Below are 144,179 nucleotides of genomic sequence, written 5' to 3' on the forward strand. Positions count from 1 at the left end.
ACCTACTTTTAAGGTTAATGAGCGCAAATATCGATTTTTAAAAACGAAGAACTTCGCTTAACGCAACATATTTTACATGTCCGTGGCACCAACAATATTTAACCAATGGATATAAAAAAAAAAAATAAAAAAAAAAACAGCGGTGTGGAAACAAAAAAAAAAAAAAAAAAAAACGATATCTGTCCTACATTTTTCAGCCACATCCAAGTAATTAGCAAGAGTAGCAACGGATGAACTTCGACTGTATCTCTGTTCAAGTTATGAGTCCATCCTGGACCGTAATTTGATATCCATCCACAGAAGCTCGCTTAACATGACAACCCTAAGCAACGCCTGGACCAATTAAGCCAGCCAATGCTGTTTGTATAAATTACATTTCTAAATTAATGAACTTCAGTTTTGAAAGGCAGCGCAGATACTCCGCTACACTCTAATTGCTAGCTTTTTTTTTTTCCCTCCTCGCGCACACCTACACACTGCCTGAAACATGACCCCACCTGTAGGCGTGACTGCAGACACCACAATGATGAGGCAGGCGCCATGACTTCTCGTATTTCGGCTATACCTTTCTACATAGGGATGTATGTACATAGTGTACAGGGAATGTTACGTGGATTATTTATCATGCAATTAAATTAGCGCCTTCTGCGCAATTCTTATCTAGTGTTCATTTAAGTGTTAATTGAAGAAGACTATTGAAATTTTCTTAAAAATCTGAAATTCCAGACATCAATTTCGTTCTATCATCTGAAGTTACCACTTCCTTTTCCGTTTCACGTAATGTAAGTGTTCATAATTTCCCCTTCAAAGAGGATAAACAAAACTGCCTAAAACTGGAGGAATGAACGATTGACATGAATAAATGTCAGGAACATGTGATGAAGCTGGAAGAGAGGGAAGGGGGGGGGGGTGAATAAAGAAAGCAAAATTTAACCCAAAACCAGGAAAATCTAAAGCTCGAAGGAATTGTTAGAGAAATTTCTTCAAGATGATAACCACTCATCCGAGATAGAAGTATATTTCATTGAGAAGTGCTTGAGGAATTCTGTTAGTGAGAAGTTGAGCTCGACTGTTTGGGTATCGAACTGGACCAATCAGGAAACCAGAGAACTTCATTAAAACTAAATTGCTATTAACAACGACTGTACAGGAATCTATCTTCGTAGCACCTGGATTTCTTGGCGACTATATGCTACTGGAACAGTGTCAACAGCAGTTATCGTCAATCTTAGTTTCATGAAATTAGAATTCCTGATTAGATCGGGGTGAGAGATATTAAAAAATAAAAAAAAACTGGGTCTTTGAATATCCATTTATTTGATAACATTTTATCATGATTATCGTGTACAGAAAACCGACAGAATACTATTAAAAGGGCGCTCTGGCAATTGCAGTTGATGTCAAAGGTGAATGGAAATTTCCTGAGGACAAAAGGTTTCATGGTTTTGTTTTCAAGATGAAACATTCAGTTGTTGCTGTTAGAGGAGACGTGGAGTGGCGACCTGATTGGCCGGGGGGGGGGGGGGAGTAGTGCATTCGGTCTCCAACAGGTTGCAGGTTCTAATCCATGGGCATGAATGTTTGTGACTGTCATTAGGTGGCAGATGGATTTCATCGACCGGTTTGAGACGAGAGTGACGATATTATTTATATATATATATATATATATATATATAAGTGACACTCACAGAACCTTAATTTTGCTATTCGTGTATAGAGGCTTAAGTGCTGTGAAGACATAATGTTGGAGGTTTAATGGATTCCTTTCTGAGTGTTGTAAAAAATCCATTAAACCTCCAACATTATTAATTTTGCTAGATATAATCTAGCCACTAAATCTAATGAGATTACCTAACTCATTACTCATGTGAATAAATAAATAAATAATAAAGTCAAGATAGGATTCAAATTTAAAGCGACTAGCACGAGGTGTATTTTCGGAGGAGTTTGTCCGTTTCACAGGACAAAATAATACAAGGATTGTATGAGGGAATAACAATCGCTTCTGTCTGAGAATGGACAGCTCAGCCTAAATAGAAGAGCTTAGTGAAGTGTCTTACGTTCTTGATGAGATTCGAACTCAGGTATTATGGCAACCACACATCATAATTAACAAAACCAAGAAAGTAAATTTATAATATGAAAGTATTTCATTGGCATTTTAGTTCACAAAAGTCAATAAGAATATTAATATTTACGTCATATTTAGATGTTTTTCGCAATCAGAGCTACTCGGAATGTTTGTTTATTTTATTATTTAAAAAAAAAAAAAAAACAAGAACACACGTGATTAGAGCAAGTACGAAGTCTTTGGTACCTCTGAACTTTGAGAGTTTCCCACGTCGTAAACAGGAAGTGAACACGACGCCCAATGCATTTCGCCTTTGTGTACACCACTATTTGTGCTATTATGAATTCCCAGCACCGAAAAAGAACTCCACATTCAGCGAGTGGCCCAGTTCTTTCTCTCTCTCCCTCCACTTCAGTTACTGCCCATATGCGCCGGTTTCTTGGTGTCCAATTACTTATTAATAAAATATTATGCAGATACGGCGCGACAAGTACTGCCCGCAAACACACCACAGACGCTCTTCACAAGTGAAAATGAGTAAGAAGAAAAAGAAGGGTGGGGGGGAGGTCAGATCTCCCGAAGTCAGATTACGGAGCCTGAAGACAACACCGAAGAAATGCATCAACTTTTCGAGTGAAAAATTTTCATTGTTGTTATGAATTTTAAGCACGTTCTGCTTTAGCATTCAAAATAAGTTGAATGCTGGCGAAGGCGTACTCTGATATTATATTACAATGATAGCGTCACCTTTAAACGCACTAAACATATACGATATCCAAAAGGTCTTCGCAAGTTTTCCATATCATTTTAATTACAGACTGCGTGTAATATTTTTAATTAAATTGTAAAAGTTCTATTAAAAACAACAAACTAACGCAGTATCGTTGTGTCTTACAACTTGTGGAATCCCACAATAATGTAGTCTTTGAGCTTGCTCCACTTTAGACATGAGTTGCCTCAGCTTGCACTACCTTTAGGGTCAGTTGCTGCAGTATCCACGTATTTGCTTACGCTTGGAATCGCCGAACTTTATATAATTTCTACTATATTTGGCATGAAACTCTGAGTTTCTTATTCGGCTAAGAAACGATATGGGATGTAATATCCCTTAACTTAAACAAGTCATATGTCGCCGAATTGAAGCCTTTGGCTCTTCATATATCTAATAATTTATTAGGACACCTCTCGGCAATACTCATAGAAGGGTTGTAAGTTCTGTTCGCTACAAACTTGATATTATTAATTATTAACTAGATCTACCTACTCACTGATGAGACCCCAATGAGGGTGGAAACCGGTGCGGGGCGGACCTGGCTTTGAGAGGCTCCACTTAGAGGTAGATTTTTGCCTATCTCTGAGTGGGGCCACCGCTGAGATTACGGCTCTGCTTGGTGGTGGGGTGAGTCTGCCACTGGGTAGAGCCAATGCTGAGAAGTTCTTCTCGGTGACGGGGTGAGCCTGTCATCGAGTGGAACAACGCTGATTTGGGCGATCTTTCGCGATCGTCTTATTTTTAGAGCCCGCTTCACCTATCACCTATACATAAGGTTGAAATCGGTCTGGGTAGTGACCTTCTCTCATAATGTAGAACAGAAATACAGCTCATAGGAGTTAAGTTCACATTATGGGTAAATATCAAGAATAGCGATCGGAGCTTGCTCCACCTTAGACATGAGTTGCCTCAGCTTGCACTACTACCTTTAGGGTCAGTTGCTGCAGTATCCACGTATTTGCTTACGCTTGGAATCGCCGAACTTTATATAATTTCTACTATATTCGGCATGAAACTCTTTGAGTTTCTTATTCGGCTAAGAAACGATATGGGATGTAATATCCCTTAACTTAAACATATAAATAATCCGATTTTTAACTTTCTCATCTAATAGGCAACTGTACAATCTACAACAAACGATTTTTAGATAACTGCGTGGTAAGATACGACAATAATATTTTTAAAGATCTTAACTATTTCAAAAACGTTTAAATGTAAAAATACAGAAACTACTGTATTAGAAGCATAAATCAGAATTGGATTTATCTTGAGATCGGAATTTTCTTTAAGAAATAGAGATCTACGCACTTTGTGAATACCTTCCAGCAGATTTGTGAATTTCTCGAAAATTTTCAACTATAATGATTTATAAAGATGGTAACATTCATAGCATGCAGACAATCAGCAGCAGCAGCAAGTATATCATACAACAGAGCATCATAATTACTTTGTACGTTAAGAAAATCACAGAACTGGACTTTATATGGTTCAGACTTTTCTGGGGCATCCATTACTTTGTATAATCCCCATCAATTAAGCTGCTGTAGCTGAGCCGGTAACGACGGTGTCCTTTGGCGGAAAAGATCAGGGATTGATTATCCCGTGTAGCAAACGAAGACCTTTTATAAGGACTTTTCAAATGAAGGTGAGTTAGCCAGTCTCTACAGAGGTGGAGGGATTTTCCACCAGCAAAACATGCAAAAACGACCAGAACACGCGGCAATTTACAGACATAATACAAAGGCCTCACAGCCTTACTAGCATCGGCGGCGATTTAAAACAATCCAAACCAACAGGTAATAATAATGTGTTTTAAATGCAGACCTAGTAAACTAAGAATGGTAAACGCATTAGTCAAGCACAGGTGTTTGAATTCTTGTTATAAACGCTGGTATTTACATGTCGTCGCCCCCCACACATACCCAGATTAACTGTACTTGCACACTGCTATAAAATCGTTCCGATCTAAAAGCACCAAGTATCATTTGCTTGTTTAAAAAAAAAGGAAAGAAAGAAAGAAAATGAAAGAATTATTTTCAGATGGGGGGTCCAAATACATTTCCAAGGATTTATACAAATCCGCATATTTTCAAATCTTTCAGATCTGATTTCCTTTATTCATTATTTATAAGTTAATAAACAAACTTTACACAATACATTTCGAACTAGAAAAGGAACTCAAAACTACCAATTACACAATAGCATGCTAAGGCAATTTTAGAGGCTTATTACAACCTTCAAAATTTCCTGGAATACCCAAGAATTGACGTTTGTAAACTGAGCTGCAAATGTATGCATACGTAACTTCTAACATTTTCAGAATAGTGGCGGCGCACACTAGAACATAAAAATGAATCGCTGATTTAATATCCGAAGCCAGCACTACAACGCAGTTATTAGATGACAGATCCCATTCTCATTTGCATATTTTTATACTTTAATTCAAAAAGGACCTGCGCAGCGCAGCCGGAATAATTTCGCAATATGATAGTTTTCGTTACACAAAACCTGAGTTCGAATCTCTCAAGAAGTGCGAAAGTTGTAAACCGAAAGTGAGTTACGAGTCTCAAACGGTGGTGGTGGCACTCACCACCGTTTGAGTGGAACAATGGTCCATGAATACACGCTATTAACATATTAGATTATGGGAACACGAGCTAGCTATCTCATTCCGGTGGATTAAGCTACGAGGAAGTGATACAATCAACTTTACTCATGTTAATATCCAACACTATCATTATCAAGTATCTGTTCGGGATATGAGTACAATTTTTGTAAGTTAAGACAAATGTTTTTCTTTCATTATTTATTATTGTTATTTGCAATTCTAATAATAAAGACATCAAGTCAAACGATTCGAAGCAATACAAAAATATGTGATATAAATAAAATGAAATGAAATTACGTGGGTGGTCGGAAAGGTTCACGGCCTCGACCACAGATGGCAACACTATCGGCACGATTTTTTTTCTATGTTGGTACATCTGTCATAAGCATCCTTGTGAAATTGCAAGTCATTCTATCAAGTAGTGTTTTATACAGATGTCTGAAGCAAAAGTGTTGTCTGTATCCCTTGAAATGGAGCAACGTCCGTTATAAAATTCTTTGTAAAAGAAGGTTTTAACGCCAAAAGAAATTCATTCGAAGTTCATAAAAGTTTATGGAGACTCTTCTCCTTTGTTTTCAACAATTAAGAAATTGGCTGCCAAGTTTAAACGTAGCCGTACCAACCTTGAAGTTGATCGACGTGAAGGACGTGGATCAAGACGAAAAAAATTCGTGAGAAACGACCCGGTTGGCAGAAGAAAAAAATCATCTTTCATTAGGACAATGCACCTGCCCACAAAGGTGTTTTGGCAATGGGAAAATTAAGGGATCCGCAGTATGAATTTTTGGAACATCCACCCTATTCCTCAGATTTGGCTCCCTCTGACTTCTATCTCTTCCCGAAAACTAAAAATCTTCTTCCTCGCTGGGCAGCAGTTTTCTTCGAATGAAGTGGTAATTGCAGTTGTAGAGGGTATTTTGCAGATCTTACTGAGAACCACTACAGGGACGGGATAATGGCGCTGGAGCATCGCTGGAATAAATGCATTAGTCTTAAGGGAGGAAGATTATGTTGAAAAATAATTTTGAAATTATAAATTCGTTTTTTCATTGTTAGGACGAGAACCTTTCAGACCACCCTCGTAAACAATCATATGCTGAAGAATGTACGTTCTTTAGTTGTTTCGGATAATTTGCATAATTGTTTCTTCACAGTTAATTTTTTTAATATCATTCGCACATTTTTTTGTTACATGAAGGTTTGCAAATTTCTTAAAAGCTACTGCTTGTTATTTCAAAAAACTCATTAGGACGTGGGTAAACTCTCCGTGGGTAAACGAAACGTAAAATCTCCAGCCGAAATTTAATCTCGAGTCGGACAATTACAAATAGTTTAATTTCTCTTTTGCATTTAAAACTGCTACAAGATAATTAAAAGATTATATTAATAATTATAAAATACTAAAAAAAATATTAGTATCTTATAATACAATTAGTAATAAAATCGTGGTATAATAAAATTGTTTTCTAAGTATTTTAAGATATAGTAAACGAATTTAAAATGCTTAAAGATTGAAAGCTTTATAATTAAAGATTTTCTCTCTGATACGATAAATGTTTAGGCCAGTGTTTCCCAAACTTCAGATATCCGCGTACCCCCTTATCAAATAATAAATAAATAAATAAAATACATTTCATTGTAAATGTCTATTTTATTTGAATTTATATGTTCATGTAAACAAAAAATGTGATTTATTTTTAAGAGAACAAAATTTAGAATCGGTTCCTCTTCATTTCCCGTTCAAGAAAATCCACATTTCAAGTAATTCATATCATACTTACGAAGATGTTTCATCTTCTTCCTAGTTTGTTCTCTAGAGATGTCAGACGACACGCCCTTATCAATTTCATTTGATCCAGATGCAATATCAACTTTTTCTTGTTGCTTACACTACTTGTATTTGCTATATTGCTCTCTTTTGTGGGTTTTATAAATCCAATCTTTAACCAATGATCCATACTTAAGAATTTGAAAGTGAAAAAAATTACCGTATTTGCTCGAATATAACTCGCACTTTTTTCTCAAAATTAAAGCTAAAAAATCGTGGTGCGAGATATATGCGGGGATTTTCGGAAACTAAAGTTTTCAGAAAAAAACTGCAAATGGTGTGACTTACCAAGAAGCTTCTACTCGCTATCACTACTTTTGGCATCGAGAACAGTTTCCTTGTGTACATCATCAAAGTCATCTACCCAATTAGCTTCATCTTCTTTCCCATTATTTCAGAAGTAAAAATTACCAGTAATTTACAAGACTTGAGATACATAGAGCATCTATGAAGAAGTGATTGGTGCGGTATTAACAGAAGATCGCGCGAACCAAAGATAAATTAGCATTTCAACAGTTGAGTTGAAATGCTAATTATCTTCAACCGAATTCCATAATATCTGAAACACGTTCACTATATATTTCTTAGTTTTAACATGTTCATGACGGGGGTGGTGTCAAGCAAAACCATATGTTGCACCTGGAACATATAGTTTTGCTTGAGTCTATACAGCAATTCTGTTGGAGGGGAGATGTGATTCATTAGTTAGTGCCGTTTTTATCCCAGTTGTCTCTAATTGCTATTTGTTGAGAAATATAATGATTCCACGCATTAATGATGCATAGCCGAAAAGTGCCACGTACCTCCTGAAGACCTTCCGCATACCCCCGGGGGTACGCGTACCACACTTCGAGAAACACTGGTTTAGACTAACGAACTGTTGAGGACTCTGAATATTATTCTGAGTCCTGAAGAGTTTGATTTGTGATTCTGAGTACTAAGAATCATAAAACAAACAGCATAAAATGATATTTAAAGAAGAATACTCAAAAAAGAAAAAGAATATGACGTTCTCATTTATATTTTCTCATGTTTAAACAATGCAAGTCGTTAAAGTTCACATTAACAATTTGCACTGTTTGAATAAAAACAGGCAAATTCAGATACTCTGGGAAATCCAAGTTTAAAAAAAAAAAAAGTTCGAAAATAAGACGCTGTTTGGAAGGTTCATTAAATGACATTTTACTTCTCTAAATTATTTTGGTAGCAATCCATTGTTGTAGTTCCTGTGCGATACTCCTGAAAGAAATTCACCAGAATGACAACGGAAGGCCGATATCATGAGATATAATGTAGGAGGAGCAAGCGTTCTTTATCCGCGAGTTAACAACCTTGGGGACGTCTGTTGCTTCCATTCAAGTTCCAGATGGAAGTATGCAAAACGTTGTGGGAACTTGACACTTGCAAACAGCAGATGACAAAAAAAAACAGCACACAATCAACACTGAATAATAATTTAAATATACGCTTTTTAAAATTATTTTAACCATTAATAGTTACTTGACTATAATACATTTCTATCATAAACATTTTTTTTTTTTATTGGAGCTGAAATCACGATGAGAATAAGTTAATGTTAGTAAAGGGGGGGATCTCTTTTTCCCCTGTCCTATTTCGTTTATTTGCATATTTGTTGTGCATTGATTTGCATTTGTGTTTTAAAACTACATCTTTAAGTTTCATTTTTGCACACTCAAGATACTTTTAGGGCAGTAAACTCAGAAATGCTTAGGATAATAGGTTCGTTAAACATTCTGCAAAATTATTCTGTGTAGAATGACTAGGAACTAATCGAATGATTAACTAGCTGCTCTTTTTAGGCTAAGTAATTCATCATGAACATATTACCAAGGAGAAATAATATATATATATATATATATATATATATATATATAACTATACAGTTCGAACGAGTATTACTGCCATCCTGAAGATAACAAATGTAAGGAAGGGGGGGGGGGATTCTGATGTGGTATTTCTTAAAGTGTTATTATACAAATTTCACATTTGTACTTGCAACATAAAAAGTCAGACGTAATAAAAAAAAATCTGATACTGAAAGTGTATAAACATGCTTAAAATCATCACGCTGATACAATTATTCATAGAGCAAGAATGTCTGCTTATGCTGCTTTCCAAATCAAATAATAAACCACTGCTCTGCTGCTCTTTGAATAGCATACTAATTTGGTACTTTATTAGAACCTGTGCAAAGGTATAAATCACTGTGAATACATTACATATGTAAATTCACATGATAGTGATGAAATATTCTATGGCATTATTAAAAAGAATTCTAAAAAAAGAGGAGTAATAAGAATGCAATGACTGCGATAATAATTCGGAACGTTACAAAGTGACCACAGCTTCCAATTAACAAATAATCGCATCCCTACTACTTATCTGCACCCGAACTGTGTCAAAAAGTACAACATTCAAATAATATGGTTGCAAGAGCAGGAATGAAGAGATAGACTAATGGTGATTGTTGGAGAGATTTGGTTACATGCCGCATGCATTTTTTACAAATATAAAAGTTGGAGAAAATTGAGACCAGCTGCAAATCTACTAGATTTAACCATCAAAGACTGCTGCCGGACGACAGAAAAAGGAGGAAAACAACTGTCAGGTAAATTTTGGCAAAATGTTTGTTTTAGACGTAAAGTGGGAGTTTATTTGAACACTGCTAATGATCAAGTCGACACCGCTACAACCTGATGCAGACGATTACCTCTTCCAGTGAACAATGATACCACACAACTTATCGAAATTGAATTCCATTGTCGATGACTGAAACACAACTAAGATCTCAATCGAGTGTTTTATATGTAAGATGAGAAAGAGATCTTTGGCACAGACAGGTAAGGTTCTTTCTACCGGAAACCAGGTTTTTTAATCCCATGTCTCAAAAAACAGAACTCACACTATTACAAAGAATAATATAGTGTTAGAGATAAAAACCAGGAGATGGCGGCAGTTGCTGCACACTCTCCTCCCCAGATACCTATGAAATCATTGATAGCATGGAGAGAGTGTATCTCAGGCCGACTAAGGGTTAAGATTGGACTGGCTGTCAACTTATCTTCAAATTCAAAAAAATAAGGGCTAAATAGTCTCGCTCTAATCCCTTTGGGAATAAAAGGCATTAGATAATTAATTTTTATTATCCATTGACAGTTTCCGCCTACGAGGGTTGTCAACCTAGACAGCATTAGTACCATGAGTGAGGCAAGGCATAAACAGAAACCCTGATCGACAGACCAAATCAGAACTTTTACAAATGTTTTAAAGCCACCCATAAGCTTAATGATCTCGCATTGGGGAAAAAATCATCTAAAATAAATAATAATTATAAAATTTCAGATTTTATACAAAAACTTGGTCACTAGCATAACAACGTAAAATCCCAGCAGAAAACAAAAAACACGTTAAACGATCTTAAACGCATTATCAAAATTAAATTTATTTCAAAGATCGCGTGCATCTGGTAAGCTGTTTAAAATATCATTCACTTTCAAGGCAACGATGTTTGGAGAATATGAAAATTCGTTATTTTTGATTACCTAAAATGCAACGAACGTCATTCTAGATCGTAAAATCTGAATAGTTATTTTTTTCTAGGTGAAAGCAGTACAGTGTGAGAAATATTTCTAAACTGAATTCTGTTGATTTCTGTCTTGCACATGCATCTATTTTAATACCGATGTTATTCACTCAATAAGTTCCACTGTAAAACTGATAGCCTTGTTTTGCATTAACATCAAATGGAAAAGTATTTGAACTGTTTCCTTTTTTTTTTCCCAACAAGACATTTTAAATGAATTTATCCACATCTACTACTGCCCTTTGCTAGTGTAAGAAAATCATGTGCGTTTCTTTTACTGTGAATAATTTGCTGAGTTCACAAAAAAAAAAAAAAAAAAATCAGTTAAATCAATGAAATGTCGGTAATAATGTGTCATTTGCGCGTTTACTCGAGGCCGAGCTGACTATTTATGCAGAAGAAAAAAATCTACCTCACATTGAACCAGAAATAACTTATCCTGTTTTGAAAAGACCTAGAAAGTTTTCTTTTCTTTCGAGGAAATCTAAACCAAGTTCTTTCAATGTCTTTCTTCTATTGAAATAAAGGTTAGCTAGTTAGAATGATCGCATAAGTCATTATAATGCTTCAGTACTGTTCTCTATGAACTTCATGTCCTAAGGTGAGTTCGCTGGTGAAACGTTATAGTAATCGACTTGCTGTGTGTGAGAGAAAGAGACTGACAGAGCGGAGGATTTCCACGTCAGTCTAAGAAAAACTAGAAAATTCTCGTTACAGACGAAACCGGAACTAAAGTTTTAGTTCTGCAAGTGACAAAATCATTGGGACCAAATAAAGATAATTAAATATGCTATTAGAACTATATGCTATGCTATACTAAATGTGCTATGCTATTTAGCGAAAGCAATGTAAAAGTTTGTAAATAATAAACATATATGGGAAAATGCTTTTTCATTATAACTTACAAGAAAGCATTTGTATTCGTAAAATCGCTTTATAATCCAATGAATATCACATCTATCCCTAGATGAAACTTTTAAGCGAGCACCAGATGCATTTTTAAGCATTATATATCCCTATGTCATATCCGATATGAATGGCAGTGTCATCCAAGATTATCCAAATGCTATTATTATGGAAACGCGCTTAGATTCTGATAGCCACATTCATTTATCAGGATTAGTTAAAGGGAAATGGGTTGGGCTCGGAGGAGAGAGCGACCACATACTTAGCTAACAATGTTACATCTTAACAGTTTTATTAAATTGCGACTGAGACTGTTCTCCTGCGATAAAGTTCGTCATCACCAGTGAGGGGGGGGGGGGTGCTCTAATCTGGTTGACTAGCAATACCTAATCATCTAAGTAGATAAGAAAGCAAGTCAACCAAAGGGCAGAAGTACAGTCCAAGCTATTAATATTACTGGCGCGAATTAACTCAGATGTCAAAGTGATGTCAGTTTCAAGAGCACCGGGCATCATTTATTATAATATAGAACACAAATGCTTAAAAGCATTTTTTTTTCTATGGAACTTGAAGATGAAAAGCCAACAGGATCCCACTGATATGGCAGCATGTCGCCACATTTTTTTTTTTTTTTTAATGTATCTCAGGAACTATCAAAAGTTGTAAACCTCTAGTACATCAGTTCCGTTGGCATCCTAAGGATTTTTTGTTTCTTTTCATTTCAATTCTTTTGTGTTTTAGGGTGGAAAACCTTGCCTTGGAAACCACGCATGTGACTTTTTTAAGTCATATTAGTCCTCCAATAAACGAAATTCATTTCCCACCTAAAGACAATCACAAACATCCATGTTCACGGTCCAATTCGAACCGGCATCCTATTGGCTGCAGAGCGGATAAGTTAAGCTCCTTGGCCAACCAGGCCGGCAAACGTAAAATTGGATTTCTTTTCACAAAACTAGTGAGAAATACTGAAAGATTAACACTCTGACATAGACATGAGGCGAAAGTCATTTTTTATGGTGAGAAACTGAAATTTTGTCGTATCGCGACAAAAAAAAAATATATATATAGTATCACGTTTGGATTAGTACTAGTAGCTCGATACGTGGGATATAACAAAGCCACCATTTATCTAAATGTGAGAAAGAAAATAAAAAGAGGCTAGTTAAAAACACTTGCGAAATGTATTATCGCTGTCTATCTAAAGTTGAAGTGAAATCAGTCAACTTTCCTAAAATTCTAATTGGGATCAAAAAGAAATCAACGGCAACAGTGTTATACTAGTTAAATATGTAATGAATCAAGCATATTTTCAATTAAAAAAACGCAGCAAATATTCGTAAGAATTCAAAAGAGAATGCACAATATTTCAGGGAGGTTGGCTTCCTCATATCTTCAAACGCATGTTGGAATAAGCAATTAAAAGGCGAAGATAATCAAATAAAGTCATTCTCAATTACAACTAATAACAAAGCAGTTAGTTATAACTGATCTAAAAGGGTTCGTTTGCATTTCCTTAGGGAAAACAGGAATAAGTAAATATCTCTATAAACAGGATTCTAAAGGTTAATTCTGACGAGGTCAAAGGATCAACAGGGGAACCGTATAACATTTTTCTCCTCAACTATTCGCGAAATTTTGTATGGGATTTCAGTTCTCAGAGGTAGTATTTCACAAGTATATAAATCGCAAAGTACAAACAAGTTTTGATTGCTTATAAACATGTAACTGTACACCAATATTTCAAATTCTTATACGCCATATCGTTCTCATTAGAAGTGTCATATGAACAATGAATTGAATTCAAAACAGTTACGGGGTTACCTAAAATGTAACATGTATGGACAAGTGGGTCTACACACCAGTCGCATTTTCAATTAGCAAACAGTGAAAGACAAGCTATGAAGTCTGACGTCGAAAGTAGACCGATAAGTTCATACAAAAGTAATGATTTATCAATCAATTCATGAATGCATTTTCTGAAAGGGTTTTGTAATGGTAATGATTTCCGCGATGAAGAATTCCACATCGACGCTCCTTCCTTACTGTTCAAGCATACTGTCTAGAAAGAGAGAGTAGCTTGTATCTGGGTATCGTTTATCACTGAACGTAGATGATCTTCATTCACATGTCGTCATCGCAAAGTTGTTAATATCCCAAGAATTTCCTCCTATCCCAAAGTCTACGCAAAAATGCATGGGAAGAGTTATAAAACAGTATTTGTATATATACCATATTCAGCATCTTCGACTTTGAAATACGGATAAGAAGCTGGAACTCCTCTATTAGTCTGATGCACTTCGTTTGCAACGTAGCATTTTGTTCAGCAGTGAAACAGGTAATTTGTATTGGGATAAGCAATACTAGAACGTGTTAACAATATGACGATCATCACGGAACAACAGAAAGGGACTGCCAAAATTCTTCTCTAGATATGGGAATGTAGTATTTTTTGTGCATTTCTTGGATCATATATCTTTTTACATCAAGGGACTTTCTATCCTCCTGTTTTTTTTCTTTTTTTTCCAAACGTTCCGTATCCTTTATCACGGAACATGTTTGAAAGTCACAAATTTCAAGAACGAGGCATTCGCATTTTTTAAAATAATAATAATAAAACAAAATAATAAGGAAATTTAATTTTGTACGATAGGATTTGTAATAAAGCAGTCAGTCTTATTTTTGGTTTGAGCCATTGTTGTAACCCTGAATTTAGCTGTTACATTTCAGCAATAGACAGATGATCCTAATGCAAGTACGACTCACATTCATTTTACTGGAGGCGAGACTTTCATTATTATTATTACTGAATAATAATAATAGGACCACGAAATGGTGGCAACTGTCTGCCATAAGGTATCCTGTCCGGATGCCTATTAAAATCAGCAATAGCCTTGGGCCACCTACCTGTGATTGGCTAAGGATGGAAACTGGCTGCCCACTAGTCTTATAAAAGTTAGGGGTGAAACGTCCTCAATTATTTCCTTGGAAAATAAAAGGCGTTAGCAGATTTACGTAAATAAACACATACATGCGACATTTTAATTTTTTTAATACTAGAAAAGGCGTCATTTGTGTAAACCTATATTTCGACGACCATTATATATTTATGTAATATATAACCTTTATATGCGATAAAGATAGTTTAAATACCGTGCAGATTCACTAACTTATGTTTACAATCAATCTCAAGCGGGATATTCATGATGCTTGCCAGAGAGATCGTTGCGCTTTCACACAAGGAATGTATTCATTTATTTTTCCAAAGATTCTGCGAATATGTATGCAAACAACTTTAAACAAATGAGTGAAAATGACTAGAACGTTCCAGGAAAGCCATGAGGAGATAGCTAGTGGGATTTTTTGATTACACTCAGACAATAATGAGAAGCATATAAATACATAATGTGGGTTGTGTTTTTGTAAACTGCATGTTTGTTGACCGGTTTGAATGATATAAAAGACAAAACATTTGTTATTCTGAGAAGTGAAAATAGTAGGCTCGACTGATTGGAATTAACTAGAAATTAAAGCTATAAGGCAAACTGCATTATTCCTATTAATTCGTGTATTCGCCGGGTTTGTTTGCCTGTACTAAGTGGTTTCATGCCAACTTCTCATACGAAGGTAGCATGAAAAATCCTGCCACCTTTATGAGACAGATAATTTCGGTGAAAATCGGCACAGCTCAAGTGTTTCAACTACGAGTTGGAACAATAGTCTCAACACGACTCTCTTAAGACGAAGGGTAAATATACTTAATTTCGAATTTCTCTACTTTTCGTTTGTCGTTGCCATTTTAAAAGTTGCCCATTGGTATTCTGCTTAAGATGATTATTTAATATGAATAATATATTAAGGGAAGTCGGCAGCGGCGATTTCTTTTTTGGTTGGAAAGACCTAGTTTCGATTCCCGTCCTAAATATATTTAGAAACCTTTATAAGTGCTTTTCAAAAAAATGCTTCAAATCCCAGGTCGGGGTATGAGACCTCCAGACCCGTCACGTTTTGGCTAAGTATGCGATGAATTGTTACAATCATATAAAAGTGTCCACTAAAAAAGGCAATTCTTGCAGACCTCCAACTGAGATCGAGAAACTCAGCATCGAATAACTTTCACAAGGCGTTGCCATCATCGACGGGGGTCAAAATAAAATAAAGAGATAAATATATAAAATATATATAAATAAAGATAAAAATAAAGAATAAGCCACTTCTATCTGAGTCAATAGTATCCAGAAGATTAGTTCACATCGCGTCATTCCAAACGATTTATATTAGTGCAATACTTTTAGAATTAAAATCTAAACATGTCGGAAACAAACTGATAACAGGAAGAACAAATTCTTCCTGTTATTGAAGAATAACTACACTTCCTCTAAAAAAAATAGTTTTCCTTGTCATAGTGATAGGCGCTGTTTTCCGAGTAGGAAGTGCAATTTTTCTCTTGGTGTTTATATTTCGAAAGAACCGTCATCTCGAGTGACAGTGTATATTACAATCACTTCGTCAATCATCGAGATAAACTGCCTGGGGAAAGTGACGAATGTTCTCTTCTACTAAACGAGAAATAATTGAGTTCACGTCACGTTCAAAATGCAACCTATAGCATTATAATTATGAAAACGATACCACGCCATGGTTTCCGAAGGGTCGAAATAACTGCTTAGTCTTCTAAAGAATTCTGCGTGATCATCACTTCTCAAATAACACGGATGTGCATTGTGTTGTGTGTTGAATATCAAAATCTTTGTCGATAACAAACAAAAAAAAAGTGTTGGAGGACTAAATGAAACTGGACTGATAAAAACCAAGGCATCAGTCCTAGATAATCCTCAGTCGTATTGAGTTTGGAAAACTGTAGTGTGTTCAGCAATTTATTATGATCATTCTATTTGTTGTGTTTTTTCTTTTTCTATTCCTGAAATCAGGAATCGAAAAAGAAAAAACATCTTTAAAGCTGTAGTTCTAGTATTAAACCAACATGTCTTGAATAAACTTAGGTTTCCATTCCAGGAATCTTTTTCTTAATCCCCCGAAATACAATTTTTGTTATTATATGGAAGAAAAAGCATCAATCGGATTTTTTATCGTATCTTCTAAAACACACTTCCTAAAAAGAGGAACCAAAAATATGTTTACATAAAACAATCGTTTTGTGTATGTCGACCCAAATACAGTTTCGACACAGAAACATTTCTTCTCCCCCCCTTTCTTTCTTCGTTACATCAATATACATAGATAGCAGCAGAACTCGAATTAGAAACCTGCCATTTTCTTTTTCCCCTCGGATTCGCCAACTTTCATCTTATGTTTTGATTTTCCAGTTAGTATGAAATACAAACTTCAGAATGAAGAACATTTTGAATTCATCGCTCTTCCAAGTGCCTCCACAATCGAACACGCTCCTAAGATATTCGCCTTCTCTTCTCAAAACCTTTCAAGAAAATGCCACTAGATCGGTAACCAACAAGAATCATGTAAATACACATTCTGCAAACAAGATAAACAAAATACTCTGCGTTACTCCACTTCAAAGAATACTATATCTCCTTCCTAGTTTCCTGGAAAATATTCTTCAAAATTTTCGCATCTTGCTAAGATTTTCTTGTTGACAAAACTGATTTTATTCAAGGAATCGTACATATTCCGAAAAAATACATTCAACTCTTTAATCTATTAAAAGAATGATTTCTGTTGATATCATTTAAAGTCTTTGTGTGTGTGTGTGTGTCTACACAAACAGTTCATTTCAACCGAAGAGGAAAGGCAAATTCGTCCTAAACGACTGCGCTATGGGGCGATCGAAATAACAGTAATTGCAGTTTCTCTCTCTCTCTCTGTTCTGTCTTTCTCTTTCTCACACACACACAAATCTTCATTTCTTTTCATGATATTATAACCACTGCTGTATTAAATATTTTAATTAAATGCAGACAATTCAAACTATAATTTCTTTTTACAACCTTAATATAATTACAAAAAAAGTACGCATAATAACATATAAAAATAAAGATCTTAATGACAAGGAAATTAATCTAACGCTTATGTGGGGTCTATTCTACATGAGAAATCTATTAGTGCACATATTTAGGTCTCTAATGAGATCGAGTTGTAATCTCAGTAAGTTCAGTCCAATTATTTCTAGGATTTCTTTTTTCCGGTATTCCTTAAAATTTCTTCGTGGACTATACATTTTTTTCTTTCAAACTGCTAGATGGGGGGGGGGAAGGAAATGCACAGTAAACCTGCGTCTGCAGAAACCTAAATATTTAACAAAATGCAAATTATTTTTTGTTAAAGGAATAGGAGTCATTTTCGTGGACTAAGTCCACGGAAATTACTCCTATTCACTATACCTTAAGCATCCACGTAATTTGGTTTGCTGTTGTTGTTGTTTTAGAATTACAACCGAAGAAACTAACCCGAGAGATTTCTACAATGATCTGATTCCTGCTTTCGCTCTTCTGTTTGAAGCAACTGCCCTGATCTAATAAGCAAAATCATTCTTGCTGGAATAAATGCCTTTATGCCTAACGTTTATTCCACTCCGAAGCCTTAGTTTTCTAATTGGCAAAGCAGTCCAAATTAGAAATGCAGCATACGCTAAATAGTTGAAGTTAAAAACACAAACTTCACGCTCAGATTTTTGTTGCAAATGCAAAAATCGAAAGCACCTTTTTGTGGTAGATTGTGGGAAAGCACACTTTCCCACAATTCACCCACGGTATGCCTCCTGTGATCTTTCGTATAGGACATCAGAAAAATCATCAATATCTTTGGTGTCCCTGCACAAACTGTATCTCTTCAGCTATTCTAAGAGCTTGTGCTCCAGAACTAACACTCATACTATATTGGCTTTATAAGCAATCATACTCATTCAGCATCTTTCCAACAGTATGGACGCATGCTTTTATCCACCTTTTTCCTAAAAAGAGAAATAAAAGTCAGCAAGCAAACTATCATCCCACTGCCCTCACTTCAATATTCTAAACGTGATAAAAAAAAAAAAAAAATAATCAACAACCAGCTTCACCACTTAGACCAATCGGTTAATTAGTGATCATCAATCTGGATTTTGTTATTCTTGTTTCTACAGCAGACTTCCTCGATAACCTTAATCTAATTTTGCACACAGGCAAGATATCATGTTATGGTTTCCCTCCTACTCTTTGTGAGTGTCCTTAGCTTCCTTTCTGGCTCCCTCTCGTCTGATTTTCCATAAATATCAAGTTCCAAATGTTTTGTGTTTTCACTTACATTCCTTCTCCAATACATAATGATCTTTTCTCACTAATGCCCAATACTATTCATAGTTCGTGTGTTGAGGCTTAAGTGCTGTGAAGAATTCATGTTAGAGGTTTAATGGAATATTAACAACACTGAGAAAGGATTAAAACTAATTTGAATACTTCCAATATTTCGTCTCCGTCACAGGGACATATAATTTACATTTAAACCGTATTTTTTTTTTAAATTTAAACAAATACGGTTGCATTAAACTTCCCAAAATTTGGGAAAATTTAATTATCAGAGATCCCTCTTTCCATCCCAGGCCACCTGCAAATGCCCATAGAGGGCGCACTACCTAGATAGGACTTTAGTTTCACTTTGTATTGTATTTGTGTTGTTACAAAAAGTTTTTGTAATCCCCGAAGATGTCTCTGTGACGGAGACGAAATATTGGAAGTATTGAAATTAGTTTTAATCCTTTCTCAGCGTTGTTAATATTCCATTAAACCTCTAACTATTCGTAGTTTTTTATTGACAGTCTATTTTATTACAAATTTATTGTTTTATTTATTACAAAATCTTGTAGTTTTAAGATAAATCAAGCTTCAAGATCCAAGAATATTGCCTTAAACACCGATCTCCTCTGTCATTCTCAAGTGGGATGAAGTTAATTGTGATTTTAATGCTACCAAAACACAAGCCTGTCTTATTTCCGAGTAGAAATATCATCCGTACTTTCAGTAACATTCCGCTCACAACCAAGAATAGTTTTCTTCGGTTGACTTTTACACCTAGCCTATCATTACATAAATCCAGTACACAGCCTCTTCAACCTCCCAAAAAAAAAGTGGTCTTCTTTTCATTCTAAACATCAGTTCTGCTCTTTTCTAAAGATTTTATAAATTCTGAACCCGACCAACCTTCGAATACTGTTCTCACATCTGGATAGTGTCCTATAAACCTCCTTCAGAATTCTTGATTTTATCCAGAAAAGAGCTATTCACTTAATAGAATGCCCCCCCCCCCTCTCTCAATGATTCCGTCTAATCTCTTTCCCACGTTCTTCATTATGTCGTGTATATATCTACTCTATACTATAAAATGATAAGCTGAAATTGGAAACGGATGTAGGCTGTAATGTCTTTGTGTAACGTTTTTTGTAACGTTTTTGTCAAGTTATTTGAAACTGAAGGGCTACCCTGAGTGTCGAGTCTTCAAAATTCGAGTCATCAGAATTCAAGGAGAACCGGCCTAACAGTCCAGAACACGGGGGGTTGGGCGCCGTAGGAGTTAGGGGGCGGATCCCCTAGTATATATATCTATATATATATGAACGATGGTGGTGGCCAATTCAGTAGATTACTCTAATGAACTGACCAACACCTATCATACGTATAGAAAAATAACTCATTGGCCTACACGGCTTTCCTGTTGCACTATACGGGGGACTTATAGCACGATATTAGTTCCCTAATGTCATGCTATAATTAGTTTTTCACGAATATATATGGGATAGCTTAGGAAGGAACTCATAACATAGTCACTAGTGTTTCCCAGATATCATGAAGGTTTTTTCGTATGTTTTAGCTTTCCTAAAGGTATTCTATATCTATATTTCGTGCCTAATTTATCTAAGTTTATCTAGAATCTAATAACACGCCTACATCCTTCAAGAGTAAAATGGCTGTGGGTTGATTTTACCATCATAAATCTTTCTCTCAGTTTATTGCATTACTTTTCAAAAATTGAATAGTGGTACGAACTATGTGTCGCTTTCCTTTTGTACAGATTTGAAATGAATACTTTACTTAAATTGTTTTTACCATTTGGCACTTATGTTCCATCGAAGGAATTTCTGGTGTTGTTAAATGTTGTAACTTGTTAATACTATTGTTGTAAGTTATTTTATTCAAATTTTGCATGTTTAATAATTACATTGGTTAATTCTTTATACTTATTTTTTCTGATTGCGCTTTTAAGTCTTTTTTTTAATTTCCGCTTTCAGTGCAAACAAAATTTTCTCATTATATCGAAATGTACTACCAAAATGATTCTTTCCTAAACTATCAGGCATATCATTAAGTCTCCTTAAATTTCACAATGTTACAATTTTTATTTCCCCAGTCTCTATAGCTCTAAGCCTGCTTGTGAAAAAAAGATAAGTAACGTACCAGTTCCCAGAAGGCATTCTTCAGATTTAGCGAATAGATTTTATTAGTTTTTCGTAACTAGTACACTCACGGCTGCATGCCAGAACGGAGATTTTTTTCACATTTCTAATCGATGACATTCAATTAACAGAAACCAACGGATTTTTTAATATGAATTTAAAAACATAGATTGCAGGCTTGTTGATATAATGCGTTTTATAATAGTGAGTGGGTAATCTAAATCTGATCGATACAAAAATCTAATGTGGTCAACTTTACACACAACACCAGTAATGAGAATTGTTGTTTAAGAATATGTGAAGCAACTAAGGCTGTGAATATATCCCATCGGTTTTCTACAAGAGAGTTTTAGGAAACAGATTCCACGATCTGTTTCGACAATACTTTACGAATAATTGAGAGAAATCGTAATAATCGATGATACATAAATTAGTACTAATAATATCCCCGTCCTTCCCTAATTTTGGTCGGTCCATATGCCCATAAAAAACATTTTCTCCGCAACTTTCCAGTCTCAGACTCAGTGTGTGCGGTATGCATGTTTTTGCACTTCGTTTCCGCTTCAATTTCGACAGTGACATTTTGAAGGTTTAATGCACTCAAACCACTAATGTAATATTTCTCATATTAATGTTTCCCTTTTTTTCCTAGCTATAATCTGTAAAACTGCGAGCACGAAATTAATTCGCTTAAATCCTTAAAAATTTATCACCGATTCTTTGCACGAGTTCAACTGACTGTACTGTCTAGACAGTAGACACTAAACAAATATGTCTTCTGAAACTTGCTGACGTCAGCTTCAGATCGGCCGCACGGTGCGAGCTAAAAATAAATCAGTGCATTATGAAATATAATTGTACACGTAGAATTGTACTTTTAATAGTTTTGAAACACCTTTGCAACATTTCGATATATGGTTGTTATGTGATATCTCATTAATGGCTGGTTTATAAACATAAATAGAGGATGTTTCCATCATGAAGAATAGAGAAGATGCCGAATATTAATTCCAGATACTCTTGCTGAAGATTAATAGTAATATTATTAGTAGTATTATTAATATCACAGATTTCCTATTTTAATAGAAAATGAATTCTGAATCATATCACAATGAAATTCATCTGTCTACAAAATTAACAAATAAAAATCAGAGAATGTCCTTTTCTGTCTATGTCTAATCCCCACAAAAGCAGACTTCCCTAAGCATTTATTTTCCAAATACCTGAAAGCCATATGAAGCCGAGGATCAAGTTTCACTGAGAAGCAGGCGCTGAACGAGATAAGGCAACAAAGAGAGAGACGAACGAAAATGGGACGGGAGGTCGTATAGAATTAGTAGTAAGGCGGTATGTCGATATGATGAAGTAACAGGCCACGTTCTGTCCCGCCGTCATTGTTCTTGGGATGGACGCACAGCCTGCGGTTGTGCGGGCACATTGTGCTCAAAATACGGTAGCGAACCGGCAAAGCAAAATATTGGCGACAGTCTGGGTACATTAGTGAGCGCGATCAAGACATGAAAGAGTAGAAAGCTTCGATCCCCTTTTGCCAAGGTGTCCGTTTAGATGGGTGTCTGACATTTGCAGCTGCTCTCGTATTCACTATATGAATAAGCTACCTACCAAGTGACAGACCAGTGACATGCACAAGAAGAAAGAAAGAAAGAAAGAAAAAGCGACGGCTCAAGAAAATCGCCACATGGGGAGAACAAAGCTACAGAAATGACCAACAGAAGGAACACTGATTTTATTAAATGATTTTCAACATCGTTGAAAATCTGTTTTCAACATTGATTATCTCACCGTACCTATTTCTTTGCTGATTTTCAGCACCAGTCCAAATGATTAAAAATGCATATAAAAATGTCTACATGTGCGCCAATGATCACAGAATATTTGAGCTGGTGATGTTTTTATTTTATGATAAATGATATCGGAAAGTAGGTTTATATTCTTGTCGCTAATGAGAACGTCAGTCCGGAATTATAAGGCAATCCTGGGAAAGAGCGCACATGTTTGGTAGGAAAACGACAAGATTCGGCAGGTGTCTAACAGAAACTTGATACGATAGCATAATCGCGTTGTGGGTATCTCACAGGGGTCAGGTCAAAAGGTCACCAAATTCATCTCAAGAATATCTAAAATTAATGTGCCTGTCGGAAGTTGTTTTAAATCAGGGCGCTCGAAATGTATTTCATGAAACTAATCAAAGAGCAACGATCTTTGTGATCTAATGAATAACAAAATATATTATACACTTGCAGTTTAAAAATTATAATATATAACACGCACTTATATACGAGTATAGGTGTTTCCCAAGATTCAACATATTTTTGCGAACTTTTTCACGAGTACGTAAATAAATTTAAACCTACCAAAATTTCCATTTTCAAACGCATTTTATATATGACATTGAAAAATAAGATGAAAAAACTCCAGTATTTGAAAGCTCACCAGGAATGAGGAGGAAGGGGGGGGGGTGTCATTTCGAAATGGAATTTTCTTGTTCAAAGACGGAAGTAATCTGAATATTAATCCCAACAATGTAATTCGCCTATTATTATTTTTCTGAGCCTCCGTAGCTTAGTCGGTATAGACGAAGCCCTTTGGTCGGAAAGACCTGGGCATGAGGAACCTTCATCTGGTCTCTGACGACTAAAGGTGAGTTAGCCGGTCTCACACAACGGAAGAGGGATTTTTTCACCCGGAAACTCGGGTTTTTCGTCCCTCAGAACAAGCCTGTTAACACACAGGGATTTAGTCATAAAATACATACTTAACGGTCATTAGGAGAGCTCAACCAATCCTAAGGGACGGTCGAGGATAGGGGAGAACTCCACACGAATAAATAAATTATTTTTCTCAGTTCTGTACTTATGATACAAATGATCCTAATCCCAAACTTAATTCCGAAATCATTTCGGTGCGCGAAATCAATGCTAATTTATTTTCAACGATTTTGCAAGTCAAAATGTTTTTAAGACAAAGCCTGTACAACCGAGGGGAGTGCGTTAGGGATAATTAGGTTACAAGCAAACGGTAAGAGATTGCTTGGAGAGGAGAGAAAAAAAACAGATAATGCATTCGTTTGTCATTATATTACCTTAAGAAACAATAAAAATAGGCAGGCATGCGTAGCAACAGTATCAAATGTCAAGAAGAAGCTTATTATAAATATGTTTATATCTCTTCTTCTTGGTCGGTCTCCTCATGTCTGAGGACTCGTGACCCTAGTCACAATGTCGCTCCATTTCTTTCTATCTTTTGTTGCAGCAGTGGTGGTAAACTCCAAAGTAAGTCCAGTAATCTTTTTAATCTGGTCGAACCATCTTGGACTTGGATGTCCTCTTTTTCTTTGTCCTTCCACTTTGCCCTGAATGATAAGTTTTTCCCGGTTGTCATTTTCACGTCTTCAAATGTGACACAAATATTTGAGAATTCTTTCATTTACAATGTCACAGAGCCGCCTCATGATTTTAAGTTGGCTTATCACAATTTCATTAGACCTTTTGTCTATCCAGAAGACTCTCAACATCCTTCTCCAGCACCCACATCTGGAAGCTGTTTATCTTGTCCATATCTTTCTTGGTGAGTGTCCAAGATTCAGCACCATAAATGAAAATCGAAAACACCAAGTTGTTGACCAGTCTTGATTTAGTGGTGATAGAAATGTTTTTGTCTTTCCATTTTTTCTACAATTGCACCACTGCTGACCTTGCCATGGTAATTCTTCTTTTAATTTCTGGTTGACATTTGCTCTCGGTGCTTATTAGAGTTCCAAGGTAAATGAACTCATCCATCTTCTCGGAGTCAATGTTGTGGGCAAAATTTTCATTTTCATCTATGGTCATGTTTATATTACTGAGCGATAATAATTAGTATTCCTAAAATGACTGTAGATATTTCAACTTTGCACAAATTATATTTTTTTTTAATTTAAAAAAGTATAAAAATCAAAATGATAAAGCAATTATCCACGTATGATGAACAATAATACTATAGCTGTAGTTATTATATTATATTAGGATTCAAACTTGGAAAATTCCTCATGGTTCCAGTAGTAATATTTATGCAAATGAAGTAAAAATGAATTCTGAAGTTCTGACTAGGAGAAGTCAGGAGAAAAAGACGTGACTAGCAGCACACACTACTCAAGGTTGTGAAGAATATCAAACTAGGTTTTTGATTCACTGTACATGGATTAAAAAGGTCATTAGCGGACAAATATTTATAAACTAGTGTAAAATCTATTCTTAATTATATACTAAGGTATGATGTGTTATGATTTTAAAAAAAATTAAAATACTAGAAAGCGGAATCTCGACTTAGCAAATTTTTTGCCATATGGTGTTATGTGGCACAGTTTTATATATATATATATATATACCTTGAGTGATTGTGGATTGTCATTAAAAAATAAAAACGCTAAAAATACAGCGCTCGAGCGTTCAATATTTTAATAAACCGTAAGAATCAAATTCGATTTTGGGAATTTTTTAATGTAAGACCTAATAGCTTACCGATTTCTAAAGCGATATCCCTACTCTTTTTAAGTAAAGAATTAGCATTAGAAAATTTGTCGTTTACGTAAATACTTTAATATCCTCAGACACTTATATAAAAGTCTTCAAGGGGAGGCTCGGTGCTTCAGGAACAAGAGTATCAAAATTAGAAGTTCAGAAAACCACTGGGAGCCACACTAACTAAACCATTACAAATATATTAGTATAATGATTAGTACAGTACAGCCCATTTCTAGCATTAAAAAAAACCGCAGCATTTTTTAACTAGAAAAGGCTGTCAATAAAGTCAAAGATGTCACAATTTTTTTTATTTTCTTTATTATATCAAGCGCAGTTTCATATGAATCTCATCGACAAAATAAATCTATTTATAATAAGCATGCAATGGTGCAACGTAAAAGCTACTGTGACACCAAAATGTCTAAAGCCTGCGGTGACTTTTCATTAACTAACTTTTATTTTATATAACAATTTAACATATATTGTACGACACGATTTATTATTAAAACTATATTAATATTTATGTGCATGTAATTTACATACAAGAAATTAGTGTTTTTCGAATTACCTCTTCGTAATATGAACAATGACAAAAGAATACGTTAAAGACAGCGTAAAATTTTTCTCCTCCAAATCCCTTACATCCCATCAAGTAAATTAATCGAGGACATTAAAGTGAACCGAAATACACACAGCAATAAATGGGCGAAATCTACAAATCTCTATGAGGAAGGTGGGGGAGTGGGTTCCGTTTTCTGATGTTCCATTATACAGCATCTATTATTTTTATAATAATCCACAATTTCTAAGAACATTCCCAATAATGTAAGCATCCATCAAGCAATCCATCAATTTATATTAAACTGTCACGGAATTCTGCATAGTAATGATACAGTCAATAATGCAAGCTCGCTCCCCATCCCAATACAAAAAAGATAAAATGTCATATTTTACTTTATTTTTCTATTGAAAATTCCCTAAAGGATTTCTGATCAAAAATTCCCGAATTTTAATGTATTCCAAACTTCTGTAATTTGAGAAACAGCAAAAAAAAAAAAAGAAAATGTTTTCGCACTGGTACGCTAAGGAGCGCTTTATTTTCCGGTAACGAATGGAAAGGATCTTATTTGAAGAGGATCTTCTAAGACGATCAAGCAACTAAAGCACAGCAAATAAGAAACCAGCGACAATTTAGTCAGTATTTTATATAATTAACTGCAGCAGCAAGGCCGGAAAACTCCCATACGTCCTACCTACTCCCTCGTTGTCGAAATGAGTAAAAGACATTGGCATTCTTCTTTCATCATAAAAGTTCAATTTCTCCGAGTCAACCATTAACGAATTTTACTGTAATTTTCATATAGATGAAGTTTTCAAGCAATCAAATATTCCATATATATGGAAATCCTTTGCTTTATTATGGAAACTACTCGGTATAAGCGAACTACGAATTCTATGCACTAGAATGAAGTAGTTGAAGGCTAAGACTTTGCAAGTACGATTTAAGTCCTCTTTAGGAGCTCTTTAAGCGAATAAAAGCATCACGGATACTGGGACTTGTCTGCTTCGAGTTATTCGGCTTCCTACAGGAAATATTTAAGGGCATAGAATTATTCCTTTATAAGAGCCATCGACTAGGAAAGCTATGCGAGATTTTCTGATTTTGGTTTATTGAATGATTTTACTCTACAATAGACTTGCAAAGTTATAAAGTTAATATAATTATATGCCGAAAATATTTATCTTATTAGATAAGTATGCCTTAAGGAAATTGAAAACAACTAATATATAAGATACAAAGTAAAAATTGATTTAAATTTATAAATCAATCTCTACTACATTAAGTCTAATTCGCACAACCTGACTGGCTGAATGGATAACGTGTCTTATCTCCAAGCTATAAGTTGTGGATCTGAATCCGATTGTAGCATGAATGTTTATGAGAAGGTTTAGTCTTCATGTAATACATGATTTTCATTTCATTTCATACCTGCATGCCCGCAGCTCTAATGTGCTATTGATTTACAATCTTTTGTGGATGGGACTATCATTTAAGGGGAGGGGATGGCGTACAATAAGTATAACACTGGACTGGTTCAATACGTTATTTTGAAAACCATGGTAAATCTATATAGCAATTATTATTATTATTAAGAGAAACCTCCAGGGAGTCAGGAACTCCTCGAGGAAGGACATACTCGCACCAGCTGTCATACCTGTTCTTGAATTCATTCACTCTACTTGCACACACAACATCCAACGGCAATCCATTCCAATCATGCACTGCTCTATGAGAGAATAATCTAGCCCTACCCCCCCCCTTTCTTGACAGCATTCATTCTCAACTTCCAAGGATGACCTAGCGTCCTTTCCCCACCCTCCATAAGATGAAAAATTCCATCTACTGAAATTCTGTATAACCCTTTCAGAAGTTCGTAAATCTCAATCATATCATTCCCGCTTTCTCCTTTGCAAGTGTCTGCAGATTACACATTCTCAATTTGTCTTCATAATCAGTATTCAACAATCCCGATATCATTTTTAACACTTTCCTTTGCATTCTCTCCAATATATCAGAATCACTACGGAAACCAGGAGATCAGACCTACGCGCAATAGTCCAAGTGAGGTTTTATCAAGGCCTTGTAAAGAGGCAAAATGACTCCTTATCTTTACATGTCAAGGTTCGTTTCAGCATTGCCATTATTCTCTGAATTGTATTTATAATTTTTGTTATATGACCCTTGAACTTCAACTTCCTGTCTACTAAAATTTGAAGATCACTACCCTCAGCAGTTTCTTCGAGCATAATCCTATCAATATAATATGGCACTGGATATCTAATCACACCAAAGTGACTTTACATTTATTAATATTAAAATGACAGCCATTTTCACATGCCCACAATTCCAGCATATTCAAGTCATTCTGCAAATGCTGCATATCAGCAGCATTCCTGATTACCCTACCTATCTTTGCATCATCAGCAAATAGCTGCATGTCACATGTCAAATCCTTCCCAATGTCATTAATGTACAGAATGAATAACAATGGGTCAATGACTGATCCTTGAGGTACACCACTACCTCGAATGCTGCAGATTCACACACCCCGTATAATTTTTTTACGCACGTAAACAACTGCAATTAAATAAGTAAAAAATTCCGCACAGCCTTTTAAGCAATCTGGAGAACCGAATGGGGTTTCTGACCTAATTCCATCCTAACCTTCCAGTGGTGCACTCCGTTGGTATTTACCTAAGCCTTATTTACTATGTTATTGTTGATAGTAATATTTTCATGTTGGTTCAGGAAACAACTGGGGATAAAAATGAATACTATTGGGCGGGAAGCACATTAGTCCAAATGTTTGGCAAAGGTTCGAGAACTATCCACATCAGCACCGTCAAATTGGGTGGACAAGTCACTGGTGCGGTGCAATCCGCCGCTTCAGACTGTTTAAAGGAATGAATACCAGAATATGTGGACGACCTGTGGATGTACTGATAACGTTTTCTTTACATCTACGGCATCGGATCCTTCCAAAATATCCTTAGGAGACAATGTTTGAATAACATCTCTTGACTTCGAAGACTCTGCCTGAAATTTTCCACTAGCAATTTTCCACCTAGGCTATTTTTTTTCAATATCAGCATCAGGAAAGAGTAGTCGGCATCGAAGGCAACTCAAGTGCATCAAAAACGTATGATTCATGCTATGATCAAATGATAACAGCCTAAGGCTACGAAAACAAGGAATGCATTTGTCTTAATTCAAATATTTAGTCACATCGCTAACAATTTCATTAGCATCTAGTTTCTTTACATGCGATCAAGCAACACATACAACTCATCCTTGACGTCCTGATGATTTCCCCAATCACTTGTGGAAAAGCTTCCAGCTTAATTGTGTCAGCAGGTTTAAAAGTTCTGCAATTGACCATGGGATACATTGGCTTCACCACGATTTAAATATCGTGGTGGAGTCAATTTCGTAAACATAATCTATATCTTTCGTAATTACGATTGGATGCTTACATGGATTTTCTTTCAACAAAATTTAAAAAAGTGGATTACACGCTGACAGCACTATTTTATGAGCTTTTATACTTAATCTTTCACATGCCCAAGTATCATCAACAAGCGCTTTTTAGAAAGTAACTCAGGTGCAGCTAACATACTGGACTAATGATTGTTCGATTTGAAAGACAGCTGCATTCCAATTTTCATAGTTTCTTGCGACAACTAAATCAACAACGTGAATAAAAAATATCATTAACAGCTATGCAAATCCATTATGAACACGCGTGTAACTTGATAAACAACCGACGATAGCAAGAGTAGACTTAACTATAAACACAATTCAATACCTATACAAACGGATGCTATACTAAATAAACCAACAGAGAGAGAGAAAAAAAAATACTCAACTCAAAAATATGCACACGTTACTCCAAAATAAGCGTCTAACGGGATTATATAATTGTAAAAATAATAACTTTTCAATTTAAAAAAAAAAGGAGCACACTAAAAACGAACTTCCACATACTGCCACATCTCCCTATATGTAACTAAATGTTTTCGAATCATCTCCAATTTGGTTTTAAGTGACACAATTGGATAACACAATAAGAAATCCTATATTAGAGATTTATGCAACAAATCATGTCAGTATAAACGAATGCTATTACAAAAAAAAAAGGAAGAAAGAAAGAAAAGAAAACACCGTTTTATAACTGTGACGGATCATTTTCCATTTACTTGTTATTACTGGTTTTCTTCTCGATCCTGGAAGGGCGAAACATAAACACACAGTCTCAAGTCAGTCAGTAGTCGATCTGTTGAGCAATTTCGTAATCATATTTAACTGGGAATGCTTTTTGCCAAACTGGGTTTCGTGTGACAAATACACAAGATGAGTTTCAGACGGAACTCCAATGAAGTCTCGCGCATCAATTCTTCCTGCTCCTTCCACACACACACACACACACACACACACACACATAAAGGAGAGGATCAAAAATGATACGAGCATGGATGGCACTTCACACTATGTATACACAGTAGCATTTGCCACTTTCTCCAGGTTATGATTTAGCGTTTTGGCTAGTTTCAGAATTTGTGAACGTTCAGATTATTTTCAAGATGATTTCGATCTAACAAGGGCTCCAATTTTCCGCTTCCGATAACTTCTCATCACTGCTTAATAAACATTCCTTCAAGCTTCTGATGCTTCTTACAATGTTCCAATCAACCCTTAGCTTCATTTTTCATTTTTTTTTCCTCCTTCGTACCACTCACTCTTCATGTGATTTCGTTATCTTCAATTAACTTCATTCCGGCAGCTCATTCCCAGAGTGCCCTGGGGTCAATCGATAAAGATTGAAACCTGAGTTTTACGGCCTAAGAGGTAATTTCTAATCAACCACTGATAAGCAGTAGAAAATACTTAACCTAAAATTAATTTCTTACTATTATCAAAAAATCGGGTTTTCTTGACTTTTGACATTAATTTGTAATTTATATGTGTTGGTTGGCGAGTTATCTTAAATTTAGAATGTGAATGCTGGCGTTTTTTTATATATAAAATATGTTTTATTAGTGTATGAGAGATATTTTGGGGCTTGAAGAATATTGTATAGTTATGAAAGTGGTCACTTTAGAATGTTTCAACGTTAAGAATATCCGATTTACACGAAAGAAAGGATAAAGTTATACTAAAGTAAAAGAGTTATAATGGAACAGTAGGGATATCTCCTGAATGGCAAATAGTGAGCTCTTAAGTGAGAAGTTCAATCTACAACGCGCGCGCACACACACGCACACACTAGTGTAGTGGATGGACGGAAAGTTAACTAAATAAATTCTTAATATCAAATTTAAAGATCTGAAGAATATGCATTTTAAGGAAATACATCAACTTGCCGGATAAATTCTCCAGTTAAATCGCTAATTAATGAGCTACAGTGTTTCGGGGGTTATCTGAAAACTGAAGCATTATCAAGGAAAATAACATCCGAAGATGAGTGCAAGAGGAAATGAAAAGAGAAAAATATTATGAACTTGGAGGAATGCATACTGGGAATTGTGCATTAAAGAGATTTAGAAGAAAGTGGAATCAGTCAATTGGATCAGTTTAAATTACGGCTACAAGATCAGTGTATTTATGTTTGTTAAATAACTTGTTTTACTGACAGTTTCCCTACTTTGGACAATTTAAAACTCGAGTTTCAGGAAAGAAAACCTCACCATCACCGTATGAAAGCGGTAACTCACCCTCGGTTGAATAAAGTGATGTTTCTCTTGCTTAGACGGAAGTTGAATCCAGGACTTCTCAGGAAGAGAGAATATACTGAAACTAGTGTCCAACTCCAAACTATCAGGCATATATTCAGGACCATTCAGTTTTTTTCAAGTATATTGAAAGTTAATAACCGCCATGTTTTTCGTTAGCTTAAAACCACTGACAACACTTACAGTGAAAATACTCTTAATCAAATCATACCAGATTATTTCTATCCAATTTCAAATAATAATAAAATCTCAGTATGATAAGTTCGGAATACCTGGCCCATTATATATAAAGAATTAGAAACTTTTATTAGTTGAACCACAGTTATTTTATATGCGATTCACTGTAGCTGATACCTTGTAAACAGCATAAGCTAGAAAGCGTCTCTTTACACTCTTAACTGCGTACGCAATCATGCTACACACAACTTTTACTGAACAAGATGAATAAAGTAAAAGGTTGATATCCAGAAGCCAAGTGCTAAAAAATTATGTCAACAGATTTAACACCACATAAGTTAAACCAGTTTGAGAGATAGAACAATTTCTTGAGCATTAAGGAGAAGTGATGCTATCAACTTGTCGGATAAATTCTCCAGTTAAATCGCTAATTAATGAGCTACAGTGTTTCGGGGGTTATCTGAAAACTGAAGCATTATCAAAAGCCGAAATTCACTTTCAATAAAAATACCAACAAATTATCTACAGAACTTTGTGTGTGAAAAAGATTTCGTGGTGTTGCGAAGAATTCGAGGGTGTGAAGAGAGAGCTATTTACTTAGAACGGGGATTACAGATTCTTTAATAGGAGGTGAGAAAATAGGAGGATAATCTCCTTAGCGATATTTTCCACTTTTTTTAATGCGTTGAACTGATCCAAGACAAACAAACTACAAGTTTGTGTGCATTATTCGCTACATTTCCATGCAACTGACAGATCATTACTTGTAGTTACCAAACATTCGATAGGGCATTTATATAAGGATAAATAATTTCAAGTGATGATCACGAAAATCTGTGATAATCACTTGAAATATTTAGTGTTTTAATTCTACTCGTGTAAACTTTACTAACAAACAAAAAAAAATCCACTTTGTAGCACGTTTGGCTAACCTCAATGGCTTCACCTACACAAGATATTTATTCAGTTTTAGCAATCATTGGGAAAAACAGATCAAAAGAAAATAAAATAAAAATAAAAATAAAAAAGAAAGAAAGAAAATGTGCATGGTTTACAAATAAACAGCAAAAGCAGGACAATCTGACAAAAAAAAAAAAGAGCAGAAATGCAAAACTGCTAAGAAATGAGGTGCTCAACAGAAAATGTAAGAGCAAGTATTGAAAACCTTTCTTATTCGTAAAATGCAATTTACTCTAAGTCTTCCGATCACCTGTGACGGATATGCATAGCTCCACACTAAACCGCCAACTTCGATAACAGGTGGTAATGAAAATAAAAAGTATTTTGAATTAAAATTTATCAATGTTCAATGATGCCATTCCTCATATAACAAGTTTTTATTAAAAAGAGCCACAGGCAACACAGGACAAAGAGACTTAGTTATCTTTAGTAATTCTCTAAGTAGAGAATTATTCGCTTAATAATGGAAAGAGGAAGCCAAAGAACCTAGAAAAACAGATATTTCAATTAAATATTTTAACTGTATTATGTATGCATATTATTTAAATTGACGCATATGTACATTGATAAAAAAACTAGTGTTCTAGTTTTAGATAAAAAAAATCCGTTTAATTCGCTTTTTCTTTTTTTTCATTTGTTCTCATGTTTTAAGGCTTGCTTCGCAAAATTCGTTAAGTATCTGTTACCTTACTTTGTTTGCACGTACATATAACAACTTCGCTGCGGTTGGATGCATTTTGTCAAAATTTGGCATCTCAATTTTGATTTAAATCGGACAAGTAAAAGAAAACCGATTAATATAATTGTCCTTTCAGGCAAATATTTGTTCTGTAGCAAAAATATGCATAAATAAACCAAAAAACAGCTCGAGGTTGTAAATAATACCGCAGGATAAATTAAGATTTTGGAAAGATCTCAATTCTCATCCCAACATGAAAGTACTAGGGCAGCCTTCGGAATCTGCTCACGGAATTAGACACATTTCGGAAAGAACCGCACAATAAAAAAAAAAAAAAAAAAAAAAAAAAAAAAGATTTTGTTAAGTTTCTTTTCTCTCCCTTACATGTTATAGTATAAAAGGAAGTATATAAAATGTTTTAATCCGCAGATAAAAATATAATTCCTTGTATACTACTTAACCAAGAGAATTCACCCTCCACAATTTTACAAATTATTTTTGAAATCAGTGACAAGGTAGAGGAGAAATCATGCTCCCAAAATTCAGCAATCTTAACAGCTAATATGTCAGCTAAAGTAGAAACAAAATATATTACCTATTTTTTTTACTCTTTTTATCATGTTGTGTTGGTTTACATCGAATAAAAATTCGAAGCATACTAAAATCATGCATTCACTTATTTAAACATATTTAAAGTAGAAAAAAGAAAATATCATAAAAGTCATGGATCTAATAATAACTTTTAGAATATTTCTAAATTGGCGAATAGCCAATACTGCTGAAGCAACAATCAAAATATGAAAAATGTATTCCAAGATTTAAAGATCAAAATTAATAAGTTCATTTATCACATTAACTAATTATGTTCAGTTGTAATTATAGGTATTCGAAACTCTCTCTTTAAATTATACTTGATTAAACAAGAATAAAATTTCTTGACAAATATAATTTACTTTGTAACCCAAGCGAAAAATATTCTACATTTCTCTCTCTCTCTCGCACACAACAAAGTTTGCAAAGTTTTTTCATTTGACAGGCGGGCAGTACGTAAACATTTTTTACTGTTTAAAGAAATTGCAACTAGTGTTATCGATGATAGCAACCACTGTCATGGATTTACAGGATATTGTGAACTTAAAACTCTATACATAAATAAAACGATGCTTCACGACTTAAGAAGAAAGACAGACGAAGAAGAAAAAAAGTACAACATTCTTTTTTTTTCCTCCATACAGCAAGGAAGGATAACGAGCAATAAAAACATAGGTGAAGTCGTAAACTCTATATAAATGTAAATGCAGTGAATATTTTCATCTATGAAGTTGCCCGATTGTGGATAAAACTAACCCCCCCCCCCAACTTCTCTGAACTAACCAGAAATGCACCAACGTTAGGTTTCTCACTAAGGAACTGAACTATTGATTCCATCTCAGCACACGAGAGGAAAAAGCGCTTTCTTGAAAGAGTTTTAAACAAAGCAATTTCACCATACCATTTGAGATGTAGTGGGGGAGAAGACCGAGAAAAGAAAGGGATACGATTTTCAGCGTTCAACTTGCCTTTTTTCTACATTAAGCTCAGCTGGAGTGGAAATAAGCAGAAGGCGTGCAGGGGTTTCTGTAACAACAAACGATAAATTCAGCGGTCGACTGGAGAAAAGAAACGCAGTCCAACAGAAACAAAGTATGAATATCACTGGCCAAGAAAAACATATACGCGCCTCTAAAACCAGGTAAACAAAAAAAGGGCATTTTTGGTTGCTTATATACCGGCAATACTTTTTCCTGTTGTTACGTGAATTTATTCCGTTGAATAAATCTCCTTTAACAATGTAACCTAATACTTCAACGGGTCTGTCTGTTTGTCTATTGATATTATTATGCTAAACGCATTCAAAACCTCCATAAGTTTAAATGTAGATGGTAGGCATGTTAAGTTTTCGCAAACAGTTTTCTAACTTAGCTTACAAATAATATTTTTTTTTCTTATACTGCACATTAATATATTTCGTAGCTTTGGTGGGAAGGTTTGATGTTGGTTGCATTAGTTCTGCAATGCCAATGACGGTAGTAACCAAAAGTGAATCATCCGTGTCACTTTTGGTCCGATACAATATTGTGAATTCAATATCTTTTAACTTATTGTTGTCTAGTTTAAGGTAGCTAGAGGATTTTACTTTCGCAATAGGGCTAATAAAAACACACGCAATTAAACTAATGATAACTGGATTGCGAGTACATATACCTTATAATACAGAATACGAGGTGAGTAAATCATTATATGCCGAGAAGAAACTTCGTTCTAAAATATTAAATATTTCTAAATAAACAGATATTTGCTCATTTCAAAATAGGACTGAAATAAAATGTAGTTACTGGAAGCCGAAGCCTTTTGCAATGACGCTATTTGTGTAGAACATAAGCAAAGTTTAATGACAGTTAGAATTACCAATACAGACGCCAATCCCAATATTAATTAAAACTTTTACTGGAACTTGAAACCAGCTTACGGTGAAATGAACCTTAAGAAAACAACGAAGAGAACGCAGTATGCTATACAAATAAACAGTTAATGTTTCATGTATAGCGGTATTTGATCGTTTCTAAGTTTTGACTGTGACGTAAACGCTCGTATGATTCTTAGTATGCTATAGATTAGCTGATAAACAGTTACAGATTTATACATCACGCTTGATTTTTGGCATGAATGTCAACAGCAATCAAATGATAAGTCTCTTCTATTTCTTAGAGCTGTGCATAGAGAATACAGGATTTTAACCTACTAGGGAAACTGATGACAGCGTTTAATTTTAAGTTCGCTTAAATCAACACATGGAAAGAGACGTTTGAAATGTATTATTCTACTTAGTAAACACGACTGCAATGTAATTAACGAACTGGTATGCACTAATGAAACCAAGCTAACAAATAAGATCTACTGACTGGTCACGATCGTTCTAAATTTTGAACAGCATCCTACTAGATCTCCCTATTATACAACTGTTTTTAATGAATTTTGATCAGAAGAGTAAATAAATAGAGCCAAGAAATGCTCCGGAGGCGATTTAGTGCATTAGCGAAAAAAAAAAAAAGATTAAAATTATATGTCGCATGCAACTCATCAAAACTTATTTACGGCCTAAGATGAGAAACATATATTGAGCCTGGCAAACCTTGCCAAACAGCACATAAAATAAACTGTGATGAAATCAGAGATTCAGTTGAATAAATCTAGTATAACAACATAACCCAATACTTTATCAACGAGTCTGTCTGCAAAGCAATAATTTGAAGAGACATTTTTTAAAATATATTTTTGATTGAATTTGTACTTCTGCATTTTTACCAAAGAGAAAATAAATTTATATTATTTCTTATCCATTTTTCTTTGCCAGAAATATTTACTTTTTACTTTTAAATTTACTTTTAAAATAAAAGATAAAGTTAAATTTTCGAAACTTTATTACAGCGGAGACAAGGATCTGGGGGGGGGGGGGGGGCAAGATCCTTTGTAAATCAGATCCTGGTAAATAACCATTTCATCAATACCGTTTCACTGCCACACATAACAACGATCGAAGTTCAAGAATCACATGAAAGGTAGATATCGTTCCAATATATATATATATATATATATATATATATACATATATATATATATGATCAAATTTAATTTAAAGGTACCAATAAAGTATCGAAGATATCGAAAATTCTATATGCTTTAGTAAGAAGTATGGCTTACAGAGAAGCAGAAATCGATTAATGCATTTGGCTAAGCAAAATGCACTTCATCGAGTCTAAAACAGATGATATACATACATATGCGATACATTTTAAAAAGTCGTGTGGTTTTCTGCTTTTCAGATGGATAGCTATTTCTAAAATAGTTATTGTTGAGACAAGATGATTGCGTGTGTGGCAGCATATATCACAGTAACATATTTCTTCGTGGAGTCACTAATCTACTGGCACTGGCTTGTAAAACGGATTCACATCAAGTTATATATGAATATAATAATGTAAATCGCCATCTATGAGTTAACAATTCATATATTATTCTTCTAGATGTAAAAGAAAATGCGATTAAATGAAAAACTAAACAATCGTGATTATAAACACTCATGTTAGTGAGCGTGAGAAAGTGGAGTCTCTTAGCAACATAACAAGTTAGGAAATATACAAACAGGGGCACTGGTAGGCGTTCACAAATATTGTATTCAGGTGGCCTCACTTGACATTGTCTATAGGCCCCCCCCCCCCTCTTAATAAGATAAGAAGAGGAAGATAATGCGGAAATAAAAGATTTTTACTAGGTTTTTTATCGAATAGAGCCTCTGTAGCTCAGTCAATATAGACGAAGCCGTTCGAATCCAGGTCTTTCCGACCTGGGTTCGATTCCCGTCAGTGGCGTCAGGAACCTTTATCTGGTCTCTTTCGCCTAAAGGTGAGTTAGCCGGTCTCATACGGGGGTAGGGGATTTTTTCACCCGGAAACTCGGTTTTTTCCGTTTTTATACGGCTCGGCCATATGCCGAGCCGGATAAAATTGGGGGTTGGGGAAAGCAATGGTGAACTACCCTGTAAAAATCTCACCAGGAATACTTTGTGTGCAATGTCTACAAAATCACCTACGGTCGGAAATGACTGAAAGGAAAATTCAAATCAGTTTATCAAATTTATTAATGCATTTTGGTTACTATCAGAACTTTGTTCGTGTAAATAGAATGCACCACGTAAAGGGGATATTGAGTAGGTAGGGGAAACTACAGAAAGCATAATCACTATTCGCAATCAAAAACGAACAATACGATTGAAAAAAAAAATAATAATAATAAAACCTTGATAACAGACGATTTCGCACATGCAAGAAAATGCCTATCAGAAGCAAACCAACTGCTATATAATAAACATAAGGTAAGAAACTGGTGAGGAGAGATTATATTCAATATACAATTAATCTCGAGGGTGCGATTTAAATCACCAACGCCCAAGGATAACTCCACAGCATGCATCACTCGCGCAGCGAAGATATTAGATGCTAGTAGCGACACTGGCAGACAGAAAAATGCATTTTTGTCTTCATGTGAAATGATAGTTATTTATTGACACATGACGTCATAGCTATTATTATCCGATTTTAACACAGAAAGAAAAAACCAAAATCAGCTCATTCTTTTCAAATTCTTTCACATGAATGGGTGATCGGACAGGCGGACGGAGAAACAGACTTATTAGATGCTATTAGCTTGTGAATACGCCTATAAAGAAATATTTTACACACGAGTAAAACACGCAGCCTTTAAATATACTCTCTACTTGATTTATATTTCTGAAGAGCTGTTTATTTAACAACTAAGTTGTAATTTACGTATTAGTTTTTGTCAGTGTGTGAATGTCTGAATTTTGATGACCACGTTCTCTCTAAACATCATTCATTAATCTATTAAGGAAAACTAAAAAGTTTTCTTTAATAGATTAATAACTTTTTTCATGGTTTCACACAAAAAGCGATATTCACTAGCATGACATTTGAATATAATTGGATTTTATAGTTGAACATTACCATAAAATCCAAGAGAAACACACGAGAAACGTAATAAAACCAGATAAAAATATTTAACAATAGTCGATAATAAATATTCTGCACGAGCCCCGGGATACTGTGTGATATATAAGCATGCGGATGGAAGCAAACCTATACAAACTGACCAGCGAAGAACCATAATATACAATTGTTTCATATCGAATATAAATGTGACTTCAAATTGCCAATTCTGGACCACAACTGAATTTGGGCGATAGCGTTCAGTAAAGATGTGTATACTTGTCCTGGAGCGGACTGTGGTACAGGCCATCAGCTAGTGAGACTAAGACGTCGAAACCTTTTCAAGTCAGGCATATCCCACTAGATTGGATGCCAGAGTAATTCTTAGTGAGTTCACAGAAGAAACATCAACTCGGTTGGATGATTTTTTTGGAGATTCGTGAGGAGAATTCACTACAAATGCTTTGGGAAGGAGACAAGGTGATAATACAAGATAAAGCCAAGAAGTATCTCGGTCCAATAAGAAGACCAAGAGACCCATGGATATCAGATTCAACGTGCAATCTAATCGAAAGAAGGTAGTTGGAAAAATAAAAAGACACAGGAACTGAAGAATATAAGATATTACATAGAGAAATCAGAAGAGCCATCAGGCAGGACAAGGAAGAGTTTTATACTAATAAATGTGAAGACATAGAGTTCTAGATGAGGAGGCACAATTCTAAAAGGATGTTTCGTGTAGTTCGTGACCTAAAGCACAAGTTTAAACCCAAATTGAATGTCATTAAAGACAGAAATGGGAGAGTACTAACAGAAGAACTGGAAATAAAAAACAGATGGAAAGAATACTGTAAGCAACTGTACAACAGAGAGGATAATGAAAATTGGGAGGAGCCCGCTCATTAGGAAAATTTCGATTTGGTACAAGAATTTCCGTATCCTTGTAATCAATCTATGAAATACTCTTATCCCTTCGTCCCCATGTAGCCTTAATTAACTCTCCTGGTATTCCATCTGTACAGAGTGCCTTATTGCTGTTTACTATTCTTTCAACCTCATACCTAAGTGGAGACAGGATCGTAGACTAAAGACTGGAAGAAATCGGTTTTCATACCACTAAATAAGAACTATAGAACTATTAGTTTAATATCTCATGCAAGCAAGATTTTATTGAAGACCATGCTAAATAGGATTGAGGCCAAAGTTGAGGCCGAGATGCTTGAGGAACAAGCAGGTTTTAGGAAAGATAAAGGTACGATATATCAGATCCTTTACCTTAGACAGATTATAGAAAGGTATAAAGAATTTAGACTCCCTATGGTAATGTGTTTCATAGACTACAGTACGCTTTTGACTGTGTTCAGCATGTGAAACTGTGGGAAGTCATGAAAAGAATGGGTTTTCCTCAGCACACTATCATGTTGAATTGGGAGCAAGAAACCACAGTAAGAATAGGTGTTGGATTGAATGATTGGTTTCAGGTTGGCAATGAGAGTTAGGCAAGGATGTACTAGAATATGTTCTAGTTCTTCCTTGTCATTAGAGGTATGCTGATTGATACAATACTGCTCTTTAATGGCAAGGAAGAATTAGGGCATATTCTTGACAAAGTTTACGAGATCGGTAAGAACAGAGGACTTCAGCTCAAATATTATGGTTCTCAAAGGAAATACAGGCAGTGAAGCTGCTGAGAAACAAGAGTACCTTAATGGAGAAAGAATTGAGCAAGTCAGTAAGTTCGAGTACCTGGAATCGATTATTAATGTGAAGAATTGCTGTTCAGAAGATGTCAGAAGAAGATTAGAGATGGCTAAAACAAAAGTCAGAGACTTGTCTAAAATCTAGAAGGATGGATGTGAGACTTGGAACCTAAAGAAGTCAGATAAGAAAATGATAGCTGCTTTTGAGATGTGGTGTTATAGAAGGCTTTGAGAATATTATACTGAAAGGCGGAAATGGATGTGTGCTAAAAAGGTCATTAGAACTTTACGGCTCCTTAAGGATACCGAAAGGATGGAAGGAGGACTTCTCAAAACAGTAATATAAGATAAAGTTCTGAGAAAAAGAGGAAGAGGTAGACCGTCAATGAGATGGATTGATGGTATCTGAAGTGACTGATCTTCAGAGAGTTGAAGCCTCCAAAAAAGGATACAACAGGACCATGTGGCGAGGACTAGCGTGACATAACACCGAGAATCTGAGTGACCATACGGATGTCGAATGTCAAACGAAATGGATGGATGGATGTTCAATAAAGACCTTCCTATATTAAAATTCATGAAATGAATGAAATAGACGTGCTTACAGAACGCAGTCATATATTTTCGCAAGGTACTCCTAACCAACTTCACTGGTAAAGAATACTGAACCACAATTTTAATTTCTTCATTATCATTAAGCCGGTTTCACCAGTAGATTTTTTTTTTCTTGTATCACCAAATCTAAGAACGATTTGAAAGATCACAGCGATTCATTTCATAATCCTGGTGATGGAACAATGTAAAATGAAAAAGAAAAAAAGGAAGACATACTGTATTGCTCTTGCAACACATAAACGAGAAATTGCTTAACGCTAGAATATGTCATTTATGCAAATTACATCACAGAACTAAAATAAAAATAAAAGTGCACTCATGTAAGGATGGACCTTGAAGTATATTTATAGGTATTCTCAAATACCGTAATCGTCAATATTATAGCTCTTCTTAGAGGAAGATAATGCTGACCATTGGAAATTTTTGAAAATGGAGTTATTTCTCAAAACTGGTAACAAAGTATAATGATCGAGTTCATAAAAAATAATAAAAAGATACTTGGTTTGTAAAAGTATTCATAACGAACCGAAACTTTAGACAAGTATTTACAATAACTACATAATGGTGATGATGCGTCAGAGACAGTTTCCATTACAGCAATTACATCGGTTCATGCGATACTTGAGTTGTGCAGGGAGCAGTGTAGCGGTGACCCACGAGACTAATAATGTCTAATAATTGCTGCAGGTGACAGGTGTAGCGAAGGCAATTGGAGCTCAGCCACTGAAATATGGTTTACTTAGGAGATGTTATTAGCAGCAAATTACCGCTTCCTCTAGCAGTAAATAAATATCATTAATGGTATCGCTTTAAGTACGGCATCAACTTCTGAATATCAAGCAGGACTGCCAGTTCACTTTCACCTACACACACGCAAGTCGACGACAACTAGCAGAGAGAGCTAGAAGAGGGAAAACACCTGCTTGGTTTAGATCCATTAATAGTCACGACAGCAGAATAAGAAGATTAATTTTAAGTGCCAGTTGCCGAATGAAAAATCTCATCTATGGGTGTATGAGGCCCACGGATACGAAAATTCATTTTTAAATACCTTAAAGGTCTGAAAGAAATATTACTGCAGAGGCTCAAATTACTCAAGTCAATATTGCATAATCCCCATTTCATAAAGCACCATCTGACTGGTTACTGGGGGAAACTAACAAATAATTATAAGCAGATGAAATTATTGAAACATTTATTGAACACAAAAAGGAGTTAAGAGTATTTGTTTAATTTTTATTAATTATTGTACACACAACATAATTCTAGTTAGTAGCTGGTACTGATTAATGTTATTTTAACTGCACACACACACATAGTTGATGTCTACTGCAAAGAAAGAAACAATTGAAAACAGCACTAAATTAATATTGTAAGAGAAGAGAAGGTAACGTTTGTTTTCGTTAGAAGACCAAATATCACGCCAGCAGCGAATCAACGTCATGTTGAAAACTTATGTGATTAAAATTTAAAAAACAAGGGAAAAAGTGGATGCATTTTCGCTTGAAAATAAGAAACACTACGATCTATCTTAAAAATTAACCAAATAATTTACACACACAATATATATATATATATATATATATATATATATATATATATATATATATATATATATATATATATATATATATATAAACTAAATAATATTGGTTGATTTTATTGCGATCATGATCAGAAAAGTCCTTTTTAGGACTTCCAGGGTAACAAATGGCAATACTGTAGCCAATGAAGTTTTAACTGAGGCTCGGCTATTGCCGTTACCCAGCCATGACTAGAGCGTTTAGCTCAATAACACCCCATTCACACAGATTTTCTTCATTCAGATGACGGAATAAAGAGTCAAGGACTCAGTCCGTCGCCCAGTTCTTTTAAGAACTTAAACTAAATAATAATAATATTATATATATTTTTTATGATATAAAAGTCATAATATAATAAAGTTAACCAAATTGAAAAATAAAAATACGAAGCAGAACAAATTAACGAATCACTGGGACTTAATTATTGAACCACGGACTTCATAAGTCGTGCAATTCTTAGTAGTTCAGCTTGAAATAGTCTTCCAAGCGACTGTATGTCATCTGCGATCGCAAGCACTTTTTTCGAGTGGTGAGAAAATTTCTCTTCACAAATTTATTGTGTTATGTTGTCGCACTTGTGAGTTATTCTTCCACATTTCAAGAGTATTCTTCTTGTTAAATGGGGATTTAACGTTGTCCTCAGAGATATTTCCCTTCTTCCCTCATTAACTCAGTCCTTCAATCTTCAGGTACAGTTGTACTAGCAATCAGATTCAGATCTGAAATGTAGGTAAACTTTTTTTTTTCTGAAAAAAAAAAAGTGTATTATCATATGTTTCTCAGAAAAAAAAATATTGAAGTCTTCCGTTATGCTTCTCAATCAAGAATGAGACAGAACTGTGTAATTCCTTCATATCCCGATTTTGTAATTGGGTACGCGCATGTTCCTCATCAGTACAAAAGCCAGCTCAGAAAAATATCGGCTGCATTACAACCAACTAAAGCGGAGATAAAAGAACAGCTGTCAAGACTTAACAAATAAATAAATAAGCCTATTAAAGTCGTTTTTGTAATAATTTTGCTAGTTGGAAGTGCAGTAAGACAGTATCGTTGTATGGGCTGATTTCTTGGTATTTTTTTTGGATCCATTTTGGCTCTCAATTTATCCATGCTGCATTCACTTCTGATCACGATAGGCAAATATCCCAATGTGTGTCAGAGCCTATTGGTAGTCTTTGATAATATATTCTACTTTTCACAGAAAATGGAATTTGTACTTACGTTTCCAATGAGTAAAAATACTGATATATTTTCAAGAATAACAACGTCTGGTATTCTTAATGCTATTATAATTTTCTATTATAAATAAAATATAAAGCTCCAAGAAGAAAGAAGAAATAATTTATCACATCTTCCTTCTTCTTGAAAAAAATATATCTAATTTCAGATATCTTCTTTTTTTTTTTTAATGTATACCCCCCCCCACTCGAAAGGCTATCAATCTATAGTACGAGTACATTAATACAGTTAACGGGTCAAAGGTTACATTCCAGGAAACGCTATTCTAGAGACCAAACATGGAATTTTTTCAAGCCATGTAAGACCACAAAAAATTTTGCAGCCGGAAGATCGTTCCCTTCCCAACGCATAGCTTGTTGGTGGGAAAGCGGAAATGCAACCCACTCGGCCAAGCATGCCAGATAGTTATGATATCTGCATTATTTATGAAATTGCCATTATAAAAATAAATGATGAGAAGCTCTTGAATCACATATTTTTTCAAATGTAATAACTAGATTACGGGCACTTAAAAAACACAGAACAGATACATAAAACTAGGAAATTTTTAATATATAATATTACTGCAGCTTGCTATTAACTTCAAGCGGTGTGTGAATGGCTGCTTCTTCCATGCAGCACTGAGTGTTCTCAATACATCAAACTTGTATTTATTTGAACAGTGAACTCTGAATAAGACATATAAGTCATTGAATGAGAAATAAAAAGGAACGAAGTCACATTGCAGCTATTACGGAGAAAGTTAACAATTCTGCAATACTGACTGGTATTTAAAACATACGATTTCATTTTAAAAAATAAAAAACACGAAGAAAACAAAGAAGTCGGAAGTTATATTACAACAAGCTAAACATTTTAAGGTTGGTAATTTGGCTTTTTCTTTCCTGTTTAAATGGAGTTAACACACACACACACAGAGATATTAAATTTTAACCCTAAAACATTAGACAATTGCTTGAAAATACTATCAAAAAGCAATTAAATAATTCGCGGAAAGAAACTTCAATTTACAATCTTACGCAAAGTCGATTTTATTTCTTTTGTAATGGGTGAAACGCCAGGATGAAATGGAAAACTTTTATACCCATTCACCAAATGCTTGTAGACAGCGCCACACAGATAACTCGTAAAACATAAAAGGGACTGGGGAGGGGGGGGGGATAAAAAAGCTATAAAAAATTCAATTATTTTATTAAAAGAAATAACAAACGCAAACAGAGTTCGAAAGGTACACAGGTGATGAGAAGGGCGCAGTGTTCAAAAACCGATAATGGATAAGAAGTATACAATGTCGATATCAAGGCGAAGACATCAAAAAAGGCACGTAGAGGCTAGTTCACGGTTTACATCTCGGAGAGAACTCAGCAAAAGCAGTAAATCAAACAATACAAGCTTAGACTAGCCAGGAGAGTTTTATTGGTTTTAGTGAGGGAAAAAAAAAAAAAAAAAAAAACAGAGAGCGAACCTAGATAATGACTGTTTAGCGTTTTTTATTACTTCACCAAGAACACAAGTAGATAAAACTGAAGATCTCGGTGAAGGTGTGCATTAAGCAGACAATACACCAGAATCCAAAACGGGAACTCCATTTTTTTTTTTTGGTTCATGTATGGAAAGTATCAAGAAAAAATAAATAAATCTCAGATAGCGTTGAAAGAATAGTAGAAAACTGTGCAACCAGCAAAAATGTCTTCCATATTGTTATAAAATATCGGAAAGGCACGTACATCGTAAATCTTCTGCTGATCAGATAAAGAACAATCCGAACTGCGAATACTACGAGATTTTCATCTCTAATATTCAGGTTTTAAGAACCGAGGGACTCCTTTCTACAATAGTATTTTTTTTCTTTAAGTTTCTGATGGCCGATAATAGGATACTGAAAAGTCCATGCGCTCTGTCTGTTTTAATAGACTTAAACTAGAAACGGGGGTAAAAAAAATCCAAACCTGTGGGAGCCCTGTATTAAGAAACAGTGCAAGAACATATGGTACTAACATTATTTTCAAGACAAATTCCGGACGACATATTATGATTGACGTTAATACTGTTCCTGGCAGGAATTCCGATAAAGAGTTAATAAGTAGATTCAATTTACATCTGTTATTCTACATTTATCTAGATCATATTACACCAACAAAATATTTACTGCACATTCATAAAAATAACTGCATCACTGTTCTTTATGAAATTATCCTTGTTTATTCCAACAAAATAACCTGTTAGAACACGTACATTCTTTGCGGGAGTGGCATGTGAACTGCGTTCTACAACTGCCATGGTCTGACAAGAGACTAGACCTCAATATAACAAAAAGTCGCTAGGTATGTTATATCGCAGAGGTAGCTGCGTAATTGGAGTGTTATTTTTCGGGGGAAAAAACTAGTGAGCTATTTCTTCAAAAGGCTTTCGAAAAGCTCGACATAAATTGCGGTCAGAAGGTACTGGTTACTGCCACAGTCACAAGACTTTTGAAAACAACTACACCACGTTGTAAATAACTTCGACAGCATGAATGAGGGTCCACGCTATCCATACGAGTGTATGTTATCGTTTACGAGTTGCTTCAATTGGGGGAAGGAAAAGGAAAAAAAAGGGAGACGTAAAAATTCGAAGTGAGTGACGTACAATACAACATACAACTGGTGTGTGTGGTAAGATGGATGCTTCTGTAGAAAATGCCTGCATAAATAAGTTAATTCCATGAATGAACTTATCACACAAATTTCAATCGTAGATGTCGTCAAGACAAGTTCAACTTAAATATTATTTTTAAATAGACAACGAGGCTTTTTTCTCATATATCCGAATCCCGTTTCTGATTTACCGTTTGACTGAATACTAAAACAGAAATGAACATATAATAATAATTTACGTGCATGTTTTTGCATAGTTTGATGCAGGGTTTTTGTAATTCGCAATACGTATTCTTCCTCCCGTGTGTTTTGGTAAATGCATCTTCTGTCACTGCAGTGTAGGAAATAGCTTAATTCGCAATGTGAATACGGAGAGTGATTATTTATTTCATTTTTTTTTTCAATAGACTTTTAAAAGACGGTCATTGCATAAAATTTTATGGCTGACGAATATACTTAAAAAAAGCTGAAGCATGTATTGTTGCACATCTGAAGGGCGGGTTGGCCGAGTGAATGGAATCTGCATTCTCCAACTCTCAGGCTGCGTTCAAATTCCATTATGACAGAGAAGTCTGGGGGAGTCTTTAATGGTAGACAATTTTCACTGTCTAGTGTGAAACCAACTCCCATCCTACTTAACAGAGGCCTGAGGTGGTTTGTAAAATTACAATATTTGGTCTCTGGAACACGGTTTCGGAATTATCTCACCATTAATTAATCCATCTATGGTTTTACAACCTTTCGTGGATGTGACTACCATAAAAATCAATAAATGTAACTGAACAATATAAATACAGAGATAATTCAAAGCACCCTCCGTTTATTAAGTTTAGTACACGCAAGTGATGTTTCAGTAAATTCGGATTACATCGAAAATTTCGTGCCGAGCTAGAAACTGCTTCGGGCCAGGGTTACATTTTCGAAAAGGAAGCAGGAAAAGCTGATGAAAAAAGTCAGCCAAGTGTACCAGCGGCCTCCATCTAATGGCGGTGAGAAATGGCCAGGTGTGAAATAAGCTGTGATGAAGCCTTCGTTCTGTTGATGGATTTTCCGCTAATATCTCGTGGGGATTTTTTTAAACGTGCCCGCTACCATAAAAATAATTCTTGCAATCTTTTTTTTTCTTTTTTCGTCATTGACTCTATTAAAGAGACAATCCCTCCCTTTAGAGGAAAGATTATAATAATCTCCTTCACTTTCATTCAAGTGAGTAAAAAAAAAGCAGGGGTGGTGTTGATTTAATAAGACCATGTTCTTAAAGGAGCTTGTACGTTAAGTTTTTCAGTAAATATTTTCGAGTCAGCGACAGCGATGAACGAAACAGGTGTTTTCGTCCCAATAATTGAATGTTATCGTTGTACTAAATGCTTCTATCCAATTACCTGTCTCATTTAATTCGCCCTATCCTCTAACTTTTATTTCATACAAACAAACAATTCCATCGTCGAGTTTTGTCATCTGGATTGTTCCGTGATTTCAGATATTTCACAAAGATTAACTTCTTTGTCCCTCGAAATAACGAAATTCAATGGAATTAAAAACATGGTAAGGATTGAAGAATCTGATTGGAAGGTGGGCAAAAAAAAAAAAAAAAAAAAAATTCAGCAGATAATGAATGAAGCAGCTGTTTATTGTCAGTGTGCAATAAAATCCAAGAGATTATCGTATCATTTAGCCGCTTACACTTATTTTTATTATAAAGGCAACTCAAAACTCTTTTTAACATATATTATTCGAACTTTTTTTTATCAGTTTTTTTTTTTTTTTTTTTTCAAAATACAGATGTTTCCTCCACTTACAGAATAGACTCCAAAGAGAGTCAAAATTTCACTCGCCGCCCCCCCCCCAAATCTCGTGGGGATATTTGGAGAAGAAGAGAGATAAAATCAGGCTATTTATCCAAACATTTGCCTAAATTATAACACTTACGACTCACCTCGAGTTTTATATTGGAAGAAGTCATAGATTATGGTGTATGATAACTTACGGGGACCGTATAATTAAAAAAGGGAGTATGGTATTGCAGCACAGAATGTAGTAATAACGTAAGTTATTCGGTGATTTAAGAGGGGAGGAAAGCAAAGGATTAACTGTACATGACACATTAATATCGGTATCGATTGGGAGAATGCAACAGATGGAAACAGAAGAGGAGTAGCATTTTTTTTTTTTTTTATGTGATTCCCATCCACAAAACCTTTAAACCTATAGTATATTACGGGTCTAGAAACCAACCTCTAGAAACCAAACACGTCATTTTTTTCAAGACACTTCAGGCCTCCAATAAGCAAGGCGACAGTCTCGCCCCGAGGGATGAAATTCATTTTTCATCTAAAGACAATCATCAACATCCATGCCCACAGCGGGATTCGAACTCGCGGCCGGTTGGATGGCGAGATAACACGCAAAACCACTCGGGCAACTATGCCAGCAAAATTTAGAATTACTTCGTGACAGTTTCTTAAAACAATATAACAACCTAGAGAAAACCAGAGTGATTTGATTCTTTAACGAAAGAAGACAATATTTAATGAAATTTCTTATACTTCACTAAAATTTTTAATTATCATCATCACAGAGATGACGATACAGAGACTGAAAGTGTTAGATATAAAACTGATTTAACTACGGCTGCAATGCAATGTTCTACACTGCATACATACATGTGTGTGTGTATGTATATATATATATATATATTAGGATAACCAAGTTATTTTATAAACTTGGTTATTTTTACTCAATCCCAAGTATGCAAACAATTAAGTATGCGCCTGAAACAAAGTTCTAGTCTAATGATGTTACAACACCAGGACAACTCATTGTAAAGGTGGGTAAAGCTCTGATCACTATTCTTAGTATTTTCCCATAATGTAAAGCACATCTCACTCGAAGATGTATACTGCAATGCATTATGGGTGGGGTCACTACCCAGACCGGTTTCAACTTTTTTTGAGGTCTCCTCAGTGAGTAGCTAGACCCTAAATACCAAGGTTATAGTAATACGGAGCTTTATCAACTTTACCTATAGAAGTTGCAACAAGGTGTTTTTATTTTTAAAAAATCTCTGGAGGAGATGTATAGATGTAATAAATGTTTTAACTTGAGGATATTGTATATTAGGATAATGAGATGTGCTTTACATTATGGGAAAATACTAAGAATAGTGATCAGAGCTTTACCCACCTTTACAATGAGTTGCCCTGGTGTTGTAACATCATTAGACTTGAACTTTGTTACAGGCGCAAACTTAATTGTTTGCATACTTGGGATTAGGAGTAAAAATAACCAAGTTTATAAAATAACTTGGTTATCCTAATATACAATATCCTCAAGTTAAAACATTTATTACATCTATACATCTCCTCCAGAGATTTTTTAAAAATAAAAACACCTTGTTGCAACTTCTATAGGTAAAGTTGATAAAGCTCCGTATTACTATAACCTTGGTATTTAGGGTCTAGCTACTCACTGAGGAGACCTCAAAAAAAGTTGAAACCGGTCTGGGTAGTGACCCCACCCATAATGCATTGCAGTATACATCTTCGAGTGAGATGTGCTTTACATTATGGGAAAATACTAAGAATAGTGATCAGATCTTTACCCACCTTTACAATGAGTTGCCCTGGTGTTGTAACATCATTAGACTTGAACTTTGTTTCAGGCGCAAACTTCATTGTTTGCATACTTTGGATTAGGAGTAAAAATAACCAAGTTAATAAAATAACTTGGTTATCCTAATATACAATATCCCCCAAGTTAAAACATTTATTACATATATATATATAATTTATAAATAATATAAAAAGGTTTCACAAGATTTTTGAAAAAGACGAGTCAATTTTCAAACTGTTATAACCACTTTAACTGCTACGACGTAACAAGGTCACGCGTTTCTTTTGTTGCAGACGTTGGAGTGTAACAAAGGTATCATCCTGATGTTCCTGAATTTCACTGCAGATTTCTACTCTTCATCTTCTCTTTACAAACTTCTGAGGCTCAGGATGAAATATCCCAATCATGTTTTAATTAGTAATTTTTCAAAATCTTTTATTTACTTTAGTTATTTTTCGTATTCAATCGGTTTTAAGGTCCAAAATGTAAAAATACGTAATTCAATTAGGTTGAAAATCATTTAATTTATGAAGCATATAACAAATGATTTTGCTATTAGTCTCCATTAAAATTTAACGAGGAAAAAAACCCGTTAAGTGTCCTGTTATTGTTTATCAACATTCACACGAAACTGCTTTAATACAAGATTTTTAGGAGAAAAAAATGGAACGTTATTTATCACTCAATAAATTCCAAAAACACGGCATTTTCTGGAAAAGGAACTCAAAGTTTTATGTGACTTCCATCTATGAAAGTGTGTAAAATCCACAGAGCATTAGCACTGTAGACGGACTAAGGATTTTTTTCTATTCTTGGTACTTTTTTACTTATGTTTTACATATTGCAGAAATTCTGATCAACATAATAAACAAGGAACTTGTCAAAGTCATTTCAAGCTTCTAGTAAGAGGAAACTTGTTCAAGCTACTTCAGGCATCCAATAAGTATGCATCTCCCTTTTTTTTGGGGGGGGGCACCAATGCCAGTAATAAAGGTAGTTTCCATATGGATATATTCTATATGATTTGTGTTGTAGTCTAGACTGCGAGTGATGCCCATTCTTGTGACAAATCCTCCATCATCGCATGCAGCAGTACAGTTTTAAAATTTTAAAGTAGCAAGGCATTGTTCAAGCCCTCAAATTACTTATATATATTTAAAATCTGACTCAAGTTTTTTTTTTTTCACTTTATTTCTCAAACTTTTGTTCACACACACACACTCATCTGCTGCTTACTTCCGGTAAACAACTAAGACACACAACATTGATTGGCTTGGAACACTAGTTAAATAGCACAGCGGTCACGATTTTCCTTAAGAGGATTTCTACTTCCGGTTGAATGGCGCATTCGTCATACTGGCATTGGATCGCTACCACTACCTCGATGAAAACTTTCCCAACAGATGATTGGGACTAGGAGGATTGATACCTTGACCTTATCCTTACAGATTCCAACCTGCGTTATGTGGAACATGCAGTTTCTATCTCGCCTATAATGAAGATATTAGAAAGTAGATGAGTGTTATTAGTATTCAAGAATGTGGAAGCAGAGTTAATGTAAGCTGACATGGTCACTGAAACAAAATGAAGATAACATATTAGCACAGAAGGTGTTGTCTATATCGAACAACACAGTGAGCTCAACATCTAGATCGATGAATGTAGGCAGGAGTGTCTTAGAAATGTAGGAAGTGAATATATTAAAGAACGAATAAATAATAGGTGAATTTGGAACACTGATAGGAAACTAGTAAGTGATCTGCAACTGCCACGTTTTTTTTATAGCTTCTTAGTTTATTTTAGAAAAATAGAATTGAGAACTGATATACTCTGTTTGGCTCTAAATCAGATTTCCCTTTATTTCTGTATTTTCTTCCAAGATAATTTTACAAATGCTGCACTGGTAATAGTCTATGGTGTGGCTATACTTTTTGGAGAGACCTCATTGTCTTGTTATTTGACGTTCATTAAAAGCATTGTCATAGCGAACTAACCAGCATAATCGAAGGATTATGTATCATGCAGTCGTTCCACTGAATCTTTTGGCTGAAAATATAAAGGCTTTTTCAACTGAAGGTAAGTTAATGGATCTCATACTTAAGTAGCAAGGTTCCCCCCGGAAATTCGACTTCTCACCCTACAAACAGGCAAGCTGGACAGACGAACATACATAATTAACAGGCATATATACTCTGGCCTCACGGAGTTGCTTCAAACATCTTTCCTCTATTAAAATCCCACGCCCAAACTATTTATAACGTGGTAACGGTTAAGCAAATTTGGTTATTAGTAGTTTACAATAACTGAAATGCTTTTTGCTGTTGTTTTTGTGTAATACGCTAGTGCACAGTTCTGTATCGTTTCTCATAACTCAGGATGTCTAATATCAAATGTGATGTGAACTAAAGAGAAAAATATGAAATGGATCAAACATTTAGAGGATATCCTTAGTATCTTTTGTGTAAAATCTGCTCAGGCAGAGTAGCTGAGCTTTATTGGCAAACTACAAAGAAGACAATGCCAAGTAAGTATGATTCTCAGATTACGTTAGTAAACATGTTTACGAGTAGATGTTAAACATCAGAAACGCAACTGTTGTTGTAACCAACAAAGCAGAATGTAATACAATATCTTAATGACTCTCTCTCAAAATGTTTTAAGAACAGCTACGGTCTCGATGCATTAATAAATTAACGCGAAGGAACAAAACAGGTTATACAGACATTTGTCGCATGTATCGACTGTCCACTCTTTCCTTTCTATCTTGTGTATTTTCTTGCGTGACCCAAAATATGATCAGTGCGCTAGCCAAGAAGGAAGAGAAAGTTTTGTACACTCTCGACAGACGGCAGTTTCATAAACAGACAATGAGTAACCGTCGTGCCACAAGCAGACAATCAATAGACTGTAGAAGTATTGAAGAATGAGGATGACTTGATATAACGAAGTATGCAAGAAACCAAACAGATAGAGGCAAATAGAATAGAACGATACTCGCCAAGGGACTCACAACTCTCCGAAGCGCAACTTCGGCATTACAGATAAAACACAATGATAAAATAATACATTCAGAAGTTCTTAATATGACTTTAGTGGAAGTGCGACCTATTTTTCGACTGATACGAATATGGCATTTGAAAGATTGAAAGATTTAAAAAATTATTATTATTTTTTTTTTTAGAAATCAATTCTACTCAACCTTATCGCTAGGCGTTCCTTCTATTTTATTATCCCCATGCAGTGTACACATACACTGCATGAGGATATATTTTAAAATAAATGCCCTTAATGTATTATACGCTATTAATTAACGAATTTATAGTTTATTAAATATTTAAAAGCATTTATATTTCATTACTTTTCTTATTAAGGCTCAACTACTTTATTTAAAATGGTGTATCAAAATCATCTTGCTTTCAAAATTGCGTGATCACCATCGAAAGCGTACCACTACAAATTTGGAAATTCGCCAAACAAATAAATCCACTCAGTGACTTATCCGACTTTGTTCAAATTAATTCTTAACCTCACGCATCGTAAGTCTGTCCGTTTGGTACACTGTTAATTCCTTAGCACTGGGTCATACTATGTTTTTATTGCAAGGTGGTGAGTGTAGATGTTTATCACCCTGGGAAAATTCCAAGATATCTTATCTCAAAAACATCGCCCACAATTCCGTAGGCAAACCAAAACACCATGTGATATCACAGAGAGACATATGATCCCCAGAAATTTCCAAACGCAAAACATCACGATTGGTTATCTCTAAATAAACCCACAATGCATTACGCAAACCAAACACACCACGTGATGTCCCTGACAGAAGGCAGACACCAGTGAAATTCCAAACATTCCAAAATTTATCTTATCATTATCCATCATCCATAATGCCATACGCAAATCATTTACTTATCTACAACTCATAACAATACACATCCAAGTCACGATTCCTAATCTTATCTTGATCTGGTCAGATTGGGGGGGGGGGGGGGATAGTGGTGAGCCCATGGCTGTACCTTCTTTTTGTGGGTAGACCCTCCTACATAAAAAAACACACAACACTTTATAAACAAAATCAAAAACATAACACTCGACAAAGACGACTTATTAGTCAGTTTTGACGTTTCTGCCCTTTTCACTAATGTCCTCATCAATGACACAATTCTCCTACTACAGAACAAATTTAAGCCCGACATTACGGCCCTCTTTGCCCACGTACTAAAGTCCGGTTACTTCGTGTGGCAAAACAAATTCTACCTACAAAAATAAGGTACAGTCATGGGCTCACCACTATCCTCCCCAATCGCTAACTTCTACATGGAAACCTTTGAGCAAAGGGCTCTTGATTCCGCCACGCTACGACCGACAGTCTGGCTCAGATACGTTGACGACGTGTTCGCGATCTGGCCGGACGGGCGACAAACACTAAACACATTCCTCAGCCACCTGAACAAACAACACGAACGCATACAATTTACCATCGAAATCGAAAACCAAAATTCGCTCCCGTTCCTAGACACACTAATTACACGTCTTCCTTCAGGCAGTCTATCCTTCACGGTCTACCGAAAACCGACACACACACTGGCCAATACATACATGCAAATTCATACCACCACCCATCACAAAAATGTGGAGTCATTAACACCCTTAAAAACAGAGCCACAACTATTTGCTCTAACCAGCAAGCCCTGAAACAAGAACTAAAAATCATTAGTGACACATTCATAAATAATGGCTATAACAAAAATATTAATAAAATACTCTATAAAACTACAACAAAAACGAATCTAGATTACAGTAAAACCATAGCCATCCCATACATTAAAGGGTTATCAGAAAAAATCAACAGAATCCTACAACATTATAACCTCAATGCGACCTTTAAACCACCCACTAAACTTAAAACCATGTTCAGCCCCTCTAAGGATCCTCTCCTTCCATTAGCACATCCTGGAGTCTATTGCATCTGCTGCACCTGTAACTTACCATACATTGGTGAAACAGGACGGACAATCCCTATACGCAAGAAAGAACACATTAGACACATTAAATATAACCATTATGGTGAAGCAGGCCTCTCAGACCATGCACTCAACACCTTACACCAAATCAACTGGAAAAGCACCTGCTCCTTACACTGCACAAAAACCTGGTACGAAAGGAAATTTAAGGAATCCTGCAAAATCCTGATAAACCACCCAAATATCAATAACAAAGATAACATGAAAATTCCAAGGATCTGGATGGCACACATTCAGCCTACCTAATATGAAAGATCCAGCATAAGTCAGGGCTCTAGCCAATCCGTAACTAGTATTAGAAACCATTCCATACCAACTGGCTGGAATGATGTTAATATATATATATATATATATATTAGACAACACTAATAATAGGACTCTAGCGTTGATGTATAATTTTTTTTTATATTTTATTTTATTTTATTTTTTTATTTATTTTATTATTATTTTTTTCACCAGAGGTCAGGCCAACAATTGTGGTAGCGGTTGGTCAGTGTCTTTAACAAACCAGTTTGATTGTAGTATAGCTTGTTTCCTGTGTATATTTGTAGGCTCCAGAAGATGACCTTGACATAAAGGTCGAAACGTCGAATGTAGATTTTAGTTATATTAAACTAAAGTTTTTATTCAAACATGGTAGTTGTCTCCATAATTTTCAAAAATGCATAAGTTTGAAAGAACGAAATCTGTAATAACCTGAAAAGCTATTTGACTTTTGTTCCCTTAGCATTGGGTCATACTATGTTTGTATTCCCAGGGTGGTGGGTGTAAGCTCAAACTGTCTTTTGCTGACTAATATATCCGACAGCGATCGGTAATTGTTGTGTCTACTTGTGAGAACTTTTCTGACTGGGGGAATTGGAATTCTCCTTGTCTTACTTGAGGGTTTGATAATACTTCCCACACAATAATACAAACGTCACCTTTTTCATGACTCATATTCTCCCTTTGATGTTTTGCGCGGTATTATCAGTTCGGGGAAGTACGACTGTTTTTCTAGTGTAATATTCTTATCTTACTTTTTTGTGGAGAAAGGTAAAATATGTATTTGTGTTATCTGAAGATTACAAACTATTTTCTATATACCAAACTTTGACAGTTTAAGTCATGTTTTGGGTTAAATTATCTGCAGTCTCTCTGTAAAACCACCAACAGAAATTTCAGAAGAAAAAAATTAATTTATGCTTTATTCATTTCGAAAGATTATTACTTTGTACTTTATATTCATTTCAAAAGACACAATTACGTTATTAGCTATCTCTCTTTTTTTTTCGTAATGGGTTAAAATATCTGCAGTCTCTGTAAAATTCTTATCTTACTTTGTGTAAGGAAAGGTAAAATTTGTATTTGTGTTATCTGGAGAGTACAAACCTTTTTTCTGTACTAAACTTTAAGAGTTTAGGTCACATTTTGGGTTAAATTATCTGCAGTCTCTCCGTAAAACCACCAACAGAAAAAAAATTCATTTGTACTTTATTCATTTCAAAAGACACAATTACATTATTAGCTATCACATCTGTCTTTTTTTTCTTTTTTCAATCTCCTAATATAATAGCATGTGTTGTCAAGTTTTGAAAAAAAAATTTCAACTGCCAGTCATGTTTTTAAACTTTTGTCATATCAAATGTTTGAAAAGAAAAATGTATCTACACCAAGCTTTTGTAAGAGTATGGTAATGTGATGGGTTAAAATATCTGCAGTCTCTCTGTAAAATAACCAAATTCTTATCTTACTTTGTGTGAGGAAAGGTAAAATTTGTATTTGTATTATCTGGAGAGTACAAACCTTTTTTTCTATACCAAACTTTAAGAGTTTAAGTCACGTTTTGGGTTAAATTATCTGCTGTCTCTCTGAAAACCACCTAATTCTAACAGGTCGGATTTTAGAGTATGTGAAAGTAACGTTTACAGATAATTCAAACAACGTCAATAGGTAGCATTACACAAATTTCTACATAATTAATTACAGGATATCAGCTTTCCCATGTTCCTGGCATTAATTTCGCAGTAGTAGTGATTTTTTAACATAATTAAACAGAATTGCATTACGGTATAATATTATGGATTTAAATATCAAATTCCAAACTAAATAACTGAGTAAAAGTTTCAGTGTGGAAAACACAACAACACACACATCTTTGTTCATTTAAGTTTCAAAAATGCATATTTTATTTTGCTGAAATATTATTTACAAAGAAAAAAAATCGAAACTTGTAATTACCTAAAAATATTTCACAATATTTAGTTTACACTCTTAACATTTTCAAAAGATTTCAAAACCTGGCAACGTAAATCCAATGCAACACGCGATGAAGATAAAAAGAGAGGCAGATGGAAGTATCGCATAAGTTCTATTGATCATAAAATAGACTATTTGAGAGGAACCACTCAACATTTACTGATTCCTTAGAATCATATTGTTAATTAAACAAAAAGGCAATAAAATACTACAATTCAGGGATGATTGGAGTTACATTTTACTCCCCATAAACATGCTCGAGTTCATCCAAAGGAAGATGAGCTAGCTCGCAATTTGCAGATATCTTTTAGTGATGTCACCTCAAACTGAAAACCAATGAGATGAACGATCTCGCCATTTGCGGATGCCCAAAATTGTTGGGATGGAAAAAAAATAGCATTACGGGAGGTGAAAGGGTAGTCGAGAGGTTGACAGTGGTCTTCCCTGCAAGGTTCCCCCAACCTACACCTCCCCACACCCTTCCTCTCTCCTCCAGAAGATGTCTGCTCATCCATGGGGAGATAAGCGAGCTCACTGATTTCAGATTTCTTTTAGTCATGTCACCTCCAACTGATGTTAATTTAGGAGCAAAAAAACACGTTTTTTTTTTACTCAGTTATTCAGTTTAGAATTTGATATTTAAATCCATAACTTTATACCTTAATACAATTCTGTTTAATTATTCTAAAAAAATCACTACTACTGTTAAATTAATGCCCGGAACATGGGAAACCTGATATCCTGTAATTAATTATTTAGAAATTTGCTTAATGCTACCTATTGACATTGTTTGAGTTATCTGTAAACATTTCGTTCACATACTCGAAAATCCGACGTTAGAATTTGGTGGTTTTACAGAGAGACAGCAGATAATGTAACCCAAAACCTGACTTAAACTCTTAAAGTTTGGTGTAGAAAAAAAGGTTTGCTCTCTCCAGATAACACAAATACAAATTTTACCTTTCCTCACACAAAGTAAGATAAGAATTTTACAGAGACTGCAGATATTTTAACCCATTACGAAAAAAAAAGACAGATGTGATAGCTAATAACGTAATTGTGTCTTTTGAAATGAATATAAAGTACAAAGTAATAGTCTTTTGAAATGAATAAAGTATAAATGAATTTTTTTCTTCTGAAATTTCTGTTGGTGGTTTTACAGAGAGACTGCAGATAATTTAACCCAAAACATGACTTAAACTGTCAAAGTTTGGTATATAGAAAATAGGTTTGTAATCTTCAGATAACACAAATACAAATTTTACCTTTCTCCACAAAAAAAAGTAAGATAAGAATTTTACACTAGAAAAACAGTCGTACTTCCCCGAACTGATACCGCGCAAAACATCAAAGGGAGAATATGAGTCATGAAAAAGGTGACGTTCGTATTGTCGTGTGGGAAGTATTATCAAACCCTCAAGTAAGACAAGGAGAATTCCAATCCCCCCAGTCAGAAAAGTTTTCACAAGTAGACACAACAATTACCGATATCACTGTCGGATATATTAGTCAGCAAGAGATAGTTTGAGTTTACACTCACCACCTTTGGAATACAAACATAGTATGACCCAATGTTAAGGAATTAATGATGTACAAAACAGATAGAAAATCTAGGGGAACAAAAGTCAAACAGCTTTTCAGGTTATTACAGAAATTTCGTTCTTGCAAACTTGTGTTTCGTGTGTTGTGCTGAGGATAAAAATTCAACTATTTTGGAATATCTATTTGCATTAAGAAGAGTCATTCTGGAAAGACTGTAAGTAAATTTAAATTATCATTAGAATTTCTAGACATACAAAAAGTTATTGTAAGCTTTTAAGTCTCCGTTCATTTTTAATTTATTTTTTAAGATGCCGTTTGGTTTTTTTCTCTTCATGTAAACTAAAAACATACACCATACCCAACCATTAGTAAACAAGATAACGTCAATTCGAAAAGCTGTTGTCATTTGCCAATAATCTTTTAGTGATGTCACCTCCAACTGATAGTGATAACTTCGGAGCAAAAAAAAAGTATGTTTGAGGGACACCAGCATATAATTAAATTATTCAGAAAAACCTAATCACTGCCGTCATCACGACTCTACTCTAAGAATTCCCACCCTTTAACAGGAAAGAAATACCCCAAAAATGTATTGGAAAATTAGTACAGCCATCTATAGATAACCAAAGATGAAACATGACAACAATGAAGGATGTGTGTCACCCTGGGAAAATTCCAAGATATCTTATCTCAAAAATATCACCCACAATTCCACAGGCAAATCAAAACACCATGTGATATCACAGAGACATATGTTCCCCAGAAATTTCCAAACACAAAACGTTACGATTCCTTATCTCTAAACAAAACCCACAATGTTTAAGCGAACCAAACACACCATGTGATGTGCAGTTGTTCTCGAAAATAGGAAGGGTGATAAAAGGGGCTCATGAACTGTGCGTAATGATTTGTAAAAGAATGGTTTGGGGAATGGGTTCATAGCCATGCTAATTCACTAATGCGAGCTAGTTTTGAAGTGTCTCCATTAGCGGTGATTTAAAACTTAATATTTATTGTTCCATAACTAATTTTACATTTTGTTTGCTTTACTTGTTTTTTCTGCCATCTGATTATTTTTCGTCTACCCCTGAACGGTCCAGCATGTACTCTGGGGGGGGGGGGTATGCGTACCACCGGTTGGGAACCGATGATCTAGATGATTTCATGCAGAGAAGAATTATTGGAAAGCTTGAAAGTCACAGAATCACGAATGTTGTCAGATGGTTTGGAATATCACATGGTATTAATTCCAGGCTCTGGACAGCTTTTCAAGCCATTTCCACCAATTCAAGATCCCACTTGATCTAGCATGAAGTGGTATTGCTTATTATCGTGAGAATGTTCTTGAAAGCGATAGATATAGCAGTGCTGGAGTAATGGTGTGGGGAGACATAATGCTTAATGAATGCACTGAGCTACAAGTGCTGGGAAAAGGGACTAACTGGTCAATGATATTGCAACAAAGTTCTTCAACATCATGTTTGATTGTTCCGTGGTGCTGTAGATGAAGAATTCATTTTTATGGATGACAACGGCACATCACATCATGCAAAAGCAATGGAGATACTTCTGGAGACCAAGGATATTAATTGAATTGAGTGGCCAGGACACTTCCCAGATGTCAACCTATTAGTACACATTTGGGATGCAATAGGGAGACAAACTGCTTCTTGAAATTCCCCTCCAGAAAACAAACAAGGCCTTATCATTGCTCTGAAGGAGGAGTGGGCCAGTTTGCATCAAGAACTCCTGAATTACTTGGTGTTAAGCATTGTACGATGTTTTGAGAGCTACATCGCAGTTCAGGGTAGATATATTTCGTACTGAAATGTCTCTCTGCATAGTTTTCTGTAAACACTGTATATTAATTCCTTAACTATATACTTAGGAAATTTTTTAACTTTTGCCAAAAAAAATGTATTGCAATTTCTGCAAAATTTATATGTGGTCCCCAGTGAAATTCCAAACATTTCAAAACTTTATCTTATTACTATCAGTCACCCATAATACCATACGCAAACCATTTACTTATCTACAACTCATAACAACACACATCCAGGACACTGACATTGCTTCCCCTTTCACCCTACCCCTATTTGGTTCATAGTATCCCACCAATCACGACACAAATACTTATCCAGTAAAATCTTCCTTTTCCATTCAAAACAATAACGTCACTTATTTACAACTAACAATTACATCACTTATTTACAGCTAACTAATTACGTCACTTACATTCATCTGATAACAACACATCCACGTCATGATTCCTTATCTTATCTTGATCTGGTCAGAAGTGTCCCACCAATCACGACACAATTCCTTATCCACTAATACATCTCCCTTTTCCATTCAAAACAATAACGTCACTTATTTACAACTAACAAATGACATCACTTATCTACATCTGAAAACAACACACACCCACGATATGATTCCTTATCTTAATCTGGTGTCAGAAGTGCACCACCAATCACGACACGAATCTTTATCTCTACCATCACCCATAATTCCATACGCGAACCAAAACAAAAGAACTGAAGCCATTGGCACACATGCTCACAGGGAAATTCCAAACATTCCAAACTCAAGATGTCACACACACACACACAATGAAGCCATCTTCTTATCAACCAATCATGTCACGATTCCTTATCTTATCTTGATCTGGTCAGAAGTGCCGGTCTACTACTATCGTAATGTGTAATAAGCCCTCTTTATATCGAAAGTATTTTTCATTAGTTTAAGTGCCGATACTTAAAATTTATTGTCTCAAATTTATTGTATTTTTCTCACAAACCCTCACTCAGATGTAAACTGCCACTAAGGAGCCAAAATATCTTACACCTTGCTGCAAAGTGATCTATATCGACTAGGTTACAATTACTTTATACTAGCGGGAATGCAAGAGTCTGTTCGCTAATCTGGTGTTTTGAAACAGAAATTAAACACTCTTGCTAAGTGATACTAAGAAATGTGAGCATACACAAGGAAGCTTCTGGTTCTTCAATTAAACGATTGATGGCATGCTAAGCGCCAATGCTGAAATCCTGAAGCAGTTTCTATTCTTTAAGAGAGAAAGAATTCATCTGTAATTAGAGAAAGACCTCACATTATAGAATATGACCGTGTCAATGAGTTCTTTATGTGACATTTTTTAAAATGTCATCGTATGTTACGCTTACCGCGTAAGCTTCCGTAACCGATAATCCCACGGAATAGGTTGGTTGCTCCTTATTCCCGGTGGTATAACACATCTGTCGAAGCGTGTGTTCACTGGGACAGTTTGCCTGCTTTGCGAGAGGTAAAACCCCAGGATAAACTGGGGAAAAATCCCGCTGTCACCGCCCAAGACCGGTTAACTTGGCTATGGCTGAGGAAGATCCTTAAGCTCCTCACGTCACCAACGAGAATCGAACCTAGGACACTCCTTCCCCAGGCATATGGTTGCGAAGAGCGTAATCACTAGGCTCACCGCGTGGACTTTTTTAAAGTATGCAATGTTAAGGCATCTCTTGATGAAGTCGTAAATACATCACGATTGCCAGTTATGTCGGAAAGCTACTATTGTTATTTTACTCCGAACTTTTAGGTTCGTAAAAGCTCGCTGTACCCATAGCAGATCATCAGATCTCAAATATGCTACACTTCATATCTCCCAGAATGAGGCTTTGATCTTAAATGGAATAATCGGCAGTTTTACTATAGTTAGAAAAATAAGTGTAAAGGGAATTAATAATTAAATATTTTGGAAACGTAGTATTAAGGTCTGTACTCCTTAGTTATTTATGAAGTTAGCCGTAACAATTTAGATTCGAGGAATTTGTTCTAAGCATTTTATTTATTTATCATTTTAGAAATTCGAAATTTTAATCACGTAAGTCAGTGACACTGCTTTCGTCTAATTTGCCAAAAAATACACTCAACTGCAGAGATGTTAAGGGAAAAGTAACGGCTAATAACTCTTATTTTTTATTCTCTATAGGGAACTATGGAGAATCGAACTTCTACCCTTTTCATTTATTTATTTATTTTTCTAGTCTATCAACATCGTTAAACTGATTTTCGTCATTGTTAGCATTTCCTATAGAAGATCTAACAGATTTTAAAATTAACTTAATTGATTTTCAAGGCGCAACTTGGACAGGACAATGCAGTGGGCCCATTTTAATATCAGAACAGGCAAATCAGCTAAATCAATCCACCGAAGGGGGGAAAAAAAAAACTTCCTCCAGTGACAAGAACTAAACATGGGGATCATTTTTTCCATACAAGTGAAAACAACATTCAAAAGGAAAATGACGTATCTCCTGTGTTTATTTATTTTTTTTTTTTTTTAATATTTCATTACCTTAATAAAACTATACAGATTCGTCAATTCAATATTTACATATTTTGATATTCTATAGATATCTAGAAAGTGAGCGCACGGTATTAACAGCAGTTTTAGTAGAACACAATAAGAACGAGTACTTTCAGTATAACAAGACTAAAAGCGTTATAAAATAGTATAATAAGATGGAATTCATGCTAACACACATTTTTTCAAGAATACCAAACTTGGATAGCTCATTTACGCCATTCGAGAGTAGCTGAAAAAGAGCTGATTCTCGCTGGCATATACTTCAAAGAATTGGCGGCTCGCACCTTTAGCAACAAAGAAAGTTATCTTGAAAATATTTGTACTTCAAAATTGCACCGTAAAAGAATTTTACTGAACATTTTGACTACGTAGTCATGCAATTATATAACAATAGAAATTAATATTGTAATTAACAAGAAATAAACATCATCATCATGCATATCAAGGATTTAGGCCTAGTATGGCCTGTTTCGGCCTTAGAAGTCATCGTTGAATCGTTTAAGAGGCCGTCCTGGTTTTCTTTTTCCTGATGGCTTAGTAATTTAATGTCAACGGTAAAATACTGATTTTACTCAAGAGTTTGCCTATGTAGGCATTGTAATTATAGATTATTAGAAATTAACTCAATATAATCAAAAAGAAACAACTCTGTTTTTATGCTGAATTATAAAAAATAGTTCAGGCCTAGTACAATTTTAAGAATTTTAACGAGTAACTTATTCATATGGTAATGTGGAAAGGAAAGAATACTGCCCAATTCTCTAAGGCTATGTATGATTCAGTATGCCATAATTTTTAAATAATAGTAAGAACTTTTGTATTTATTATATTCTAAAAATTATTTTGCATTATATTTATTCTTGCATCATAATTATTATAAATTTTAAAAAAATCACCAACGAATATATCTAAATCAATCTATTATTAAATTTCACATTATGTGACAACAACCCCGATTATTAATCACAAAAGTAAATAACTTACACGTCCTTTAGGAATTAATTTACATAAAAGTGAACGCATGAGCAGAAAATTCTAGACAGTGAACTGTTTACACTGTATTATTTCATTAAGATCTTCCAAATTCGACGACTGAAGGTTACTTACTGTCTGACGTCATATTTCAAGAAAATATTTACGTATTGATAACTTAACTTATCTTGTTATTTCTTTACACCCGCTGCTAAATAGACTAGACTTCGGTCATCTTCCAGTAATCACAGCAGCCCAGTAGAGGTGCTAGACGATCCCGAAACGGCGGGTTTAAGAACTAGGTAACAGCCGACAAGGAAGGGTATGAGGTTTTATAAAAATTTAAAAAAATTTAATTTAATTAAAAAATATATATATCAAATTTTAAAAAAGAGCTTCCGTAGCTCAGTCGATTTCGACGAAGACCTTTACAGGCTTTTCAATCAATATTGGCACCACAAACAAATGTTTTGCAAAGTGCTGATTAGGATCACTGGTGGGTCGCGGTGACTTTGACGATCCTTAAACCAGTGCCGTTACGGACCCATTTACACTCGATGTTCTTTCTAAATTTAGAAGTACTGTGTTCTCAGGCTATATAATATAGTTGAGCGATGAAAATCCTGTTATCGATATATGGTAACTGGCTAAGTGATCTTGAAAGTCGCTTTATTTCAAAGAAATGTTCCTCACCTCAGCGATGAGAATGGAATCTACACTTTTTAAACCGAAGAGTGACTGCATGTCGTGTCATTCTTCCAACTGCGTTATGGAGGCGCTGGCCACTCGACCTACTGATAAATGACCACGATAGCGATAATATGTGACGGGTAAACAGCTGTCAAATCACGTTTCTTTGCATGGTAATTTGACTTTCGAAATACAAAAGGCCACTTCTGTTAGCATGTGATCATCAATAAGCTGTACACCTGCATTTAATAGGCATTTATATTTTCCAATCACAAATATTCAAAAAAAAAAAAAAAAAATCTGACATTCAGGTAGAGATGTAAGGAGGAAAAGTTTAAACTGAGACTAACAATAAGATTTATCACATATTTATAATTCAAACACCTATTTATATTATCCTTACCAACCTGAAGCAGGAGCTTCCATGCAAATAAACAGAATTCTTAGGACACTGCAATTTCCATTGTCAATGTAGCAGGTGCGTCATCAATAACATTCTAAACTGATGCCAATTCCATCACAGGATTTCATGGTCTCTTTACGTTCAAACCAATGGCTAAGGTGCACATTTGTCTAAAAAATTCTGTCGAATCCAAGAGAAAGTCAACAAACGCATTATCTTTCTGTCAGAGGAATACAGCCACACACACAATTCTAGTCGCTTGCAAAGAAACAAGTCACATAGGTGCAATTGCCGTCTTGTAGTGTCGTTCAGGACCAACTGGAAATAAAGAGAAACTTTTGTAAACAGTAGTCCATGCTTTATTTTAATACACTGTTTTATTATTTTTCAATCCACAGACAGCGTAGCTCTACATACTTTGGCACCACAGGCGCTGAATTTGATTTAAGAATACTTTAAAAATGGGTTTCTTTAATTTTATTTCCAATTAAATAAAATAGGCGAAAGGCACTGCAATATTGACTAAAAATCTCACTACTCTCAAAATAATAAGTTGGGTTCATGTCCAGATAATATATAGTACGACTGAAGCAGCAATATCAGCTAGGAAAAATCATAAATTATAATGACAGCAACAGTAATATCCTTTTATATAGTATATATTATATCCACTTCCAGTTAATCCCCAGTTTGCGTGAATGAATGAAGGGAGGGAGATTAGAAGAAGAAACAACAATTATGCCAGCATGATTGACATACTTGTCGAAATTCCAACCAACAGACCGTGTGTTAGAATTCCACCCAGAGATTCGAAGTTGCAGCCTGCTGGTTGGAGAGACAGTATGCTAACCATGGATGTTTATCAATATCTATAGGGTCTTGATGAATTTCTCTTTCTCTCTAACCCAGTGGTGTTTGTGAAGGCATTTTAGTGGTAAATGAATTTCATCCCGTGTGAGACCACCTGCTCGATTATTAGAAGCCTGAAGTGGCATGGAAAAAAAGTTCTATATTTGGTCTCTAAAACAGGGATTTTCCAGATTAAATCTTTAGTCCATTCTAGGATAACAACACACGATACGTTTACGCCCTTTCGTGGATGGAAGTCGCATTCAAAAAATAATAATCAAGACATACCAGCTATATATAAATTTAATCGAAACCGGTTGCCTACAAAAAGAACCTTGAATTAATATCCATTTTAATAAACAAAGACTATGAAATTCACAATTATATCCTGTGAACTTCAATTTTATCTCTGCGCATTCTTATAGCATGAATTACAGATGAACACACAAACCAAATCATGAAGATCGATTTTATACAAAAAAAACGTGCAAAATAATAATAATACCACTACTGTACAAGGTCGAGAGAGAGAGAGAGAGAGAGTAAAGAATATTTGTCGCCCTGATTGGTGGAATGGGAAGTAGAAACACTCTGCGACCAACAGGCTCTCGCATGGATATTTGTGAAAAATCGTCACCTGGTGTGAACCGATTAACCCATTTATTCAGGAAGGGTTTGGAAAACTACCTAAGCAGGATTTCCGCATCATTTAATCCTTAGCCTACACACACAGTACTAAATGTCCCATAGGTTAGTAATCTTGTGTAAATGGGAACAACATTAATAGATTACTTCAGACAAAAAGAAACTATTCAAATTAAAAGCAGCAAACGAACTATTCCTCATCCCCACAGATGACATTTAGCGCCTTGCTGGATGAAGGACAATTCTCCTAATGCTAGCTAAGACTTGTATCATGAAGATCGATTTTATACAAAAAAAATCATGCAAAAGAATAATAATAATACCACTACTGTACAAGGTCAAGAGAGAGAGAGAGAGTAAAGAATATTTGTCGCCCTGATTGGCGAAATGGGAAGTAGAAACGCTCTGCGAAATTTTTTTCTGAGTTTTGGGGATAAGTTTAATTTTTCTTCAGGGACAAAAAAAAAAATTCTATACATTCACTAAACTAAACCAAACAAACTAAAGTGACAAACTCTGAAATCGGCTGAAAAAAAGATCCAGAAAAAGTTTCCAGAATTGACAATTAGAATGGAACTTAATATTTCTAACTGCAGATCAAGTGTCATAGAAGTTACTACTAGGGTACACAGATACCTCTTAGATTTATGTAACTTGTAGCTAAGAATATCTACTTAAATTGCGTACTGAATGATATTATCCCATCCTGCCCCTCTAATACATCATTCAATAAAATTCTACGTAAAAAACATGAGGTGAGCAGAGGAACCATATGAAGACCTGAACACTACTTGAACTGATTGTCATTTCCAGTTTAAAGTTATAAAAATAAATAAAGTAAAACAGAAACTATTCATCAGCATAACGCATAGGTTTCGGACTTTTCCATTTGATGTTTGTACAGAAGTTAATTTTCGCGCTTTCCTTTAATTATAAAATTATTTATAATTAAAATGAATAATTAAATTTTTAACAAGCTACTGTTTAATGTGAATTCCACCCAAGATATATAGTAAACCTATAGTGCATCAGCACTCTGGGTGGATAAAAGATTAAATGATCCGGAACTCCCTTTTCTAGAGATGAAGAAATGGAACTTTTAAAAAGTCACTTCAGGCCTCCAGTAAGTAGGGTAGTGATTTCACACCGGGCGAAAGAAACTCGTCTACTCATCCAAAAACATTTACAACATCAATGACTGTAGAGGAACTCGAGCCCACGACCTATTATTAGTTGGAATGGAGAGCGGCTTCGTAATCCATTCGGCCAACTAGGCGACAATGTTAGATACACAGATGCTCGAAAACTATTAGATGAAATTGCGGTCGTTTTTAAAAATGCATCTGCTAATTACGACTAATTTTTCTTTCGAATCTTCAAGTTGAATCTTCGGATTTGAAATTGTTCGGTAAGGAGACATTTTAGCCTGTCAGGTTTCATGATGTCAGCTATGATATTTAAGGCATGTAAAACACAAGATGTTCCTCGTTAATCACTAAACTCGTAAAACTGAGTATAAAAATATAACGGTATAAAAAATTGCACTGAATACTGCAAGATTGAGAATTTAAGTAAAACGCATGCTCAATAATGTGAGGTGAAATATGTTATGGAAAGGGGAAAACAGTAAAATATATATAACAGCGCTCATACGGTATGCTTTGAGTTAAAAATAAATGAGATGTGAAGCAGGTAAGTGAAGAAAGAGCAATTTTTATAATAAAAGATAACTCAAATGAAGAAAAGCCTAAAGTAAATGATATAAGAAGTCTTAATATCCCTTGATTTCAGCGACATATACACTACTCGACAAAATTAACAAACCACTTCGAAAATGTCGTGTAACTCGTGCAGTTTTCAATAATCCAGACAAAATAAAAATATGAGAAGACAGCAAGAAACGTCGATTAGGTAAAAGGATATTATCTAGGGATTTATAAGAATTACCAAAATTATCGCATTGCATTAGAATGGGGCCTGTTGTTCATTATCATTGATGAATAGTTTTATTCAGTTATCATTAATACTTATTTTCACTCAACAATATCGTCGGAGTGTTATGAAATCTAGTAGGCACCATCTTTTGATAAGTTACAATTTGCAATGTCCAGTAATACAGCTCCAGCATTACACAGCATAACCAAGGCACCTGCACTTAGAAACGTCACCCGACATGAGCGTGATAAAGAAAAAAGACCAATCAATACTTTGGTCATCTTGTAAGATTGGACCATATGACATTGTCCCATCTTAAAAGTGCTCCTGTATTCGCGTTCTTCTGACATTTTCACAAGACATTTATACTGTGCAGATTTGCTTTTCGTATATGAAGAAAAGTTATATCATCACTTTCACTGTCAGTCAAATTATTTAGAACTTCCCATCTAAACTCAAAGCGGACATCTTCTTTTTTCTTTTTTTTCTCTTAAACTGAAATAAAATAAGATTTGCTCCTAAATGAAAGTGCTTATAATAATTCGCTAACGCGATACCAATCGATTAAACTTTTTCTTGGACGAATATATTTAGCTTTCTTATAAATACCTACCGAATCTATTCTACTATTTCCTGTTTTGATTTTTTTTTTTTTACTGGCAAAATTTACATTATTGTTACATTATGAACATTACTAAATAACTTATTACACTTGAAATAAAAACATAGTAATTTAATAAAAGAAAGTTCATTAATAAAGTACTGAATGAGAATGCACGTCCCTTTTGCAAAAAAATAAATAAATAAATAAATTGCATGGCACTATGATGCCAGAAGTATGATGACATTGCTGCAGTTCTTTTGGGACATTATCTAGGGACAGATTAACTATGATAAACAGTTCATAGTGATAATATATGTCATGGCATGCAAACACAGAAGGCATCTCTATTGTGAAAAAGTTCTATAGGGGAAAATACAATATAAAACCCTGAATGACAAATTGAGAAGGGAAGCAGAGAGAAGTAGAGAAGATTGGCTTAAAAAACAATGTGAAGAAATGGAAAATTATGAGAGAATGGGAAGGTATGATCTTTTGTACGAAAAAGCAAGAAGCATGAATAGCAAGAGAAATGGAATTCAAGCTAGAGGCATAGAAAATAAGAATCGGAAAATCATAACTGAAGAAGATAAAATCCTAATGAGATGGAAAGAATACATTGAAGATCTATATGACAAGGAATTTTAGACCAAATGAGTTGTCATTATAAGATATAAAGAAGGTAAATGTTGATGATCTAAGCCTAGACATTTTGAAGACAGAAGTAGAAATGGCCATTCTTCTTCTTTCACTACGCGTTATTCCTGCTTCCTATGCAGGGTCCGCGTGCTACTTAGATGCGACTACTTGTTAGTACCACTCCCAACCGACCTGTCGCCTAGTCTGCCACTAGGGGGATATATTTTTGGCTGTAGAAGCGTATGTTCACGGGGTCGGTTTGCCTGCTTGCGGGATGAAAAACGCCAAATAAACTGGCCGAAAAAACCCTCCTGCCCGCACCCAAGACCGGCTAACTTGGCTATGCCTGAGGAAAATTAACTATTCCTCACGTCTTCGACGGGAATCGAACCTGGGACACTCCTTTCCCAGGCATATGGTTGCGAAGCGCAAAGCCAATAGGCTAACCGCGCGGACAAGCAGAAATGAAATAGCCATTAAAGAACTAAAATGTGGAAAGGCAGAAGGACATTGAAGAAAGAAGAAATTAAGATTTTGGAAAGCTTTGGAATGTGGATTTGGAGAAGGATGGAAAAAATTAAATCGACAGATAAAATAACTAATGAAGAGGTCTTAAAAAGAGTAGAAGAAGAAAGCAGTCTGTTAAAGAAGATAAAAAGAAAAAAAGGGAAACTGGATCGGACATATTCTGAGAGGAAATGGAATCATCAGCAATGCCATCGAAGGAAAAATAGACGGAAAAAGACCAAGAGGAAGAGGAAGAAAAACAATGCTAGATGACATGCCGAATGGAGACAAGTATACAACCTTCAAAGAGAAGAATTAGAACAGAAGAGAGTGGAAGGAAAGTTTTTGCTACTAAGAGAAGAACCTGCTCAACTGCAGAATACATAAGAAGAAGAAGATGAAATCAGATGGAATGTGATCAGACCTTAATGAAGTAGATATGAAGTGTTTATGTCAGCCTATCTCAAACTTTACACATTCGGAAAAATTTTGGTTTCAGCATAATTTTTGACGCCGTATAAAATACATGTATGCTTATAATATGTTGGGTTAAATAAGTAATACCTGATAAAATATCTCATATTGTAATATCGCTTAGGCCATGACATACAATATTTCTATGATGCGCGCATGTTATCAAACATGACATCTTTGAAATGTTATATTTTCTGAGGAAGGGTAATTCTCCCCTACACAAAGATAATAGGAATTTATGGTAATTACTAATATTAATCCATCAAGTTACACATATTATATTGTTACGTTGATCAGTATACGGTTCATCTACTCGGATTATATATATATATATATATATATATATATATATATATATATATGTAGAAAGTATTTTACCTTGGATATAATAAATGTTAAAGATACCAAGCTATTTTAAACTTGGTTTTACCAAGCTATCTATTTTAAACCTGGTTTTACTCCATTTCCCAGGTAAGCAAGTTTGCGCCTGCACGTATTGTAAGTCTAGCTGACCCTCAAAGTAGTGCAAGTCAAGGCAACTCATGGTAAAAGTAGAATAAGCTCTGATCACTATTCTTAATATTTGCCCTTAATGCACAGCCCATCTTCTTGAGGAGATGTATTTTTCTACATTCTACATACTTTCTACATTTATATCTCATCCTGAGATTTTTATTTAATAAGGTTAAAACACCTTATGGTAACTTGTTCTGGTAAAATACTTATAAGCTCTATATTACTAAAATCTTGGTATTTCTAGCCTGGCTCCCACTGATGAGACCTCAATAAAGGTCGAAACGAAAAGGAGATGGGCTGTGCATTAAGGGCAAATATTAAGAATAGTGATCAGAGCTTATTCTACCTTTACCACGAGTTGCCTTGACTTGCTACTTTGAGGGTCAGCTAGACTTACAATACGTGCAGGCGCAAACTTGACTTGTTTGTCTGTTTGCTTACTTGGGAAATGGAGTAAAACCGGGTTTAAAATAGCTTGGTATCTTTAACATATATATATATATATATATATATATATATATATATATATATATATATATATATGGGGCATCCATAGCTCAGAGCCATTTGGGTGGAAAGACCCGGATTCGAATCCCGTCTATGACGCGGAGAACCTTTATAAAGGCATGACAATCAAAGCTATATCAGCTGGTCTCAAACGGAGGTGGAGGTTTCTCTCCCGGAAATTCGGTTTGTTCAAAGTCTCCCTCAAAACAGGCAAACCGACCCCGTGAACATACGTATCTACAGACACAGAATATTACTGGATAACGAAGGCAAATGGGAAAGGTCCTTGCTTTATAATAATTCCCTAGTAAAGTAGCATTGTTCCGCCACCAATTACTAGGTTGAGGGAAACACAATCATACACACACATGTCAATCTCCAGCATTGAGTTAGCCGGCCTCTTCGAAATTTTGCGGTATGTAAATTTGAACGAATAAATGTAAACGAATGGTCTTGATTTGTTAATGACGTTTATTCCGTGTTATCAATATAGTAGATTAAATCACTTGCACACGTGGCTCAGAAATCGTAAAGCGCGCTGTTACTAAGTAAAGACTGTATGCTCAGAGCTCTGCTTCTTGGCAAACTATAGCTTCTGATTGTGCTTTACCGCGGCAGTTAAATTACCTCTGGATTTACAGTCTCGAACAAAAACTCCAAACTGCTTCACGAATCGACGTGACGCAGCTCGGAGGAAACGTCCGAGGAAATGGGAATCTGAAACGTGTTTGTTTTATCACGATAACGCGCGCCTCCATGAATTTCAAGCGCATCCAAAATGTTCTGACCAACAGTCGCAAGTACAGTAGTCTCGATATTCGCTGGATTTAGCTTTATGCAACCTTTAAAAAAAAAATATAATAATAATAAATAAAAATAGTAAAACGCTGTGGCACGAAAGGGTTTTGATAAATGTTTCCAACAGTGGAAGAAAATATGTCAAGTGTATTGCTGCAAACAGGACTTTGAAAGAGATTAATCTTCAAAATCCTGGAAGTATTTCCTTCTTCTTTTCTGTGTAATGGCATTAATTCCAATGCTTTCTAGAGAGAATCGCATCGGGCAAAATAAATAAATAATAAATATTAGTTGTACCAATGAGAGTGCTGAATGTCACGTTTAGAAATATATATATATATATATGTGTGTGTGTGTGTGTGTGTGTGTGTGTGTGTGTGTGTGTGTGTGTGTGTGTGTGTGTGATCACCGAAAAAAAAAATATCCTTATGATAAATATGTCCTTTTATATTAACGTAGGTTCGAATTTTCTCTATAAATTTCGATGCCAATGTCGTGTTTCTTTTTGATTCAATTATATCAGACACAGAGTCGCCTTGATTCGCAAATGTTTTCCAGATGCTAAATTAAGTCGCCATGGTGGAGCGTGGGGGGCGTTACCCCCCCCCCCCCACCCACACACGTTCAACCATGTGTAATTGTCTGTGAAGCGTTGTGTTCTTAAGACCGGTTTGCTTGCTTTGCGGGAGGAAAAACCCCAGATAAACTTGGGAGAAAAACCCTGTAGTCCACGCCCAAAACCGGCTAACTTGGCTATGTCTGAGAAAGATCCTTAAGCTCCTCACGTCGGCGACGAGAATCGAACACAGGACACTCTTTTCCCAGGCATATGGTTGCGGAGCGCGTAACCACTCGGACTTTTAAATGACAATTATTCTGTTTAATGTACTTCAGCAATACTGTGAGACAGCTTATTCAAAACATTCAAGATTCTGACAAAGATAACTCATTTTATTACCCATCGACATATCTCGTACTTCAAAAACAATACATACTTCATACTTCAAAGGTTAATTCGATTAACCCTACTACTTTAATCGCTTCAGCTGTTGTTCGTCACACTCATTCTGGTATTTATTTGACCAATATGAATTACTTTCAGAATTACTGTTCATTTTATTCTCATTTGTCTTACTTGAAATTAAGACAAATGAGATCTTAAATCAGTATCAAAATATCTTTCACATCCCATCACTGCTTGTATTACATCAGCAGAAATATCAAAATGGGAATCAATAAAAACAAACTACTGATAAAAAAAAGTATTATGGTACACCAACCCTTATTCTTCCGATCTCTGATTCTTCGTATACGTCCACTCGATCATTATTTAACTTCCCTCTTTCTCGTTCCAATGAAATAAATTTAATGGGTTGAAATCACTGAATGTTTTGCAAGGTGAGATTCCCAAATATAAGCATCATACATTTTACAACAGATATCATCAGTGCGAAATCATTCTAACGCACCATGCTGTTCTAACCACTCCCATCTCTAACGGACTCATACAAACAGCGATCCCTCACCCTGCAACTCCGGTTTAATTTATGATTGCAATTACAAGCAACACGCTTAATCTCCACATGTAATGATGTTCGGCTTCAAGCTCCGTTCATAATTTATCACGATCACATCGCTTGCTGCCATAATCGCTTAGCTCGGTGTCTACTACCTCGTATTTGCAGCTCAACTTCTTTGTCGGTATTATTCAGCTTCACACGACATGAGCTCACAAGCCGTCAGTGATTTATTGCTGTCGCACATCAATTTCGAGCTCCCAACTCGCTTTCGCACATACGGATATGTATTCGTACAGAAACAACATCCCTTTCTCTCCCATCGGGTTCGCAATCTACTCGGAACTCAGAACCCTTCACGTGCCAAACGAACTGACGAATATTTCTACGACTGTAGTTTCAGTGCTACTACAACCTGCTATTACCACGATCGTTAGAGGGCGCTACAAGAATGCGATAAAGCAGGGAATGGCTTCAGCAAAGTGTGAAGACACCAGTGGGTAAGAAGATATTTATTAAAGCAGACAAACGAGCTACGGTCATTATTCACCATTCTGACAATTGCCACTATGTGCGTCCGAGGTACATACCCCAAGCTTGGTGATGATAAATTGTAGAAGTCATTAGCTGGAAACTAAACAATGCTGGCAGATAACATCAAACAGCCAAAGCCATTCTTACACCTTGCTAGCATTCAAAAACTAAGAAGCTTCGTCACTAGTCGCTATGTTAATGGAATCCACTAATTTAATAGGAAAACATTAGGCAAAAGTTTCTCAGAATGGCGTGCTATGTTAACTCTTAAACAAGACCAACAGCAAGGAAGACTACTCGGGGATACTCAGATTGTCAAAGCAGTGCAAAATGCCGATAGCAAAAGTTTTTTTTTTCACAGCATTCAAGAGGCATTCCCAATATGATTACAAATAACCGTAATAATTATAACATAAATAAGGAAACTGTGATGAACAAACTGCTTTTGCATTTTTTTTCTCAAAGTATATGTGGTGTAGGGAATTTTTTTTTTGTTTTTCATTCTCTAATTTAATATACAGAACAATAAGATAAAATCAAACGGGAATCGATTTAAAATCATAAAGCCTGCAAATAATAATTTATTCTACAGAAGTATAATATCGTTAGAGCAAACTTTTTTACATCGCGCTACTCAACTTGACTACATTTTAATAATTAATGAAAAATAAAATAATTAAAAAGATATACAAAAACAAAAAATAGGCAAAAGTATCAAATAAGAGCACATCTCTTTGTACTGCATAAATACGTGTGGATGAAATAATACGACTGATAGGAAAATGTAAGCTGGCATAAGTAAATAAATAATAACAACAGAATAACTTGCGTGATTGTTTTTATCATAAAAACTTTGCTCTAGAATCAAGGGCATCACCTTCAAATATGACCTCAAAAATAAACAAGCAGAAGAGACAACCGATAGACTCAACAATGAAAACGTGTGAGCTATGGGGGGGGGGGGCGGAGGAACTATTGCACACGGTGTGACGTATAAAGAACTATTTCCCATGAGATGGATAACTTAGGTCCATCATTTCTGTTCAGATTTGGTGGGTTAAACAACACTTCACAACTTCCTTTGTATGAACATTCTGAGAGAAAGAAAGAGAGAGAGTCGCATTTCTGAAGAACCTTAGTCTTATTCCAAAGGACTCGATGTTCGGTGGAAATGGCATGTTCCGCAAGTCTAGACTGTTCTGGCTCATGAATTTCGTATAATCGAGATGTTCACCAACGACAGCCATAGATATACAAGTATGGCCGAAGTGTGATAACTCAAAATGGCAGGGAATTTGATCTCTTTTTTGTAAACACCAGGATATGCTAAAGGCGGAAGTTTATCCTTCGCAAAGCCTATAAAGGCACATATCTTGTTAATAAGGCGAAAGGACACCTGAAGGCCAACTGATCTAAGTAATTTGGCAATTCTTTCAGAAACACCTTTAACATAAGGAATGGTAATGCGATGAACCACTTTTGGAAGGTGATAAAAAGCCGTATAGTTGTTAATGACCTTGTTCACAAAGACTCAGTGAAACCATTAGTCAGGTCTTAATGTAATTTATTTCTTGTGATAGCAAAAGTTCAGTAATGCATAAAAAGTGAGTCCGATGTACAAGTCTTAAAATCGCAAGACTTTTGACAAGATCGTGATGTGAAAGAGCATAAATGTTAATTCCAATGCGTTTTTTTTTTTTTTTTTAAGTGTAGGCTACCATCATCTAACTGATGAAGGAGTGGGAGTTCTAAAATAACGCAATACGATGACCATTTTCAACATCAAGAATTGAGCAAATGCGATGGTGAATTCTATTAATCTTCGTATCGAAATCTTGAAGTTTCCGAAAGGAAACCTGCCAAACTACAAAACTGTCATTCATATATCCGTATTTCCCCAGTCGTTGAGAATCTGTTAATGCAGTCCTATTTTTTTTTTCTTAAAATTACTCAAGAAATCAATCTTTAAAGTTTAGCAAATTCTTCCTAAGCAAGGGTCATTCGAATCGCTTGAGATTTTGAATTTAAGTGGAGTTTGTTCAAATCGCTCCATGAAATAATTTGCAAAGGTTGGGTAAACAGGACTACCCTGACAAGTAAAGTATTCAAAATGACAAAATCAAAGAGGCGAAGAATAGCTGCAGGAAGGTCTTGACGAAAGAAGTCCAATGTTTCATCCAAGGAGAATATTTGTGTGTTTATTCAGAATATCTACAGACGACGCTCTGGGGATTTTTTTTCTTTGCAGTGAGAACTCTCCTCACTAAAGGATAAGGATTCCGCTGGGAACACCGAAAAGTAATTTAGAGGGTGTTTCGTAATGTTGTAGCAAGGAAAACTAATGTAGTCGGAGATAGCATTGGAATGGCACGTTATTCTAACTTGGTCACGTTTACAAACGACACCAGATGATCCACATTACCGCGGATCGGTGTACATCAATTAAAACTTAGGGATAATACGATCAGCAATTTACCGTAAGTATTTATCAAAGCGGTCATGTTAACGTTGCGAATAAATGTAAATATAGATATCAATGAGCTCTTCTTGTGAATATTTAGTCGTCATATTTTCAGTAAAAGCCCACAGGTCCTTCAGTATCGCACAACTCGCGACATGCTCCGCGAACTGAAGTACTAACTAGACCACGACTTAAGGTCAATCTTTGTTGGAACGGCAGAAGGGGGTGTTCGTTGCTAGTAGTCAAGTGTGAATAATTGGGGAAAGGAAGAAAAGGAAGAGGTAAGTCAGAAAGAGCTAAGCAAAGAGAAAAAAGAGGTCGGAGTTTTTGGTAATGAAGAATTCAGAAAAAATAGCCCATCGAAGACAAATAATTTTACGTTTTCAGACTAAGGTCGTCGGATTGTTGACCTCCAATAACTTTCTGAAATTTCTCTGGTACAAACAGCTCTCAACTCTTTCTTCCCTTTACACTCCTACTTCATTTTATTATTTCTTTTATTTCTTTCTCCAAATCACACTGTTTACTAAAAATAACCATAGAAACAAAATCCTTCTGCTGCATACACAGAGATCACAGCCACAGATGAATGGCTTTTCAATCCTGTAATTTCAAATTAAATCCTTGCTATAGTTAAGATTAATATAACTGGAGTATAACGGTTTTAAAAAGAACCCTTCCATGACGAATGGCGCGGGACATATATCGAGAAACGCTATTATAGAATAATGTATTTTTGCTGGTATGTGGATATTTTGATTTACAATTCCATCCAAAAGAAACAAACATTCCAAAAGGAAATATTCTCAAATTTAAATGTAAGTGTAACCGAAGTGTGCTTAACTTCGTTTGCAAATGACTAAGTGATATTTTCAAACATCTCCTCCTTTTGATAAATGACTTCTAGCATCAATTTCGAAGCCGGAATTCATGTATAGCTGATCAAATTTCTTAGCTTAAAACTTATTCCAAAAACCCGATTTTAAGAAAGAACGAACGACGAAAAATATTATACCAGTCAGATGGGTTTCTGAAGATTATTAAAGAAATTAATAATGACCGAAAGCTGTTCTTTCGTTACGAAGCCAAGAGATTTCAATTTTCACAAAAAAAAAAAAAAGAGGTCCCGACGGATGACGCAGACCGACGACAGATTTTAACATTTTCAAATTATTTCGTTTTCTTGCATGCAGGCCACGCTTCAAGCAAGTTTAATGAAAACGTCGCACACTGCACAAGCTACCAATACATATTGGCGAAAGCCAAATATGAGAACATTTGTTACTGCGGCAGCATTTAATTTCCCAAAGATGCCACATGCAGCTGTGAGCGAGAAAAGGAAAAGATTTTCCTTTTCCTTCGTCATCTTACAAAACTTTATACGCAGCATAAAGAAATGCAAAGCGGGGAAGAAAACTTGACATCGTTGCTCGATCCTTCCCATTAATATGCATTTTATGAAATGCTTCTCCGTCACCAACTTTCTTTGGCCTTGAACTGTGGAAACCAGTAAAGTTGCTTGCAAGCAGTTAAGCTATGGGTTGAGATTGAGGATGTTTGTGCTACGACAGATTGCTGTTTACTTATGGATACTATTACAACTAGAAGAAAATTAAGTTGCGCAAGATGCTTTTCTCGAAAATCAAACTTCGAATGGATGGTTTCAAAGAAACATTATCAACACATCTTTCATGGATAATAATAATAAAAAAAAAGTAACATTCATGCATGCATAATGTGAACTCACTGCATTCAGGAAGCAATAATTTTAAAGTGACAGATATTTGGTTATACTTGTTCTGAGTAATTAAATGCATGGAATTCCTTGTCTGTTTTATCATTTTAAGGGGTAACATATAACATTCTATAAAATATTAGCCACATATCTAAATTAATGTCTGCATGAAACACGGACATTAAATAAAAAAAAAACTTAATAAAATACAATGTGCAGAAATAAAAATTCCTGAGACTAGTAAAATAATGTACAAGATTCTACAATACCAGAAATTAAGGTATAAGAAAACAGTTTAATATATACATCCATATGATAAAAGAAAGAGCGCCAAGAGACGTTCTATACTATCGTCCAGACAGAAAACTAGGAAAACCGAAACGAACAGGAAAGAAAAAAATAAAATAAAACTTTTTTTCGATCCTAACATTTTTCTACAATTAACGTGTACATACGTAGCGAACAAATTAATCCCAACACGCACATTTTAAATAAAAATTTTAATTTCGAAAGAAAATAAGTACAAAAATGAAACTCCACCTCTTGAACTAATAATTCATGTGCTCCTCTGTTCCTAATAAGTTCATTAATTCGCTTAGGCGTGGACTGTACCAACGTAGAACACATTTTTTTTTTTATTTCTGCATCTACAAACCATACTTTTATCATGGATTGTATTACGTTATCCTTTGTATCATAATTTAATTTTCCAAGTATCTTTTTCACTACGGCCCACAAAATTTTTATTGGGTTAATGTCAGGAGAGTTACCTAGCCACTGAAGCAATTAGCTGTTTTGATTTTTGAGGAACTCTTTCGCTTTTTTTATTTTATTTATTTATTTTTTTAAGTATAGCATGGAGCGAGATCCTGTTGAAAGATGAGTTGTCTTTCTGGATCTGTAGGACCACTCTTTTCTCCAATATTTTTATGTATTGGTCACTTTTCATCATACCGTCAACAGGCACAAGTATCTTGGACGTCATGTGTAAAACAACTCCAGAATAACTGTTTAGCTGGTTGTTTAGGAACTGGTTGAAGGTGGGCGGGAGAAGTCTTCTCATCCACTGATTTGCGAACATAGGTACTCGCTCTCCTTGGACAAAGAAATGGCTCTCAACTGAAAATATGACCTTCTTCCACTTTTCAATACTCCAATCTTTGTACACTTTTGCCCAGTGGTGCCGTTTCTTCTGCATAGCCTTCGTCATCAGTTATTTATTTATTTATTTTTGGTCTGTGGGCAGTCATCCTTGCTTCCAACAATCTTCGACGGACTGTCATGTCAGAAACATTAATCCCATTAGCTGCCAAGTCTCACAATCGTGGATTCATTTTGCTTTTCCTAACTAGCAAACAATCTTCAGTAAGTGGAGTTTTCCTTTTCCGCCCACATTTTCCTTTTCTGTAGGAGAAACGGTACCTATATCCCTAAACCTCTTTAAAATCGCATTAACAGTACCCAAACCAACACAACACTCATTGGCAATTTGTCTTTGAGAAATGGATGTGTGCTGAGAAAGAGTACGTATTTTTAAACGCTTTCATGGAGATGTATCCATTTTATAGTTACACAAAAAGAAAAAACATTATGCATGTCAACTTGTTTACACTATTAAAAACGCACAACACTATTAATAAACCTCGTAGAGACAGTTAAAACACGCAACACTCAACCAAAATAGTGAACTAAAACACAATTATTTTGAACTGAAACAAAAACCAAACCAAAATGTTGACTAAAATTCTTCTTGTTCGGATTAATTTGTTTACTATTGTACTTTGCACATGCACACCAGACCATCAGCTGCTAGGAAAAGAAAATGGCTTAGGTATTTTATAAATCGATGTTCTTTTAACGTAAATTATTAATTCTCCTTCTTCCGCTTCGTAAAAAAGTTCTTAACTCTTAAACCACCGCAATTAGCTTTCCCAGAATTAGAGAACAGCGGGTTCTCTCTATTGGAAAATAAAAAAGTAATACACATTTCACTTCAAGAAACTGCGAATTACTTTGATCTTTTTATTTCAAAATCGTGGTACACAGATGTCTATTTTGTAAATATTTACACAGAAAAGCAAACAAAAATAAAAATCCGCCAAGCATAAGAATATTCGGTTATTTCTGAATATTACTCTAATCTAACAAATATATACAATTGTGCGTAATCCTTTTAAAATCTTCATCATATTAAATATCTTCTCCGGAATAGAATATTCATCTACCCGAATATCTTAATACAGTTCAATATACGAAAAGATATTTTCTACTTAAAGAAATAATATTGTGACTTGTGCTACGAGAACAGCAGCTGGAGAGGTGCATATCGAAAGCAAGTCGAGGGAAATAGCGTGGGTTGGAAGAGATTAACCGGAAACTAATCTGTTTGCTTTCTTCCAGTTAGATCCGTGTACTTTGCTATCGGTTTTTCTTTTAAGTTCGCTTTAAAGAGAATATGAAAGTAATTGAAATGTCGAGCACATAATAGTCTTTCTTACGGTTCACCTTTCAATCCATTAAACATATGCAGTCAGCTGATTGATTAGCATGAAAGCTAGAACAGGCAGTCACTTGCCATGTCCACGGCGAAGTTTGTAAGCACGACCAGTGAGCTTAATGATATTACAGCTGCAAGTGAAATGACAAACCTTGAGTTTGGGAAAATGTCATTACAATAGCCTTTTACATAGGGAGTTTTATTAATTTTTGTTTTTCGCTTTTTCTTCACTGGTTCTACATTACAAAACTTTTTCATTTTCCGTTATGCTGCAACTCATCATAAATGGATGTAACATTTTCTGAGACAGCTCCAATGGATACCATTTGACACAAATGGACGTCCAGCAGCTTTCATGTGATTTGTTGCAATAATGGAAGGCATAATACTGAGATATAAGAACGCGGACTGGCAATGGTACTTGTCAGTCAAAGCAAACCAAAATGAAATTTCCACCTCACGAGATACACAAGAAAAAGCGATTATGAGATGGGATTTGAAAAAGGAGCTTCGATTCTTTTATTAGTTAAGGACAGAGAAAGAGGTACGATCAGACAAACAGATTCCTTAAATCCAAGTCAAATCTATATTATTGATGCAAAATATTCAGAGATACAAATCAAAGATATATAACTAATACAAGTCGCTTTCAGATGAGAAAGTATAGCAATGATCTAGTAGTAAAAAATCCACGTCTAACATTATGAAGGTTTTTGAATTATTAACATCATTTAAATTATTTTTAAATGACTTGTGATGTTATTAAAATTAAAGTTAAATTAAAGCTAAAAAATCGTGGTACGAGATATATGCGGGGATTTTCTGAAACTGAAGTTTACTGTGATGCTCCAGTAAAATGCAATTGGCGTCCTCTTAGGACGCCAATTTATTTATTTATCCATCAATTTATTTATCCAAGATAATTAACCTGCACAAAAAATTATTAAAAAAGATTTTAAAAACCTATTGCACAGTTACGACTAAAACAGAGTACATAAAGTTACTAGTTTCATGTGGAAATGCAATTATACTTGGTTTGGCACGCGACTTCACAATGGTTTTAAAAGCGATGGCAGAGAAATACATGGATATCAACAACAAGAAGATCAACTCAATCAGCTGAAAAGCTGGCATTTAGCGGCGCCATATTGTCACAGGATTATCAGTCACATCCGTTTAAACTTGTCATATGTTTGAAGTTAGCGAAAAGGGTTTCGGCATGATGAAAGGGCACAAGAAACAGAGAAAAGATAAATTCTTTCAAGAATATGCGCTAAACTTAATAGAACCTTTAGGAAGGCCACAATCATTTCGTACAATTGTCATAATATTCTTAAGTGATGATGATTCACGTGGCGATACGTGATAATTTTATAACAAGCAATTTTGTTAGGCTATATATATATATATAACCTGATGAAAGGAAGAAGATGAAAAATCTTCGTATGATATGAATTATTTGAAATGTGGATTTTCATATATATATATATATATATATATATATATATATATATATATATATAACAAAGCTATATATGTATGTATGTATGTATGTATATATATATATATATATATATATATATATATATAACAAAGATGTATGTGTATGTGTATATATATATATATATATATATATGAGTTTTCTGAAGTCCGTGGGATCTGATTTTCGTGAAGGAAGTTCAATTAACAAAAACTTACTTTTATACACATTAGCAACTAGCATGCAATAAGTTTGTAATATAAATTCAACACAAGGAAAAATTTTCACCAAGCTGGCAGTGATTAGGCAGATAACACCCATTACTCTAGACCAGTGTTTCTCAAACTTCAGATATCCACGTACCCCTTCTTAAATTTTCATTATTATCAAATACTCCCCCCCCTTTATCAAAATAATAATAATAAATAAAGTATATTTCATTGTAAATGAAATATCTGAATATCTATTTTATCTGAATTTATATGTTCATGTAAACAAAAAATATGATATATTTTTAACAGAACAAAATTTGGAATCGGTTCCTCTTCATTTTCCGTCCATGAAAATCCACATTTCAAATAATTCATATCATACTTACGAAGATTTTTCATCTTCCTAGTTGGTTCTCTAGATATGTCAGACGACACACTCTTATCAATTTCATTTGATCCAGATACAATATCAAAGTTTTCTTGTTGCTTACAGCTACTTGTACTTGCTTGTTGCTCTCTTTTGTGCATTTTATAAATCCAGTCTTGAACCAATTATCCATACTTAAGAATTTGAAAGCTAAAAAATCGTGGTAAGAGATATATGCGGGGATTTTCTGAAACTAAAGTTTTCAGAAAAAAACTGAAAATGGTGCAACTTACCAAGAAGCTCCTACTCGCTATCGCTACTTTTGGCATCGAGAACAGTTTCTTTGTGTGCATCGTCAGTCATCTACCTAAATAGTTTCATCTTCTTTCCCATTATTTCAAGCAAAAATTACCAGTCATTTACAAGACCTGAGATACGTAATGAACAATCCTTCACAAATGACTAATTAGAAGTAAAAGCAGAGCGCGACAGACAGCAATGGTAGGCCAGTAGAAATAGAGTAGCTATGAAGAAGTGCATATGATTGGTGCGGTGTTAACAAAAGATCGCGCGAACCAAAGACAAAGGCAAGCAAAGTTGGGTTGAAATGCTAATCCTCTACAATCGAATTCCATAATATCTGAAACACATTCACTATATATTTCTTAGTTTTAACACGTTCACGAGATGGTGCCAAACAAAACCATATGTTGCACAGGCAACATATAGTGTTACTTGAGTCTATACAGCAGTTTCTGTTGGAGGGAGAGATGTGATTCATTATTTAGTACCGCTTTTTATCCGTTGTCTGTAATTGCACTATTTGTTGAGAAATATATAACACAGACTGCAAATATCTCTGTACCTTATTCAGTGATACAATAAAACTACTTGTTTTTCTTGCGTCTTCAGTATGTTTCGCTGTTGGGGAAGGCATGCTGTTTATCGCAGGGAGCGAGTTACTGCCGCCAGGGCCTGAACGTCATGGTGAGAGTAATTCGCAATTTGAGTAGGAGAATTCATGCATAATATATATATATATATATATATATATATATATATATATATATATATATATATACGTTTAAAATAATTCTTTTTTTTTCTTAATAATGATTCCATGCTTTAATGATGCATAGCCGAAAATTTCCACGTACCCCCTGAAGACCTTTCGTGTACCCTCGAGGGTACGCGTACCACACTTTGAGAAACACTGTTCTAGACTATATCGAGGTAGTCTCACAAGAGGGGATGTACCACTGCCACGAACACCAAGAACTGCACAATTCTATTAGTATTATGATCATCATCACAACCATCAAGGACTGTACCGGATATTATGATAATCCAACAGAATATTTCAAGACTACTTTCATATCAACAACTTTCTGCCAAACTGGCTTATGATCTGCCAACAGTCTCACTTTTAAACGGTTGGTTGGAATTTACGACTGCATTTTATCTGTTCAGTTCCTGTGTTCTCCGTCTGCTTGTTTTCCAGGGTGAAACTTCTGGGAGGAAAAATCCCCACATATGTATGAAACCAGATAAATCACCTTCAGATGAAAAGTCTCAGCAATTTACTTCGAAATACCTAGGTTATCGAATCCCATCTAGGTATTTTTCCGAACACAGGTATTTCCAAACGAAGAGGAAATGTCGCTGGGTTTTTTACGAGTGTCCTACAAAGGAGCTAATTGCTTTTCAAATGAAGGTGAGTATTAACCTGTCTCATAAGATTTCTCTCTTAGTACCTTATTCTAAGACCTTTTAAAATAAATAAAGTTTAAACAGAAATTCTTATAATATTCTCATGATTTCTCGATGTGGTCTATGCAAACCTTTTGGCCTAATAAATTTCTTGTTCTTCAACAATTAATTATGCTTTCAACGATTTTTATTATTTTTTCCAAATATACTTGCATAAATCTTACCTGGAACTCAGCAAGGTAATTCCTCTATAATTTTTACAGTTTTGGCTATCTTAGAGTTCTACTCGTCATTTGCCCTAGTGACTAGGCGGGTGGTGGACCAAGCTTTCTGAATTCTTCAGAATTCAGAAAGCTTGGTCCCCCACCCGCCATTGCCTGTACTGTGCACTGTCGCATTTTTGCGATGCGATACAGCATGTTTCGACGATAGTGTGCGCTTAGCTTTACATTGAATACGAAACCGATGATACTCGACTCTAACCAAGGTGTTCCGTTAAAATTTCAGGATTTGTGAAGTGTTACGTCGTAGGAAAAGTTTGAGAAACGCTGGTTTAGTAAATACTTTACGCACGACCGAGAGTTCTTGACATCTTCATCAATAACCAGCATTTCTCTTTCTTCCTTGAAGTCAGCTGCTATATCTAATGGGTCAAAAATTCCCTCCACTTCATCCACCACTGAAATCTTCTGCGGGAACAATAAGCACAAGTCTCACTGTCCAATGTCCCATTTTGAAATTTGTCTCCATCATGGTAATCAAAATTAACTCCTATTTATGAAGTTTATCATCACTACCACTTCTTGATCCGTGGTGCCTATAAATCATCTTCAAATTATTATGTTAAAGAATCTCGTCTGTTTTAATCTTCCTTGTAGTAACACCAGTCACAATTCCTCTGCTAATTCCGCCTCTTTTCCATTGATAATATGTTGATGGTGTCTGTCTGTGGCGTGTACATATGATTAAAGTGAAGTGTTTTTCTGTTGGAGTCTGGTTCATTTTCAGTTTAATATCCCATACATTAGAGAAATAAAACTTAATTCTAAAATTTACCAACTTTAGAATTAACTTTTCTCGTTTAAAGTAAAAACAAAAAACAATACATCTGCTTCCAAATCTACCCTAAAAGGCACTAGCATTGATCAGAATACAACATTAGAAACTATCATTGTTCGATTCGACAATGCCATTATTAGACACGCGTGTATTTGTTTAGGGAGCGTGTATAGTACGGTTGTCGTGTGACTGCAAAATCGAAGAATTTTGCTGAAAGCATCGACAATGTGAAGAAATATGGTGACACCTGTGCACGCTAACAAGTGTTCTCTTGGAGAAACCACATTACCATAATACGGGATGGGAATCAGAGGTTTGCCAGTCTGGTGCCAGAGTTGTTTTCCGAGTTATTTCCTCTGGGCAAGAAGCTGCTTTCAAGGCACGTGTTTATAGTGTTAAACGCCGCTGCCAAGAAGAAATATGTGTTGCCGCACTGTTTTTACGGCCTAACTTCGGCCATTAAATAAAACGGTCTTATCCTCTGCAGCATTTTGCATTAAGATTCCGATCACACACTCACGTCCTCGTCTTTACGAACTGTTAGAGGGAGGCGCTTGACATGGTCTTTGAACAGAAGTTGCCGGCGTTGCATGTGCTGGCGATCTGCGAATTCTTCTCCTCATTCCCCTGTAAAAGTTCCAATAGACTCTATTCGTGTCATTTCGTTTTTCTACTTCGCCTTCTTCCGACTTGTTCGCTATCTTGGGAGGACTCATTAACCGACAGCCACCGTGCTGCATTATTTATGTCGTGTAAGGCGACAGACGACTTCACTGATGGCTCGCGGTTTCTCAACAGCCCCATGACAGCTTATGACGTGATGTATACGCCCTGCTGACGTATAATAAAACATTTTGTAGCGACATCTCATCTGTTTAGAGTTATAAAATATATTAGCCTAAAATATATGCAAAATAGATAGTCGTTTAAAAAGAATGTTAATTAGTATGGCATTCCAATGAAAGGATTATAACTGGATATTTGCTAACAGCATCACTGCTTATTAATGAATATCAAAAAGCGGCCCACAGGCTAAGGTCGTCATACTCTATTTGCATCTGGGGAAAAAAAAAGTACTCAGCTTGTGAAAGGAGCTAACTATTTAAAAAATGGCCAGTAAGAATGCAAATTTCTCTCATTCAGAGATTAATTTCTAACTTGCATACTATCTGGGGTATTTTAGGGGCAATTAGTACATCCAGAAATATCGAGGAATGAATTATCTAGAACAGTGTTTTCAAAAGTGAGGTACGCCATTTTTTTTGGGGGGGGGGGGGTGTAAGAGGGACTTTTTTAAACTTTGATTACATTATTTATTTATATTTCTATCGCTATATTGTCGCAGTAAGAGCAGGTCTATTCTATAATTAATTTTCAGTAAGTAAAAAATCTAAACGACATTTGAAACAAAATGTCTTTTGGCATGTATCGATTGACCCCCATTAAGGGCCGCGTCTGGTTAACTTCATGATCGTTCCAGGCGCACGGTTCGAACTGTTTGCATTAAAAGTGGAAATTCAAATAGTTCACAAACCACGAAGTCGGAAATTTTCGCGAAATTTCAAAATTTGGGGCTGGGCGGGGGAGGTCTGGATGGGTCTAAGCTTTTTTATAACAGCAATTGCACAGAAACCACCCATAAAATTCCCTATTGTCTAGAACAATAAAGATGATAAGATCGTGTTGACATATAAGAGAAAGGAAAATCATGCATGTATTGATACACTACACCAAGGCAAGAGAGGCCGTTAAAGAAAGGTAGAAAAAAATTATTTTGCATGACAATGAAATTGCACCAAGAAAACTAAAAAGACATAGCAACATTGCTTCTGTCGGGCTATTTCCATCCTCCCATACAGTAAAAAGCGAGGCTACGCTAGATCAGTGAGTAATGGCAAATCCACGTCTTTTCACCCGAATGCCATTTAGCTGAAAAGGCCTGAATTCCAATTCTGTCTAGTTATAGGCAAACTTCACAAAGATTTTGAAAGAAAGCGACTTTTCCAGTCACATTGAGTCGACATGTTTTTTTTTACCCTCTGGAAAATTAATTTTTATCTGCAACGCAGTCAAACAGCAAAGAATGCATGCAATTAATAATATGATGGCCTCATAATCTTAGTTGCTCAGCCATAATTGCAAACAAGCTTAATAACGTGCTCAGGTATTCAATCTACACTGGTGTCCAAAAGCTAAGGACGAACTATATTTTTACCTGTATATGAAAAACATTTTATAACCACAGCCAAGTGTAGATATAAATTTATTGCCAGCACACTAATAAATTATATTAACAAAAATATGATATAAATTTCATACAAATTTGCTTTTCCAAAAACATATTGCAATATGTTTTTGGCAAAAGTTACAAATTTTCTAAGGACGTAGTTAAGGAACTAATGTACAGTGCTTACAAAAAACTATGCGGAGACATATTTCACTATGGAATATATCCACCCCGAACTGCGATGCAGCTCTTACAACGCCGTACCATGCTTAGCACCAAGTGATTCGGGAGTCCTTGAGGCAAACTCGCCCACTCCTCCTTCAGAGCAAGAATAAGGCCTCGTGTTCTAGAGGGTAATTTCGAGCAGCAATGCATCTCTATTGCCTCCCAAACGTGCTCCATGGAGTTCAGATCTGGAGAGCGTGCTGGTCACTCGATTCGATTAATGCCCTCGGTCTCCAGAAGTATCTCCACTGAATGTATAAGATCTGATGTGGCACCACTTTCACATTAGATCAAGTGTCGTCTGGAATCGGAGGAAAGACTAAAACGACTCTCATATGTAAATTAGACAAGACACCATTGGTGTCTTGTCCATTTTTTATGGATACAATACCATGAATACGTGCTCTACGATGAGATGTGGATAAAGGGACGCAGACTACACGCCTCGGGCATATAGGCACTTGTCGCAGATCATATTTTGTCTAAATATCCGCGTACCTGTGCTTGAATGGAGCCAACTTGCAAGCTGACCTGCGTGGTGCGTTGATTACGTTTTGCTGTTATAACCAAAAATTGGTCTCCATGCTCCGTGGTAGAGCGAGAGCGACCTCTTAGCAAACGCCTGAAACACATTCTATTGGCCTTCTGGGGACTTCTTCAAGCTTTCCAATAATTCTTCCTCGCGTGAAATCATCCAGATGATGTCTTTGAGACATTATAAAATATCCAAGTTTTGTAGCTTTATCCCGTCACGAAAAGAGCTTCCTTCAAACACGATTCGCTTAGCGCAGCCTTTTGCTTTTTATCCTGTTGAGTTAACTCCTTTGCTTGCAATTTGAAAAATTTGAATGTGTACCCGCTTTCTACTCGAAACCGTCAGTTATACAAATTGCCACAAGATGATTCGTCGGAATTTGCGGCTGTACTCTTCAGAAATAGTGTTCGTTCTTAGGTATTGGACAGTAGTGTACTTAGTCTGCAGAACTCTCCATACCAGGCAGTGCTTTGTAGCAGAGATCTTTGAAAGATGGCGCTAGCCATTTTAATTCTTTCTCCTCTTCGTATATATTTTTCACGCTACTTCCAAGTCTTTTTTTACTTGCTGTTTAGACTAGCATCACTGAGATCCAATGCCTTGCTGTTGCGCTGGCAATATGGGGCAATTCATTGACATCCAGAAAGAGGAAACCTAGCAATGTGCATGCTGCAGGTTGTAGTGTTGCAGGAAGTCTTCCGTGACTGCTTCACGACACGTGCATGCATCTATACATATTTAATCATGTTTGCGTCACAAGTTGTCTTCTTGAAGTGGAGCCCATCTACGGCTAAACATAACAAAGGTAAAATTTCATAATCTCTGTTTCTACTGCATGTATATTGGATTCATATAACTAAAAATATATTTAATACTTAAATTGCAAGCACGTGAAATTTTTATTATAACGCTAATGTTTAAAAATAAATACCTTTATGATTATTTGTGCTAGAATGCGATATTATTATAACTTCTCCCAAAATGCCTTTGCTTGAGACGGTGGATGCACCAATATTTAAAAAAAAGACTAATAAGTTCAATGGGACAGGTACTAACCCATCCTGAGATATCCAAGGTAGAAAACTAAGAAATTATAAGGCTACCATTATCCTATCGACTATACACAATACTTAATTTTTCACTCAATCACCTACTGAAGGCATTTGCCATAAATATGGCAACTCAAGAATAGTGTGAATGACGTTCTGGTAGCAAATAATGATGAGTCGCCCAGCTGGCATGCAAAAAATCAGTTTCTTACAAAAAATTGAACAACGCGTAAATAAATTTCTATTTCCATATAACATTTACATTCTATAGTAATGAGTTCAATATGGTATAATGTGGTTTTTATTCAGCAACTTTATTTCATTTTTTTCTTTCATGGTAGTCCCATTGACAAGAGCTTGATCAACCTGTAATATATTAGTACCGTGGATGGACAGATATCATTATCTGAGATTATGGCAGAAGCAACAAAGGCTATAAGACTAGAGTATTTTATCTGCTAATCAGATGTGTTCGTCTGGCTGCTTGGTGAGATGAAAAATAACCCTTCCACATCTGTATGAGGTGGAAACTCACCTTCAAATAGACAAAGATGAGAAGTAATTTGTTAGCACTGTATTCGAGGATCCGCCGATTGCTCTCAAGCAAAAAAGAGGGAAGATTGTTCCAAATGATAGCAGTGGAAAGAATGAATGAAGAGGAAGAAATATTTATTGCCCAAGTTTGGAATTGAATTGTTAAGGAGTGTTGAAGATCTGCTTACACGTGTTTTAACAGACAGAAACGATCAGGTAAAATGTTTATGGAAAATGTAGCAGCAGAACTGAACGTTAAGTGAAGAAAGTGTACTAAACTGGTAAGAGATGAGTCACTCAACAACTTAACTGATCTCGATGTACGAAGTGCAGGGGACATCCTCCCCCCAAATGTGATAAAAGTATTCAATGATTGGACGGATTTGCGTTTCGTACAGGGCTGATACCTATTCAGAAGTGATTGTTTGGCTTACGCCGTGATTTCAAACAATCACGGATTTCATTGATTTTCAAATAATCCTAAATCAAGTTATTAAAGTTTCTGAGTGAAAACCTTATTATACCATATTGAAGTCATTACTAAAAACTGTAAGACTTATCGAAATAAACATTTATTTACCTGTAGTCGGACTTGTTTTTTTTTTGTACGAAACTGATTTTGCAAACCAATTGGGCGACTCGTCATAATCTGCTACAAAAAATATAAGGCCATTGTATTATCACTGTAAATCGAGTGCCTTCTTTTTGGCTGGTTTGTCTATTTTTCAGGATGAAAATCCTCCACTTCCGTATGAGACTGGCAACTCATACTCGGAGGTTCTACTCAGAAGCAGTGCGTAATCAAATGAAAAAAAAAAAAAAAAAAACTAATTTCTTGGATGATGAACATGTTTATGCCAAGACAAACTGTTAGCGTGCGCCATCCAAGAAGAATAATCTCGTCTTGTCCGAAACTTGTGTTGACAAGAGATAACTAAGGTAAATAAGATAACTAAGAGATAATAAGGTAAAGATAACTAAGGTTTACTAGCACTGAATTTAGAAAGGTTATCTGATGAAGTCCACTGAATAAGAGTTTCGAGATCACAATTTATGGTTACAGCAGTTCATATTCTGGAAGTTTTAGTGATTGTGCAGTGCAAAGCTTATCAAGTGAACCGTATGAGACTGGCAACTCATACTCGGAGGTTCTACTCAGAAGCAGTGCGTAATCAAATGAAAAAAAAAAAAAAACTAATTTCTTGGATGATGAACATGTTTATGCCAAGACAAACTGTTAGCGTGCGCCATCCAAGAAGAATAATCTCGTCTTGTCCGAAATTTGTGTTGACAAGAGATAACTAAGGTAAATAAGATAACTAAGAGATAATAAGGTAAAGATAACTAAGGTTTACTAGCACTGAATTTAGAAAGGTTATCTGATGAAGTCCACTGAATAAGAGTTTCGAGATCACAATTTATGGTTACAGTAGTTCATATTCTGGAAGTTTTAGTGATTGTGCAGTGCAAAGCTTATCAAGTGAAAAAGAAGACTGGTATTTGGATTGGATCTTTGTCATTTTTCATCATCAATAAATAACTGGTGGATTAAATTTTCAAACAACTAGAGAAGTCATTAATATAGAAAAGAAAAGGAGTAAGTGAAAGAGCAGAGTTTTGTAAAACACCAGCATTAATTGAAAACGTTTAGGTTAAAAAAAAATCAATCTACATATACTTGCTACTGAATTAGAAAGTTTTATTTTACATATATATATGCATGCGCTCGGTCAATTGCTGCACGCAGAAAGTTCTGTTTGTCCACACAAACAGAACCTTCTTAGACGACAGCGATCTCGTTCCTGACAGACTGTCTTAGGCCCACAGTGACGCCTCTCAGACAAGCAATCTGGGTGGTGGGTTATTTTTCCACTGATTAAACACCCGGATATCACACCTTTTGAGAAACCAGTCACTCTGCTGTTTGCAAAATCGTGGCTCCAACCAGAAGAGCACCCACAATAAGCCATTCATCGACCTCCGAAAGATCCTTTGTCTTTCCCATCGTGATCAACACTAATGATAACTACTGACCAGCAGCATTCTTAAATAGTTGCCTAGAACACGTGACAGTTTGCATATGCGTTGCGTATATGACGTTTACATACAGTGGCCGGTATGTTTAGCATCACACGCAATGTGCATCCAGAGAGAGAGAGATGGCAACCGAGTTGGACAAGTCAGAAGATAGACCATATGATGCAGCTTACTTAACATGACTTATGTAGTAAACCCAATCTAATGCCTCGGAGATAAAGATTAAGATTTCAGATTCCCAAGTCATTTTTCTTTTTCCAAATATGGACCACAAAAAAAAAAAAAAAGAAAAGAAAGAAAATCCTTTGCTAATCAAGTGGCGGAACTTGCGATTCGTTATTAGTTGAGCAAATATTACTGTTTTTTCTGTCTAGATAGACAGAAAAAAAAACAGAAATGAGAGAAATTGAACGTTAATTGGCTGAAAAAGATTCAGCACCTTTTTATTACATTTTTTTAAAGAATGTGTTGAATGTAACTACCAAATGGATGATAACTAACAGTGGAAGAGGAGAGAATAAAAGGCGACAGGAGTCAACTCTGGAGTACAAATCTTCAGAAAAATCGGAGAAATGCCATCAAGCCAGAAGAATTTTTGAATGTAGTTAGAACCTGATCGCTTTCTAGCTAAAAAATAATAAATAAAAGGCAAGATAGCGAACATTGAGTGTTTAAATGGTAGGTAATTAAGCAAGACTGTTAATGCAAGAACTGACGAGCACAAATGCCCAGAAGGTTAGCTTTTCTTTCATTGGTAACAATGAATAGAACAATCCGAGTGTAAAAAACACCGCTGGACAAAAGTTATAGGTAACAGCTTTGTAACTGAAGAAGGCACGAATGTCACATGGAGGATGTGAGTTTCCTGATTTAGAATTTCAAAAATCAATTTTGGAATAAACGTTTCACGTACCAAAAAAGAATGGCTGCACCACTGACGCCTTTCACTGCACGTGTTGGGATCGGAGGATTGAAAACAACAATACACCAAGGAAATGATATACTGTATATAACTCACCAACGTGGCACTCTTATAATGCCAAATAACGTCCTAGAGACCAAACAGCAAATATGAGATGGATTATGGAAAGAACAAGAGAATTTCAGGAGGAAGTATTCAACTGTTTTATTGATTATAAGAAAGCTTTTGATTGCGTGGATCACAACAGACTGTGAATTGTAATGAGATCAATGGGAATATCTGAACATCTAATTCTCTTGATAAGAGAGCTGTATATAAACCAAGAATCTTCAGTAAAAACAGTCTTTGGAGAAACAGACAGTATTCGAGTAGCAAAGGGGGTTCGGCAGGGTTGTACACTGTCACCCTACATTTTTAATATTTATAGTGAATATATTACGAGAATGGATGATTTAGACAAAGATCCAGCTGGAATTAAGATTGGTGGCAAAAAATAAATAATTTAAGATATGCAGATGACACAACCCTCATAGCAGAAACTAAGGAAGATCTGGAGCAGTTGATTCTATTGGTTAAGACGGTAAGTAACAAAGCCTGGCTTAAACAACAATACACCAAGGAAATGATATACTGTATATAACTCACCAACGTGGCACTCTTATAATGCCAAATAACGTCCTAGAGACCAAACAGCAAATATGAGATGGATTATGGAAAGAACAAGAGAATTTCAGGAGGAAGTATTCAACTGTTTTATTGATTATAAGAAAGCTTTTGATTGCGTGGATCACAACAGACTGTGAATTGTAATGAGATCAATGGGAATATCTGAACATCTAATTCTCTTGATAAGAGAGCTTTTGATTGCGTGGATCACAACAGACTGTGAATTGTAATGAGATCAATGGGAATATCTGAACATCTAATTCTCTTGATAAGAGAGCTGTATATAAACCAAGAATCTTCAGTAAAAACAGTCTTTGGAGAAACAGACAGTATTCGAGTAGCAAAGGGGGTTCGGCAGGGTTGTACACTGTCACCCTACATTTTTAATATTTATAGTGAATATATTACGAGAATGGATGATTTAGACAAAGATCCAGCTGGAATTAAGATTGGTGGCAAAAAATAAATAATTTAAGATATGCAGATGACACAACCCTCATAGCAGAAACTAAGGAAGATCTGGAGCAGTTGATTCTATTGGTTAAGACGGTAAGTAACAAAGCCTGGCTTAATTTAAACATCAACAAGGGCGATGGCTTCTAGCAATTTAAATGAATTTATAATAGGAGATAATATAGAAATCGTTGAAATGAATCCAGGAGAAAAAATCCCACCATCTCCGTATGAGACCGGCTAACTCACCTTGAGTTGAAAAGCCCTGACAAAATTTCTTCGCGTCCAAACAAAATCAACCCACACACTACCGCATCGCCTAGCTGATTTGCAAAAATCGTTTCCTATAAAATCATACCATAGGTAAATCCTTCCTTCCTGTTCCAACATTAAAAGGCCAGTGCCATGCAGGAATTCGAAACCAAACTCGATGGAATAGGTTGACTAATCCGTATTCCCATCGTGCCATATGTCTGTATATACTGTGTGGAGTTATGGCCGGTTTGCCTGTTTTGTGAGATGAAAAAACCCGCGTTTCCAGCAGAAAAAACTCCTGCTTTCTCAGTATGAAACCAGCTAACTCACCTTCAGTTGAAAAGCCTGACAAAGCTCTTCGCATCCTAGACGAGGTTCGAACCCACGCCTTTCCAACTAAAGGGCATCGTCGATATCGACTGAGCTACGGACGCTGCGGGTAAAAAATTTCGTTATCCTGATAATACTTATAGTTTCTTATTAATCATCTCAACATTTCATAATATGGTTTTCATGCTGAAACTTTAATATTTCCCAATTTACAATCTTTACTTTGATATGTTATTATTACATTCTGATCTTCTCGTAGAAACTACCTAAATGCAGTCGTATTAATTGTATGACAGTATTTCAAAGTTTGGAAAAGTAATTTCAGAAGTTCCAAGTAGGATGTGTGTATAAATTCCAAACATAAGTTTTAGCTCGAGCTGGTGCAAGGTTACATCCGGCATGGGATTACTGTCCCATTAAGTTATTGTGTACTTAAAACGCCAACCAGTGCGAAACTTGCCTTCTCTGACCTGCTGGGGAAGCATGTTGAGAAAGAGGGATTAGAAAGTGAACTCGATGACATTTCGCTTGCAATACTGTAGCCTTACTCCCTTGAGAATTACAAGGATACACTTTCACGAATTCGAACTCAATATATGTTTACTGTCAAGTAGTAAATGCCTCGCTTCTGTGCACTTTATGAGCATGTGCCTGTCATTGATTGTCTCACAAAGAGACAGATATGATGGAATCAACGTCAGTATCTATATAGTACGGATAATATCAATTCAACATATAACCCTGCATGACATCCGATTTGTGTCTTTCTATAAACATGCCACGCCTCTTTTCACGATAAAAAAAGAACTCAAAAACTAATATCCTCTATTAGGATGGGATTATATTTATGACCTAATCCAATTCACATTTTTCATTTCCAGTTGGTATCTCCCTCTAGTGAATATGTTTTCCGCTTTTTCTTTCAATAACGACATTTAATTATCCTCTATTTCAGTGTTGACTTGTTGGATGTTTTCTTGTCTGTTTTTATTATGCACTGAATGTCCTTGTCCTATTTTCAGCTAAGGGTCTTTTAGTTATGCTGGATTTGGATAAAATCACAGTAATTTAACACAAGTCGTATTTAAATTCGAGCATTAATCAAGTTTGGCGACAGTGACTCATGACTGGTTCAAATTTAAATATTCTTTACTATTATTATCATCGTTGGATAAGGCTACACATTAAATTATTATAGTTGGAGATAGTAATGCCAAATTCTTTAGGGTAGGAATAGAACATTAAGTAAATAAACAATCAGCAAGATGACTAGTCAAGCCAGTAGTGGATTTTTCAAAAAGCTACTAATGTCTTTAGATTAGATTCGATTCCTGATTAAAAATAGCCACTGGCAGGAGGACACAAGTGTGTTTGGTGGATGTGAAATAGAGGATAATTAAATGTCGTTATTAAATGTGTCTTTAATAACGTAATTGATGCAAGTGCAAACTCAGAAACAACTGTGCAGTTCTGGGTTCTACGTAGAAAGAACTCTCCTTCTTAAAATAAGAGGAAAAAAATAACTCCTCACCGTTTTAAACTACGTGTTATCTTGCTTTCAGTTCGATACCTTTTTTCAATTATCTATGCTCTGTGATATTAATCTATCTTATAAATTTGTAACAAAAGGTTAATAATTCTAGCATAGTAGTAAGTGTCTATGTTGAAAATATTGAATATTTATTATGGATAGTGGTAACGACAACATCGATGCCGAAATGATAATAAAAAAAATATATTATTCGAGCGCCAGCCTGGTTGGCCGAGTGGTTAGCGTATCCACTCTCCAGGCAAGAGGCTGCGGGTTCGAATCCCGCGTAGGCATAGATGTTTGTGATTGTCTTCCACCTTCATACATTCATTCATCCAAGTATAGATACACTCTCCCAATATGGACTGGGTCACCATGGGAGTAGTAGATCCAAAACCTCCCTCAATGGAAGAGGTCTTCACCCTGCAGTGGGTGGAAAAATAGGCTGCACATCATCATTCGAACATTGGCACATATTCCAACCAAAGTTAGAAATACTCAACTGCTTAGCGAACTGCCCATACTTCGGATTTGTTAAACTGCGTATGTAAACATGTATCTTAAAATATGTGTATACAAAACAAACTAAAGCAGGGGTCTTCAACACATGACCCACGGAGCTCTTCGCCGTGGGCCGCCGGCCATTTTGAAAAAATATTAATTAACATCAAAACGCGATTAAATGAAAAATAATTTCAATGAAGGCCATACTCCGGTATTTAGAATTGTAAGATGCTTTCCAGATTCACACGGAACGCTATGCATTTGATACTTTACATAAAATCCTATAAAAATAAATATTCATGCTTCTTCAGCCATCTACCAGCGCCAAGCGGTACTTAAGTACTAGTGCTAACGTCGCAGGTAGATGGCTGAAGCAGTAGTTCGTTCGAGTGCGCTGTCTAGTGCCTTCCAGATACATCTCGAAGGTTCTCGATACTTCGTTATTTTCATATAAATACAAGAGGATCTCATCCACAGTCAGTCAGTATGTCGTGAACAGTGTGATATTCGTGTATAAGCGCACGCAGGTTCGTCGTGTCAGCCATAGCCTATTGTGGTTTTATATTGACAGACTTTTTTCATTAGTGTGAAACATATTCAGTGGATAATAACCGTTACACGGCCATTTTGGATCATTTTTTGGGTTCATATGGCGTCTACGAGTAAACAGCGTAAATCAAGTGATTCTTGTCGGGTTTTTAATGAAAAGTGGACCAATTTGTACTTTTTTGTGAGTATCAACGATAAGCCAGTGTGTTTAATTTGTCGTGAGTCAGTGTCAGTATTAAAAGAATGCAATATAAATCGAGTCCGCGCGGTTAGCCTAGTGGCTTTGCGCTTCGCAACCATATGCCTGGGGAAGGAGTGTCCTAGGTTCGATTCCCGTCGGAGACGTGAGGAGCTGAAGGATCTTCCTCAGCCATAGCCAAGTTAGCCGGTCTTGGGCGCGGGCAGTAGGGTTTTTCCCGCCAGTTTATCTGGTGTTTTTCATCCCGCAAGCAGGCAAACCGGCCCCTTGAACACACAGGGATACAGCCAAGAATACCTTGAGGCATAGGAGTGACCATTCTATCCTCGTATTTCGGTTACGAAATCCAAGCATGCTTGAAAGGTTGTGGGCCTTAAAGGCCTGTTAAAGCCATTGGGATGGGAATATAAATCGACACTATGAGACAAAGCATGCGTCCAATTTCGATCATTTTCAAGGGCAGCTTCGTGTGGAAAAAGTGAAGTGTCTCCAAATTGATTTAAAATGACGGCAGGATACGTTTAAAAGGCAGAGGCAAGAGAGTGAAGCGTACGTCAAAGTAAGTTATGTAATAGTGAAAAATATTGCTAAAAAATCAAAAGCCTTCTTGGACGGCGAGTTTGTGAAAGAGTGTCTCATCGTTGTTGGGGAAATTCTTTGCTCAAATAATAAGGAAGTGGTAAAAAAAAACGAGTTTGTACAGATGTGAAGGATACAGCACAACTGGCTATCTTTGTCCGTGGCATTGATCAACAATTCATGTGACAGAAGAACTGCTTGCGCTCGTACCTATGAAGGGAACGAGGAGAGGCACTGATATTCTTCAAGCCGCCAAGAAAACGCTGTAGCGTTTCGACCTCAGCTTAACCAACCTCGAGGGTGTGGTAACTGATGGTGCCCCTGCTATGGTAGGAAAGAACGAAAGGTTTGTTGCGCTGCTACGGAAAGAACCGAACTAGAAGGAAAAGATTTCGTCCATTACCACTGTTTAATCCACCAGGAGAATTTGTGTTTTTGAGGATTTGTGGATTTGAGAATGTCATGAAAGTTATTGTGACTGTCGTCAACATTATTAGGGCAATAGGATTGAATCATCCTCAATTCCAAGAGTTTTTGACCCAAGAGTGCGAAGCGGATCACGGCGATGTGGTTTATTATAGTGATATAGGTTCTTAAAAAAGTCTTTGACTTAAGGAGCGAGATACAGCAGTTCATGCAAACCAAGGGGAAGCCGATTGCGGAATTCAACGATTCGAAGTGGATGACAGACTTTGCCTTTGAGACCGACATCTCATTACATATGAATGACCTAAATACGCAGCTACAGTCCAAAGATCAACTGGTGCACATTCTGTTTGATCACATCGAAGTTTTTTGTGGCCAAGCTCAAACTTTGGGAGGCACAACTCGCAAAAAAAAAAAAAAAAAAAAAAAAAAAAAAAAAAAAAAAAAAAAACTCATTTTCAGTTTCTGCTGAGTCCAGCAGTTCGTCTCTTGATGAATACGCTACAAAATTAGCCGTGTTGCGAAGTGAGTTCGAAGAGAGATTTAGTGATTTTCGTAACCAACGGTCTTCTTTAAATTTATTTTCAATGCTGCCGAAATACCACACTCAGTACAAATGGAGCTACTTGAACTCCAAAACAACTCTTCTTTGAGAGAAAAATTATTCAATGTGCCCTTGCTTACATTTTACAAAGACTACATTTCTAAGGACGCATTCCCTAATCTTCCTAGCAAAGATGAGCGCTTTGCTAGGAAGCACATACTTATGTGAGCAGTTCTTCTCCAGAATTAAGCATGTGAAGTCCAAGACAGAACTCAGATTTTACGGACTAACATCTCGAGAATACTCTGCGCATAGCGACTTCCAACATTGATGCCAACATCGACAAGGAAAAACATTGCCAAGTTGCCCATTGACATTGTAAAAAATCAATGTTTTTCTTCATTAAATTTTCTTTTTTCATGTATTGATTGTATTTACTTATCATAACCCAACTCCTACCTACACTCTTAAAGCTGAGTTTGTTTATTTTTATAGGATTTTATGTAAAGTATCAAATGCACAGCTTTCCTTGTGAATCTGGAAAGCATCTTACAATTCTAAATACCGCAGTATAGCTTAGTGGCCCGCGGGCTTCATTGAAATTTTTAATGCAATCAGCACTGTCTGAAAGGTTGAAGATCCCTGAACTAAAGTTATGCTAGATTGTCTGTTGGGTTTGTTTTCCGGCAAAATACGAATGCTGTGCATCCCATAATGCTTTGTCAGGAAATTCAAAGACAAGTGCATCTTGCATCATCAACAACACAAGAGTATCTTACATCATCTGGTTATCGTTTTTCAATAATCTCAAGCATAGCGCATTATGTTTTTTTTTTTTTTTCAACGATAAATCCAGTGGTACATATGCCATCATGTGTTCATTGTTAAACTTCAACCATCGATTCAATTCTAGCTGTGAATATAGTAAAGGTTTCTTGTCTGATATCTAACAAATTATCCCGAAAATGAAATTAATAAAGCAGTGTGGTCTTTATACGAAACCTTGATTTCAACATCAGAATAAGATCTATTTTAGACTCAAAGAGCTGTAGTCCCTGTCTCAAAATTTCATCTCAATTTACACCAAATTCTAGTTAATATAAAGTGCGACGTGTTACTAATCTCTCTCTTTTCGTGAAATTGGATCGTGCCTTTCTAACAGAGGTCAGTTCGTGTTACGTTCTAGCCAAATTCCTCTTCATTATAAACAGTCATTTCTAATACTTTAGTAATTTCTACAATATTCAACAAGTTCTAAGGAACAGTCATATTTCACTAGTAATTACAATAGCTGATTAAGGTTTCGTGTGGTATACTCTAAATATTGTCTTTATTCTGCAATTTGACGAGATTTTTCATTGCCCAAACAGAAAACCTTCACTAAGATTCAAAATCCTTTGCATTATAAAGCAGGAAAATTCCAAAAGCTTCAGACCACAGGACGGAGCTCCAAATCTGAACGACTCGACAAAGTCCATGTGGTTAATGTTCCGTGCACTTTTAAAGCTAGTCGATCCTCCTCCCTCTGTCCTCTACTTTTCACATAACCTGCTTCATGTCAGATATGCACTAGCACATCCGGCTTCCCGATTAAAGTGAAGAATTAAATGCGAACGAAGTAAAAATTCCGACAGGGGCATAGCTAATACTTTTTTATCTCACTGGATGGCGTGTTTTCTTTTTTTTCTTCATTCTTTCGTTTCTGCAGACATCACCGTAATTGGAAACCTCCTTTAATATTTAAGTTCGCTATTACTTTAGGCCGACTTTAGCCTCTCGATAGATTTAATAACATCGGAGATGATACAAGTGTGTGCCTTCTAAGTAGTTTGCGCTGTTTCTAACCTTCATTAAGGTGTCAACGTGATGTAAGACGCAATACTAATCTGTGATCCTATAAATGATTCTACTCGACTATTCTACATTCTGCTAGTCTCATAGCCCCTTTTCTTCTTTATTTTTGATTCTAAATGCAATCTAAAGGATTACTAGCATTCTAATTGCCTCGCTCGCAACTCAGCCTGAATTTTTAATATGTGTTGCTTAGTTTTTATTAATGATATTGGAGGCACTTTTACAGAACTGTTTTTTGTTGGGTATTTATGTACAGAATTCACTGAACGTCTTGTCTAAAATTCTCTAAGTCGACTCGTGATAGTCACAAGTAACAGAACAATTCGATAATAAAAGGGGAAACTTCTTCACTAAATATAAATGCCTGCGTGAACAGTCGAAAAACAAGATGCTATTTGGTTGGGGAACTTCCAAACATCCGTTCGATTCTCTTCGTGGACGTGAGGTCGGATAAATATTAATTGTAAAGACCACTACTAACACCAGGTGAGCAATGTGCGTTATGTCTGCTGTCAGTGGAGTGTATTCTCCAAACGAGTGAATTCTCCATTTTTGCAGGATTTTGCGGTAACAGCGTTTAGGGGAGGAAACTGTCACCTCAGTAAGAGACCGGTTAAGTCACCTTCAGATGAAAACCCCCACATAATGTTTAAACTCGGTAAACCGAGGTCTCTTCATTCAAAATGCATCGTCATTTTTCCAAGCACGTTATGGAAGTAGCGATGCACGTGAGAAACTTTCAGAACTTTTTTTTTTTGAATTAACCAAAAAACCGATGTCAAATCTTGGATCTAATTGATTTAGGATGTTTAGGATTATAGGGTTTTTCTTTTTTTTTTTTTTTTTCCCAACCACAAGTCTCTTTCGGCATCGTTTTCTTTACATATTTTTTTAAATTTATTTCATTCATTTATATCACCTAATTATTGGTATTTGTTCTTTGTTTTACTGATGTTAACATATCATACCCAGTATTAATGAGAGACGTATCCAATTGGCAACCAGAGTTATGGTATGAAATCTAATGCAATAAGACTTCGCCATGTGGACAATAATATATCATATGCGGACGTTATGTTTTTCTAGCGTTTCCAAGATTAAATTAGGAAGACAATGTCCTGGTAAAAGTTTTTTTTCCCGTTTTTTTAGATGATGTGCTACTTTTTTTTGGGGGGGGGGATATTATTCTCTTTTTTTAATCTACGTCAACTCAGCAATGACTATCTATTCCACGAAAAACATACTTTGAGAATCTCTTCACTGTAAATCCTATCGTCTCATGAAGCTTGACCTAAAACAGAACGAGCTTTCGCTAAAGTCGGGAACGCTTTCTTGGAAATCTGTATCTCTGTTGAACGCTGACTGGTGCCTATGCTTTTCCTTCGTACGTACATCAAAGTGCTTGATACTGTCGTATTCTTACACGATCAACCAACTAGCTTACGTGGCTGACATCAACTTGGAAGTTATCGCAGCTATCACCTGTCCCAAGTACACAAATATCTCGCTGAGACATTCTTAGTCAAGACCAGCCATCTTGCTGGTTTGTTGCCTAAAACAGGAGACCACCATGTAAAAGAAATCACAACTAGTGCTCTTATCTTTTCTCTTTCTGGTGAAGGTGCCATTGATGGATCAGCCAATGACTGATCCTCGCCATTTTTTTTTAATTATTTTTTTATGGTACCTGCGTATTTAATGAGTGCCGGATTCTTTCTCAACAAGATAATTGTTACTGCTGACTATATTCGAAGAGTAAACAATTAACTGGCAATACTGACGGAGACTTATCTGCCACGTGTCATTTCCTGTCTTAAACGTTTGACAATAGCAGCCTTAAAAACTATCTGATCTGTTTTGCAAATTAATTCAATACTTCAAAATCCGTAGGAATTCTTAGTAAATATGCTACTTCTCCATATTTCTTAGTTTAAGTTTTTTAAAAACATAAATAAATAACCAGTTTTTAAGCATTATGCATCTTTTATTTTTATTCCTCCCCGCTAAATCCAAGTCGTTTTGTGGAAGATCTTCACTGTGTGTTTGTATGTTTAAACTCTGACATTAACAGTTCTAAAATTGATCAGAGTTTCTTTTATGGTGACTATAATCGATTGCTTTCATTTGGCAAATGGAATAAATCATTGTAATGGTGAAATTCACTCCAATTAACAAAAGCTCCATTTCTCCAGGCCAGTCTCGGCCTTAATGACTATTGTGCATCCGTCAAACATTGATGTTATCAAGTTCCAGTAAGTAACGCAGGCGTTCACTGATGATGTTGAACATGGCTGAAATTCTTTTTTTTTTCCTTCTTTTTTCATGTTTCCTTATCTTTGATAGGTCACCTTGCTTAATAGAGTTTCATTCCGTCTACGTGCGAAAGATTTCGATGGGCAGGAACAATAAAAAAACACTTCCTTAAGTTTAAAATACCCTCAGAACCAGAAGATACAACAGTGAATAAACTCTTATTCTGTAACAACAAGTATTATAGTTAGTTTGAAAAAAATCCTTCTTAGATAGCCAATAGGAATGGCAGTGATGAGGTGAATACCTTCAGAATATTAATGACAGCATCGGCTTTCCTGTTATTTAAGAAGGCAATTTGTCCCGTGAGCGATGTACATGCGGCTCAACAAACTCTGGAGATCTACAGGCAGCGCGAATGCAGTTTCCTCTTTTATTCATATAATAAAGAGAATTCTAATTAAATTAAACTTATTTTTAGGGAAAGAAAAAAAAAGTTTCCACTTATGACGTTCGCGATTTCTTTGGACCTCTTAAGTAAAGAATGCAATTAACAGATTACATTTTCCTAAACGAGAATTGGTAGGGAAAAGTTTTTTTTTTTTTAATTACGATGCAGGAGCTTAATATTCCTGTGTGGGATCACCAAATAAGTCCTTTACGTATAACATGGTTCAACAGCCGTGTGACTATTCATCCTGTAAATATAATTTCAAAAGACTGATTATTCTCGAAAGTGGAAAGTGAGAAAAACCAAATTAACACCTTCCTGAATAAGGAGAGAATATTTTCAAAAAGTTGCCAAAATAAGCAGTAACGTAATTTGTTTCTAGAAGAATATTCGTGTTTTCATTTCATCAGAGGAGTCTTTTATCACAAACTAGCTGGGTTTGTGATCTGGAAGTAGCAAAAAAGCTGCGAGGGCTCAGAAATCGTTACTGCACTTACTGTATTGTAAGAAATTGTGGTTGTAATATGCCATCGTTACAGAATCCTACAAAGCAGTGATGTCACTTCTTCAATGTTTTGCAAAGATTATACGATTCGACAAACAGATTACGTCCTCCTATTGTCACTAATTTCTGATTTAATTCCTTACTATTCATTATTATCCGATTCAATGCTCTGTTTAAATAAAGATAGCAAAATGTATCTACATGGTATGTCAAGTGTCTTGTTACTATGAGGTGTCTCGCCGTGAAATTCTTGAAGATCGTGGTATTATATACCACTCGAATTATTTCGGATGATTTTACCACAGTTAATATCTACAGAGATTCCTTAATCACTTTAGACCCATATTCTAAAAATAAGTATTAGCTACTAAAAATAGCAAACTTATCAAGTGGCATGATACTGACTGATGTCAGGTTTACGCTGGTTTAGAAGCGATGCCCTAGATTCGTGACTTCAATCTCTATACGTCGCGTCCGCAATCGAAGATGAACGGCATCGGTGACATTACGGCATTGGGGCCACTACGAGGAAAAATATCACTTTTTTTTATACCTCCTTCTTAAGAACTTTCTCTTAAAAAAACACGTACACACGTGCGCATTTATAAAAGACAGATTGTGTATGCATATAAGTCCATGTTGAAACAAGTATTGGGACAGCACTATACTTCAAAGAAATCGAAACTGCACCCACCTGAACTGAGCGAGCTCTCCTTTGGTCCTGATCACGCTTTTCATCCCTTCCACGCACTCAGGGCCACTCTTTCTACGACTTACCTATAAATCTGCATAACTGCTCATAAATCCAGTGGTCTACACAGGATTTTCCAGTTCATCTTAAAGGTACTCAGTGGGATCCATCGTCCCAGACACTTCAGATCATTACACAACTTTATAGTTTAGATAATGCAATTGGGCATAAGGCATTCATCACATCCGCACTCGATCATCTAATAAGAGAGGGCACAACGCGATTCGTCGCTCATTATCAAGGACCAGCCAGTCACGATGGTGTTTATATCAATGTAGTCAGAGTTGTTAATGCTATGTTTGATGTTTGTCTCGTATGCGACTGTCCTTCACACAGTATCCGACTTGCTAAGCTGTGCCAATATCAATGTGCTACCCTTCTAAGTAGCCTTTCGTTCGTTACTATTGATTCCAGTGTCTCCAAGTGCCTTAGTTTTGTTTAAGGTGACGCTCGCATTTGAATCGGTTTATAATGTTACCTACAATTGCGAGTAATAGACGAATCCGTATTTTTGATACTAAAATAGAGGGTTCCAATACATATTTGAACATACAATAAGATAAAATCTGTCATTTTAAAATGAAAAGGATTACCTACGATTATAATGAATATTATTCAACATCCATCCAGGAGAATCCTAAAGTCATCTCTAAGAGCAGAGAGGATTTTTTTTGTCCGATATTAAATGGTATGTCAATTTAAAAGATGTCCTCTCGATATTTGTAAAAAAAGTTTGGTCTACATATGGTATTTGGAATTTAGGAAATTACTTCTTTAAGATATCAAAATGAACCTGGAAGGCCGGCCTTAAGGATCATTGGGAAAACCCAATGAAGACCCAAGAAAGGCGGAAGGAAATGGAGAAGAAAAGCTCAAGACAGGAATAGCTGGACTCTTTACGACCTGCAGTCATGGAGAAATCCTGACGGAAATCACCGGTCCATCAAAGTAATCAAGGTGATGGTATTTGGAATTTAGGAAATTACTTCTTTAAGAATAACTGCAAGACAAGAAAAGAAACCGAAAATATATTCAGTTTGTTTCAGACAGTAAAAAAGCTGGGTAAACTAGCTTTTTTTTTTACTAGTGTACGAGCATTAGGTTCCAGAGTACAGGAAAAGCCATTTTAGAAAATAATAATAATTTTTATCTTCCGCGGAACTTATTGAACTATTAATATCCATTTATTTAACTCTTTTCAATTAATTTCTTATGTCAAACTAAGGCTTTGAACGTAAGAAATATTTAAAAAAAAAAAAAGTTAATGTGCAATTTCAAAAAACAAAATGATTTATATCCTGCACAGAAATACAATTCCTTGAGAAAGAAATCTCTCAATGCAAAGAGGAAAGAATGCAAAGGAGATTTCAAGACAATAACGTATCTGTTATACACACTAAACTTAACTTTTATATTTCAAATGAAAATAAGTCGCCACCATCTGAAACAGCCATAAAGAAACAGCGCATAGTAAAGTAATACACGCAGATGACCGTGGTTCCTCGTAATAACGCTGACGTCGTTCGACACACGAAGTGTTTGGAAGCACAATCATCCGTCGCCACTTCATTGGAATGGGATTGGAATTTGAACAAATAAATTTCTTCTATGTCTTGTCTTTCTCATTTCGCGTTTTTCCTTAGCGCCAGCAAAGAAAGTGCGTGCGTCTCAGCCATCCTCTTCGTCACTGTGGTCCATTAGTGCTTTACAGAAGGATTCACAACTGATGTTCGCGGTTTTTCAAACGTAAGAGATAAAATACTATAAAAAAAAAAAAAAAAAAAAACGTAAAATAAATTCGCGCTAAGTCGTATGACGAATGAATGTGGCTTTTAGCCGACTGAAAATGACGTTTTTACAGACATTGAAAGCTTTCCAAGAAACGGAGAAATATTGCAATGGGAATGATGTTTTCCCCAGAACACAGTTAAACAGGCATCGTCCGTAAATAAAAGAATGGAAAGCCATAGAGAGAAACACTTAACGCATCTGAGCTTGACACATGACGCTTTATTGCTTCGACAGAGAAAGAGAAGGAAACCAGCAAATACGTCAATGTCCATTCGCCTGAAGCGAAAAAATGCAAAAAAGATCGAAAGACACCGAATCGCAGTAAGTGGCTGTCTTTTAGTCGATACCCCTACCAAATATATTCACGGTCCAGTCCTTATGAGATCCAATCATGTTGCTATTTTATTCATTCAATGACATGTGAAAAATGTCAATGAACGAGCAAAATCCGACTTCAGTCCGTGCTGGTAAATAGCACGTAATCCTACGGTCCGATGCTCTTCTTGAAAAGAGGAAATTGGAAAGTGCTGAGAGATTATCACCTGTCCATTAATCACCTCGGATATTGTTATCAGATGGGATGGAGGATGGATAGAAATCAGATGAGAAGAGTACTGTACCTTGTATGTATGATCAAGAGGAGCAAAGGAGAATCGTGAACAGTGGCGGCTCGTGCTTGAAATCGTGAGGGTGCTGCAACTTTCGAAATATGCATATACACTGTACGTATGTACAGTGTTTGGATAAAATATCAAAATTATGGTCAAAATTAAAAAAGAACATGAAAAAATATTGTTGATCATCGATAAAAGTATACAGTTAGGTATAATTAAAATTTACTTAAAAATAAAATCCATTATCATAACCTCAATAATGTTCTAAAATAAAAACTAACAAATGTTATGTCTTAATTGTAATGTCCAAATATTTAAAGAGACGGAGTAAACACCATAAGCACTACGAACACTACTACTGGCGCAAACTGCATATAAACAACAGTGGAACTGCGCGATGGAAAGCGACGCATTACGCTAATAGCTCGCATCTCACTATGACGTAGTAATATGACACTGTGATAAACCCAGTGCTGCTAGCTTCCTTCGCCCTCCTAAGTGCTACAAGATGGATTTTTATTATTTTTTACACAAAATAAGAGAATTGTATAGGATTGTTGATGATAAAATTAAATATTACAAGCAAATATAAATAAATTAATAAATATATTTATATATCGAGAAACACTGGGGGTGCTGCAGTTCCGCAGTGCCTATGCGTGAGCCGTCCTGATCATGAGTGACCACCATATGACATGAACATCAATTTACAAGAATAGAAGAAGCAGACCAAACAAAACAAATGATGTGATCAACCTTTATATACATCTCCAGCATTATCTAGTCATGAGAAATGGATAAAGTTACATCGTTATTGACTGTGATCTACACAAATCTCCTAGCCGTGGAAAAACACAGATATGCAATTGGCTAATAAGGAATATCTCGTAAAAAATAATAAATAAATAAAATCATAACTTCATTTTTAGTACACAAAGAGAGATAAACTACAAACTTGTGACCGTTCAGGTTCTGGAAACAGAATTTGAAGTCTTTTTTATGTCCACCAAGGTTATCAATCAGGCGAATTTGGCCAGTAAAATTAAACTTCATGTTGCCTTATCTGAATGGCAAGTCGGCAATACAGAATACTGAGAGCCTACTTTTCCCGGCATTTTTCAAGCTGTAGAGAAACGTGAAAAAATAAAATAAAACCTTTGGATTTCTTTCCTTAATGCTACATTTCTCAGAAATATCCATAATCTCCTATTTATCGCGACAGGTTTATCAGTGGAGTTCCGGTTCAGCTTTACAAAATTGACGCTGTGAAGGTTTGGTAGCATCTAATATATGATCTCCATGATTGTTTCCGAACTCGACTGACGCTGCATCCTTTTTGTTAGTGCGTCTTCCATTCGTCTGCTACAGTACAATCATTATTTAACTTACAAAGTAACGAAGCAAGATAGGCCAAGATGTTCGGTGTGACTTCGTAGTTTTCTTTTGTTGTCTCTTAATCTTCTTAGAGTTTTCTTTATCCCCTTCGATATCCGATGATTTAGCAAGAAAATCAGAATTGAACACACATAAAAATAAACAAATAAATAATATAAATGTGTGGCAAAAAGAAAAGAGAAGAAGGCAAATACTTCGACATTGACAAAGTACTAGGCGAGATGCAGCAGTGAGGGTCAAGAGCTAATTATCCTGAACTTTTATGCCACGTATACAAAAGCGGACTGTGCTAAGAACACGCTCTCCTGGCCTACCTCGCACAAAGAGCACGTACAAGTTTTTAAAAAGAGGGCAAAAGAACAAGATGTTCGAGACTTCTAGAAGTTTGGTAAAACTTAATTACATGCGAAAACCTAGCTACGAAGGCAATAGTGCTATTTGTCCCACAGATATTTATTTACTCCATTCAAAATTGTCAAGTATTGCTGTGTATAGTGGTCGAAACTTTTCAAACTTTTTTTTTAACGTTTTCAAGCATCGATGAAATTTTTTTTTTTTTCCTCTTAACTACTTACGGGATGAAGAAGTTTTCGCATTTTTTGAAGTCCATCTTGTCACTGTTGGCGGGCTACCAAATGCAAGGTACATATGTGCTATATAGGCGCTTTAGAGAAATATAGATCGCTAGGTGGTGAGGCTTCAGAAGAAGACATCAGCATCAAACAGATAGGGGTGTAGAGGAGTCTAGGGAACAAAGTTATCGCTAGGGGTTTCTGTGCCACCTGGTCCGTTAGGTCTCAAGATCTCTACCTGACTGTCTACTTCTAAGAGCGACCATAAGGATAGAATTTTCTCTCTTAATGCACAACATACGGAAGGAAAGCTCAAGGGAAATGAAAGATACTACAGGCTAGCTCGGACGAAAGCTGTTTCGGTGCATTGCAACATTCAACAACTGCGGAGATCAGTATCAAAATATACGGTCGTAACATGTTTCCGGTTGGAAATACTAGATGGCGCTTGAGTATCCAGCTGCAGTTTACTTAAGAATGGAAACCCCCCCCCCCCTTACCCAAGAAACTCCCTCTCATATACAAAAGTATGTTCATCATATTAATTCAAGTAACGAGCTTCGTTTTCCACCTGAAATCACGTGAGAGTATGAAAATGCTATCGTGTTTAGTCGGGAAATTTTTACTTTAGTTCAGGCAACATTCGGAATTTTAATGGGATTTTAATAGTTGATGAAATGATATTTGCTATAATTTAATTTGAGATATGGAAATGTGTCAGGGAAAATTGCCACTGTAAAGACTAGTAAACTGTTTTCGGCAATATTAAGCAGATGTTCATTCCAGTGTGAAAATGCTTTTCGTTCATCCTTAAACGCTGGCGAGATTAGGAACTCGCCATTAACGTCAAAAGATCGATCAATATTACCTTAACAATGGTCATGGAATTCCCGCAGGTAGCATCTTGATAAGACTGGTCTGAATGCTTCGCCCTTGCACTTCGTTCACTTTAATGCTAGCGTAGTTACCCAGAGGGAATAGTAAACAAGGGTTCGTACAGCCCATTAAATTTCCCTCGTGCGACACATCTGAATATCCACTCGCAGAAACGTAAACAACTTCCAGATGACGAAACTAAACAAAATATGTTCATTTGTCATGAGATGTCGGTAACAAAATGCTAATGGAAGACAGTACTTAAATGCTTTATACTACTTGAATAAATTGAACAAATCCCTGAACCAATTAACTAAACATTTAGCATCGGCTGCAATGATAAATGATAGAATGAATGAAATTGTGTTTCGTGTTTTATCGCAATGGTAACTGTTTACGAACTCTCTCTCTCACGTTTACAATATGAATAAGCAGTAAGGTAATTTCATTAATTCAGATGAAATAAAAACATACCATTTCAGTTATTAGAGAGATGCAAACAGATAATCTTAATGCTCCGTATATCAATCGGTGACAACGATGCCACTTCGGGTGGAAAGAATCGAGTTCGCAAGTCTTATAAGGGATGGCACAGTTTTTAATGTCCCAGAAAGTCGGATTTTTCTTCCTACAATTAAGAACATAAACGCACGCAGTGAAGACATAATACGAGGGTGGTTTGAAAAGTTCTCGGCCTCGACCATAGATATCAACACTATCGGCAAGATTTTTTTTTTTTTTTCAAAGTTAGTGCATCTGTGATAACCATCCATGTGAAATTGCAAGTCATTCTATCAAGTAGTTTATTTTATACAGATGTCTGAAGCAAGAAAGTGTTGCCTACATCCCTTGAAATGGATAAAATTTAATATCGTGCGGTTATAAAGTTCTTTGTAAAAGAAGTTTAACGCCAAAAAAATTCATTCGAAGTTCATGAAAGTTTATGGGCACTCTTCTCCTTCATTTTCGATAATTTAAGAAATGGGCTGCCAAATTTAAACGTGGCCGTATACCAGCCTTGAAGATGATCCACGTGAAGGACGTCCAAAAAGTGTAACAACACCAGAAATCATTGATCAAGTGCACGATATGGTATTGGATGACCGGTGAGTCACAGTGCCTGAAATTGCTGAGACTATAGGCATTTCAAAAGAACATGTAGGATAAATTTTGCATGAACAATTGCAAATGAAAAAGCTTTGCGTAAGATGGGTGCCGGGCTTGCTCACAGCAGATCAAAAACGCACTCGCATGAAAATCTCTGAACGGTGCTTGGAACGTTTTAACAAGAATAAAAACTGATTTTGTACGTCGATTTATTACTATGGATGAGACTTGGATTCACCATTACACAGAATCCAAACCATAGTGAACGGCAGCTGATTGTTCAGCGTCAAAGAAGACAAAGTCGGTTCCATCAATAGGAAAGGTCATGACATCGGTGTTTTGGGATTCTAAAGGCATTTTGTTTAGTAATTATCTTGATAAGAGTAAAACAATAACCGGGGAATATTATTCCAATCTTTTAACCAGACTAGAAGAAAAAATTCGTGAGAAAAGATCCTTTTGCAGAAGAAAAAAATCATCTTTCATCAGGACAATACACTTGCCCACAAAGGTGTTTTGGCAATGGGAAAATTAAGGGATCTGCGCTATGAATAGTTGGAACATTCACCCTATTCCCCAGATTTGGCTCTCTCTGACTTCTGTCTCTTCCCCAAACTAAAACTCTTTCTCGCTGGTCCGTTTTTCTTCGAATCAAGAGGTGATTGCAGCTGTAGAGCTGTATTTGCTGATCTTACTGAGAACCACTACAGGGACGGGATAATGGCGCTAGAGCATCGCTGAAATAAATGTATTAATCTTAAGGGAAATTATGTTGAAAAATAAAACTAATTTTGCTATTATAAATTTGTTTTTTCATAGGCCGAGAACGTTTCAGACCACCCTCGTATACTGTCTCATAGCCTTAATGCGAACCATAGCCTGGTAACATCTCTTAATCGTATTCCTACTGGACAACGATGACGTTTGCTTAGTTACAGTAATAGGAAAGAAAGCACGAAGAACGAAAAGAATAATGAAGTAAACAATAATAAGTGAGTTGTATCATAAAACTCAATCCGAACAACGTAGTCAATGTGATCTCTGACAAGTCGCAGAAGAAATGTGCTGAATAAAAGTAAAAAGTTATCCAATGAAATACTGAGGAATCAGCGCTTTGGTCAATATAGAATTCGTTGTGTTCTTATACTTGCACCTTTCTGTATATATTCGAATATTGCGTATCTAAACGTGTGAACCATCTCAATATACGAGATGTACTATCAATTGTAATTTCACGCAAATTACACCAATACCAATGGTTCTCATGGCATCTGAAGAAATTGAACTTTGAAAATAAAAACAATACAAGCATACGACGATATGGCACGTTAAGTTCCAGAGTACAGTCGTATAGCGAACCCCCCCCCCACTTTATATGCATGTAATAATGACTACTTAAGCAGTCATATATTTGTAAATGAAGTAAATATACGTAAATTACGTCAGTTGCACGAATGAAAAATTCGCAAACGTATAAGCTATTCTGAATAGCTTAGCTTAAGGGAATAAACCAACCAGTTTGGTCATCAATCTACACCATTAAAAATTTTTCATTTCGGCCAAAAAAAAAAAAGTGTCTCGTTTACGACTAACTCTAGTAATAACTAGCGTAGCACTTTTCGCTTTACCTTTGTTTTTAACAACCATAACGAGTGGTGCGAGGAAGAAGTTCGAAAAACCTCGTCACTAAATTTCATAATTTTAATCTTAGTGTCTTACATAATAGATTTACACGTCTTCTACACAGCGAAATACCAAACACAGACTGTAGCGAGCAACAACGTAATAAAAAATAAAATAAAATAAAATAAACAGTTCACGAAATCAGAGAATAGGTTGATTCACAGGAGCGTCATGTCGCTAAGACTGTCATATAACCTGGCAATGGTCATAATTGAAAAACGTCGTATGTGCGGGTGGTCGTAAAGCATGGCGTTGTAAGGCGGCGTATACTGTATTTTCAACAGTTAGCCTTACATGGTAAAATACGAACGACACTATGATGATAATTATGATTTCTCTATTATCAAAGGAAGCTATGTGACGCTTGGTCGAGCTTACCATGTCAGCAAGACAGAAAACCCAGCGACCATAATATACAAAATATTAACTTTGAATTGATCATATGTTAATCCGATAAAGCTGCATCTACCGTTCACGTTGGAGCCGGTTTCAAGTTTTAATTACAGTAATACCGATGTGTGCACAACAGGGTGTTCTGCGAGGGTATCAATGATCTGCACCTTTATATGTGAAAATCATTATGTTTTGGTGTTTCGCTATTAATTATAAATTGTTTATAACTATGATTTGCACCTTTATAGGAGCGAATAATCCTGATGAAGTATAATCATTCAATGAGGTACAATGAATTATAGGTATAAAGCAGAGAATGTGTAACGAGGGCGGTTATTTATATTACTGAGCATTTATGTCATGAAATGCAAATAAGAAATATACTGTTTGCAAAGAAGTCAACGGACACCGTTGTGTGATGAACAAACGGCCATGACGCCCACCTTAATAAGATGTAGGACCTCCTTTTGCTGCGATGACTGGAGCAATCCTATGGGGCATATCTTCCACAACGGTACGATAGCAATTGATGGGAATTTTGGACCATTCTTCCTGCAGGCATGTAATGAGGTACTCGACTGTTGTGAGGCTGACGTCCCTTGACCTCACCCCACGCTCCAGTTCATTCCACAGATTTCAATTAGGTTGAGATTAGGGTTATGTGAAAGCCAGCCAAGTGTGGTGACGTTCATATCCACAAACCACATAGTTACAGCAGCAGCCTTATGACACGGTGCATTGTCTTGCTGAAAGAGAAATAGTCAGTTCTGTAGAAACGCCACAAAGCAGGAAGCACTGCATTGTTCAGAATGTTCAGATACCTCTCGGAGTTCAATGTTCGTGGCGCCATAAACAGAGGTCAGAAGCCAAACTAGGAAAAACAGGACGATACCACTACCTCCGAATTTCATAGTTGGGGTTACGTACTCTGGTAACAGATGTTCACCGGGCATCGATCACACCCATCCATGTGCTCGGCAGAGAGTATAGCGTGATTCTTCGCTCCATAACACGGCATTCCAAGCTTCTACGTCCCACTATACACGTTCTTTGAGGATGACGCTGCATATTGGTTCGGATGATGTAGGGCTTGTGTATTGAGGTTTTACCATGGAAACACATGTTGTTAGACTCGGTTTTGAATTTTTTTTTTTTTTTTTTTTTTGTGCAGATTCGTATTCCAGTCGGTGCCCATAACTCCGTATTCAATGTGTCGGCCGACTAATGGTGGTTTTTACATATTATCCTTCGCAGCACCCTACGGTCAAGCTCGTTGAGTGTACTGGGTCGTCCACTGCGGGCAGCACTTGCAGTTGACTCTCTGCGCTTCCATCTCAGTATGATAGCACTGATTGTTGACCTGGGATGACCCAATTTTTCAGCAGTTTGCCGAACAGATAGGCCTGCAACATGCATCCTGTCACATCTCTTTCAAGCTTTGTCAGTTCCCTTTCTTTGAGCCATTTCATCTGGACACAGTTGCGCTGACTTGGGAGCATCATATTCCTCAATTTCTACCGCCTACAAACACGTGACTTGTTACATGGCACGATGCACGTTGCCCATGGGGTGTCCGCTGACTTATTTTGAAGTAGCGTACAACAATATATAATTGGATGGTCTCTTTGGTTCAGGACAATACTCCCTTGCACTTTTTTCCTTGCTACATTTCGGCTTTACGTGATATTCATTAATAAGTTTACACACACCAAGATATATTAAGATTGGACCTATCCCAAAAGCCTGCGATATATAGATGGCAAAGCCATTCGGAAATCGCTGGAGACTAAGTAATGAACGAAGTACTTAAAATATATAAACGTCTAGATAATGTTGACATGCAACTGGCCCTAGAGGATGTATGAAGGCAAATTGGAGCATTAAAAATTGATTATGGTAAAGTTCGTGGGGTAAAAATAATTATGCGAGCGAGCGCGTATGTGTGAGAGAGAGAGAGAGAATTACATGAGTAATGGGAGAGAGTTCTAAGTGTGTTCAATAAGAATAGCTTTCACCGTAAAGCGAGAACAAAAGTCTCCTTCAGGAAGTTCATACTTCGTCCCCCCCTCCCCAAATAAAATTAATAATACTTCGGAATTTAAAATTTTCAATCACAATTTTCTTAAAAGTGTGATTTAAGAGAGAAAACCCAGACGACTGCAGTCATTTGCCATACTCTGGTTATGTGACGATGTAGTAAGGTCTTATAGCTAAACAACATGATGTCTGAGAGATATAAATTTCTCAATTTTTAGTAGTGCATTTGCTTTCATAAACATAAAAATCTCATGCTGAAATCCTACCTTCAAAACTTAGCAAATAATTTTATTTCAATTTCAAAAAATCAACGATTAATTGAGGTACAAATATTTGTTTAGGTATTTGCATCGTATTATTTGTATGTTTGATGTAAGCTAGTTATCAACGTATACACTTGAGAATGCTTGCTTGTAACAAGCTTTTAAATTAACAGCGATGTAAAAGAGCACGATGAAAGTTTCTTGGAAAAACGATAAGTATTAAGTCTTTCTTTCTTTTTTTTAATCTTTTAGCCGTTTCCAAACATAAAAATACTGAATGTGCTTTTTCAAACTACTCCTCTTCGAAATCATGATATGCCTCAGCGGCTGGGCAGCACTATTATAAATGAAATCAAGTTAGAAAGGTTTAATTTTTCCTTATAGAAAGACAGATGTGGAAGAAAAAGGCCGATAAATATATAGTAAGATGCACATTTGGCAAGAACAAACTAGAATCCCAGAACAGCAGCTTTGAGATGCAGTACAGTTCAGTTCATATTGAAATAAAAGTATGACTTAACAATTCCAGAGCAAAAAACTGTTTCCTAACAAGAATGTCACTGTTAAAAAAAAAAAAAAAAAAACTCGAGAAATTTAGGCGGAAAACCAACAACAGGTGGTCCTGAAATTCTCAAAATCAAAAAAGCCAGTATGGAATCTTAGAAAAACTACAACTAGAGGCAAAGTAACCCGTCTCTGACTGTACGACTAGTTTTTCTGTGAATAATATTGTACATAGCTGTATAACACTCATGTGATTCCACCATGAACGACTAGAAGACTTAATGTCAGAACGTATGGCAAAGTTATCAAGATAAAAGAGAGAGCACACACAATGTACTGATCAATGCAATATAAAAACACATTTATATATCCTTAGAAAAATAAACACATTTCTTCAAAATAAATGTATTCTCATTAATCTGCACAGGGTATCAAGCTGCAAGATCTTAAAATATTCACCATTAAGTTTTACGCTATTTTTTTTTCTCTCAATTTTTTACAGATACGCGTTTTGAAATACGTGGGCAACAACAAGCACTAATAATCGATATACTGAGCAAGTTGAAAAATTCGAATTTTGGATCAACGGAAATCGGTCGTATTGAGCAGCGAGTCACAACACAGGATGGTATTCTAATCTTACAGAAGAGTTTTGATTGCGAAAATACTTGGAGAATGCTTTTTACTTGTTGAAGTACATCAAATGCAATGATAGCGGTGAAATTTGTAGATGGCGATGAAAAATAATATAGAGTTGCTTTTTATTATATGGATTAGGTCCACTGATTTTAATTCAGGAAATTATAACCGTTAAGTCTTATACTGGTCTTTTGCTATGCTAATTTTATTGTATTGGTCCTTATACCTTACAACAAGACAACGCAGAAGCTCCAAACACGTGGTTTGAAAGTTTCTAAAATGATCATGGGACACGTGCAGATAAAGGTTCTATTAACGAGTAGAATAGAACCTTTATCTAGACGTGTCCCATGATCTCATGACTAATCTACCTGCCATAAGATAAAGTGCGTTAAAACCACTTATATGAAATTATTGGTATTCCATCGACTCGAACGAACTGCAATCCTTTAAGATTCAATAGTTCAACTTTATTTTTTCTAAAAAGATTTTGCGGCATTTGATATGTACTGCTAAAATTTATCACGTGAGTCGCTTAAGATCAACCAACCTTTCTGTGATTGTTACATACATATCATTAAAAAAAAAAAAAAGGATGGCAATGAAAAACATCCCTCTTCACCTATTTCTTCTCTTTATTCTAGTTTGGAGACTACGAAGAAACGATCCTCTCTGCGACTGAGAATGAGCCTGGCCATATAACAATAGGTTATTACATGTAGACCAAGCTCTGCAGACTCGCAACCGAGTTTGGGTATAATACGATGCAGGACTAAATCCCCTTACTGAGAAAGCGGCGCGCAGTCCGTTCATCTGCGTGGATTTTCCGATTCACTGAATGAACGACTTATTCAATTTCCTGTGGCAGCCGGAAGTAATTCTTTTGATCCTTGGATACACTCTGACAAAAAAATAGTGCCAGGAATAAACAGTTTGCACGATAACGGACTTGGCGCTAGTGACAGAGCTCCGCTCATGGTAATAACTGCTGCGAGTTCACCAATCCAACACGTTAAAAGCTTAAAATGCTTGAAGTTTTTGATTTTTGGGGAAATAAAAAAAAAAGAATAAAAAACATACTCTCACGACGAGGTTACTGCTGTTATTGAAAATACAGATGGCATGATCACAGATGGCGCTAGTGACAGAGCTCCGCTCATGGTAATAACTGCTGCGAGTTCACCAATCCAACACGTTAAAAGCTTAAAATGCTTGCAGTTTTTGATTTTTGGGGAAATAAAAAAAAAAGAATAAAAAACATACTCTCACGACGAGGTTACTGCTGTTATTGAAAATACAGATGGCATGATCACATATGGTTGGATACTTACTAACATAAAATACATTATAAAAATCCGTCCTATGAGACAATTTATTTGTCTTTTTACCCATTATTAACGGGAAAGTCAAATTATATTCCAAGGATTCCAATAAGCGAAGTGGTAGTCTCACACAGGGAGATGCAATTCAACGCCTAAATGCAACCGAAAACATCCATGCCCAGATTCGAATCCGCAGCCCACCGGGGAGAGCTGATACGCTAACCAACCCACGACACCGTATAGAAATATAATATGAAATTATAAGTGCGACATAAAAATGACAAAACTTGTAATATTTAAAAACAATAAAATTGATGATAAAAAAAAAATAGAAACAAGTTACTATAATCATACAAAAAAAAAAAAAAAGACTGTCATAAATTTCCAACCCAAACTTTCCTATAAAATACATTTGGATATAAATATTCATGGGATGAGAATATAATTTCTTGTATATTAAATATATACGGATTAAAAAACTTGGTATTAGCCTTCCACCAGAAGACAAGTCCATCTAGGATGACAAAGGGAAGAATTCTTTCCATTTTGTTAATAAGCAGAAATTAACAAAACATACAATGTATGTTGTGCTGCAATTGGATCTGCAATGGAAACAAAGTGAACTACATGGAGAAGCATCCGCCATGAGAATAACCCATATAGTTCTGGACCTCGTTAAAGAGTTCCTTTAAGATCATTTAAGAGTGACGCACGATGCTGTTGTTTCTGATTTTCCTCCAGAGATTCCACAAAGTTTTAATGGTGGCAAGTTGCTGAAAGTCCAGTGTGTATATTGCTTGCAATGCATATCTGTACATTTGTTCAAGGGCCAGATGGTTTGTCTTGTCATCGTTTATTTTATGATTAGTTAACAGCTTTATCCAAAAAAACATACGTTCTGTCTTCATCACTGACGAAATTTAAGGCCGCAAACGACGCGCGAGGTTGTGTCAAAATGCGAGTTTTCACTCGCTAGTCTAACTGTCCGTTATATGGGGTGAGGATGCAAGTTTTTGGAAGACGAACACTTCCGTCGTCTGAAAGCAGTTACGTCAACTTTACTTCAGAATAGCTAGAAAATATTCCTCGCATCCGTAACATGATTCAAACCGAGGTACTACCCACCAAACGAGTGTGAATGGTCCACAGGCGCTGCTTTACTGAATATCGAATAAGATTGACAAAACAAACAAAATACTTCAGAAAAAGTGTACGTCATAATAATTAATACTCTAATTTGAAAAATTTGTCATTCCATAAGCCATTCGGATGTTCTGGATTTCTATAAAAAAATAATAAAGGTCTTTTACACTATTAACGTATGAGTATAAAACTATCATGTTAGCAATTTACAGTGAGAATAAGTACTGAATACTGGCAGTTTCGGTACTTATAACCGAAACATATATTTTAGTAATAATTAAACCATATTAAAACACGGGATAATTAAAACAAATAACCAAGCAAAGAAGAACGATACCAAAATCATAGTTAATGAGTTTGGTATCGAGCCAAAATCACTAAGTCTTTCCTTTTCTCCTCTTTTTAAGCAGTAGTAAGAAGTAGCACCAAGTAACTTGTCTGTTACACTAGAGCAAATTTTGGTGAAGAAAAGCCATTGTCTATTAAGATAAATGAAAACCTTAACGCTACCTTGATAACGAAGACTTTAATGGATTTCGTCGGTAAAGAAAAGAGAACGTAGTTAATGATTAATCCTAGTAATTACAAGAAATCGGGAAGGCAGAACATTATGACATTTAATTTTGTAAAGATTTCGGTGGACACACCCCTGACTTTGGCATCCAAGTACGCCATCGTCTATCACACACCACAACCACCTATTACTCAGTCATGCATCTCGGGATCATTATTACTCGGGATGTGGTTAACTCCATTTCCACCTAATTACATGTTTTGCTCCAGTCAGCGTGAAGAACACCCTTAGCACTAATGACCGAGGTGAATTCAGTTTTTGCCGACACTGCAGTTTACAACTGATATAAATGGATTGTCGGTACTTACAGGGTTAACGAATCTTCGTGGGGTTATTGTTTACGAAAAGGCTTAAAGATAAGTTAATGGAGACTACAAGATTCGTATGCATTCCACTCACGTCCTCGATGACAGAGCAGTTAACAAACGATGCGTGTCAAAGGACGTTAAGACAACTTCTAGGTACGACACATCAATCGCCATGTAGTCCACGGCTGTCATCAGCCTTTTCCCGTCACTCATTTGATGCCAACCTTCCATTAACCACCCGCTACCTTTTAGGTGTAAAAGAGCTAACTTAGAAGGGCCAAGTCTACCGAGTGTGCGTAACTCATCCATTACCTTTCACTGTTAAAAACGCCCGGATGACCTCCAAAAATCTCGGCAGCCAATTGGCAACCCTATGGCAATGACGGGCTCGAGAAACACGTGTGAGTTATGTAGTGATAGCGAAAAATCCTGCTTACACTGCACGACTCTAAGAGAGATGCCTCACATTGGTTCGCGAGACAATATTTATTCACCCAACGCTTGGTGAAGGGACAAAAAAAGAAAAGAAAGAAAGAAAGAAGGCTTGATGACGGCACAGGCTTCTATAATACCCTGCTGGCGAATTGTGACAATAAATAAAGTGTCTCAAAATCGACGTCGTTTTATAGCGGGCAACGAATCGGCCGTAATAAATGGCGAGAGTGTGTTTTCCAGGGTTAAATAAGAAGCGCAAAAAAAAAAAAAAAAAGTTGCCAAAGTTGAATGTAAGTAGCAAAGTATAAAGATGGGTTAGATTGACATTTTTGAAACAACAACGTCGTTAGAATAAGCTCGGTAATAACATACAAGCTATGAATTTAATCCACAGATTATAACTGAAAGAAATGGATGTAAATATAAACCTTCTTTTCTTTGGAAGGGATCGTTTATGGATTGAGAATCAATCCATTTACTTTATTATAGCAAAAAGTGTCCGACAATAATAACAACAAAAAAAAATATGTGACACTACATGGTAGAGCTTCACGTATAATATCACGAAAATCTACTAAAAGCTACTTCAGCATTGCTCTTACATAAATCAACCATAAAGGCATTTTAGACGAACCCACAAGTCGACACCCACTACCTACAAACGTAGTTGTGAACGTTTGTTCACAACTACGTTACACTGGAGTTCACACTCCAGCGAAACAAATCAGCATCCACCGTGCTCTTTAGATGTATAGAAAACAAAAAATGTTTCAGAAGTATTACGCATATTATGGTTTCTAGTACATACGAAAATGAAACTGAACTTTTTTTTTTCGTATATTAAAGAGTCGGGAAAAAAAAATTACATGTTTCGCCATCTTGAAAATGGTGAACTATTCACAGTGAACACCCTTCGCTGCAAATTTAAAAAAAAAAAAAAAAAAAAAAAAAAAAAAAAAAAACACTATCTAAAATTCCTATGCCAACATTCATATGTATTTCTCAAAAATTATATTGCACAATTTCATTAGTTATCTTCAATGCTGCTGCACTCTTTAAAGAAACCTGAGATACACATACATTTGAAGTACCAGCCCATGATCCAAGCTTCTCAAGAATAAGGACTTTTAAACGATGGCTATCATCATTCAGAAATATTCCTTACTGTAATGCCCATAGAACGATTCATGTTAAGCACATTCTACAAAGGTACGATCGAAGTCTGCGAATCTCGATCATGATTGGGGCAACAGCGAAGTATGCATTTTTCTTTCTTTTTTTAATTTTCAATTGTATATAAAGGTGATTTGAAATACTTAATGAAAAAAAAAAAGTTAACTGCATATGATTATCTCCAAGAAGAACGCGTGCCGTTTAATTATTCGAGAAGTTGAAACAAGAAAGTATTTTCCATATGTAAATCGATTACTTTCTTGTATTCGGTATCTTGAATAAAAGTTCATATGGAGGTGGGGGATGAAAATGTTTTCCCATAATATGGTCACATCTTCCTAGGGAAAGCAAATGGTTTTGGATTTCAGTCATATAAATAAGATGTTTTTCTTTTTTCAGAGAGAGGTGAAATAGAAAAAATATCCGAACTTTAAAAGTTGACAAATACTCGGCGTCTCTTTTTTTTTATTATTCACTGATTCGCATGGCGATTTCTCGCCTGTTTAGCAGGAATTAATCCTCACAAGACGCAATATAGGCGCCCCGGATCGGCTATGTTATTGTTTCGTTCTGTGATGGTTATAAATTGTTTCTTCAAGGACTTAGCTAGACTGTTTTACTGGAGGAAAAACTCGAACTGCTAAGAGAGAGAAAAAACAAAGCTACTGCAACCTGAGATTAACTAACATAATGAATCTGAAAAGATCCAGTAGCATTGCTCATGCGTATAACAAACGAAATTTGATATATATTTTCTATGTAAACGATAATGCCCTGAAAAGGAAACGCTTTGCTAGGAAAACCAAAGCCAGCAAGCAATTATTTTAAATGTTGTCCAAAAAGAAATAACACGACGATGCGCTATCAACTTTAAGTTAATATTTATTACTTAAATGTAGGATTATAATCTAAAATGATGGAAGGAGATCGATATGCGAGTTATTATTGGATAGGACAGTTTCATAGCGCACACTTTCATTTGTCTTTGGTTAGTAAATTATTATTTTTTTATCTTCTTGCCTAAACTGCTTGCTAAAAAATCCAATGATGTCCCCCAGGGAATGGCCATGAAGGTATAGGATCATGAATATATACTGGATCAGGGTACATAAATTCAATTCATAAAGTCGAACCATTTGCTTTGCTTAGCAAAAGTTTGAACTTTTCAGATGATGATGTACATTTCAGAAATCTTAAAATGTTAAAATTTGAGAAATGGCTAAATACGAATAGAATCCAATGTTTTCATTCCTCTCATGTCAGACTTACGGCTAAGTAATGGCTTTACAAAAAAATAAGTAATCCTATCTGCATGGTCTACTAACTCCGTATGACTAGCAAACACCTCAGTTGAAAAGCTTAATACAGGTTTCTCCAAGTGCTTCGAATCAGTTTTATTTATTTATTTAACCGAAAGGCATTTTCGTTACCGAATAATAACCTCCGTATTACCGAACGGAGGTTAGGATTAACCTAATAATTATCTGTAATTATTTCAGTAACAGAATATATAAAAACAGAAATAAATTTATATGGAAATTTTAAAAACAATGCTTCGTATACTTACATAGTTCCCTCCATTTTAGGTCGTTGTGACACTTTGCCACATGGGGAAATAAAAAAAAAAAAAAAAACAGAATAACACATCACATAAAATGATATACCCCTCAGTTACGATGCTCAATTGAAGTTGTTTAAGTCCAAAACAATATAAAGACATTGATGAACTGCCGAATCCATCATTATGTACTGAATACCGCCATCTAAACGGAACCATGAGACGCCAGCAACATGAATGAAAGAAAAGAATCCCTATACTCAGACCAAGGTATCAACAGAGTGCGCTGAGCTATTTTCACAGAAAATATGCCATGACGAGAGTAAAACGAAGGGGAGGGGGGTTTGAGGCTAACATCCCAATCAACTTTACACATGACATAGCATAATACAATCGATTTTCAAACTGAAGTCTATAAGGCATCCTATAAGCGCCTAATGTCAGGAAATGCGTGCCGTAGACACAACAATATTAATTTCTGCATTTAATTACTAAGTCAGACATGGTTTCGTGAATCTAATGGTTTTCTTGTCTCCCTTTCGGTTATCAGAAATCCGATAGTTCCATCTTCGAGAATAATAACAAAATCGATACGAATGCAAGGCGCTCTTCAAATCCTCCCCCGAAATATTAAGTACAAGACCTCTTTGTTGCAATTACTTCCCCAGTGATTAATAATCCTGACAAGATTACAGAATCCATAAAAACGTCCTCGAATGTAAATCTTATAAGAATGCAACAACTATTGGTCAACGAGATCGAAACGGAAGCTATAAAAGAAGACTTAAAGATAAAAGAAATGTTTTCTTGAAAGATTGTTTGCCATTATGCTAAGTGCAAACACGGCACACAAAGTCGAGTATCACCAGCTATTGGGATTCAGAAACGAATTATAAATTTCTCTATAAGCACAAGACCGTTCCAACTAATGATTCATGCTCACGAGAGCTCTAAGAATCCCCGATGTCACACATACCCATATCGATCAGTGTGGAATTCGAACCAAGAGATAAAGCGCACTTTATTTTTTTTTATCTTTTGTGTATATCACAAGAAGCTGCTTCTAATATACTGGAACGTTAGTGTGCGCCGACGCTATAATTTTCAAAACTTAAGAAAAGCGCAATTACCTGAATTTAAATGTAATGCGAAGGTGTGAAAAAGGAATCGCTAAATATATTAATGTCTCAATCCACTCCGTGTTACGCTTATGCAGAATTAAATTTCATATTTAATTAAGCAAATTACCCGTAGTCAGTAGCAATTCTCTACAAGATGCCACTCCATAAATGTAATTTAACATAAAGGAGTTCAATCTTGATGCTAAAGTTACATTACAAGCAGGACGACAGCTTGTCGCTTTCGAGTTAATCGCACGTAAGTATGTCTCATCTCGTAATATTTATGATTTTCTTAAGCAACAACACCTAGGAAGGCTTAACGAAGACATAAAAGTATTTGTTTCGGCAATATAACCCAAAGAGAGAAAATTACTAATGTTCACTACTTGAGAGCTGGTGAATTATTATGAGTATAAAGAACGTGAGTGCATAAATGAAATTCTGCAGAGAATTAAATTATTAAATAAAATAAGTAAAGCTGTAAAAAGAAATCATTCTATGCAAAATATAATTGAAAAACTAGACCATTAGAAGTGTAAACAACTTAAACATCAATAACATGGCAATAAGAGACTGCTAAAAATAACCATTAAATAATAATTACAGGGAAAGGCGGAAATATATAAAGGAACAGACGCCTTAAAGAGCAACAAACCTCAAATAGATGATCTCGCAGAACAGAGAAATGAATGAAGAATAATTTAAAAGCGTTGTAAAAGCTATGCTTTTATGTAGAAAACCTTCTTTAAACAATAAATTTCCCCCTGTATTAAACAACAGCTGTTCTGACTGATCACGTGGCTATCGCAGTCCGTGATGGTGATGGCCAATGTTAGACAAGATGGATATCGCCCACCATTATTTAATTTACCTTCCGATCTTCGAGGTCTTCTGTATCACAAACGGCCTTACTTAAATGTCATGTTTTTTTTTTTCTTTGTTTTTTTAAACCTCCCACATGGGGAGGAAAACGAAGAAATAAATATTCCAGATGTTGCACGCAAGAGTCCATGCATCAAAGGTTTGATAGCAGGCTACACAAACATAAACGATGACATAATGTATTACCCCCAAGGAATAAGACGACAGAGTGAATGATATGGAAGCCCAGTACTACAAAACTCGCGATTTAGATGTGTACATGGCAAGGCCGTAACAAATCAAAGCAATCTATTTTAACGCCTACGCCAACCTTCCCCGTCTCTTGGACACCAAACAAAAATATGCGCATGGGAAAAGGCTGAGTCCTATACTAAGTGCGTGAGCATGACACAGGATCATCGGTGAAGTATTGAGTCTATTACAGTTGCTCTTTATGATGAACTGTTTAGCTCATGCTGCCGAAAGAAATACGGTTTCAATTACGGGTGCGTTTGCCGCACAAAAATAGAATGCGGACGATTATTCATTTGTTTGGAGTTAAAGATTTTTCTTTCTTTTTTTTTTTTTTTTTTTTTGTATGTCTGTGTGTCAGGAATGATGCAACGAATAAAATTAATAAATAAGTAAAACTATACAAACTGCATAAAAAATCAGAGGAAAAATGCTTTGTTGGCTGCATGGTCCACAAACAGGTATGAAAACAAACTTTTGGACACCTGAATTCAGCATCATGATAACGCCTTATGAGCATATCTCGTAATGAAAATTTTATCAACAAGAAATAGAAGCTAAAAATATAATTAATATCGGAATTGACCTATGAATTGAGGAACTAAAAACTGCGGTATCGTCACAAAAAAAAAAAAAAAAAAGCAGCAGCAGGTATGAAATTCAGAATTAATACGAAATAAGAGGTTTTTTTTTTTTTTGAGAGTATTAGCTTAGTATAGAGGGTGCCCTTTGGTCGGAAAGACCTGGATTCGATTCCCGTCCATGACGTGAATAACTTTCATCTGGTCTCTTTCGACTACAGATGAGTTAGCTAATCACAAACGGAGGTAGAGGGTTTTTTCCCCACCCGGAAACGCAGGTTTTTCGTCCCTCGAAACAGGCAAACCGGCTCCGCACACACGTATTTGCAGCCATGAATACTTACAACAATATGTGGAAGAGATAGGGTCCTTAACCACGTGTCGTTACACCCGTAGTCAACCATGAGTCACATCATGGCAGTCAACCATGAGTCACATCATGGCAGTCAACCTCATGGGTAGGAAAAGGCACATGAATGGGATGGGGAATACTTTTATTCCCATTAATATGCGCTACGTATCTAATATCTAACAAACTAAAAGAGAAAATATATATATATATTTGTTTTGCAAGTAAAGAAGATACAAGTTTTTGCATAAATTACAGACACGCGAATTCAGTGACTATTGCATGTTAAAAAAAACATTTTTATAAAAGATTTCTTTAGTAATATCTTATATTAACAGAATCACATTGTACATATTGTTTTCAGGTTGAACAATATTGCAGATTAATTTTAAAAAAAAATCATAGACAAAGCTATTAAACGAAACAGAACAAAACAGTAGAATATAGGGACGATCGGAGACAAGCATTTTAAACAAAGTGCGCTTTGTATATCATTCATTATCAAAATTGATCTTAGAATTGCTTTGCCATATATTTTGACACACAAGTTAATGGTGTCTGGTAACTATGCCACTAAAAAAAATTCTCTGATGGAAACTAAACTGAAATCACTCGATAAATTTAGGTTTACCAATAATCCTAAATACTAAATTTCATTCAATTCCATGCAGCAAAAGGGATTGTTATTATAATTTCGAATCATCTTGTGAATAAAAATGGTCCAAATGAAATCAAAACTAAATTGATGGAAAGATTTTGTTCAAGATCCTAAATGCCAATAGATTATAAGTATCATCCGAAACGTACCTACAACAAGTTGCTCATACTGCAAGTCGTTATACAATAAACCAAAGAGTGATACAGGCTGGGAAATACGCATGGGACTGCTGAGTGCATCTTGGAAGAACATGAAACTAAATAGTTTCACAGGAGCTCAGCCTTTCCTACATTATACCCAAAGGGCATCGTTGGCAAGATCTGAATTCAAATACCGTCTACGTTATCAGGGCTTTTGAAGTGAAGTTGGTTGATTTCATACGGAAGCTGAGGTTTTTAATCCCGCAAACAGACTAGAAAAATAAATGCAAATTGCAGTCATAATAAACCATGCAGAGAGGATCAACTTCCCTATCAGAGCATTAACTAGGTTTCAAAGAAGCCAAGTTATTTGGATGTAACAGGCCACTGTGCTAACACCCAAGGGAAAATAGGGAATATGAAGATGATAAATTACCGTCATACATGGAATAATATTGGCGCCAGACGTACTGGTACCAGTAACACAGAAACTGCCGTTCTGCTGTTGGAATTTTCACAAAGTGTGTGTGCAGAGAATGGTCCACACTAAGCTGTCTTCTCCACAAATAATAAGCATTTCCCGGCAAAACAATCGATATTTTCCCTTTAATTACTTATTTTAGTTTTAAAATAATGAAGTTTATTTAAATATTCAACCCTCAATTTGGGTGGTGGTTAGGAATTACGACTGAAGTAATGAAGTTATGCGGCCGTATTATGACTATTAATGTGTGTTCTGGACGGTTTGCAAGATGAAAGGGTTACGTATCCGAGAAGAAGAATCTTGCCTCCTCTATTATGATTCGCTGACTCACCTCAGCTGAAAGCCCCTATTAAATCCTTTCGCGTTCTAGAAGATTTTAGAACTTGGGTCTTTACAACAAAGGGCATCGTCGATACCGAGTTCCACCAGCAACTTGAATTCATGGAATTAAAAAGAAAATGGAAGAACAAGAACAATTAGAACCAACGCTTCGCTTACTTGGAATAATTATAGATTATCCAAAGCCAAGATACGGCTCTACTGATGATGGAAATATAGTAGGATTTTATAGTTGACAGCAATGCAGAATTAAATGTGCGATCTTGCATCATTTCAAGACCATGTCAGGTGATCATGAAAACATTTGACAATTCCTGTAAAAAAAAAAATATATATATATATATATATATATATATATATATATATATATATATATATATATAGCCTATTTCTCAAGTTAGGCTCTTGATATCATATGCCTTCAAGTATGCATAACATTTTAGTTCATGGATTCACAATCATCCAAAAAAGCAAGAAAGAAGACAGTGAAAAGAAATTGGTAGTTTAGTATGAAAACAGTCGAGAGAGAAAGGATTAATGAAGATTTTTCAGAAGACTTATGTTAAGTTTGGATCAATACATGACAAGCTCCCTAAAAAAAGAATCAATGGAATTATCGCAGCATATGACGAAACGTATATTAGAAAACACCGAGGACTGCCATCAAGCAACAAGTGGCAATCACTGAAAAAAAAAAAAAAAAAGTGATAGTGACTTTTTCGCTGAAAAAAGTGAAAATTTAATTAGTAAAGTATTGAGCCCAAAAGGCTTAATTTAACATAAGATATAGTCGGGGTTGCCTTGGTATGCAATACTTAAGACACGAGCTCTGCCCAGGAGCATATATGTTCGCCTTGTATTAGTGCTTAAATTTATGATGAATAACTTTTGATGAATACAACTTTCTTACATATGAACAACCGGAGATAATTAATCAAGTTTTTGCTCTCTCTCTCTCTCTTTTTAAGAACCAAACGTTCCAAAGAGCTGAGCTAACCTAACCTAATTTAAGCACCAATAAAGGCAAAATTCGGGCTTCTGGGTAGAACTCGAGTCTTTAAAGTAGTTCATACCAAGACAGCTCCGATGCCGAAAGTTATATTCTCATAAGCTCTCTGGTAAATTTCGAAACGTTTCAGTTTCGTTCAATAGTTGACTATAAAGTATGGTTGGATACATGTGAACATTTAAGTAAGGGTGATGACCAAATTTTTGATTTTCACAGTGATTATTAATTCCGATAAATTGTCAATAAATATATGTTATAAAGAATTATTTCTTAAATGAAAATTTAGAATGTTGTGATTTTAGGGGAACTCCTCTATTAATGTGTAGGACAAAACATGTCAATGCTGTCAATAGGAGGGGATGGCAAAATAAATTACAAATACGCTCCGAATTACTCGTAAGGCAGATGATACATTTCAGAAAAAAACATGAAAAAAAAATAGAAAGAAACAGATGAAAATCCCAAAACAACAAATTTAAAAATAACTCATTAAAAAAAAAAAAAAAAAAAAAGAGGACTAAGAATTACTTCATGGATTTAGAGACTCCAAAATGAAAATAAGGAAAAACTGTCAGTAGTCAATTTGAGTTGTACGAAAAGACAGAAATAAATCAACTGAAATAGGGGAAGTCTTTCTTCTGCAGATATAGCATAATGGAAATTATCAAGAGGCTGCAGAGGTACCGGCTTATCAATCGTATAACTTAAAATTCTGCAATTTACTATCTGGAAGTGAAGCTTCAGTTCTTATCAGAATTTTAAGACGCTTTTACTTGGAGTTCTTTTTTAAAGCAAAATTTTGATGCAAAAGGGAGACAAAAATGTTAAATAATCGTATATGATGAGTCGTCGAGGTCTTATTACGTGGATGAATTCTAACTATTTCACTGGAGTCTCTCTTTCTATATATATATATATATATATATAATTTTTTTTTTTTTCGTTGATGAGATTACCATGAAAAATGAATGGCACCTTTAAAATGCATCGAAAAGGGAATTTTGGATTCGTACAAAGTTGGTTAAAGCAGCAAGATTTGATATTGTCTAGTGATTTGTGTGTATAACTGGAAAAAGGGGTAAGTCAGTAGTACTGGAGATTCGATCCCTAATCTCCAGTACTACTGATTTGGCCTGGAATATCGGAATGTCTGAGCAGTGCATGCGATTTCTTAAATGAGCAGAACGAATGTACTGTACCATAATCAGCATTGGGTGGGGATTATTGGTGATTAAGTCATCTATACATTTTAAGAATGGCATGGCTGGAGGAGTCTTCAGTTGGAAAATTGGTGGAAGAAATATTAAATTTGAGGTATGCAGATGATACCACCTTGCTAGCAGAATGCAAAGAAGATTTGGAGGAACTTATTACGAAAGTTAAAGAAGAAAGTGCTAAATATGGTCTTAAACTTAACCTCAAAAAGACAAAAGTTATGGCAACATGTGAACTTAATGATTTTGAAGTAGCTGGGGAGAAAATGGAAGCGGTTAACAATTTTGTGCTAGGATCCCGAACTGATCAAGATGGCTATTGTACTGAAGAAGTTAGAAGATTATTACTCGAAAGAAAGCAATGACAAATTTAAGCAAGATCTTTAAAGATAAAGATATTAGCCTCGCAACAAAAATCAGAATCGTGAAAGCAATGGTATTCCCCGTAGTACTGTATGGATGTGAAAGTTGGACCCTGAGAAAGAGTGAAAGATAGATGCATTTGAATTATGGGTTTGGAGACGTTTACTAAGAATACCATGAACTGCAAAGCAAACCAATAAATCAGTGATAGAGAATAAAGCCAGATTGCTCCCTCGAAGCTATGATCATCAAGCAAAAATTGTCATACTTCGGACATATTATGCGAGCAAATGACAGTCTGGAGAAGACGATGATGCTTGCTAAAGTTAATGGAAGCAGGAGAAGAGGAAGACCAAGAATTAGATGGGTGGATGGAGTTAAAGAAGCAACTAGAATGCACTTGGAAATTCTGAAAGATATGGCCAGGGACAGATCTGAATGGAGAATGTATGTTCATGGAGTCACCAGGAGTCGAAAACGACTCGATGGAACATAACATCTATATATGGAAGACAAACAGTAGTAGGTGATAGAACAGAGCCCTGAAGCACTCCTGAATTGGGGGGGGGGGTCCTCGAAGAGAGGGAACCATCAGTCATGACACGCAATGAACGATCAGAGAGAAAGCTTCTACCCAATTACAGACGGTGGAAAGTAGACCAAAATGGTCATTTTCTAAGCCGACCTCGAGCAAACACGATCGAATGATCTGGAAATGTCAGGGGCGACAGCACGTTTTTCGAAACCTTTCCATGGCACGTATCCAGTGGTGGGTGATGTTGGATTCTGAATGAAGAGAATTGGAAATTATTAATACTTCATTCAGAATCCAACAAAATCAGCCATTCCCTAAGCCAAATTTACTCATCGGACTAATAATCTCTTATTAATAGTATGCTATTCATATGATTTCTTTCAAATTATGTTTATTAATATTCATTGTTCATTTATTGTTTTGAGATGAAGTGCAGTTGTAAAAACTATGTATTAAATATCACTTATTATTATGAAATTAATATTACTGATACAGAAATAAAAATTGGGAATTATGCAATCCTTTTATGATATTAGTGAAATGTAATGTATCCAAGAATTTCTTCAAAATAAGACTTGATTGGTTGTTGTGAGAAATAATGTTATTTTTAGCCAGCGCGTGCCTTATCGTGAGTTACTGTACAGTATGCAAGAAACCAGTTCGGTATCAACAAAACTAGTTAGAACCAGATTTTGGCGGGAAAGGAGAGTAGGATGTCATGAGTAGTACAAAAAAAAAAAAAAAAAAAAAAAATAGAAGTGAGACAAGATGAAAAGATGGAAAAAATAACCTGGGGCTGAACGGAGTAGGAAGAACTGACAACCACTCTGTATTTTGACTTATCTTTCTTCGAGCTCTTATTCTTTTATAAATTCCTATCGCCTCGCAGAAGGATAGCGTTGGACAAAAGAATAATAAGAATGAGCAAGAAATATTGAAAGTTAGGCAATTACGAGCAAGATAAATTCTCCCGAGTTAATTAATCAGTTACTGAAACCCAGGATTCTATAATATTTGTGTGTTCTCAAAGTGAAAGTCTTCAGGAACCAAGGAGAGTTTCCAGAATTCTCGATAATGAGGAAGCTATACTGTTTATACCGGTAAGGATATCTTTTCTATGCCCCGTGTGAAGTAGCGAAGCTTGTTTCTGGAGAACATGATATAATTCATATTGCTGAAATTAACAATTCAAGATTGAATGTGTGATACAGTGAAACATTTCCCCGTAAACGTAATATATGAATCTCTGAATTAATAGTTCAAGATTGCATGTATGATATAAAGAAGCCTGTTACGAGAGAACGCAATGTAAATTTGAGAGACTGAATTTTATGAGAACTATCGTGTTAGATTGATAAACTTAAAAGTTGCTTAATGAATGTCTGATGACTTAGGCTTTGTGAATTGTTCTGAATAGTTAAACTGAATCAATATTTGAAGCACATTGAACGATAGCTTTGTTCAGAGTGAAATTGTATTTGGAATCTTGGATAATAAGAAGAGTAGAATTTATATACTTAAATTTTAATCTTAAATGATATACTCAGCTGAGTGAATTACTAATGTCTTAAAGAGAACTTATTTATTCTTAAATTGTATTATCCCTACTAGAATTTCTTGTTTTAATGTAAATTTATGTGTTAAAGCATTAAATAATTTTTTGAGTTGAATCTTGTGTTTGCCTGATTTCTTTCATTGCACCGCTCATTAAAATAGTTCGAACCTTGGCGGGAATCCTACATATATAATAAGGAGTATTTCGGCCTGAATTAAGGTGATAACAACAATGTGTTAGCTGATGCAAATTAGAACAGAGTGGCGCAGTTAAAAATAAATTTTCTCTGTGTTCGAATGTGGAGTCAGTCAACAGCTAGAATATATATCGGAGGAGAACGTAGGATCCAACAGTGATATAGGCTACGAGGTCTGTCGTGGATCTAGAGTGAGGGAATCCATACTACTGGTCACCAATTAACTTTTAGCAATCTAGGTAGCAAAGAAATTGACTGTTGGTAACTATCTCCATTATTTGGGAGATGGCTGAAGTAATAGCGATTGGTTTGTGGTTGGACGGCAGACATTTATCTCCCTTTTCTAAGAAAGGTTGAATATCTGATTGCTCACAAGCATTAGGATAAATGTCAACTTCATATGAAAGACTGCAGAGAATATACAGAACAGGTTTTTAGTTCTGGAGCAAACGTTTGTGTACTATTGGAGTGATACTATCGTGATCAGGCGATTTTTGGAGTCTAATTATTTAGTATTATAGGTCCCGTAACAGTGATGCTTTCTGAATAAGACTGAGGTAGAAGCGTAGGTGAGCAAAAGTCGTGTCCGATAGTATTTGAAAAGGACCAGATGGCGCGACTTATCTTTGGACAGGAGGCGAGATTTCTGCTGATGGCCTGAGTGAAATCAGATTTCCATTTGCTAACGGTCGTTATTTTGTGTACTTAACTTACACTTAAGCATATCTGAGGTTCTTATTAAAGGCCACCTATGCAATATGTTGAATTTTTTTTTTTTTTTCCAACTGTCTCCGTATACCTATGGCTAAACCATGGATTGGAAAGTGAGCGGGAATATTGAATAGAATGAGGAATGAAGGCCTTCACGCTGATAAGAAACATTTCTGTAACTCTTTCACCAAAGCAAACGCTTTGGATTACAAGAGTGTAAGGAGTTGTGATATGAATTAGCTAGAGGATCGGTGACCGCTAACGTAAATCTAGAAAAAGAAGAAAAGATCAAGGATATATTGGATATATTGAATGCACGATTTGAGTTATGACAATGCTAACTGCAAACATTTTCACATCTCGCAGTTTGGTCCGTGGTATTCGAAAAGTAAAGCTACTAGTCATTAAGGTCATCTAGTAAGATGACGCGTCACCATTTGGACAGCCGGATTGCATAAATGTCAAACTTCAAAGATTGAAAAAGTGACCTGAGGAAGTGATGAATATAAGTAAATGGGACAAGGAAGCATTAAGCCAGCAGATAAGATCAAAAGCAGGGGATTCTAAATGCAACATTTTCTAGCGTCTGAAATGGTGTCTGAACACATAAAGGCAGTCTCAGCCTTGTGGCGCAAGCAATCATGGTGATTTGGACAATTAAGGTGGAATGTGGGTTGTAGCTGCGATGATACTGCTGTCAAAAAACAGGGGAGGGAGGGTCCGATCTAAATGTCTGTAAGTGATGTTAATAAAATGTTAGTAATATGTTGAAAGTTTTTCTACTTGGTTTAATCCTTTATCCAAGTGTAAGCTAACAAAGTTTGCGCCTGGAGTATTTTCAGAACTGGGGAAAGTCGTGGTAAAGGTAGTATGACTTCATATCACTTGCCTTAGTATCCCATAATCAGTGGTTCTGGCTCCCACTGATGAGACCTCAATAATGGTCGAAACCGGTCTATGTGGTGACCCTTCCTATGATGCATAGTATTATACATGTCCGCAAGGAGATGTGCTTTGCATTATGGGATACTAAGGCAAGTGATGTGAAGTCATACCACCTTTACCACGAGTTGCCCCAGTCCTGAAAATACTTTAGGTGCAAACCTTGTATAATTTCTAGGTATCTTTAATTTATGTTAGTGACATGTTTTACTAAAAGTGTTTTTTTTTTTTTTGTAGGGATTTTGGATGTTTTGTATATTTTGTCATTTTCTGTTGTTTTCTAGGCATGTTTATTTTAATTGCAATGACATCATCATTGTTTCTTGTACGTTTCAATGTGATTAGGTTCTATGAAAAGATGTAGGGTTTTACAGCTGGACTCTTGAACATAACGCCTATAGATTAGTGACCATCTTCTTCCCATAACATGGCATCGACGGTGCATTCCGCAATTCACATACACTACAAGAACTCTCTCACCCCCCCCCCTCCTCTGGCGGCCCGCCTGCGACACTGTTTAACTGTTGTACCCTCCAAATGGAGAAGTTTTAATATATTAGCATGTTTCACATGCTTTCGAAAGGTATCACTCGCATTACGTGGAATCAATGGGACTGCAGATCAAAGCATTCGCCACTTCAGTACTGCAATAAGTAGTGTGGTTGTGTTTCACACGGCGATGAGGGTCATCTACCACTTAATTCTCCTACTTAGCATTTATTCCAACTAGTAAGATATCCTTCTGAAGTCGGAATGCTCATGAGTATACCAGCAGCCCTTTGGAAACAAGTTGTTTCTTGTGAAGATGTGGTTGAAAAATGAGGGAGAAACTGTTCTTGCGCATCGCTTACCCATTTAGTGGCCCGTTTTTTACGTCTGTAATATATAATCAACCTTTTTTCCCCCATTATATCATCCTTTCTTTATACATAATAAGCATACGTGAATCGATGGCATTTCCAGTTCTTATTAGAATTTTTCAGTTATCTGTACGGGAGGCTGCAATATTGTTGCGATAAGTCACTCCTACACTCAAGAGGTCGCAAAGTCTATAAAAAGGCAAATACCACATACGGTACAATGGAGCCAAAAGCACATCTGTCTATCCCAAACTGGATAAGAACAATTATATAATTCCATTAGTTAGGTATGTGATAGCACGTTAAAGTATATTACGTAAACTCTGGTTGAGAGAGAGAGGTTTTAAAGCAAACAAAATTTATTTAGTTTTCTTATACCAGACATTTCTGACGATGTATAACCTATTATAAAAATATTTTCTAAGACTTTTGTCGTGTAATGCAAAATGCTTCTGTCAACAATTCCAGCTCGAGTTAGTTGCTCATCGGTGCAGGCAAGTAGGTTTTCATCTCCTCCTTCCTGGACTTATAATTCAAAACAAACAAAGCTACTGCAGAATTCATACTATTTTGAACAATAATACGTTTGGAATCGCTAAATTGCGGTACTCTCATCTCATCACAAATCAGCAATGAGCTCAGCTATCGCTGACACCTAAGGATAAAGAACTGTTGCCCACCAATTTCTAAGTTAGTTACAGCTAAAGGAGTTCCCACTATGTCCGTTGGATTATAAATGAAGTTAAAGGATTTATTTCTTTTTTTTTTACCATGACAAATATATTAAAAACAGAAAACAAAAAAAAATAATAACCAAAGGTGTAGAAAGTCAACTTTCAACATCTAAATCCAGAGTAATTTGATAAAAAAGGTGGCACATCTTTCGGCAACTCCTATAGGTAAAGATGACCTCGCTATTGCTTCTGCCTGGTATCTCAACCACTGGGCCTGGCTCCCACTGAAGAGACCTCAATAAAGGTCGAAACCGTAAGGAGATGTATTTTGCATTATGGGAGATAGTGGGATAGTTGTGATGGAAGCTTGCTCCACCTTTGCTACGAGTTGCCCTACCTTACCCCAGTAAGGTAGTACAACACCATATTCAGTCCTGAAGATATTTTCAGGCGCAAACTTTGTTTGCTCTCACTGGGATAAAGGATTAAACTAAATTTATTATAAAAAAAATTATTATAACCAAAGGTGTAGTTGTGCTTTTCTGGTAATCCAATCTGAAAATTTGCTTAAGCTCTTTCTGATCACAAGCGACACTGAACCAGTAAAGCTATATAAACATAATATAGGTGCAGTATTATGTCATGGGCTCATAAGTAGCTACTTATTTATGCAACACTGTGGAACATTAAGGGTGGTGGTTCAAAAACTTTTTTTAATAACATAGCCTAGTAAATCCAAAATAAATATCATACTAAATATACATGTTTATAATGCTTTTATCTTCTCTTAATGGATTCGCTGTCTTCATTCTCATATTATTTTTTTTTTAAATTCAGAAATAAACCGATTAGCCATTCACATTGTTACGTATATTGCAATAAATCTGTATTAGCCAGCATGCGTATGCTAATAAGGTTTTTATTTAGAACCAAAGATTAGATAGTCTAGCCAAAAAAAAAGTTTTTTTTTCAAGAAAAATCGCAAGCAAAGTTTCCTATTGCTTGTTCGTTAATAAGCAGGAGAAGCTTTACTGAAAGTGAAGATCTAGCATGAAGAACTGCACAAGGAAATCTACTGGCAAAGAAGTCGGAGAATATTAGAACAGCGAAACTGAACAGTTTTATAGTTGTTGTTTTTTCCTGCGATTCCAGAAACACTATATCACTCTTTTAAGCAGTCTCAGTGGGAAAGGATTAAAAGATCTACAAAGTGTCACAGCAACAGCTAACCTACTCGTGTTTTCTTTACACTTAATCAGAAGTATCAGTTACTAAAACACCTTTGTAAGTGAAGATGTTCATTATTAAACTAGTCAGTTCTCTGCGTCGTTTCGTTGTCATCGAAACAGAGCCTCTAGGAAAATATAATTTGTTCTCCGAAATAGTGTAGTATGGTCAACAATCAACCCGAAAATTTTGCTCGGAGTTGGTTAAATTTCACCTTTTTGGTATTCATAGAAGAGATGGCAGACAGAAAAAAGTGCGGGTGAAAATCTTCCTGATAGGAAAGAGCAAGTTCATTGGCTGGTTGCATAGCCGCTAGGGGCAAGCCGCTGGAGTGGATGATATCACTTAAAACAGATATAGCTTACGAATTAATTTTAAAAGAATGGCAGGATTCATTCGACAGTTTCAAAAGGAATTATCTTTATGAGCAAATGTTTTCCGATTCCATCTATCGTCACTTTTCTTCCAGCTTTATACATTTTTTCTTACTATCTATATCGTATGGATTTTTTGTTTTCAAAATCCTTCAGTCATCTACCTATTCATCCCCTAGCGTTTTTCATTTTATAAGAAATGCTAGTGTTTACATTTAATCAGTTTTAAAACCTCGGGAAATCTATTGGCTGAAAAATCACAGACATCAATAGTCTTCAAGCATTTCAGTCCACAGTAAGTTTCTAGTGGAGTTCTATCTTCATGAAGACACCGAAGAAACAATGGCTCCGATAAACAAGCATATTTATAGATAATCCCATCCTGCTAGTATTCAGGTCAGTCGAGAAACGAAGCTGTCAGAATCAGGTGCCGATTTTTTTTTTTTAACATACTACATTTTCTAGTCACGATCCAGATTAGCGATCAACGGATCTTCTTACTTTCTTTACCTTCCCTTTTTTCAAAGTCTGTCTACATGTATGCATCTTTAAAGAATGGTGTAGAAATCACAGTCACCAGGGAACCTACGAGGACACGGGTTCAGAAAACTTGCGTTAACTAAAAACGACAACTAAAAAGCCTCACCAAGATAATTAAGAAGTCAGAGATTTCAGTAACATAAAAAGTGTAATCTTAGAAAGAACATCGGCTCCCTACTGTAAAAAAAAAAGGTCAATTAGTGAGTTAAACTGGCTTTTTTATTCTCACTGTTTCTTAAGAAACTCAGAGAAGAAAAAAAAAAACATTATCTGCAAATAAGTTGCTTTTCGTTGAAAGGTATATCAATTACTCTTCTTAAATTAGAATAAAAAAAAAAATTATTAGTGTTTTCAGACTTTTTGAAATTTAGTCAGTAAATAAAAATTCTTCTGAGCAAAAAAAAAAATAATAATAATAATAATAAATAAATAAACAATAAAGTATAACACCGTCTTTCAACTGAAAGGCGAGAGATACAAATACAGGTAACCCTCGTATAACGCGGTCTACAAATTCAACGCGGTTTCGATAAAAACACGGTCTACAAATTTTAGTAACATTTTATCTTTTCATATATTTTTCACCGCGCGACTTAAAAAGCAAATTTTATCTTCGTTAAATTTGGGTCTGCCCGTATCGCGCATGTAGTTATAAGCACAGAATTCATTTTAGAGGAAATACCCTTCAGCAAGCATGTATAACTGTTTACCGCATAAAGTGTTTATTGTTGAAAATTGTCTTCGTTTTCTGCCAGGAAAGCGCATTAAAAATCATAAGTGTTAATCTCAAGCTGAACACTTTATTTTCTGGTGAGTTACATACAATATGTAATGCTTTTTTTATGTACAAAAGATATTTTGATATTAATAGCCACTTAGAGGACATTGTGATATGGTAGATAAACGAAATTAGTGAATTAATTGATGGAGAAATAGATTTAAATTAGGAGGAACTGGTACAATTAATAGATGACGTCGAAGCAAATGGCGGGGGAAAGTTCTGCCGAAGATTCTGATTGTGATGAATCCGTTAAATAATCCAGTTTAAAGAAATTAGCAGAAGGATTGGACTTGAAAAAAAACGGACAAGCGGTTTTTTTTTTCCCACGGAAACTCGGGTTTTTCGTCCCGTAAACTCAAGAAAATCGACCATAGAATCCACACTATTTTCAGACATAAAAAAAATTGTGTTAGGGACCACGAGATGGCAGCACCTGTTGAGCCGTCTCTTCACTGTAGACTGCTTAATTAGTGATAGCCTTGGGTCAGCTATCTCTGATTGGCTACCAGTGGAGACTGAACTGCCTACTCAGTCTCCAAAATTTAGATAGGGTAAAACGGCCTCGCCTATTCCCTATACGGGAATAAAAAGGCTTTAAGTGATTTTTTTAATGCTATTATTGGCATTGGTCCTTAAATTTAACTTAAATCCAAACCTATCAAAAACTGCAGTGTCTACCTTCCATCTTAATAACAAACAGGCTAATTTCAAACCTACTGTTTTCTTCAGATACATTACTGGATTACATTAACAGTACACCTAAATATTTAGGTGTTACCCTAGATAGAACACTCAAAGAACACCTAGTGAAAACAAAAAGTCGTAATAACATAATCCAGAAGCTGAAGCTTTACTTCTATCAGCTTTAGCCTTGGTTTATTCAGCTGCAGAGTACTGTTCCCCAGTATGACTCAACAGTGTTCATACTTCTAAGGTGGACATCCAACTTAATCAAACGATGAGAATAATAATAACAGGAACTATAAGATCTATACACCAAATTATTGGCTTCCTGTCATCAGTAACATCGCACCTCCTATCTTAAGCAGAAAAGCAGCTCGTGATAAATTACGGAAAAATTTAACCAACAATTAACCTACCTATCCACGAAGACATATAATAACCAACAATGTTAACCCACCCATCCACGAATACATTAAAATCCCTCTACATGGAGACTAAAATCAAGAAATCTTAGTTGGAGAACAGCAAAGGAATTTAATAGGTGAATCTTTCAACTTGACTGATAGATGGAAAGATAAATGGCTCCAGTACTATAATAATCCCAAATTAGCTATATTGGACCCTACCTGGATTGGGACAACCACATCATCTTTGGACAACCTTAAACCGCATTAGAACGTCATGGTAGATGTAAACAACATCTACATAAATGGACCAACTCTCCTACTTGTGACTGCGGTTATCACTCTCAAACTATTTACCACATTTTACTGCACTGCCCGATATATGCTTTCGAGGGAACTATACAAGATATACATAATGTTAGGACAGAAGCTATAAACTAGCTTGAAAAATTGCTCTGTAAAACTTTCTTTTATGTGGCTTTTAGTTGTCATGCATCTGTTACATCGGTGTATTATGTTTCCCGCTGTATTTCACCATCATACAATAAATAAATAAATAATAATTTATAATGGACAATTTCTTTAATTCTCAATATAATCTTTTTCTTAAAAATGATTTTCTCTGAACAAGATCTTTCGCCCAGTTACATCCCGTAAGCCAGCGCTTCCCAAACTGTGGGCCGTTAGTTTTGTTGAGGGGGGGGGGGGCTTGAAATAATGAAAACAAATTTAAAATGTTTTAAGACTAAGTGTGTGCTATATCAAATGTGTATGTAAGATGTTAAAAATGTAATATTTGCATTTGATTTTTGCAATATTCGCTGTGTATTTTGTATTGAATATAAATACAATAAATATTATAATAATAATATGTCTGTATTACGATTTTTTTTTTTGATGGGGGCGGAGAAATATTTTAATTTATACAATATATATATATACAATATATAATATTGCTGTAAACAATATTATATACTGTGTATATATATATATATATATATATATACAGAGCTATCATGTAAATTTAAAGTTTTCCTACGATTTTTCAAATTTCACGGGAAACAAATTGAGCATCATGTTTTTAGAATATGAAAACCACAACAGATACTTGTAGTTTTCGTATTCTAAAAACTACTTTTAGTCCTGGTTTTCATTACCACAATGGGAAATAACGGTGTGGTAAAAAAAAAAAAAAATAAATAAATAAATAAAATAAAAAAATAGTATTGAACTTCGACATAACATACATCGTTATAGTCTTCCGTTATTCAGTAGTTTTTTTTTTTTTTTTTTTTTTTTTTCTCGCCATACTGTAGATGCAATTTCCATCCCACCAGTAAGTAATCCTTCATATTATAAGAGACGCTATATCTAAAAATAAAAACAATTTAAAGAAACAATGGAAATTTTAAGAAAAAAAACAAACTGCAAAAGTGGTATTCACATTGCCAACATTCGATGCACCCTTCATTTTATTCTCGATAAATCCAGCAGTTCAAGCTAGCGAACTATTGGATTTATTCAATTTAAATAAGGCCTAACGCACGCGCTTAAACATCAACCGCCTCAACTCACATCCCTTTAAGAATAAACCTATTTGCAATACGTTTCAACGTTTTCAATACTTCGCGTGTTCAAAAGGTATTAGAAGACAGGAAGACAAAAGCGTCGGATTTTGATTTCAACGTATTCTTTGTCGGTACACCGATTTAACAGAAATTCGTGTACGCATAGAAATGCTAATATCGAAGTCTGCATTCAAATCCCCGCTATAAAACCAGTGAATTGCAGCTTTACCAACATACCGAAACATCAGCGGAACAAACAGGCGACCGGCTGTCTTTTCTTGGCGACTTCCGTCCACCCGTAAAGAATACAAATGACTAATTTAGTTCCAACAGAAGTTACAACCCACCTCTTCGCCTTATGCTTTTCATTCGGGAGACTCAACTTTCTCAGCACAAAGACCGATGCCATAAGGGCCACGAAGCGCTCTGCATTCTAATGAATGCGACTATGTTTTCGCGTCCTGCTACAGGTGTATTACATGAAGATGCCGACAGTTGGACCACAAGACAGTTACCATTAATGCTGCGGGGCCTTTTAACAGCATTACAATCAAAAGGGCTCTCTACAACGTGTTAACTCCTCGTTATCACTGATGCCGACGCTATTATCAAGCTGGCGATGCACGTTCCAGGAAACTCACGTGGGAAGGAAAGGAAAAGTGCTAGCAACATGGCACTACTGCGACACTGTCGCTAAAAGCATAGCTATAAACCTATTAATATATTTTAATGGTCTCTTGGAGCAATTTCAGCGGGATTTTTCCAAGAAATGTGATGCGAAATTCGACGTTTTAATGGCTCGCGTTAAACCGTCTTCTCAGATTTAGAAAAGTGAAACTAGACTCATCTTCTTTGGTAGTCAAGCGAATAAAGTAATACTTAAGTCGTTCTTGGAGCCATAACTGCGATTTGCAGAAAGGGAGAATTCTTTCAGCACCTTTGTCAAGTCTCTATTATTTGAAGAACATT

Source organism: Typopeltis vanoorti, chromosome 14, assembly GCF_054136105.1.
Source record: "Typopeltis vanoorti isolate ZY-2024b chromosome 14, IOZ_Tvanoo_1.0, whole genome shotgun sequence".
Taxonomy (NCBI): Eukaryota; Metazoa; Arthropoda; class Arachnida; order Uropygi; family Thelyphonidae; genus Typopeltis; species Typopeltis vanoorti.